The 144,179-nt window shown below is 46.1% G+C and overlaps 2 protein-coding genes across 2 annotated transcripts; one reads left to right on the forward strand and one right to left on the reverse strand.

The window, feature by feature from the left end:
• Positions 1 to 10,497: 10,497 nt before the first annotated feature.
• MRPL49 (mitochondrial ribosomal protein L49) lies at positions 10,498 to 84,327 on the reverse strand. Its single transcript, XM_086938502.1, has 4 exons — positions 84,119 to 84,327; positions 38,683 to 38,845; positions 21,460 to 21,584; positions 10,498 to 12,815 (listed from the first exon to the last, which is right to left on the reverse strand). Exons 1-4 carry the CDS (start codon positions 84,203 to 84,205, stop codon positions 12,669 to 12,671), a joined length of 522 nt encoding a protein of 173 aa, XP_086794628.1. The 5' UTR covers positions 84,206 to 84,327; the 3' UTR covers positions 10,498 to 12,668.
• Positions 84,328 to 84,947: 620 nt separating this feature from the next.
• ZNHIT2 (zinc finger HIT-type containing 2) lies at positions 84,948 to 88,840 on the forward strand. Its single transcript, XM_086938503.1, has one exon. It carries the CDS (start codon positions 84,986 to 84,988, stop codon positions 86,912 to 86,914), a length of 1,929 nt encoding a protein of 642 aa, XP_086794629.1. The 5' UTR covers positions 84,948 to 84,985; the 3' UTR covers positions 86,915 to 88,840.
• Positions 88,841 to 144,179: the final 55,339 nt, after the last annotated feature.

Genomic DNA, 144,179 nt, shown 5'->3' on the forward strand with positions numbered 1-144,179 from the left:
ATAAAAAAGAGAGAGCTAGTCGTGTGGTTCCTGCGATTGAGAGAGTGAATGCTATGCGAGTGACTGAACACGAGGAGATCGTCCAGAGTTTTGCAGAACATTTGCGGGAAGTGTATTCCCCCGTGTCTGATAGGCCGGAGGAAGACTCCCATTTATTGTTGCGCAACATTACATTGCCCAGCCTATCTGATTCTGATAGAGAGTTGCTAGATGCCGTAATAACCGCGGACGAGGTGGCTCTCGCTATTCGCTCTATTCGTTCGGGGAAGGCGATGGGCCCTAATGGTCTGCCCATTGAACTTTATAAACTGCGCCCCGATAACATTGCGCCATATCTTTGTGACATGTTTTTGGAATCGCGAGATAGAGGCTCCCTTCCCCGTGATCAGTGTCTTGCGACCATAGTGGTGATTCATAAGGAAGGGAAGCCAAGGGTCCGCTGCGCCTCTTATAGGCCTATATCACTCCTTAATGCGGAACCTAATATTCTTGCTAAGTTATTGGCCAATCGTGTAATAAAAGTGATTAGTGATTTGACTCATCCAGACCAGTCCGGTTTCATTCCGCATCGGAATACCGCCCTGAATCTGCGACGTTTGCATGGTGTTCTCGCAAGGGCTTCGTCATTGCGTGAGCCGGCCATCTTGGCCTCCTTGGATGCCACAATGGCATCCGGTGGAGTGGCCGTATTTGTGGGCGGTACTTGCCAAGTTTGTTTTTGTTCCTGGCTTAATTAGCTGGGTCAGGCTCCTCTATGAAGACCCATTGGCGCAGGTCGTGGTGAATGGTCGGGTCTCTAAGCCCTTCGTTCTCGGAAGGGGTACAAGACAGGGTTGTCCATTATCTCTGCTCTTATTTGCTCTTGCTCTTGGGCCCCTTGCTGCCTGGATTAGATGGGAACCGTCGATGAAGGGTATCCAGTGGGCCCCAGACCTCGAAGATCGTATTTCGCTCTACGCCGACGATATACTGTTGTACCTGACCTCGCCCCGGAAGTCGTTAATCGGTTTGTTTGATGTCCTCACCTCCTTTGGTAGGAACTCGGGTCTAGTCATTAATTGGACGAAATCTTACTTATACGTCCTCTTGGGAGATACCCCTCTTTTGCCGCGCGATTGTCCCATCCAGGTTACACAGACGGGTATTAAGTATCTTGGGGTTTATGTATCGTTGAACCAAGCTGCCCGATATGAAAAGAATTTGCTCCCGCCGCTAGCCCGTTTGAAGCTGGATGTGGTGCGCTGGCGCAAGCTGCCGCTTTCACCGCGTGGCGCTCTTTAAGATGATGTCATTGCCACGCTTTCTATATGCTCTTCAGAACACCTTTGATGTAATTCCCGCTAGCTATTTTCGGACTATTGAGGGTCTCCAGAGGAAGTTGATTTGGGATGGGCGTTCGCGTATCGCCCTCGCCAAGCTGACGCTTTCATGGTATGATGGTGGTATCGCTCTCCCTGACATCAAACGGTATAATTGGGTGTTTCAATTGGGGGCCATTAATCATGGCATGTATGGTCCCGGATTGAACCCTGCGTTTGCCATGGACAGGTGGCTGTTGCCGGGGGCGATTATTATAGAGCGCTTTATTCTAGATTAGATGGAGGGAAGCTCTCCGGGCCCACAAAGATTGCTGTACAGGTTTGGCACTGCGCAAACAATGCTATGGGTTGGAAAGATCGACTGACCCGAGCGACTCCAATTTTTGCTTCCGAGAAGCTCGGTAACTTGTGGAAAACGAAAAGATTTGAGAAATGGGATATGATCGGTATCAGTAAGGTGGGTGACCTCTGGAAGGCAAGTTTAAGACTTTTGAGGAACTGAAGGCTGAGTTCCAACTTAGTGACAGGGAATATTTTCGATATATTGCTCAGGTCGGCCATGACTTGCATTCGGTTTTTACTGTGAGTGCGGATATTCCGGAGTCCTCTCCGCTGGAAGATAGAATACTGGATGGTCACGTGCCAGATAGTACTATCTCTTTGATTTATAAAAAGCTGATCAATGGTAGGGCTGACCTGTTGGTGCTCCTCTGGGACGTTTGGACCCGAGACGGTCTTAAATTAGACAATGAGGGCTGGCAGTCTGCGATCTTCTCCCAAGGAGGTCGCGATTCCGACCAGTCTCCGGTTTGTGCAACTTAAAATCCTGCATAGAGTCTATGTAACTGGCCCCCGCTTGATTAGAATGGGTTATTCAGAAGATGGTCTTTGTAAGCATGGTTGTGGGCTGCTCGGGACGTTTCTGCATATAATTTGGGAGTGTCCTGCAATAGCCGCATTTTGGACTGGGATACACAATAAGATGGAGGAGGCTATTGGTATCACTTTGCTACCCGAGGCTAGACGTTGTCTCCTGAATGTTTGGGAACCAACTGACTATAATGTTGCACAGACGCAGTGGGCAACCCTGGGAAATATGGTGGCTAAGAGAGACATAGCGCAGTTGTGGGGCTCCCAGAGGCCACCCACGGTCGAGGCTTGGATGGAAAACATGGATTGGTGCATGTTTAGGGAGAAGACGGTCTATGTGGCACGGGGAGACCCAGGAAATGGGGTAAAATATGGGGTCATTGGATTACTTACCGAGGAGATATTTGCACCCCTCCTCTTATGAATGTCCTTGAAGTTCCACTTTCTTCCTGACCTGCCATTCCTCGTAATGCAATATATATAACCGTTTCAAAATTGTTTCTCCCCTGCTCCCATCCCCTACTATGATTTGTACACCTTATTGTATGGTATTTTTTATTCCTCCCTCCACATTCGGAATGATATCCTATTGTAATGTGTTTATTGCCTTGTTCTTTTTATATTTCAATAAAAAAAGATTTACAAAAAAAAAGATGGACCGGCAGATTAACTTGCAATCGGGTGGAGGCAACACACAGAGGTCCTTCTAGATCGGTAAGGAGAGGGGCCCCCTTAATGGAACCACGCGACCATGTTTTTGCAATATGATCAAAGTAGCGGAACGCTTTAATATTCCGCCATATTTCAGCAATGTGATTATAGTAGAGGACCGCTTTAATGATTCGACATATATCGTCAATGCTCGTGTTTCACGCAATTACGCTATTGCAGCACGAGTATAAAAGCGGTACACCATTGCAGCACGAGTACAATAGCGGTATACATTGGCCACTTTATATTCTAACAATGCATGTTTTGTAAATAAACAGATACTGCAACATGATGAGAATAGAGGAACGCATCGACAACTTGATATACTCTAACAATACGTGTGCTTTACATGTTTTTTCTACAGTTAGAAAACGACACGAGACCTGGGTCAACCCACTGCAGGGGTTGTACCTAAATTTTAATCTCATCCTTATGGCCGGTAGGAGTCGCCTTGGTTTGTAGGGGTAAATATGGAGTGATGTGACGTTTTCTGCACATTTGGTGTACTACACTTTACTATATAAGTCTGTGTGGACATGTGGCAAAGGAGTTTTAATTTTTGTTTGTTTTTCGACAGTCATGAAGAATGGTGTGTCCAGCAATTGATGCAGTGGTAAAAAATTAATTTGCCCTGAAGAAATTGCCTAAAAAGATATAAGGCAATGATAACAGGGCAACACTGGTGAGTACCTACCAGGTTTCCCGTTGGTGGTTCGCCCGTGAGGGGTCATCTTGTTTTCTCATATTTTTTTCACTACACATCGTGTTTATTGTCCGTTTTTCCTGACTGTTTTAGATGGGATGGAGGCCTTTTAACTTGGCATGGCAACATTGTACTCTCTACCCCATGGTTTCTAAATGAAGGGGAGACATTTGCTAAAATAGTGCAATATGAAGTACATTGCTTGAAGTATACATAGCCTAATTGGACTTGGTCATTGTTGTTTATATAACTTTATGAGTGGAGGGCGACCTGTGTCTTTCCTTTCCCTCTATGCTCCTCATTGTGTACACGGTGGAGAATATGCGACAGACCTTGCGGATCACACAGGGGTGGTGCCTTGTGATGGGTGGAATTAGTTGAAACAGGAAGGCACAAGAAATGGCCAATGACTGTTCGGGTTACGCCTTAGGTCAGCAGGTCAGGCAGAAGGCGATTCCCCGGGCTGGTGTGAATGAACGTGATTGGTTGGAGGACAGGAGGACCAGAGAGGAAACCTGATTCTGAAAACAGAAAGAATGCTGATTGGTAGAAGTAGATTTTGAATCAGTAAATTGGAAACTAGGCTGAATTTAGCAGGAATTGAGTGATCAGTAGGGGGAACCTACTGATTATTAATGTTACGGATTGGTTGAAGGAGGTGTGGACCAGAAAGAAAGCACACTGGAATGAACACTGATTGGTGTAAATAGAGTACAAAAGAGCGGGGTAGAAATCAGTTTGAACAGGACGTTGGATGAAGCAAAGACAGTTTTGGAGACGCGCTAGAAGGATGCGCGGAACGTAATTGGCGAGTACAAGTTATTCTTTTAGGAAATGTTTATGGAGACAGCGGCCATTAATGGTGACGAATTAACAAGGGATAGTGATAAGAGAAGGAGTTATTCAACATTGTGTTACTGACTTTGAGGACTACTAATACGTAGCGAATAGTGGGTGTATTAGTTGTGGACAGAATGGTGGTGATTGAGACACAGCAGCATGGGAGTTGGGAATAGGTGATAATGGGGCCTCAGGGTTGTCTTGTATAGTAGACCTGGTCTAACATTACATACACTGAAGCAACTTGGTGTTTTCTCTCATATTCTAGACAATCACAATAAACAAAGATTGATATTAGAAGAAGGATGAGCACACAACATGAAATTGAAAGTCATATTATTATCATGATACTAGAGGTAACAGAATATCATTCATTATATGGTACAGAATTGAAGAACTGTAGTAATTAAGAGGGTCTAAATGTACACTTTGCATATGATGTAGAACTGATGAAGCAACGATGATGGTCAAAATGGGGACATTGGGTGTTTTGGAGCAGTAACTGTATTGCTTATGCTCATGAATGAGCATGTCTTTTGTTCTTTAGATTGTATTTAGGTAGGGAGTCTGAACAATTATATTCATAGTGATTGAATTAAACTTTTTGTCATAGTGAAGTGTGAACTTGTATGTGAAAAAACAATTGACTGGTTTGTTTTCAAGTTACAACCCTGATGATGTCCACGTAGGACGAAACGCGTTGGCTGGATTGATTGGACAATGTACCTTTGTGTTGAGAAATTGGACTGAATATTAAAATTGGAATTGGCATTTCAATTAAACAAGACTCCTGTCGGATTTTCTTGGTTGGAATCACAAAGAATTGACGATATACGAGCATACTGCTTGGAACGCCGTCATTATTTGAATGAATCACACGCTCTTTTTGTATTGATTGTGATAAATTAGACTCTCTGGGTATAACACTATCAAACTTGTACAATTCACTTTTTTAGATTAAATATTTACTAATGCTTCAGGAACGTTTGAGCTAAATTAGTCTACTCAAAATAACTATACAGCCCAGCGAGCCAGACTTATTTAGAGCTTTCCATGTATAGGTTCCAATCACTTACTTTGTAAGTTTATACTTTACGAGTTATTTTACTTAAATTTCACTTATATTTGTACAAACCCTAGACATGTACTCAAGATGCTACAGCTACCCATTCATTTTCAATGTCATTACTGAGCAGCACTAGCTAACGTGCGGACAATCATATGTGCCCCAGACTACATATGGAAATGAAACACACAAGCTTGTGTGATCATTCCAAATGGACAAGTTACTTACCTTTGCTCTTTCAAGTAAATACTGTAACTGCAGATTCCTCAGCAAGTCAATTTCCCCAGGGGCCAGACTGTATCCAGAAAACACAAAAGCAGTGTTCCTACATGCCAGCAGTAAGCACCATGCACCTCTGTGTAAACGCCATTCCACTCCGAAAGCAACAAACTAAGATGCATGTAAGCGTGGACATACATTTCTTTCATGCTCCTCAAACACAGAGCCCATCTACAAATGTAATGAACCACGGTCGGAGGGAAGTGAAGAATGTTTGGTTAGATACAGTATCCACCAGAAAGAGCGTTACTCAGAGTAAACAACTTGTTCTTCTGGTGAATTCTTCAAAATGTAGATTTTGCACTTTCTGAATGAAAATCAAAGCATTCCCTTCCTATGTATTGGGCCAGTGAAATGGCTCAGGCTAAAAGATCCTACAGGACCAAGCAGGCAAAATGTCAATCTTGACAGACCCGATTGTCAAGGCAATAGTGGTTCATGAACGTGTGCACTAATGCCCAAGTACCTGCTTTAGCTGTGATGGAGTGAACCCTTATGACTTCTGGAGGCCCCTTCTTAACCAGTGCACATCAGAACTTAATGTAGGGAGCTATCCATCAAGAGATGGGTCTGTTTCTGCACTGCTTGCTTTGCCCTTCTTTGGCCAAACAAATCCCACAAAGAGCTGATGGTCCACCTGATGTTCTTTGGAACGATCAATGTCAAAACAAAGTGCATGTTTGGGATTCAAGTGAGGGAGTCTCTCTTCCACTTTTGAGAGATGAGGGGGAGCAGAGAGGTTGGTAGTGTGACAGCTTGTCTGATAAGAACAGGCGCCATCACCTTGGGTAGAATGCAGCTCAAGACTTTAACACTACTTAGGCCAGAAAAGGGGTTGTATAGGGAAGCTGAACCAAACTGGCCTGAACTTAATTCACCCAGCAAGTGGATGTGATGGCCACCAATACAGTTTATAGGTTAAGGATGTGTGATGGACAACGGTGCATTGGTTCAAAAAGGGTACATATTAGAAAGTGAGGACCAAATTTACTGCAGAATTTTGATCCACACATGTTGCGAGACGTTTAGAAAACGAAACAACCGCTCATTTGAACAAGAACAGTTGGCCAGACAAACGTAAAAAGGCTGAAACAGCTGACAGGTAACCTATAACTGTGCCCGGAGCAGGGCCTTGTTGGGTCACAAACAAAGCAAACAACACCACAGCTGACAGCTTTCCCTGCAATGGACCTAACTGCCAGGTACCACACCATACCACAAACTTATCCTAGTGCCATGAAAATACAGATTTTTTTAGAGGAGGCCTGGCCACCAGGATGACATCAACGAGAGAGAGAGTGAGAGTGAGAGTGAGAGAGAGAGAGATATCAAAAGAACTCAACTGCAACCTCCCAATATTCACCCTTGGAGGTGCAGGCAGCGCAGTCTCGGGTGCAAGACCCTTCCCGGCTGCTGCCACAGGAGAGCATTCCAAAGGGGGGGGGGGGCCTGATCGGAGGGTAGATGTTCAGGCCCAGAAGGTCCACACTCTCCTGCCCCAATCTGGTGTGGGAAGGAGTACTCGGGCCCTACTGTTCCTGATCTTCTTCAGAACTCTTGGTTGGAGAGGTTGAATCAGGAAGGCATACAGGACACCCCACTCTATGTGAGAGAGAGAGAGCTTTCTGAGAAACTTCAGAGTGTAAAGTGTGGAGACTGCACATTCTTGGCAATGGAAAACATATTTAGTACAGAGTTTACCATCTCTGTTGGAAATGCCTCCTCCTAATGTCACTACAGTTCATGATACGCTAGAAGTCGCCGAATGAGGTCATCCGCCCTGGCGTTTAAAGATCCTGCTAACTGGTGCACCACTAGGGAAATCCCCGGATGATACAGCCAGATCCAGAAGCATAATGCCTCCTGGCACTGAACCCTGGATTCTACCCTCCTTGCTTGTTGCAGCATCACAAGCCAGTCTCCAAGAGCCTGCACCAGCCTCCCTTCAATGGTTATTAAGAAAGGTTTTAACACCAAGAGAATCGCCTGCACCTCTACCAAGTGGTAATGGAGGTGTGCCTCCAACAGAGAACACAGTCCTTTGATGTTCACCTTTCCCTGATGACCTCCCCACATCCCTGGAGAAACCCATGGACCACATTCATGAATGGTGCTGTAGCACCGCACTAGTTCCCATAATCCTGCCTAGACAATCTGTGGTGTCCAGGCCCGAACAAATGACTAATTTGGCCTCATCTCAACCGTCTTGAATGATATGGGAAAGTGAAGGTCGTAGTTATTCTGAGACTGCAGGTAAGATTTCACCCACCATTTCCCAAAGTGCTTGGTTATAATGACCTAGTAGGCGGCTTGCATTCAATGACCGCAGGGCAAGACTGGTAGAACATACGCTTGCCAAAGTGTCCACTCGTTTCGACTCCCTATCAGGGGAAATTGCTGGACAAGCATTAGGGTATACCTTCATGGTGAACACATGTACCACCAAGCTCTCAGGTGTCGGATGCTGGGTCAAGAAATGTGGGTGACTTGGAGCAGGTCTATAGCGAAATGTCACTTGTAGGTTGACTGGGGGGGATCAGGGCATGGCTTAGATCAAGTGGCCAGCAGTCTGTCAGTCAGGGCCTCATTAATAGATAAGAGGTTTGGTCGGTGACTGGCCAGGCTGTAGGACCAAAGTCAGCAGCCTCCTAATTACTGTGGCAAAAAGAAATACTGTCCCCTGTTGCTGACCAAGGAGGGGAAACCAATTTAGTGTCGGATGAGGTGCCCACTTCACTGGCCTCCTGTAACTCCATGTACCACTCATCTGCATCATAATGAGAAATCGGTTCTTCTCCGCCCCCTCCACTGTCATCTTCATATTGCGGTCTATGATCAGAGTCTGAGCCAAAAAGCTAATGTAATGTGTGCGCGCTGCAGTGCAGTAAACATTTCATATTGGACTCCAATGGTTTCAGTATAGGTTATGATACGTTAAGACCTGGACGTGGTCTCAGTTGAGGCTGAGCTGAAAATGGTTTGGAGTCGGCCAGACCAATAAAAAAAATGGGCTGGTGTGGGTTTTGGTGAAGAGTCTGATGCTGATACAGAACCAGAAGTGGGTTCAAAAGGTTCAGGTGGCGCTGAGGGAGTATGCACCAGCAATAAACACAACTGGAGGGCCCTGCTGATCTTTGGGCACACCAGAGGGAATCGGAAGCATTCCATAGATGTGCAGTATAGCCTCACGAAAGGCTTCGGTGTCGTGCAAGGTCACAGATGGGCCCAGATACTTGAGGTGCATCTGAACTAGTGATGGATTTGGCTCCTCAGTGGAATGGGAGCGAGGTCTGGCACCTGGGGAAATTAACAAGGTGAGGAATTTTCAGTCAAAAGTATCCATCAAAAACATATGATGTAAGACATTTGATCTGTTCATGGCATGATATCCCAAGAAACTTCAATGGAATTCAAGTGCATGGGGTGGGTGACCTGTATGGAGCATTTAGCTCTATCTAGATTTGGTCAGTAATAAAGTTTAGGCAGGTTTCAAACTCCAGTGTTTATGGTGGTTGTTTGATGACAGTGGTTTGAAGTCCGTCCAATACCACCAGGAGTTTGCCACCCCTAGGCAACATTTTGTTTAAATATTTATAATGAAGTTTTTTTTCTGTTCTAAATCTAAAGGAGCCAAGTGGGATGCTTACTGAGAAAAAGACTATATAGACTTCTTCCTTGGCCAAAACCTGTGAAAATATAAAGAATATTATGGGTTATATATGGGTAGTATGTCTAATGTCATCTCTAGATGGGCAGAAAAATTGTAAAAATGATAAAGGATTACCACTATAGTCAGAATGTTAATCAAACCAAATTAAACTAATTAATTCAGGTTCCATGATATTGAAGTAGAAGATTCAACTCTATTAGGCTTTATTCAACTTCCATATAACATTTCTCAGGATCTCTCAATGGTGTAAAGATAATCGACCATGGGTGGGATGTCCTAGATGATCCTGTGATCTGACTGCTGATCAAGTGCATTTGTATACCCCTGTCCCAAGTGTCTGGAGTATTTTTTTTTTTTTACAAGTTTGTAATGGCAGAGGAAGACTTGGGCGAGGAATACATTCTTACTCTGATTATGCCCTTGTTTGAGGGAGACAATTTGCACAACGGGCTTCACTGTGCCATCATAGGAGGGGGACTGGTAACACTGAGAATAGGAAGTATCAAAACTCTTCACCCCCCAAACAAAATCAATTATTAGCGGTCTGGACTACTGGAAATGTATAATTCTGAAAACAGAGTGATGAACAGTTTTCCTAGGATACAGTAACTAAACGGGGATATACAGAAAAGATGTATGGCACCCTGGTATAGCCTTGTATGAATAGCCTTCCCGTTGGCAAAATGTAGTCAAGTATTGGTATTTGTAGTTTTGTGAATTCTACCCTGTCTGTTGTTTTAATCTATAGGGTTGTTTGTATTTCCAATGTTGCAGAAGGAACTGCTAAAGTGAAATCTTTGTTTGAAATTGTACATGTTGCTATTAAAAAAAAAGGATGATCAAAGTGATGACATACACCAGTTCCCCTAGGATGAGTTGGGAGCTGTACTGCCTTAGGCGTTAGAGTGCCATCAGAATAGGGTTAGCCTACTTTACCACAGATTCCCAGGCAGTTCAACAATCTGAAATATCAACAACATCTATTCAAAATAATCAAGTACTTGGGGAACTCAAAGAAATACGAACGTAATCTCCATTATTTTAAATTCATTACTTTAATCAAAAAAATAAATGCATACATTCATTTACCTATTGATATATCACACACATAAAAACCGTGAAAGCCTAATCAAGTAGAACCAACATTCATTCTACAAAATGAAAAACTTGGAAGAGTGAGCATTCTGAGTGGGGTACATGATTACAACTTATGCCCAGCACATTGAAATATATTTCTCTCACGACTCTTCTCTTTATAGTCTCTTTAAATGTATAAATGTACATAGACTGACTAGTTTTGGCCAAATCACTCGGTACACCACCGGTTTGAAGTTAGCCAGGCTGAAGAGGGATGATGCCCCGAACCCTGTCCCAAGATGCTGGTTTTCTGGTCCAAGGAGGACCTGGCTGACAGTTCAGGCTGGACTGTTCCCACGGAGAACAGAGTCAAGGCGGATTTGCATATGGCTGGCTCCAAACTGGAATGGCGTGGCGAGCAAAATAACAATGGATTAAACCCAGATCTGTGACTGGGGTGAATGTTTGACAATGTTCAACATTCCGTCCATCATCTTTTTGCTTTGCATGAACATGTAACAACATTGTGTGTTGATGTATCTCACTTTCTTGTGAAACTTTCTCATATCCCAGGATATATAAATTATATTTACTGTAATGTCCATCTTTTTTCTCGTGGTGAGGGTGACTTCTGCCTGTGTCTCACCTTTGGTTCCTTTTTCAACTTCCAGTCAGTCTCTATGGGGTTCTAATTTACCTCCTTTACTGTAATCCTTTGCAATATACAACTGCTATATCACAATCCTTTGCAATATACAACTGCTATATCACAATCCTTTGATTCTTGTGTAGAAACGAAATGGAGAGAAACAGGGAGACTAGCTTGAGGAACAAAATGGAAAACCTTTTAAACGCTATACAAGAATCAAGGGTTTGTAATATAGCAGTTGTATATTGAAAAAGAATACTATGAAGAAGGGTTTGTGTTGCTCCTGGCCCAATAATTTGCCTTTGGATATATTAAAAGTGTTGGCCTTATGCAAAGGAAAATCATTTTCCAGTGCCTTTCTGCAAAAAAGGTTGATCGATGCCATTGTGCTTCAAATGAGCGGTGGCACAAAAGTATAGTAAATCTGAGTGATAGTTTGAAATCAGATCAGTCACAGTGGTGTGTGAGGAGGTGCATTCCTGATTGTACTGCACCAATAAAGTGACAGTTTTTTCTGTTGGCTTGTGAATCTCATAGCTCAATGTGTTAAAGAATCAGGGCAGTGGCTCAATAATTTTACTACAAATTGAAAAACTAAATTTACAAAGTTTGTCTTTTAGGGAAACTTGGCGGCTCTTGAGATAAGTATTTCCAAGTTGCATAGGTTTTTGCATGCTGTCCTGGGTGAATCTGCTTGTCATAAGCTTACTTAAGTTGACAATTTTCATTCCACACCTGCATAGCTGCCACGTCTCCTATTGTCCGGTCTTCATGTCTACTGATGACTTCCATCAATGGCAATAGAACTTCAATGACGCCGAGCAAGCAACACAGCAAGACAGTCCTCCCAGGGACTTGCACACATGCTGGCGTCAACGAGGGTCAGATGAGTTGCGGCACCCAGGCTCGCAGATAGTGGATCTGTGGCCTTCCAACTGCTTATTGGGATACTCTGAGGCATGCAGGTAAAGCCAGGCCTTGAGTACGGTCATCCTACTAAGTGATGTAGCAGAAAGAATTGGGACAATCCAATGCAACAACTTATTAAGGAGCAAGAAAAAAGCTGAGCTATTCTATTTAAATACAAGTTTATTATTTTACACAGATGGACATTTGGAATTTTAAGTCAATGTGAAAAAGTCACTATGTTCATGTCATCTTCAGCTTTCAGAGCTCATTGGCACTCAACGAACAAAGTTTGTACTTTTCCACATGCACAGATTCTAGATGTCCCTTTACCAAGTGCAAACCAATGTGAACTAGCTTGAAGCCACTCTTGGATTTCAAAAATGTATGCAGATTCAAACACAGAAGAGGGAGAACAAAGTCCTGCATTTTAAGAAACTCATACTTCAAACTGGCTAGAGGCCACAAACGAAATGAGTCAATTGGTCAGGAGATTGCCTCTAGGAAGGAATACGTGGGCATACGAAGGTATCCATGTAAGACAGGTACAGACTGTAGTTGCTCCCAGCATGACCAATTTAAAAACCCTTGTCCATAAGCCAGCACTTCAGCTCCACATCAAAGTGACCCTTGATTCGAATGGCCCTGGTGACCTCATGCACCTGGGTGAGTGGTGTTTTTCCAGATGTCTGCGTCAGGTATTCCTTCACATCTTTCTCTAGAGCCTAGGAGGATAGGAAATGGAGAGTCAAGAACGTGTAAACAGTGGCAGGTCAAAACAGGCACACAGGGAAAGAAGTGTCCCTTCAGTGACAAGTAATAGATTCCAAAGTGTGCGCGCTGCGGTAGCACAAAATATGCAATATGGGTCATGGAGGATTCTGCCTTAGTAATCTTTGTCTCCATAACTGAGGGACAGGAAACATAGTTAGGATTACACACAGCAGCACCAATGCCTATCAAGTAAGGTGGGTCACAAAAAAGGCTCTCTTCATAGCATGGATCTCTTCATGACATGATGGAATTAGGGTCAGAAGCATAAATGAGTCAGAATCAGCAAAGTGGCACAGCAATAAACAAAATAAATTGTTGGAGAAGGTTTGACAACATGCTCATCAAGGATCTTTGAGGGCAGGTATGAGGGTTAAAAGTATTCGTAAATACCTGGTTGTAATCCATATGGACAGCCCTACTTATACAACTTAACATTAATCGAAGCCTTATTGTTATCAATTGTTAAAAATATCCATTGACTGAGTTTTGACTCCTTCCAAAGGAGTACTTCTCATTCACTTAATTCTAATGAGAGGTACATTATTGTGTTTCCTTTGGAGCGCCCAGGATGAATGCACAAGGAACAATTTTACATCAAACAGTGAATTATCTCATAAACTTGATATACAGGGAAGTTGTTTCTTGTTTCGTGTTTTCACTACACCACATTTTTTAGTTTTAATCAGGTGTCAAACTTCAGGCCAGCCTATTGGCTGTGGCGACTATTGTTTTGGTCTGGGCACTTATAGCTTCATAGCCGTCATATTAGCAATGGTCTTAAAAAGGTACAATGAGAAGAAGCAGAGAGAGAGTGGGCTATAAGTCAGCCCCGTTCAGCCAATGGCTTTCATGCTTTACCACTGCTTGTAAAGACTGTCCATCAAGCCTATGGCATTTCGTAGATCGTTATATTGGTCAATTTGTGTTCCTATTAGGTTTTACTGATTTGCATCAAACAGTCATTTTGTAAGACTGTGGATGCAACATGGCAGTCAGTGTGGGTTCCTTGTCATATTCAGATTTGTTGACCCTATAACATTTTAATTTCTGATTTAGGGCTTTTTTGTTTATATCTGTACAGGATTCTCCAAAGAGTAGCTCATAAGCTAGTGGTAGCTCTCAGCAATCTGCAAGAAGCTTCTCAAGTGTAGACAACCTAGTAAATGAAAATTCAACAGAATACATTTAAAAGCAAAAAGTGTTTATTTTCAGAACTGGTAAGCTGATGTTTGGCAAAAAAATTGTAATTGTAACTGTAATTGTATTTATATAGCGCTTCTACCCCTCACGAGGCATTGAAGCGCTTTTCGGCAAGTAGCATGCTACTCTGGAACCCTAAGGATTAGTTGTGGATTAGTATAGGGAAATATAAGTCGTTAATTTGAGCGGTAGACATGTGAGTCTGTACGTTTGATTAAATAGGATAAAGGAGGGATAGAGAAGAGAAGAATCGAGATAGTGTTATTTGGGAGATAACATTAGATGAAGTTTGGGGTGAGTCAAAGGAGTGGTAGAGGAGGGGAGAGACTAGAAAGGGTTATTAGGGAGATCATAGTGAAATGAGGTTTGGGATAAGTCAAAGGAGTAATAGAGGAGGGAAGAGTCTAGGATGTGTTATTTTGAAGATCATAGTAGAAAGAGGAGGTTTGGGTTGGGTCAAGGAGGGATGGAAAAGTCTAGAAAGGGTTATGATGATGATATGATGAATTACTTTATTCGATATTTGCATATCATAAAAGTACATAACATATCAAGCATAAAGACAAACATACATTTAAAAGAATTTCATTATTACACAAATATAAAAACTGTTTAAAACATTAAAAATGATCTATATACACAATATTTGCTATATAAAAACCCTAGTAACAGGAGACAAAGTGCAAGAGTACATATGGGTTTCTAAGGAGGCAGATTTTAAGCTTTGTTTGAATCGATCTGCCTACTCCGAATCAGCCAAGCACTAGATAGATATTTTGCAACCCGCAGACAATGAACAGAGATGTAGTATCTGAGGAAAGGATACGTAGGGCAGTCCTAAAGTCTCTGGTTCCCAATTCCCTGCATACTGGTTTTAGCCACCTTGATCTTGGACTTTGGTATGCTTTGCAGGCAAACAGGAAGTGGGATAAAGGTTCTGGCACACGTGGGCAGTATGGACAGCCCTCCATAAATGTATTAAGAGGAAGTGTCCCGTACCTCAATTTAAAAAAAAAAAAAGAGATCTATCTTTTGGAACTTGAATAAAGTCCAAAAATGATTCCAGCTTCCTCATGGGCTTATGTTCCAAAAATTTGGTGGTTAGAGCTCCCCACCTCATACTTTTGAGATCCTCAGCAAGAACCCACTCCCAATAAATTTTCTTGACAGCCCCCTTAAGGGGTGGAGACTGTGAGGACCAAAATTCGGCCAACCCCAAATTCATAACCAGCTTCTTCAATTTAGTAAGCCACTGTATTTTGTTGGCACCATTCAAAGAAATTAGTTTGTCCAGCACCAGGGCATATTTAGCCAATTCTGGTGTCCTTCTCAGGAGCACCCAGAACAGCAAAGAGCGGAGCCGGACTATATCCGAGATCGAGCGTTTGCCCATATCAAGGAAGAGTGGCTTCAGTGGGGTCGAGATAGGGAGGGAAACTAAGTCTCGTACAAACTTGTTCTCAGCTCTAACCAAATCATCCACTTTCTCACTTCCCCAAAGTTCAGAGCCATAGGTTGCAGAGGCCAATGCCTTTGCATCATAAACAGCAAGGGCTGGGGCTATGGGCCTGCTGACAGAAAGACGCTGATTCCTTAGAATAGCTCCAGATGTTCTTTTTAGGTTTAGGAGCATTTTGGCGACATGGGAGTAGTCCCTCCTCATTTTACTATTAATCCTGACTCCCAAGTAGTCAAATTCCTCCACTACCTCCAACGGCAGCCCATTAAGGGTGATGTTACTTCTCTTTGCTTTCATGGAGGGAGGCATTACCATTAGTTTTGTTTTAGAGGTGTTAATTATTAGGCCGTGTTGGACGCAAAACAAGGAAAATCTGTCCAACAATCTCTGCAGACCAGACGGGGTTTTGGACATCAGGAGGGTGTCATCTGCGAAGAGGAGGGTTGGTGTTTTTTCCCCTGCCAGGACCGGGGCATCGGCGTTGTCCTCCCTCAAATGGTCTACCACCCCATTAATGAAGAGGGAGAACAACGTCGGGCCATCACGCAGCCCTGGCGCACCCCACTGTTCACAGGCACCCTCTCTGTAAGTTGTCCCTGACTCCCCCATCTGATTCTAGCAGAATTGTCCTGATGGAGTTTGGCAATAAGCTCCAGGAGATACAATGGAAACCCCATGTCCAGCAGCACCCTCCAAAGCCTATCACGGGGAACCAGATTGAAGGCACTCCTCAGGTCTATGAAGGCCAAGTATAAGGTTCCCTTCTTGATGGTCACAAATTTCCAATGTATGGCATAGAACCTGAAGACCTGATCCATTGTTCCCACGTTTTGGCGGAAACCTGCCTGAAAATGAGACAGCACGTTCCCTTCCTCCAACCAGATTCCTATTCTATTTACAATAACCCTGCCAACTACTTTCTGGATAACGTCAATTAGACTGATCGGTCTGTAGTTGGCAGGGTCATCCCTATTACCTTTCTTGTATATGGTAACCACTTCAGCGCCCTTCCAAGAATCTGGGACGGGATATCCACAGAGAATTAAATTCAGTAGTAGGGCGATGTAGTGAGTCCATAACTTGGGATCATGTAGAAGTAGATCGCCAGGTAACCCATCCGGGCCTGCTGCTTTGGAGGGGACTACGCTTGTAATGGCATCGTAGACTTCGTATGATGATTCGAAGAGCTCCACAGAGGCCTGTCCATCAATAGATGAATCTTTTGGTGGCCAGAGGGTTTGCCCGGATACTGCCTCTTCACAGTATAATTTTGAGAAGTGGAAATGCCATTGATCAGCAGTTATATGGTTAGGGAGGCGCTCTGCTCCTCTTCTATCAGATTTGTTAATCAGGTTCCAGAACAGGGTCGAGTCTTTCAGGTAAGCAGCATTCTTAAGTTGTTGCCAATGCTCTTCCTCCCATTCCTTCTTAGCCCGTCTAATACATGTGTTATATTGCTTTCTGGCTACCCTAACTGATGGCACATCCTTACATCTAATACAGTTTGATATTAACCTTCTCTTCCTCCTACATTCTGCCGTGTACCATGGTGACCCTGTTTTGGTATTAGAGGTCTTCCTGGGCCCTTTGGTATCCTCAATAATAAAATGCTTGTCAATTTTCTCTATTAAGGTTTTATAGGAGATTGTAAATTTGGAACATTTTTCAGTGCCTTGGAAGGAAATCAAAGATGAAAGCTCGCTGGTTTCGATTTCAACTAATTCTTTAATACTAGTTAGCCTATCTACTTGGCAATTCACCCTGTTCCATTTTAATTTGCGGTTACAGTTTGAAGGGACTACCTCCTTTGTAAGAAATAAGGGGCCTTTAGGTAAGACCCTCCCACTTCCCCATCTTATTTCCATGCAGAGCGGATTATGGTCGCTGTCCTGCGTCTGCCTGATTTCCATGTCTACTAAACTGCCCCAAGATCTGATGTCAAGTAAAATTTAATCAATACGAGAAGGGCAGCTCAGTCTGTTGTACGTCATTGCACCATTTGGATCAGAGGTGGTCCTGCCATTCAGAGTGCGTAAGTTATGTTCCAAAGTTAGCGAGTTTAATTGGATCACTCTAGGGGTCCATTTCTTGATTGGCACCACAGTAAGGGTCGGTATAAAGTGTCTTGAATCCTCTTCATTACAACCCAATAGGTCCTCTTCACCTAGGGGTTCGTAGGTACAATTAAAATCCCCCCTATGATAACACTAGACAAGGGGGTACGTCCCGCTAGTGCTACCTCAAGTGATGATATAATAGGTGAAGTTTGACCTCCCGGAGTACCTCTGGCATACACATTAAACAACTCAAGCGAGCTCCCATTCCTATTGTCTCTTATAGAGATATGCAAAATGTCACCAGGGTGTAAGTCATTCACTTTAAGAGACCAATTCAGGGCCACACTAATCCACACTTTTTGATACAATCAGTTAGTGAACTGAACACGGATAACCTTTTAACATTAATCAGATCCTCCCTAATGACTGATCTACATCCTCTCATGTGTCGTAGCCAATGGATGGTTTTGTTACGGATGGAATCGCTACTCTCAAAAGGTATTAGTAACGCCAAGCTTAGTAACCATGGTCATGTAGACAGTGTCATTCGGGGGACTAAATGAATTATTAAACCGTTTTCTGCTCCAAGTTTCCCCTGTGTTTGCCTCTCTACTAGATGCTAGCGGGAGACTGGGTAGTTTTTTCCCTCCGTTTGGTTCCTTCGGCTTTGGTGGATGTCCCTGAAGACTTACTGCCTTAGCATATGTGCTAGACGTATCCTATCCTCTTGGTGCACTAGCCATTGGTGTTTGGGCGGAGGTCTTAGATGGTAATCTCCTACTATTATGGGGGTATTCCCTAACGCTATTATCACCTATGGGGCCTTTAGCACATTGGGCATTGTCGGTATCTGGGGGATATTTTCAACAATCTTTTCACCCTTCTTTAATGATGTAATCAATAGATTTTTAATAAAGGTGATATCCCCTTCCAGACTTTCCATTTTCTTCAAAAAAATCCTATTAAAGTTCAGGCAACTGGTGCATTCAGATGGAGCATTCATACCCCTCACGGCCTCCCTTAAATCTTTTGCTAATACCTCGTTTAGCTCCCTGGATTCACCTTCCAATACCGCAAAACGGTTAGAACAGGCAATACCCAGATCACATGGGTTTGCCTGAACAGAGCCATCTATGTTTTCTGTTAAGTCAACCAGGAGATCGGTATTACTACTATGGGTACCCTCCCCTGTAATCACAATAGTATTGGCCTCAATGGGGTTAACAGAAACAGAGTTCAGATCATCAGCAGATACAATGTTCTTTGGTTTTTTAGAGAAGAAGGCTGGAATCACTTTGTTCCTTTTCCGTGTCATAATGTCTATAATGGGATCCTGCGTTCCTGTTATATCAATGGATGGAGCCCCCAGTAAAATGTTTTCACAGTCCTCAACGATGGATTCAATACTAGATAAAACACAATTGGATGCAGCATGCTGGTTTTTTTGTTGCTTTTTTCCCTTTTTTTATATTTGCTGCAGTCCCTCCCCCCTCCATCGCTTTCCTCTTGCCCATTATGTTCCACGGACCCACTGGTATTACTATGAATGGTGACCCAGTAGTCCTCTACAGTCAGCTGCTCCGTGCAGTCGCCCCAACAATAATTACGCAGTACCTTCAAACCTTCTCAGTTTCACTTGTTTGGGGAGGGGGGCCCAGCCCGGCCTCGTCCGGCCCCGGATGGCCACAGACGGCCCGCCCTTTGCCCGGGCTTCACCCGGCACAGTCCTGCGCACGTCACGCGACGCTGATGCTCTCGGTGGTATAAGAGCACCTCCAGGGGCGGGACAGGGCGTGCGCGACTTCCTTTGTCAGGGGCCGCTGGGGGATGTAGTCCCCGGTCCGCCGCGAGGTCAGGCGGCAGAGGCAGCAGGCGTCAGGCAAACAAGGAGTCTGGTGCGGGCAACAGGGATGGCGCGGGAAAGCTGGAGTGCTCCTCGGCACCCCTCGCAAGCCCAGGTCGGTGGCTGAATGTCCTCCCAAAGGGTTATGTTATATAGGAGATCACAGTAGTAGACTGAGGTATGGGGTGAGTCAAGGAATGATAGAGGTGGTAAGAGACAAGAACGGATCTTAGGGAGATTATGGTAGTAGAAAGATATTTGGGATGAGTGAAAGAGTGGAGGTAGAGGATATATTAAAAGAGGTATAGGACGAAACAGAGGAGTGCATTGAGGGAGTTGATTTTTTTGTTTTTAAACATTACATTTTTTTCTACAGTATGAGTAAAGTAATAACATATATAGATAGATAATTGCATAGAAAGATTATACATATATAAAGGAAAATAATAAAGACATATACATTTGGATTGCATAAAGTTCCATATGTGCAGGTATGGATAGATAGTTAGAAATTCAGACTTTCAGGTGCTCCTGCATGTAGAAAACCAATTTTCTGTGTGTGTGTGTGTTTTATATATATCTATATATATTTGTTTTTATTTTATTTCCCTCAATATTTCAATAGTGAAGCACTCAAAGATACAATTGTTAAGATCATATGTACATATAGTTATATATTGGAAGTAGATGCATGAATGTATTTCGAAACAGATCAATCTTGTTGCTTGATCATACCAATATGTTAAAAAATATGATGCCCTTCTGTTTGGCAAAGAACATCTTTTGGTTAAAAAATACTTTTGGGAGGTCTCTTGGCGCAAGACTCAAGGAGATTCAGGAAGAATCTTTATTGGAAGACGATGACCATTTGTACTTCCCGCGTACAAAGGGACCAACAGCCAAAGAAAAGGGTTTGGGAGGAAGTGCAAGAAGTGACTTTAGGTAAATGAGCTTCCACACCACAACATGTTTTCTACCTCTCACCATATAACCAGTTCTCACGGGGTGAGCAGAGCGTGCTTCAGTTCCTTCTGTATGAATCTGTGTTCGGTCATGCTTAATTCCTAACTACATGGCTAGCCCTAAACATGATGCCCACACACTTGGCTTAGTATTTGTTTTAGTCATTTATTGCCAATATTCTATGAGGCCATGCTTTGCCCCCCATCCTTTCCTCGTCGAAGATAATTTTATAACTTTAATGTGGTTTCCAACTGTTGTGCTAGGCAGTGTTGATATTTTGAAATCAGTTAATAATTAATGTAATTTTTTTTCTTGATATGAAGTTGTTGCGAAGTTGTTTGCGGAGTGTTCTGTAGCGGCTTTCTTTCTATTTCATCATTTCACTGTAACTTTTTCTCATTAAGGGGAAATACATTAAGTCTAGAGATCATTTCAACCAGCTCTCTCTATTGTACAGCATGCGAATATCATTTTGAAACACCAAATGGGCCTAGTTACTTTTTCATAATTCTTATATTCTCCCTGATACACAGTGTTGACAGCCCTTCTTACTTCCAATGTGCATAAAATATTTTAATATTTGCAACTGCAGCAATTCACTTGCCACCAAACTCATTGATCTGTCTAGACAACAGAAGAAGAGCCAACCAGGCTGACCTCCCACAGGGTAACAGTAGAGCAGCTGTCTGCCTGTCTACATCTTCCCCCTCCAGTTCAGAGGTAATGCAAAAAACGCACAGTTCTGTTTATTATTCCTACAGTGGATGCCTCTGTGCAATCCCTCCTACCTATTTTAGATCATAGAGTGTGTTAAGTCATGCCCTTCCAAGACAGAGAGCAGTTGCTCTAGCACTATCAGCTCATTTTACGTGGAATGAATTACACAAAACAACCATACTTCATTTAATATCGTTTCTGCATTCAGTGAAATAGAGAAAAACATGTGCCAAAGGAAAGTCATGGAAATTTGTTAACATCTTCCATTTTGTGGGGCTTGCAAACCACTCAAAACTCCACAAAATGTCATGCTGCATGTGTTCTTAACACCATTGCCTCAAGAGTCTTACACCTACCCAAATGTCACCTTCAATTTTCCTGATCACTGTAGTTTTCCGGTTTCCGACTGATATGTCATTGTAGACTGGGACATTATGCATTCGAGACCGTCTCACCATGTATGGGAGATCTGGAGGCGGATCTGCAAAGAGAAACATTTGGTAATTATGTCCGTCAGATAGGACAGTGATTGTTGGAAGAGAATACAACAGAAGGCATTACCAAAATGGAAAATTAACTGGCTGAATCAGAAATGGGTTTCATAGGATGAGAACTCAGTAGAACGACAATAAAAGGGAAGTTGCTATTCAAGTTGTTGGAGTGTCAAGCGTGGATGATCTAAGGGATCTTACAGTTAAATCTGCTGCACATAATCACTGAATTTTGATCATAATTTATACAATAAACTGTGATCTTTCCTTCAAAACCATTTAACCCCAAATAATTTCAAACACCCAGTTATGTGCAGAATTAAACATTATATTCCAGTGCTGGGCTTTGCAACTACTGTCCAAGTATTAAAATCAAAATGGGAGAGGTCCTATTTGGATCGTCGCAACAATAACCAGCCAGTATACCATAATCAACTGACGAGCATCTTGGATGCCACGGTCTACTTCAATAGTCTAAAGATGTATGACCACATGACTCCCACCCTGATTGTTCTGCAATGGTTGCACCCTCCTTTTATCGTATTATCTTCAAGATAAACCTCATCAGCTTTAATGAATTAACAACCAGCGCACCTCCCTAACTGGCAGCCACCGAACCATTCCAAAAAGTAAAATAAACACAAGACCTGCCTTGAAACCAAAAAGTGCAAAATATTAGATCAGAAGACAAATGTAATAAAGTGGTGCCCCGAAGAATGTGGAACAAAATTCCCAGAAATACCAAGCTTGTCCAAATCAAAAGAACTCGGAGCACTCCGCTTCAAGAAGTACCTCATATTCCATCAATAATCTATCTGCTCTTCTGGACCAAAATCACCAGACTTCACTTTCACCACTCATGGATATGATCTCCAATATTTACCACAATGTCTAAATCACAATCCAGTGTAATGTGTGTAACACAAAGAGCAGTACAGCGAAGTCAGAAGTTGCTGAAATAGCAAGTCTGATGTATAGCTGTATTGTGCAAGGCTTGCACTAGTTTAACATTTCCGGCATCTTGGATGTCTGCGGTAAGAGCCTACAGAGTCTCAGTAAGGATAGATCTAGGCAGGAAGCCATCTGTACTGCCTATGAAATGGGAAAACATGTGGGTCATGTTTTTGGTCCCTGTAGCAGCTTTCTACTTTGCAAGGATGTATATTTTTAGAATTGGTGGAGATAAACCCATTGTGTAGTAAGATGCGTAAACAAATTTGCCTAACATTCCCCTGTATTCAGTGTACATTGTCACTGTTCCAATGACAGTGTGATCCTAGAGCCAACAGTGTTTTAAGTCTTGTCAGTGACTTACACACCAACATCACTGACTCCAACCGGCTTGTATTTATTCCCACACTTGCCAGCCGCCCACTTGCTTTCCCTGCTGCGTGTTAAAAACCACTCAGCCACCTTTTTTTTTTGTTTAAATCTCTTTGACATTAATGTTTTAACAGTATAGAACACAAATATTCAAATAACCACAACTGCCAAGTGAGGATACAGCAGCAAACATATGACATGCCCTTAGCAGCGATGGCATGAGTGCACTGTGTCGGATATGGTATAGTGAGGTTATCCACAACATAGGATCACTTGAGAGGAAGTGTGAGCGAGTGCACAACCCAAACGCTGCATATTGTGATGCTATACTATGTGTGATATTGCAATGAACGGTGGGTGGAGGGTACAACAAAATGAGGACAAAATAACTTAACTAAGGGAAAGGGAGTAACCCAAGGCCCTGAAGTGTAGCAACGGCTAAGCAACTGCATGTGGAGCGCATGAAGACATAGTTCTTCGGCAGGGCGTGTAAGGATTGCGTAAGGCAGCCCCCTTTATGGCATCCCGTTAGTGGGAGTGGAGTACCCTCTTGGCTCTGAAGCGACCTCCGCCTCCTCCTGTGTGTCTGCTGTGGGTGTGGCTGACTTCTGCAATTCAATCACCATAGCTCCCCAATCTGCAGCAAGAGGGAGTCCCAGTAAGTCCTCCCTCTGCAGCGCCATACCCTCTGCCTTAGCCCAACTGAGCATAGAATGGTGCCAGGCCAGCACCTGAGGCGCCGCTGGAGTTTTCCATCTTTTGGTGATCAGGCGCTTTGCAGTGATTAAACCCAAATCTAAGAATCGTGCAGAAGCCTTGCGTTTCTTGCTTCTCTTGAAGAGATGTAATAAATACACCTCCCATTGGAAGGGAACGACACGCCTGTTGCAGTGGAACAAGGTGGCTGCCAAGTCAATCCAGTATTCCCCCTAGGGCAGGGCAATGCCAGAGCATGTGTAGAAGGTCTGCGTTAGTCAGACGACACCTGGAGCATACAGAGTCATCCTAGTGGAAGAACTTATTTATCTGGGCAAGGGGGAGGTATGTGCGATGGAGGATAAAATATTGGACCTGCCGGAAGCGCTGGTTGCGAAGGACACTTGTAGGACTTTCTAGTATAGCCATCCATTCCTTCTCCGATAGGGGGTGACCTAGGTCTTCCTCCCAGTATTGCCTCAGGGTGGGACACCTTCTAAGCACCTTGCAGCACAGCTCGCCGTGAGGGGAACAGCTTTGAGCCCTCACAGGATCACCAGCGGCCAAGGGGCATTTCGGTCGGCACGGGAGCAGCGGGAACCACATCCCCCAGCTGCCCCGGCCGGCGCAGGACTAGTGACGCCACAACAGCGCCCGGAGGCGCTACAAAGTGTGAGGGGCGCCGAGCGTCCAGGCGGGACACCTTCTAAGCACCTTGCAGCAAAGCGCGCCGTGAGGGGAACGGCTTTGAGCCCTCACAGGATCACCAGTGGCCAAGGGGCATCTCGGTCGGCACAGAAGCAGCGGGAACCACATCCCCCAGCTGCCCCGGCCGGTGCAGGACTAGTGACGCCACAACAGCGCCCGGAGGCGCTACAAAGTGAGAGGGGAGCCTCCCGCCCGCGGGACGCGCGCGGGACGCGCCGGGCTGAGCCCGGGGAGAGGGCGGGCCGTCTGTGTTCGTCCGTGGACGATAGGGGACGGGACGGGCTTCCCCCCTAACACGCCGATATGGGTAAGCGAAAAAATCTGTGCCATGGGTCTATTCAAACACAGAAGGCCAAAATCCCACGAAAGTCAGACACTATTATTTCCTATCTGACCTCAGCTGTTGGAGCTATTACTAAAGAGATTGCCCAAGCGGAAAAAGAACTTGGATTTTCATCAACCCCCCTACAACAGCAAGTGCCCGGCATAATAGAAGATACACAAGAAAGTATGCCTGTAACATTGGAAACACAGCCTGACATCCCCCTCGTTTCCATCCCAGAGGATGATATAGGTGAAACCACTAACACAGGGCTGTCTGGTAGGGGCAGGGGTGGGGAATTCCTATCTCCCGACGCCCGAGACATCTAGATTTCTTAGGAGGGCAAGAGGTTTTAATTTGTATTTTGTCCAAAGGACAAGTAGACAGTTTTATGGTAATCCGATACACAGCTGTTCAACCCTGTAGGTCACAGCCAGTTAATAAGATTCTCTGAGCAGTTTATTGGCAGTGAAAGGGTGAATGCAAAAGCTGGGGCCTGCACTTTAATTTCCCCAGAACAGAACAAGTTGGAAATAGCTCGTGCGTGTAGCTTCCAGGCCCCATGTAAGAGGCGGCTTATCTGCCTCTTGGCCCCTTGCTCTGTCTTGAACTGTATGACCCCTGCCTTGTATTCTCTGCTCCACTCCTGGGCCTCATCTTTAACTCACTTTGCTTTCCCTTCTCATGCACCCCCTCCTTTGCACTTTGCCTTTCCTGTACACATTATGTTACACCCGGTGCCTGAACCTGCTCATCCCCCTTAGCCGCCCTCTCTGACATCTCTGACACATCGAGGGCTTACATCAAAGCTCATTAGTTTCCCCATGGGCTTTCATGAAGGCCTAAGGCCACCCCCAATTATGTCCTTGCACTAGGCCTCTCATGTCACTTTGTGCCTGCACCAGGGGCATTGTGAACACACTGCTGTAGAAACTACAGCAGCTGTGAACTTTTTGATGGGCCTCTTCAGTCTGCTGGTCCGCAGACAAAGGACCATAATGGACTTGAAAGGGTGGGTGGGTGAGTGATAGGGTGGATGAATAGATGCATGTATGAATGAGTGAAAGGGTGGATATACAGATGCATGGATGAATACGTGCAAGAGTGGATGATAGATGCATAAATTAATGAGTGAAAGGGTGAATGGATAGATGCATGTATGAATAACTGAAAGGGTGGATGTATAAATGCATGGATGAATACGTGCAAAAGTGGATGATAGATGCATACATTAATGTGTGAATGGGTGAATGGATAGATGCATGGATGAATGAGTGAAAGGGTGGATATACAGATGCATGGATGAATACGTGCAAGAGTGGATGATAGATGCATACATTAATGAGTGAATGGGTGAATGGATAGATGCATGGATGAATAAGTTAAAGGCTGGATGGATGGATGAATGAGTGGAGCGTAAGGGTGCATTTTTAAATCCATAAATGGATGGATGAATGAGTGAAAGGGTGGATGGATAGGTGCATGGATGAATACGTGAAAGGGTAGATGTATAGATGCATGGATGAATACGTGCAAGAGTGGATTATAGATGCATACATTAATGAGTGAAAGGGTGAATCGATGGATGAATGAGTGAAAGGCTGGATGGATACATAGATGGATGAATGAGAGGATGGATGTAAGGATGGATGTGTGAGAATGGGAGGAAAAGAGCAAGGGTGAATGAAGGGATGGGTGAGTGGATGGATAGGTTGAAAGTGGATTGATGAGTGAAAGGATGGACGACTTACTGAAAGGGTGGATAAATGGGTGAGAGAGTAGATGAATAGATAGCTGACTGGGTGAGGGATGGATGGGTGGGTGGCTGGGTGGACGGGTTGACGGATGGCTTGGTGGGTGGAGAGTTGAGTGTAAAGGTGGATGGAGGGATTAGTGAAAGGGTGAATGGATATATGAGCGAAACGGAAGATGGATGGGTGAAAGGGTGGATGGATGAGCGAAAGCGTAAATGGATGAAGTGAAAGGGTAGGTGGATAGATGAGTGAAAAGGAGGATGGATGGGGTGGATGGATGGAGGGATGAGTGAAAGGATGGATGAATATGAGTGAAAAGGAGGATGTGTGGGGTGAAAGGATGGATGGATGAGCAAAAGGATGGATGAGTGAAAGGAAGGCGGGATGGATCAGTTGGATCGATAGGTTTGGAGATGGCAGGATAGGCGTTAGCAGCTACAGTAGAGGTGGTGGAGCTCTTGATGGGCCTCTTCTGTCTGCAGCTCGGCAGACAAAGACTTGTAATTAATTTGAAAGGATGAATGGATGTGTGGGTGAAAGGGTGAGTGAGTAGAAGTGTGGCTGGCTAGATGGATGGATGGATGGATGAATGAGTGACCGGGATGGTGGATGGACAAAGGATGTTATAATGAAGGAAAGTGTGAATGAGTGGATAGGTTACAGGGTGTAAGGATTAGAGAGCGAAAGGATGGATGAATGTAAAGGATAAATGGATGGATTGATGGATGGGTCGAAGGGTGGGTGGAAGGATGAGTGAAAGGGAGGGTGGATATATGAAGTGAATGGAAGGGTATATAGATGGACTGAAAGGGAGGGTGTATGGATGAGCGAAAGGATGGATGGATGGTTGAAATGGATAGGTTTGCAGATGAATGGGTAGGTTTGGATATGGATGAGTGGATCGAGAGACAGATGAACAGATGGATGAACAGATTAGTGAAAGGTAATGGATTAAAGAATGAATGGGTGCCAATGTAAAGGTGAAATGCTAGATATCAGTGTGTGAAAGGATGAATGGATAGATGCTTAGATGGAAGAGACAAGAGAGCTATTGTGGAGAGGATTCCAATTACTTTTTTTCGCTTGCTTGGTGTCATAAGAACTTTGAATCAATGTGGGGGGTATTTAAATGTTCTGGTTACTCACTTGGCCTACATTGTGCTCCTTTCTCTACCTTGGGATTATCAGGTAGGCGTGGTGCTGTTTGCCAGCGAGTTCTTACTAGACAGCTAGTATTTGGTCTCATAAAGGCCACATTGCCATAGAAATTCCCGGCACTGAACAAAACTACTTTGTAAAAGAGCAGAATGCTGTCACACACAATGAAGCCAGCTCACAGATAGGAAGAGATAGCATTTCAATAAAAACAAAAGGTCTTGGTTAACTCAATTTCATTAGGGGCTCAAATGTTAAAGTCACGAAAGGGCACCCATGATATATGTCCTTGTATTAAAGGAGATTTACGTTTTTCATGAATTCACATGAATTTCTTAAGTAGGCCAGAAAACCGCAGTCCTAGAAAATATTTGTGATTTGCATCTTAGCATGAGCAAATATGAATATGGCCCAGCGGAAATCTGTTGAGTGTTTACAAGTTCACTTTTTCTCCAACCACATTTTTCCCAGCCCTGGAAGAAACTTTACTTCTGCCGTTGTCAGGGGTAAATTTCCGACCTTTCTCAGTATGGGAAAAGATTAGAGAAGAGCTGGTGAAAACCTCCAAAATTCAAATCCTTCTATAGTATTAGCCTGACATAACCAGAGAGGCTATTATCAGAGCTCTTCTACAAAGAGATTGCAGCCATTATTTGACGGTGCACTACATAGCACCAAATGGACAAGTGGCTTTTGTTACAGGACAAGTAGATTTATGAAGCTACTTGTCCCATGGACAAGTACATATTTTGATAAATTCCACACCCCTGTAGGGGGCAGGGTATTGTGTTGGTACAGTCTATAACAGAGGCCCCTCCTAACAAACAAACCTATGGGCCCAAATCCCCCAAAAAGTGTCAACAAAAAACTAAACACCTAACTAATATTACAGCGACAAATGAGGAGGACTTGGTAGACAGACTAAGTAAAAGAATTGAAGGACTTATAAACCTACATATGGAACCAATACTAACTAACATAGCCAAGGACATTGTCGACGTCCTTAATACATGTGTGGCTGGTTTGTTAAAAAAATGTAATCTCATTGATTCTGTTATGCAGGAACAGCGGGCCCTTCTAAAACAAAACTTAGCTGTATTAACTCTCCCTGACGGGGGCCCTACCATAACCACTGCCAACGCTGCTTTGAGCGAAAAGTATTGCTCAACATCAGGCACAAGGGTGCTAGATGGGACACCATGTGTAAGGCCAGTAGGGGCAAACCCACCTGATATGACCCCACCAAAAATGGATCCACATAGAGTGGGGATAGAAAGAGGAATACAGGGTTTATACAGTGTACAACTAAGTTACACCTCCCACCCCAAGCTGCCCCATTTGTAGCAGTGTTGGTGGGGGTTCCGTCCTTGCAAACCAACACGAGAGAGAGACCAAGTGATTTGTTGGAAAGAACTAGAAATTGGTGCCAACAATATTGCAGTGGGGAGGAGGACATTGCTTCTGTCATAATTACAGCAAGAAGAGTGGGCTGGGTTGGTCCAAGGGAGAAAACGACAAAGGGAGATTGTGTAGTGATTAATTTTAAAACTTGCTCTGTAGCTGATCGGCTCTTCTGGGATGGGTCTGATTTATTACATCCGGGTATCCGTCCTCTCCCCCTTGGATACTTTTATCCACCTTCTCATCATAGACCCAGAAGGCCTCAACCAACCTTGCCCCGACCAGAGAGAGGGTCAAAAACATCAAACACACAAACCTCACTGAATATCCATCACGACCCAAGTGAAAGAACACTATCGAAGGAATGCACCTCCAGTATGGAGACATCTAACCCCTTGGGTTGTACCTTGACTAATCGTTTTGCTCCACTATCGAATCTCTCAGAAATCGATTGACTGGATAAATCAGGCACACTGCTGACCACCTGGACCTACTCCATTGTGGTCGCTCCCCTATGCTCCCAGCCACGATCTCCTGGCTGATTGCTGCACTCCTCCTGCTCCGCTTGCTGCCTCTGGCGACTGCCTGCCCCAGCTGCTGCTCCTAACACCCTCTGCCTACCTGGGTGATCGCGCTCCGACGCAGCCTGCACTCCTTGAGCGCCTCGAGGAAACATAGCGCCTGGTATCGTTTTCACTATCGTCTTCATAACGCAAGGCATCTCCTTGCATATCGCGCTGCTTAAAAGTGTTTTATTTGTTTTAATTACTGTAGACGCTGTGATTGCTATCCCTTGTTTCCGCCCGTCCATTTTGGCTTTGGTCACTCGTGTCTCCTCCCCGCTCCCCGCCTCCCAGCAGCCCCTCCCACCCACAAGCATAGCAGCCCGACCCTGCCCACACCCCTCTGTGACCACCTGGACCTACTCCATTGTGGTCGCTCCCCTATGCTCCCAGCCACGATCTCCTGGCTGATTGCTGCACTCCTCCTGCTCCGCTTGCTGCCTCTGGCGACTGCCTGCCCCAGCTGCTGCTCCCAACACCCTCTGCCTACCTGGGTGATCGCGCTCCGACGCAGCCTGCACTCCTTGAGCGCCTCGAGGAAACATAGCGCCTGGTATCGTTTTCACTATCGTCTTCATAACGCAAGGCATCTCCTTGCATATCGCGCTGCTTAAAAGTGTTTTATTTGTTTTAATTACTGTAGACGCTGTGATTGCTATCCCTTGTTTCCGCCCGTCCATTTTGGCTTTGGTCACTCGTGTCTCCTCCCCGCTCCCCGCCTCCCAGCAGCCCCTCCCACGCTCCGCCCCCTCCACTATCCTTCAAATGCCAAATGTCCCCACGCGCAGCGTCCATGCGCTACGGCCTCGCCGAAGGTGCGCCAAAGGTAAGCCCGTCTACGCCCGTCCGCGCCTGGACCGCGCCCAGCGCCAGTCCCCCTGCCCCTCGCGCTGCCCAGCCCCCCCGCGTTACCTACGATGCCGCCACCCTACTAGCCCTTAACCCCGGTCGCGCCCCCAACTGTGTCCAAGCCGCTCCTGGACGCACCCATGGACCGTTCTCCTGCTTCTCCTGCAAATTTAGCGGCTCCGACAACTTCTCCGCTACGACCACAACACAGATTCCCGACCCCAACCACCTAGAATGCATCCTTCTCAACACCCGCTCGGTCCACAGGCACGCCATTGACCTTTGGAACCTACTAGACACCATCTCTCCTGACGTCGCCTTCCTAACGGAAACATGGATGAACGCTTCCTCCGCCCCTGACATCGCCATCGCTATCCCTGATGACTATAAGATCACACGCAAGGACCGCACCGACCATACAGGAGGTGGAATCGCTATCGTCCATAAGAAATCAATCCGCATCTCAACCAGCTCTGACGCCAACCTCGCTAACTCCGAACACCTTCACTTCCAGATCCACATCGACCCCAAGACCACACTCAGAGGCACCCTCCTCTACAGACCACCAGGACCCCGCGCAAAATTCAGTGAAGACATCACGGACTTCATCACCCCACACGCGCTCCCCTCCAAAGACTACATCCTTCTGGGAGACCTCAACTTCCACCTTGAAAAGATCAACGACCGCAACACCACCACCCTCTTGGACAACCTCGCCAACCTCGGACTTAAACAACTGGTCACTTCCCCCACCCACATCGCAGGTCACACTCTCGACCCCATCTTCACCTCCAGCAACCATGTCTCCTTCAGCCACACTACGGATCTCCTCTGGACTGACCACAGCTGCGTTCACTTCACCTACAACAAGCCAAAACCCATCATCCACCTCCAACCAACTCTACAAAGAAACTGGAACAAAATCACCACGGAGCAGATCTCCACATCGCTCGTTCAAACCTCCCCAGCCCTCTCTTCTAACGCCAACGAAGCCGCCTCCAACCTCACCCTTTGGTTATCCAACACCGCCGACACCTTAGCACCACTGAAAAAACGTCAACACAAACTTGGCATCAAGAAGGCCTCATGGTTCAACGATGAACTCAAGAAGTCCAAGAAACTGTGCCGCTCCCTTGAAAAGGCCTGGAAAAAAGACCCATCCACCAGCAACAAGGACGCCTTCAAAAGCGCCATCCGTACTCACCACCAACTGATCCGAAAAGCCAAGAAAACAGCATTCAAGGATCGACTTGACAACAACGCCCACAACAGCAAGGAACTTTTCAACATCGTCAAGGAATTTTCCAACCCCTCGGCCAACTCCAACGACATCACCCCCTCTCAAACCCTCTGCGATTCCCTAGCCTCTTTTTTCCACAACAAGATTGCTGACATCCACAACAGCTTTGACAACCAACCCGGAAGCCAACCCACCCTACCATCAGCTGACCATCTTCCCCCCGTTAACACCCTTAACGCCTGGAACCCAATCTCCACTGAGGACACCATCCGCCTAATGAATTCCATCCACTCTGGATCCCCCACAGACCCATGCCCTCACCACATCTTCAACAAAGCAGTCTCCGTCATAGCCCCGCACCTCCGAGACGTCATAAACTGCTCCCTCAACTCCGCTACCTTCCCAGAAGACTGGAAACACGCTGAACTCACCGCCCTTCTGAAAAAACCAACAGCAGACCCCACCGAACTCAAAAACTACCGCCCCATCTCGCTTCTTCCATTCCCGGCCAAAGTCATCGAGAAAGCTGTCAACAACCAGCTCGCCGCCTTCCTCGAAGCCAACAAATCACTCGACCCCTCACAATCTGGCTTCCGAGCCAAACACAGCACTGAGACCGCCCTCATCGCAGCAACAGACGAAATTCGAACTCTACTGGACAATGGAGACACAGTCGCCCTCATCCTCCTCGACCTCTCTGCAGCCTTCGACACAGTCTGCCACAGCACCCTTTTACAACGCCTCAGAAACATCGGAATCCAAGGAAAGGCACTGGAATGGATCACCTCGTTCCTCACCGGAAGAACCCAGAGAGTCCGCCTCCCACCATTCAAATCCGAGGCCTCTGAAATCATCTGCGGCGTACCACAAGGATCCTCACTCAGTCCCACCCTCTTCAACGTATACATGAGCCCCCTCGCGGCCATCGCCCGCCAACACAACCTCAACATCATCTCTTACGCGGATGACACTCAACTGATCCTATCTCTCACCAGGGACCCCAGCACCGCCAAAACTAACCTACACGAAGGAATGAAAGAAGTCGCCGAATGGATGAAACAAAGCCGTCTGAAACTGAACTCAGACAAAACAGAAGTCCTCATCTTAGGTAAATCCCCCTCTGCATGGGACGACTCCTGGTGGCCGGAAGCCCTCGGAAATGCACCCATCCCGACAGACCACGCACGGAACCTTGGCGTCATCCTGGATTCTTCACTCTCAATGAACAGACAAGTCAGCGCCGTATCCTCTTCCTGCTTTAACATTCTTCGCATGCTCAGAAAAACATTTCGCTGGATCCCCTCCGAAACAAGGAAAACAGTCACCCACGCTCTAGTCACGAGCCGACTGGACTACGGAAACACCCTCTACGCAGGTACCACCGCTAAACTCCAGAAGAAACTACAACGAATCCAAAACGCCTCAGCGAGGCTCATATTAGACATCCCACGCAACGAACACATCTCTGGTCACCTTAAAGACCTCCACTGGCTACCCGTCAATAAGAGGATTACTTTCCGACTGCTTACCCACGCACACAAATCACTATACGACATCGGACCAGATTGCCTCAACTCTCGACTGTCCTTCTACACCCCCTCCCGCCAACTTCGCTCTTCCAGCCAAGCCTTCGCCACTGTACCTCGCATCAACAAGACCACCATGGGAGGCAGATCCTTCTCATACCTGGCTGCCAAAACATGGAACTCACTCCCCGCTTACCTTCGCCTCACCCAGAATCACCTAGCGTTCAGTAAGCAGCTTAAAACGTGGATATTTGACAAATAATCCTCCTCCCCTTCCTAAGCGCCTTGAAACCCTCTGGGTATGTAGTGCGCTATATAAATCTTATGACTTGACTTGACTTGACTGAGCCGGTAACACTTCATCCCACATGCAAGATGTTAAGTTGGAACATTGCTGGCCTAAAGGCCAAAATGGGAGATCAGATATGGAGGGAATATATTTCAGGTTTCGACATCATATCCCTACAAGAAACTTGGGATCCTGATAATTCTTTCTCAATGGACGGTTTCTGCCATTTTTTCGTTCCTGCCAGGAAAGGCAATGCAGGTAGAGCCAAGGGTGGACTATTGTTATTTTTCTCATTGGACCTTAAAGGCTCTTTTAAACAGCTCGATACAGGTAGCCAGAACTCTCTAGCAGTAGAACTCGCTGTGTCCGACGCACTCAAGTTGTTATTTATAAACTTTTATAATACTGCTGAAACTGAAAATAATTTTGATTTGTTAGATCAATTTATTAATAGTTATAGTAGGAAGTCAAATTCTTTTGAGATACTGTTTATGGGGGACCTAAATATCCACCCCTGTATGAACCAGTGTGGGAGTGAGGATTATGAGGGCCCTCAGTTTTCTGCATTATCCCACTTTGAACACACTAAAGAGGGGGAAAATCTGGAATTTTTCCTAGCTAACTGGAACCTTTACGAATCAAGTTGCGGGCTGGGAGAAATTAGGAACCCCACTTTTAAGGGGAAGGACAGGGGTACAACTATTGATTATGCTTTTGTTACATCTTATTTGTTACGTTTTGTTTTACATTATAATGTGGAGGTCTCAACCTTTAGCGACCACAATCCTGTGCTATTGGAGCTGGCAACGGGAGAATCCCTGTCATTTAGGGACTCACAATCTAGAGTCCAAAATGATATTGCCCTTAAAGATCAGGGGAGAAGATTAAAATGGACGAAAGTGGTACCTGATACCTTTATAGCGGACCTGTTGGATGCAACCAGGGCAGAGATAACAATATGTTTAAATAATGAGGCAAATGGTAGTGATATTGTTAATGCCTATAATGTTATCTGCTTGCATGTAAAAGACAATCTAACTGCCAAGGGGAAATTAAAAACTGGGCCAGGTGAGAGGTGGTTCGATAAAAAATGTTCAGATGCCCATGCTGCTCTACTTATTTATTTATTTATTTATTTATTTTTAATATTTATAAAGCGCTGCATATACCCATGGGCGTCTTGGCGCTGAAAAACCATTATTAAGTAAGGAAATGTGGGGGGGTGAACCAGTTAATTAAAACAGATGTGAGGGAGGAAAAAAATTATTGAGTGAACAGCCAAGTTTTCAAAAGTTTATGGAACTGGAGGAGTGTGGCACTTTGTCTGATGTTAAGAGGCAGGGTGTTCCAAAGTCTGGGGGCCGCCACCAAAAAGCGTCGGTCACCCCAGGTGACTGTTTTGTTGCGGGGGACGACCAGTTGGCTGAGAGTAGCTGATCGTAGAGCTCTGGTGGGTTTGTAATGTTGTAATTGATCTTGTAGAAAATGTGGTCCTTGATTATTGACTGATTTAAATACAATACAGAGGGATTTGAAGTGAATTCTTTTTTGTACAGTGAGCCAGTGAAGATCTTTTATGTAATTGGAGATGGATTCAAACTTTGTTTTGCCAGAGAGAAGGCGAGCTGCCGCATTTTGTATTGTTTGGAGTTTTGCAATTACTCTAATTTGAGCATTAAGGAATAGCCCATTGCAATAGTCCAAGGATGAGAGGACAAGGGCAGAAATCAGTGTCTTGATGGCAGAGTTAGGGAGAAAAGGGCGTATTTTCCGGATCATTTTTAATTTCAGATGTGCCGTCGATACTGTTTTGTTGGCGTGGTTCATGAAGTTTAGACCATCATCAAAGATGACACCGAGGTTCCTAACCTTCGAGGTGGGAGTGGGAGGAGTACCGAAGGTCTCTGGCCACCAACTGGTAGGCCAGGCTGGTAGGAGTGGTCCAAAGATAAGTACCTCGGTTTTTTCCGAGTTTAGCTTTAGGCAGTTGGTAGCCATCCATTCTCCTATATCTAGGAGCCCTTTCTTAAATTTTTCAGCTACTTGCTCTCCATCCCCTTTGATCGCCAACACTAGTTGGGTGTCGTCGGCGTAAGAGGTTAGGCTCATCCCATGTGCTTTGATGGTCTTAGCAAGGTCCGACACATAAATGTTAAAAAGTGTCGGACTCAGGGATGAGCTTTGAGGAACTCCGCAAGGAGCAGAGAGTTGGGCTGATTGAAAGGGTCCCAGAATGACAGCCTGCGTTCTTTTGGCTAGGAAGGACGCAATTAGGTCTTTGGCAATGTGGCAGATGCCAAATCCCTGGACACGGTCGACCAAGGTGTTGTGGTCGACCGTGTCGAAAGCCGCCGATAAATCTAGCAGAACCAGTATGGCCGTGCCACCCTGGTCCCCGATTGCCCTGATATCATCGGCGGCTTTAATCAGGGCTGTCTCTGTCCCGTGATGTTTCCTGAACCCAAACTGCGTGTTGTCGAGGAGCTGATGTTTTTCGATAAACTCGGATATCTGGGTGTTCTTAAAGCACTTAAAGCTATTCCTAGGGATAAGAGTTTAGTAACCAAATGTAGACTGGCATATAAGTTGGCGATGAATGATAGAAAGCGGGAATTAAGGGATGAAGCATGGCACAAATTGTTGACACCCGATGTTCTGAGAGACAGTAGTAAATTTTGGGCTACAGTCAACCAACCTCTCTTTGCAAATTCAGATAATGTTTCCATGGACTGTAACATCACAGATGAGGCCTGGATTGCACATTTTGAGGAGATTTATAGCCTGCCCCTCAACTGTCAAAATATTGAGGCCCAATTCCCTGAAAACACCTTTTCACCGTTGACTTTTGAAACCGTTGAGGTTGCGAAAGCCATCGAGGAAATGTCCAAAAACAAGGCGCCTGGACCGGACGGGGTCCCAGCCGATTTATTCAAAGCTGCCTCTAGCCTGTAGTCTAAAATTTTAGTAAACCTTTTTAATTCTATTAGTAAAGATAGTATCCCACAATCATGGCTAACGTCAACTATCATCCTGGTCTATAAAAAAGGATCTAGGCAGGACCCCTCCTGCTATAGACCAATTTCTTTGATAGATTCTTCTGTAAAGGTCCTGGGAAGGGTGGTCCTGCATAGATTAAGTGATTGGCTGATGGAGAAAGGGGTCCTTTCTAATATGCAATATGGTTTTAGGTCAAATAGAGGAACCATCGACCAATGTTTAAACTTGCATTTATTGATCAGCAAGTATACTGTGGCTAAGGAGGGCAACTTATATATGGGGTTCATGGACCTATCCTCAGCATTCGACCTAGGTAATAGGTCGAAGCTTTGGATGGGTCTCCTTGAGCTAGGTCTGGACCCTCCCCTAGAGTACTTCATGGCGAACCTCCATACAAACCTATCTGCAAAAGTAAGAGTGAGTATGGATGGGCGATGTACTAGGCCATTCAGATCTGAAAGAGGGGTAAGACAGGGGTGCATCTTGGCGCCTCTGTTGTTTACACTTTACATCAATGTCCTGGAGGCTGAGCTGGGGGGGGGGGTCTCTCAGGATATTCTGCGTATAGGGGAGCAGGTAATACCTGTTCTCCTATACGCGGATGATGCCGTACTTATGGCCCGCACTGGGGTGAGTCTCCAAAAACTGCTGAACGCCTTTGGCACCTTTATGAGTAACCTTGATCTTAAGGGTAATGCCAAAAAATCACAGGTTCTAATAGCAGGGAAGGGGAGAAATAAGGGGAAACTAAAATCTTTTTACTGTAATAACGAAGTGGTATGTAGGGTCCCTTCCTTTCCCTACTTGGGGGTATTGTTCGATGAAAAGGGTACCTGGGGTCCACAAAACACAAGTCGTAGTGTGGTTTTTAGTAGAAGTGTTTCGGGCCATATGAGTTTTGCCAAAAAACTGGGAGGTAGACCGGTTGAAGCCATCATTAAGGTCTATAAAGCAAAATGCTTGGCAGTGGCCTCCTACGGATGCCAAATATGGGGTTATACCACACCCAAAAAAATCCAAGTGGTAGAAAATAAATTTCTGAGGGGGCTCCTTTCAGTTCCACAGTCTACTCCCACTTTTACAACACATACTGAAGTGGGGATCGGATATATTTCAGACCATATCCAAATGGCACCCCTTCTGTATTGGCAAAAAATCTGGCTTAATAAAGAAATTACTCTAAACCACTCCCTTATCAAAGACTGTTTGCACTTAGAGCGGGCTGATAAAATTGTATGGCTGAATTATATCAAAAACGGTCTGCAAAAAATAGGACGCTCAGCCATGTTTTATTCTCCCGAATTAATAACTAAAAAAGATATTCTTCCAACAAAGAAGGCCCTAAGGAACCTTTTTTCATTCGATCGGGAGGAGACGGAGCTAAGAAAACCCCTTGTAAGACTAAACTATGGGCTGGTTAGTTGCCCAGGACCGGAACCATATTTAATAGTGGTGAATAATCGACACCACAGATTTCTCCTGACAAGATTCCGCCTAAACCTGATCCATTACTCCTTAGGAGCTTTCCGTACCTGGTGCGCACCTGACAAGGCGGATCCCTGCTCTTGTGATTGCTTTTCATTACAAGATACACTCCATTTTGTTATGTTTTGCACTCATTATGATTCAGGTAGACGGAAATATTTGTTACCACTCCTGAAGAAGGCGGGCTTTATTCAGGTGAGGCCCGCTCTAATATACCTAATGCAATTGGGTAACCCTTATACTATGTTCTGTGTGGCTAGTTTTCTGACGGCAGCCATTCGCATAAGGAAAAATACCACCAGTCTACCGCAGATCCAAAGTTGTTTTGAGTAAAGTTTCTCTTGAGTAAACATGTATCCTACTTGTGCAGTAAGGCTGTAGTATTAATAGTTTTTAAAAGGTATACATTTTAAAAAATTTTAATGTCGGAAATTTATTTTTTTAAATATGTATTGTACTTTTAATAATAAAGGAAAAAATGTATTGTATTGTACCTCGTTAATTAGATTGAAACTTTTTTGTATAATTGTACCATGTCTTTTATGATATTAATTTTATCGAATAAAGAATTTTTTGACTGACTGGCCTCAGGGTGACAGTGATATCGCAATATGTTGGCGGAGTGAGGAGGCGTACCAGCTTATCAAGTGTCCCACTGTGCCATTACGTGTAGATATTGCAACAGGTGATGTGTGGGAGGTTCTGTTGCTAAATTGCCCTACCTAGCTGAAAGCGAGGCTATGAGTGGACTCTGAACTGTTATCCCAAAAGTCTAGTTACCTAGTGGCGGTTTCCAGCCTGTCGGTGTCGGACCCTCATGTTTCGGAGGAGTAGGGATTCTGGTTGGCGGGATCAGTCTCTCCACAAACTTGTACTCTTCGGTTGACTCGACAATGCCGGGATACTCAGGAGGTACATTTTCAGCTTGGCCAACAGAGTGTCTCTGCAAAGGTAAAAATAATTACTGAGAAATGTGGAGGACCACAAAAATATCCGAATTGCAGTTTAGTGGTGAAACACAATAAACACATTGAAATATCCAAATTTTCAAAACTCAAGTACAGGTCGTGGGATTTGGCTGTGATGCACATCTCTCCAATGGACAACGTACGTGCAACTCCACAAATACAGCCAATGCCTGGGAAAAATCCATTGTGTCTTTTACTATCCCAGCCTTATCCTGTCCTGCTTATAATGTCCAGTAAGCAAGGGTAAAATAGCTTGGTCAGTATTCAGTTTAGATTCGCTCAGTATTTGAGAAACTGCTAAGCATCACTTACAAGAAACAAATACATTTATTATTATCTACAACAAACAGAGATGGCAGCGAGTTTCTCCTGCATGAGATAATTTAAATATCTCATGTTAGAGAGGTTTCCCAGTGTTTAGACTTAAACATTTTCATTACTAACATATATGGTCTTTATGCATCATTGGGGCATCCATTTTGTTTAGGTCCTTGTGGCATTGGGGACTAACAGACAATATTGTGAGTTCCACTCAGATAATTAAGAATGCTGTGGCAGCATGAAGACCAAAAGTGTACGTTTGGTGAGCTTTATTTTCTGCCTCTTGAGTTAATGAGAGAACATCTTACAGTCTCTGAAAATAAAAGTGTATACAGATAACAACATTTCAACTTGTCTTACGTAATACAAAGCTCAAAAGCAACATTTATATGCATTTGTATTACCTGCTAATAATGTTACTTCTAGTCATAAAACAAGTTTTAATGTGATGTTTATGTTCAAAGTCTGACTGACCACTATTCCACTGGGAGAAGCTTAATGTGACTATGCTTCTATGGCAAAGAATACATACAATTGAATCAATCCAAACAGATTTTAATTAATGTAAAAATACCGAAAGAACAACATAAAAAGGTGCTCTAAAAAAATGGCGCACTGAAAATATGTGACAATGGTGCAAAAAGTGTGGGGTGTTTCTTAAGAAGAAGAACATTCCAAATGCATTGACAATGTAGTGCAATTATTCAATCCAAAAAGACTCCTGATTCAAGTACAATCTATTGACAGCGCAAGGAATTAATAGTCAACAAGCTCACTAGGCAATGTTTTGACCCATCCATCAGTTCATACACTGGATTTCATCAGGACAAAAGGCAGGGGGGGACCCTAACAACAGAACATAATAAACAAACTAAGTTAAAATCCCTTAACTAAGTCTTACAATAGAGGACGTCAGACGGTAAAGTATATAGTTTTGAAGAAATCTGTAAATACAAATATCAATACACATTTGTGCTTAGAAAAATGGTCCAACAGCAAACTAGTATGCTATGGTTCACAAGCGAATGGTGACCTGAGTGAGAGTGTGCTAGAACGTACTCGGTAAAAGAACATATAGGTGAGTAAGTATCACAACCGACTGTCTAAGAGGGGTCACTTACAAAGCCTGTGGTGTAGTGCACTAGGAAGTAATATAGCCAGCTGGACCAGAATTGTATGCTACACAACTGACCAACCAGTGGCACCAAAATTTAAAAATTTAAAACAGAGCTAATGGGAGTATTACCATCAATGTGTCTGTGTGGTATCGCGGTCATGCTACGGCTGGAGTGATTGGTGGGGGAACAGCCATAAATAAAATAATAATATTCGATTGTGAGGTGAGGATTTATCAAGGAATAAAAGTCTATTTGCCCCCCAAAGTGGTGGAGAGAAGTAATCAGAGCTACAAAATCGATACTGAATTTAGCTGCATTAGAAACCGGAGGCAGAAAAACTTACAAGCAATGCAGGACTAGTAAATGTTCAGATAACTAAATTCTAAAACGGTCTAAAGGGCAAAGAGAAAACAAGCAGTGGTAAAGCTAATTGGTCTTTTTTTTTTAAATATATTTTTATTGCAGATTCATAAACAAACAATGATTCATGTCGACCTTCCCGTCTCTGACCATCGTAAGTCCCCGATCAGCAGTGAACCTGTACACAGCCATTCAGCCCACATCCAAAACCCATCTCATAGAGGCAACTGGTCAGCAACACAATTTGGCATCTGCTTTTCTATAACTCCCAACCCCCCCCCCAAATACAAACCGCCGAATGCAGTGTTCCTCGTTTAGCGCATGATCTCAATACAAACGCGACTCAACCACACTCAGTCATCCTTGGTAGCGCCCCTCATCGAGATCTCCTGACCTGTTACAGTTAATCAATCAAATCACTTTATTGGAAATCTGTGCCATGGGAGTTCCTCACACTCGCCCATATCGGAGTTTTTAGCCTCGCTTCAATCTCTCCTCTAACTGTATCGGACCCCCTCTAACTCTCCCCTAATCCCTCCCCCCTCAACTGCTGCTGCTGTGGGCCATATCCATATACTCAGTCAAATCTGTCGCGACCTGAGGGAGCCATACTTGCATGTCTCCACGTCCCATGGAACCTCCTATACTGACCATCCCCTAGTTTTCATCTTCAATTAAATATTCCTTTAAAGCTTGCACTATTGCCTCCCAGGCCCTCGCCATTTCTAAACCCTTCACGTTTGCTGTTTGTGGGGCTTGTCGAAGCCTAACCACACTTTCACTCCGTGCCCATTTCTGCAATTCATTCGACCATCGCCTAGTGGACGGGCCCTCTTTCGATTTCCAATGCCAAGTGATCTCTCTCTGGGCCAAAATAAGTCCCAAGTCAATGGATTTACTTGTGATTTTCGTCTTGGCCGTGTGAGGGAACCAGAGCAATAGACATGTCGCACTCCACCTGTCGATCAGTGACTGCGTTAAGGAGCTCCCCCACCTCTGACCAATACGTCCCCAGTTTCGGGCAATCCCATAGTAAGTGGTCCAACTCCACCTCAGGTGTCAAGCATCTGGGGCATGCTGCGTCCTGCACCCGGAAATACCTCCGGATCTTCCCCGGGGTCAAGTAAGCCCTATGTATTACAAAGAAATGCACTTGCTGAAATCGGGCATTTCTGCACCCCTTCCATATTCTCTTCAATATGTGGCCCCAAGTCGCGTCCGGTATGGGTTTTCCTATACTTTCCTCCCATTTTTGCTTCAAGGCTGTGAGCGGCCCCAGCCCCTCGTGCAGCATTCTAGAGTGAAGGCAGGTAACCGCCTTAATTGTACCCGCAGCCATTACTGTAAAGCTAATTGGTCTTGGCACTCTGAGAGCTATAGGCACTACCAATGTTAATGCGTTTGTGTATGGCGCTATAAATAGGGTTAGCCACAAAATTTCGACACAGTTAAGTCACAGCAGTCTCATGGGGCACACTTTCTTTCTGTTTCACATCAATTCTGGGTAGTAATTAGATCCAGAGTCAATAATGCACGTGCATTGCACTGAATTGTGTTTTATGTTTTTTAGGTTTGACACAACTGAGTTTATGCATTTTTGAACACGCACAAGATAGTGCAGGTTTTACTAAACTGCTCCAGAGTTTGTTAATAACCACTATAGAGCTGTCGACAAATAGTAGGATATGAAGCGTATTTAAGTACTAAATTAACCGTGTTCAATTTTGCAGTTTATTTTATATATTCACATTTTAAGACATAACTAGATTAGAGGGGTACAGTACAGACATGAAGTGCTGAGGTGAAAATCCGTCATTGGAAAATTATAGGATGCCATAGTGAACTACTCAACATATAGAACTGTTATGACAAAAGAGAGAAATGCGGTTATGAAAAGAATAATGAACTATTGAGAGGAAAATAAAACGACATTGAAAATATAGCAGCAAAACACTCCAGGTAGAAAAGTTTGAAGACAATGTAAACTTGGCCCTGGAAACTGCTCTCCGTAGCTCTGTGGCCATTTACTGGCTTCAGAATACCAACACATAAATAGCGGTTGAAGTGCATCACAAAAAGGAAAGGAACTGTGATGGTCCATGCAATGGGGGCGGGGTCATTGAGTGTGGGAGGGGAGTTAAAGGTGTGGCTAAAAAAACTAAATATTCTGTACTTTTTGGGGGGTGTTTCCACACTGTAGACTACTTTTTCATGGCTGAATAACGTACAATTAACAAAGTCAAAAATGGTCCCCACGGGCCCGGTAAGTAAACTGGAACCTGAATGCCAATATACGTTTGCCACACTTTCTGTATGGTCTCCATCATGAGTCAAGTTTTAGCAAAAAGCGTGTGCCCTGAGGGGTACCACCTCAGGACACACACACATTTGGCTAAAAGGTTTACTCATTTAAAAGTCACTAATGCAAAACACGTGTCGGCTGTCTTACAATGTACAGAATGAAGGCAAAGTTGGATCATTGAACTTTCACCATTAGCAGATCTTCAAAAGACGTTTTAGCGCTCTGGGTGTACTTATAAGGAATGGGGAGAGATGAGGGAGGAGCTGCTATTTTACCAGGAATACACATTTCATCCAAGCCGGGCCTCTGCCTGATATTTTGAAGTGATTATGTAAAGTAGGACACTTTAATAATTAGTAAGAAGAGCTTTAATGGAAGAAAGGCACAGGAGCAAGGTAGGACGCAGCCTACACAGGACTTAGGTTCCAGCAACTGCCTACTGGCTACTGCTTAGAACACCAGGCTACAAAGAATGCAACACATAAGAAAACATTCCAAAACAAGAAGGAATGCACTTAAAGCAACATGACACATCTTCCCCTGTAATAAAACAAAACAAAACAAAAATAAAAACAAAATGAATCAGCATACAAAATCGTTTAACCATTTAGGTTTAACAGGAATACGTTTCTTGAGATTACCAGACTCAGAACAAACAATGGCAGCATCACAAACAGGATCATGTAAAGCCTCACCACCAGAAACAACAGATCCAAAAGAAGCATCTCTTGATTGCTGAACAACCGCAGAAGGTTGAACAACTTCAGGTTGAACAACTTCAAGACCACCACTACTCAAATCTGCACGTTCTGAAACAATAATGCCACCATGATCCTCCTTATGAGCAGAAGGAAACCCTCCAATTACAGAGGAACTTGAAGGAGAAGACTCACTAGAGTCATTTCTAACTTCATTTTTACCTCTGTAAACAGCTATTCTACGGAGGTTCCAGACCTTACCATCACTCAACAGTACTGCATTGCGTAAAACTTTTTTAACTAACAAAGGTTTTGAAAATTGTGATTCCCCTTTTTTCACTTTCCATGGAATTTTGACTTTAACCCACATTCCAACCTTGACATCAATGAGGTTACCACCAAACTTTTTGTCAAAATTACACTTGTAATGCAAATGTTTCTCCAAAATATTATCTTTCACATCACTCATATTAATGTCAACGCAAGACTGTTTATGTAACCAGTCAGGATTACATTTAGTTCTTGCAACACGACCTCTCATTACCTCAAAAGGAGTCATCTGTAAAGCATCATGAGTATTAGTTCTGTATGACCAAACTGCTTTCAACACATGTGCTTCCCAATCCTCACCTTGAACACCAGCAATTTGGATAGCATTTTTGAGAACCTTATTAAATCTTTCACAGAGGCCATTACCACTAGGGTTGTATAGAGATGTAGTTCTATGAACTATCCCAGTCCTTTCAAAATAAGATTTAGCCAAATTGGACAAAAATTGAACACCATTATCGCTCAAAATTTGAACAGGAAGACCTTCCTCTACAAAAACTCTGTCCAAAAATTCTAAAACCTTAACTGAATCAACTTTACTCACAACAGTGATGCAAGGCCACCTAGAAAAGACATCAATTGCAGATATAATATATCTCTGCGAATTACCAATAGGTCCCATAATATCAATGGCTACAGTATGCCATGGACCATCAGGAATGATAGGCTCACACATGTTAGGTCTTAAAGTATTGAGCACTTTGTCAGAGTTAGCACAAATACAACAATCACGAACAATCCTTTCAGCAGCTAAATCAGCACCTGGCCACCAGTACCATTTTTTTACATTCTGCTTGGTCTTAACAATGCCGCAATGATCCTTATGACATAATTCAATGATAGAATCCCTCAAAGAGCTAGGAGGAACTGCTCTCTCCCCTCTAAAAATTGTTCCATCTATAACAGTTAACTCATTTCTCACTTCCCAAAACATTTTTAAATCAGCTGACAGGCTATTTTTACTAGGCCAACCTTGACAAATATGAGAAATGACAGAAATTAAAACATTCTCCTTTAGATATTCTTCAGCCCATTTGTCCTTGTTAATACTAAAAGAAAGTTCATCATGAACTAAAGCTACCTGTAGTGAATCCCATTCACTGATATCACACTCTTGAAGATCAGAAGGCATGCGAGATAAAAAATCCGCAAGAACATTACTCTTGCCAGGCATGTACTCAATTTTAATTAAAAAATCCTGAAGACGCATAGACATTCTAGCGATTCTGGCAGTGGCATTGTAAAGCCCATCTGTTGAAAGGAGCTTGGTCAAGGGTTTGTGATCAGATCTTACAATACATTCCTTCCCCCAAATAAAACTGCGGAAATGCTCTAACACCCAAACTACAGCTAATGTCTCTCTCTCAATCACAGAAAATTTACTCTCAGGAATAGATAAGGCCCTAGAGGCAAACGCCACAATGCATTCCTTTCCATCCAAATTAAACTGTGAAAGTACACCTCCCAATCCCTTGTTGCTTGCATCCACAGTGACTACGGATTGCAAATCAGGATCAAAAGGACATAAAACAGGAGCTTTAACAATATCTTTTTTGATACTGTTGAATTCATCTTCACAGATTGCAGACCAAGTGAATTTAACATTACTCTTAAGAAGTTGCCTAATGTTGAAAACTTTAGAAGAAAACCCTTTTATAAATTTAGAATAGAACTCCACCATTCCAAGAAATGAACGAACCTCATCCTTGGAACTAGGAGATGGAGCTTCATTTATGGCATCGACTAGTTTTGGTTTAGTGGAGACACCATCAGGACACAACACATGGCCCAAATAAGTGACAGACTCAACACCAAACTTGCATTTTGAGAACTCTATTGTCAAACCCTTCTCCTCAAGAATAGTTAAAACCTCCTCCAAAACAGTGTTGTGCTCCGTTATGTCTTTACCAAAAATAAGAATGTCATCCTGAAAAAATCTTACATTTTTTAGCTTTCCAAATAGTTGGTGCATGACTCGTTGAAATATAGCCGCGGCTGAAGCCAAACCAAAAGGCATCCTTTTAAATTGATAACACCCCATAGGTGTAATAAAAGCAGTAATTTGCTTACTATCTTCGTTCAACAAAATCTGGTGGTAAGCAGATGATAAGTCTACAGTTGAAAATATTGTGGCTCCTTTAACGGAAAACAACATCTCAGAGATCTTAGGTAAAGGGAATTTATCCACCACAATATTTTGATTAACATGGCGAAGGTCAATACATAAACGTATTTTGCCATTGGCACGTCTTGCCACGACAATAGGCGAAATCCACTCAGAGGATTCAATTGGTTCAATTATGTCTGCCTTTACAAGTTTATCCAACTCTTTTTCAACCTCTTCACGAATCAAAATGGGTATGTTTCTGGCTTTAAATGTTTTAGGATTGGCATCATTCTTTAATATAATGCGATGAGAGAAATCTTTAAAAGTGCCAATCCTCCCACTAAAGACACTTGGAAATTTGATTAACATGTGATTTCCAATTTCTACACCTTCATTAACCATGAGAACAGGGTCAGGGCTATTTGGGTCTAGCAAGATGTTTAAATTCCCTTGATCATGCCAACCAAGAACAGAAGGTCCACGTTTGGAAACATACAATTTGCCTAACGACTCTCTCCCCTTGAATCTAAATTTCAAGGGTCTAAACCCAACTATGCCAATCTTTTCTCCAGAAAACCCTTCAGGAGAAATGTCGGGTTGATAAAGAGTGTTCCCTAAATATCGTACAAAATCAGTGTCCCAAACCTTTTGATTCACAATAGTATATGGAGATCCAGAATCAGCATAAATATTAATTGGAACTCCACCTATCAACATGTTACATATAGGTTTTTTCCTAATATTCTTATTATAGGAATCATTTATGTTGAAAATATAAACTTTCTCTAAAGATTTAGATTCACACTTTTCCTCCATAGAGCAATGCATAATTTTTTTAACAATACACTCTTCATCATCTGAAGGTGAGTCATAAACAACTTTAACTTTTTTGTTTTGCGCTCTGTTGCAGGCCCTAGCATAATGTCCTATTAAGCCACAGTTGGAACATTTTTCTTTCAAAGCAGGACAAGAAATATTGTTGGCTAAATGTGTTTCACTTCCACAACGAAAACATCTAAGTTGTACATTCTTTTTTCCTTCATGAGGTTTACTTTTTACAAAAGGTTTCTGTTTATAATTAGTTTTGTTTTGAACCTTAGAAACAGTTTGCTCAACTGCATTTTTATCTATAAGAGTTTTATCAGCAATTGCTTTTTCATCAAGTTTAATAGCTCTTGCACTTCTACCAGATAACTCTGCCTTCCTGACGATTGCTAGAACATCTTTTAGATCCGAATCACCATTGATCCACAACCTGTCTTGAATTGCAGGATCAATGGCATGCATGACAACTTGATCCCTAATAAACTGTTCAACAAGGTGATCAAATTTACAATCTTCAGCAAGTTTTTTAAGCTCTGAAACATAAACATCTATAGTTTCACCTACAAGTTGTTTCCTTCTAAAAAACTTGTATCTGGTGATGCCTATGCAAACCTTTGGTTTAAAATGATTATCAAAATCGTTTAAGATGTCAGTAAAAACATTAGAATCACCATCGCCAACACTTTTTTGGCTACTGCTTAGAACACCAGGCTACAAAGAATGCAACACATAAGAAAACATTCCAAAACAAGAAGGAATGCACTTAAAGCAACATGACAGATTATTTTCACACAATGCCAGATGTTAGCAAACTTCATAAAGAAAATGGGGGCATAATCCTTTTAAAAACAGATATTGAAGGATACATGTCCCCTTCTGCACTCAAGTCTCCTCCAACTCTATAATCATTTGCCCAATTTGCCTGAAAAGCAGAGGCCTTCTGAAAAGGCTCTTAAGTGGCGATCTCCAGCTGCCCCCTGCAGGGGGGCCGGCATGAACACCCGTAAAAAGACCAGCGCGATCTCACTGTTTACAAATTGTAAATTACAGCTTTATCTACCTACTGCGATGCATGTAATGCTTAGAAACTCCCTTGATTTGTAACGCACCACCATGTTAGGGAAAGATTGAATGCTTTAGCTTAGATCTAGAGAGGAATGTGGCTCCTTACAAAACTGAAAATTAACACACATGTAAGGGGATGCGGTCAGATATAGTCTTAATTAACCAGGCAAACAGCATTTCGCCTGCACTTATTGTTTGGTTTCGTTTGTTATAGTATTGACCTAAAGAGCTTTCCGATTGGTCTGATTGCATATAGCGCTTATTACCCTTGGTGACCCACTGAACTGCTCTCATTTTTAGGTCTCGCCTGTCGATGCGCATGCGCATCGAGCAAGGCGAGAGTATTGGCACTTATCCACTCTTTATCCACACTGCAAGGAATCGTGGCGATTCCTTGCAGTGCACGAGAAATTTAAGCTCAATGCGCATGCGCATTGAGCTTAAATGCGCGTGCACATGCCCCCAGCCGCCTGCCTTGCCTACTCTCTCTCACACCCTCCCCCAGCTCCGTGTAGTATATGCATTCCCTCGTGCTGTGCTCAGCACGAGAGATTGCCTTCTGTTGATGTGTTCTGGCCCTCCGTTCGGTTCTAGCGCTCTGGGCAACGATAGTCAGTTGCCCGGAGTCCTGGAGTCGAGCGGCGGCCTTTCTCCTGTGGGTGTTGTTACTACTGAAATTAAAGAAGCCTTCAACCTGCACCCTTGCCTTTAAAGAGCACTTATTTCATTTGGCGACAAGAGCTGGTCCCGAACCTGCGAAACACCCACCAGGAAGAACTCGGCCTACTCCTCCTATGTCCGTCCTCCTGCTCCTACAAGGACCCATCTACGCATTACGGACACCATTTTCATCGACATCATGTCTACCTGGTGAGCTCATCCGTAATCTGCCTTCCGGCGATTTTCTTCAATTTTCGCCGCGTTGCCTGTCATTCCGACGGTTGCCAGCGCTCGAGCTTCAGCTGGTGAGTCACGCGATTCCAAAGCGTCATCGTCCTGCGCTTCCTCATTTCCTCGCGCAATCGACTCAGCCACACCAGCGTCTCACCTCATCACGCTGACACGTCATCACTCCACGTTCGGCAGCCATTTCTAGACGTTGCCTAGCTACCACTGTCAACTTCCACTCTCTACGCGCTGATCTTCACACGGAGTCAGTTTCCTAATTACTGACATTGCAGCGCGACCTGTACTTCGCCTCTCTGGTATTTATTCATACGCTGGATATAAACTGGTACTGTTACATTGTTTTTATCATTTTTGACAAATTTATTTGTACTCAGTGTGCTCCGTTGTTTTTCGACAGACACACTCTACCTTCATTTTATTTGTCATATACATGCTTATAATTTTCTGCTTATTTACAATTACAACTGTAACATTTTAACCACAACTTTAACATTTTCATTCATATTAATGGCTTCTTCTCAGCAATTTTCTCAACCCCCTCCTTTTCTTCAACTCCCTGGAAAACCTACTATTCCATGGCGTCAATGGGTTAGAGCCTTTGTCAACCATATCGTAGCCATTGATGCAGTTAAGTTCACTCCTGAGAGGAAAGTTGCCATCTTATATGGATGTTTGGGCGTTGCTGCGCAACATACTTTTGAAAATCTCCCAAGATCCCCTCCCCCCACTGGGGATGCTGGTGATAATTGGGATGAGTATAAGGAAGCCTTATCTAGACTCGCAAGACATTATGGTGAAGAACCTAATGAAATGCTTGAGAGACATAACTTCTTTAAAAGGAGACAACGAGAAGATGAGTCCATTGAAGAGTACATTGCTCAGTTAAGGATCTTGGCTTCTACTTGCGAATTTGAGTCTAATCCTGACATTTACATTCGGGATCAATTTGTTTTTGCGTGTTTTTCAAAAAAGATTCAACAACGCCTCTTGAGCTGCAAGAAGCCTACTCTTCAAGAAACTATTGACATTGCCAAGAGCATCGAAAGATCCATCACCACCTCTAATGCACTGCAAAAAGATCAAGCTCATTCTTCTCTTCACTCTCCTTCATACGACAATGCCACTTCAATTAGTGTAGTTAACACTAATAGGTCTGTAAGATCATTTCAAAAGAAACCTAATCCTAATCCTTATTGTTACAGGTGTGGTTCCAAGTCACATATTGGCAACAACCCCTCTTGTCCTGCTTCAGGGAAAAGATGTGTTTTATGTAAAAAGTTAGGTCATTTCCAAGGTATGTGCAAATCTGTCAAGAGATCGTCCAGACCCTCTGTAAATAGTATTGTATGTCCTGATCTGGATGATTGTATTGATGAATTTCAAGACATGGTTGTTTCTATCCATTGCAACTTCATTGATACCTCTAATTTGGTTAAAGGTCCTTATTGCTCTGCACTGTTTGGGAACATTGAAGTTACAGTTATGGCAGATTCTGGATCTCCGATAACCATTCTTAATGAAGCATTTTTCCTTGAAAAATGGAACAATTCCATTTCTTTGCTCAAACCTGACCTTAGTCCCAAAGCATTTAATGAATCTGATATTATTTTGCTGGGCTACTTCAACTATAGGCTTGAATGTTTTGGGAGATCTATTATCATAAAAATTTACATTGCAACCAAGGGTCCCAATATAGTTGGCTGGCAAGATCTTGCCAAAATGGGTATCTTCCTAGTTCCTGGTTCGGATCACCCCATTAGGGTTGGTGACCCACCCGAAGGCTACTCCCCGGTTCCACCTTTTGTTTCTGTTTGTCTTCTTTCTGATAATCATGAGGCAGACATCAAACAAATTTTGGATACATTTCCCAATGTTTTTTCCAGTCAACCAGGTACCGTCAAAGGTTTTAAACATGAGATCAAACTCAAAGCCTCTGCACAACCCGTTGTTCACAAAGTCCGTCCTGTCCCCATCAGTGCCAGAGACGAACTCAAATCTGTTCTCACCTCCCTCAAGAAGGATGGCATCATTGCACCTTCGGGTTCCTCCGAATGGGTTTCACCCATTGTTATCGTGCGCAAAAAGAACGGCGAGGTCAGGCTTTGCGCCGACCTTCGCACCCTCAATAAAAATATTTTGGTTGATTGCCACCCCCTCCCCAAAATTCATGACCTTCTTGCCAACCTAGGTGGTGCCAAATATTTTTCCCTTATTGACTTGCGCTCTGCATACCATCAGGTACCCCTTACCGAATCCTCCCAAGATCTCACCACATTTGTTACCCCTTTTGGTGTTTTTAAATATTTGAAACTTCCATTCGGACTTGCTAGCGCAGCTAGTGTTTTCCAAAAAATCATGGATCATCTTTTCGAGTCTGTTCCTGGAGTTCAGGCCTATCAGGATGATATCTTGGTTTTCTCTCCTGATTGGAATTCCCATTTATCCCATCTTTCCTCTGTGTTGCGCAAGCTTAATGAAGCTGGAATGACCGTCAGGGCTGACAAATGTAAATTTGGCTCCCAGTCCCTGGATTACTTGGGTCACACTTTGACTCCCGAAGGTATAAAACCCAAGTCCTCCCTCATTGAGGCAATTTCTCAAGCGTCTCCTCCCAAAGACAAGGATGCCCTCCGCTCCTTTCTGGGTTTAGCGGAGTATTACGCCCGTTTTGTAAAAGGCTATGCCCAAATTGTTGAACCCCTTCGCTCTTTGCTTCGCAAAGGTTCCAAATTTGCTTGGACCGAAGACATCAATTCCTCTTTTTCACATGTCAAGGACATGATTATTGGTGCCCCTGCTTTGCACCCCTTTCAGGACTCTGCCAAGTGTTTCATCATGGTTGACGCCAGCTTGACTGGTTTGGTTGCTGTCCTTGGCCAGTGGGTTTCTGGTAGGGAACACACCGTTGCCTTTTCTTCTAGAACACTTAAAGCTTCTGAAACCCACTATAGCACCATTGAGCGTGAGTCATTGGCTTGTGTTTGGGCGATTGAAAAATTTAAGAACTACATTTGGGGTAGAGAATTTGATTTGTTCACTGATCACAAGCCTCTCACTCAACTTCTCAATGGTGATGGCCTAGGTAAAGCCTCTTCAAGACTTGTCAGACTTTTGTCCAAATTACATGAATTTCATTTCAATATTAAGCACATTTCAGGTGGCAAAAATTTTCGTGCCGACTGTTTATCTCGCATGTCACTCAATTCTGATTCAGATGTTCAAGATTTTGGTGATGTTGAGTGTGTTGTCGCCACCCTTGATGCCACCAAATCGTGCCCTTTTATTACAGAGGATTCTTGGTCAAAAGCTTATGAAAATGACCAGAATCATTCCTTGATTCCTTGAACTGAAACTGCGGACCTGTTGCTCCGTTTTCCAGGAGGGAGCTGAGGGCGGTCGTTGCTGCCTGCACAGCCTGTTGTCTGCTCCCGCCGCTGCCTCTCGCCGGACCCGCTTCGCGGGTCCCGCTTCGCGGCAAGGAGCAGCCTGTAAGGCTTCCAGGTGTGCAAGCTTTCTGTCCGGCAGGGCTGCGAGCCACAGCGGGGGACTCCAAGCTCCAGGAGCCCCCGCGCGCCCGTGGTGATCTGGGCTGCTCTCCCTGCCGGCCCCGCCTCCATTAGGACGGATATAGCGGCGTCCCTTCTGAGACCCAGCGGATTCCTTGATTCCTTGAACTGAAACTGCGGACCTGTTGCTCCGTTTTCCAGGAGGGAGCTGAGGGCGGTCGTTGCTGCCTGCACAGCCTGTTGTCTGCTCCCGCCGCTGCCTCTCGCCGGACCCGCTTCGCGGGTCCCGCTTCGCGGCAAGGAGCAGCCTGTAAGGCTTCCAGGTGTGCAAGCTTTCTGTCCGGCAGGGCTGCGAGCCACAGCGGGGGACTCCAAGCTCCAGGAGCCCCCGCGCGCCCGTGGTGATCTGGGCTGCTCTCCCTGCCGGCTCCGCCCCCAGAGTCCAATCAGCAAGCAATAAAATAGGAGTGGCATCCCCGCTGCGCGTGAGCGCGCGGGTGTGCGCCGGGAGAAGCCCGGGACAAGGGCGGGACCGTCTGTGGCCGTCCGGGACCGGAAGAGGCCGGGCTGGGCCAGGACATTTCTATTTTACATCTAGTAAGCAGTGTCAGTGATCTTGTTTTTCGGGATTGTCATCACTGTATTTGTGTTGTTCTTAACCCCCTAATTCTGTTATTCCACTGTTACCATGAGCCATTCTGCCCCTCCAGGTGTTAGTGTCTCTGTCTTGGGTCCCCTTGATAAATTCTTCAAGAAACCCGTCAAGGAGGTCGATATGGACCTGATATTGGCGGAAAGGAGAGCTGAGCGTAGACGCTCAATCGAGCAGCTTAAGAGTATCCCACTGCCTGTCCTTAATTCCACCAAGGATCTCCCAGCCCATGGTCTGAGCGTTATTGACGCCGACATGACTAATCTAAATCTTACCCCCAGCATATTTAGGTTCCCTGATATTTCTCCGCCGTGTAGTGGCGCTATCAGTGGAGGCCAGTTGATCTGTTCCCCTATAAACCACTCGAGCGTAATAGACTTAAATATCCCTGAGTCACATAGTACGAATGTAGATCCTTCCTCTATGCGGTCCACCTTGACTCTGGGTAATCTAATTTCAGGTGAGACGGTGCCGGAGACGAACGGCCTATCACCAGGTCGATCGCCCATCTTAGTTTCAGGGGTGGTTAACTCCCCTCCAAGGAAGAAGAGGCGTAAAGGGGGGGTTAAAAGGAAAGGACGTAGTCACCATATCCGGCCTCCATCGAAACCTACTACTAACCCTCCCCCCACAGCAGAGTCCCACCCCATTATCACTGATGTGCCTACAGCCCCTGTCGTAATACCTTCCGCGTCAGTGCCCACAGGGGTGGATGAAGTGATTGTAGACATCATGGGGAAACTCATTAAATCATACATGCTTCCCCTGTTGGAACGTGTAAGGGTTATGGGGGAAAAATTGGACCGTCTTGTGGCGTCCTTTGAATCGTCTCATTCCTCAGGCATGGTTAAGATCAATAACCCCCCCAGTATCCCTGCTAGCCTATCTCATACTGCAGGTGTACCAACCAAAGCCACTGGTTTGTCTTCGTCCACTTCCACCAAAACACTTACCTCTAACCCTTCCAAAACTGTCTCCATATCTAGCAAAGCTACGTTAGTGGTTGCAAATTCTACATCATCTCAACCTTCTGTGGCAGCTACCCCCAGTGTTGCAACTACCAAACCATTACCTAAGAGGTTAGTATCAGCAAAAAAGAATGGGATGGGCAAACCTGTCGACTCAAATAGTAAACAGAAGAAATCCCTACCCTCGAAAAGGTTTGTTGACCTGCCGCCTGATTCCTTAAACTTTGTTATTGTTATGGCAGGTGTGCCACCTTTACAGGAAGGGGACAGGGAAAATGACGATAGTCTAAAAAACAAAGTTATCTTCTGGTTAAAAACAAATAGACCCCTCCCTCCGAACCTTAACGGGGATATTGTAACGGTTAGAAGATGTAAGTGGGTTGGGGTGCGTCCTAAGGATATTGAAGGGGATATTATTATTATTAACTTTAGAGACCACAGGGTTGTATCCCACCTCTCCGACTGGTATGTGGGGAACAACGAGGGTGGGATTTCCACAAAGAACCTAGGATATTTTTACCCTGAAACCCTGACTAATCCACACAAAAGTCAACTAGGTGGAGGTAGCAAAGCCAAAAATCTACCTAAATGGTCCAACTTTACGTCAAGTTTTCATGTTCCCCACTTCAACCCTGAAGCTTTGTATCGTTCTTACATTGAATCCACCTACAACTGCCCTCCCCAAACACCGGGCTGGGTTAATCCATATATTCAGCCGTCAGGCCCTGCTGTACCAATGGGATTGCCTTTTATCAATAATCCTCCGCATTCCTTGTTCCCCCCCACACCTGCTTTTAGACAGGCTCTGCAGCCTTCCAGCCTATTTCCAGCTCTTTCTAATCCCAACAGGCCCCCCCATCCCAAGGATTTGTGGAATTTTCCGCTAAGAAACTTTTATGAGCCACTTTCTGGGCTGTCGACGAACGATTGACAAACTAGGGGGTACAGAACAGACGCCCAGCTTATATCTCCGGTAGGATTGTTTTCATGTTCCCCCCCATGTAAGACTGTATGTGTTAAAGTTCCTGCTGTTGGTTGTGATGAAGGTGTCCATGCTCTATCAATTGGGCGGGTTACCACCCCCCCGTCTCAGGAAATTTTGCCCTCCTGTGTGGTTTCTGCTACAGGCCCACTCCCAGCACAGGCATTGCGGGATGGGGTTTGTAGGACGTCTAATGATGGGGTTCCTACGGAGGTTGTCGCTGTCATGGTTGGTTCTCAACATCCCTGCAGATCCTCCCCCACAGCTGTTACAGCTCCGGGTGTACAAGCCCGTCCCAAGGGTACCTTATTGGGTTGCTGGAATGTTGCGGGTATAGATTCCTGTATATGTATTCCTGATTGGGCAGACTTCATCAGTCAAGGTGATGTCTGGTCCTTCCAGGAGACTTGGTCAACTCATCCAGTATACTTCCCAGGTTATCTGAGCTTTAACAAACCTGCAGTTAGAGGGCAAAGAGGCAGGGCTATGGGGGGTCTTACTGTTTGGGTGCGTCAATTAGCAGGAGTCTCTGCTAAAGAAATCCACATAGACTGTCCTGATATTCTCATTGTTAGCCTGAAGCTTAATAGTGGACTGGTTATATTGTTGTTTAATGTGTATGCAAGAGGAACTCAGGGTGGTCGTGTTTCATCTACCCTACTACTTTTAGATGAATTCCTTGGTTCAGCACAACAAAAGGGTCATATGGTGGTTACGGGTGATTTCAACACCTGTTTTGAACCACTAAGTGTGGATGATGGGATGTTATCGGTGGACGAGGACTCGACCTGGGGTATTCCACAATTGGAGTTACCTCCGATCACTAAATGGTCTCAAAGTGCTACTTTCATTAAAGGCCTATGCCTGAATTGGGGACTGCGTGCCCTAAACGGCCGTACCAGATCGGACAGATCGGGCAACCCAACATTCTTTAATGGAAGATTTAGTAGTCGCATTGACTATATCTTAGTTGATGTAACTCTGTGGCCCTTAGTTTTGGATATGGAAATCAGCCCTCGGCCTGAAAGTGACCACGAACCCCTCCTTGCGGAACTCAAGGATTTTAGTTTCTCCAAGCCCTCTGTGCATCTCGCTAATGCTGTTCAAGAGGCCATGGTATTAACTAATGACTTGAGGAGGGTCCGGTGGCCAAAGGTTGCTGTCGATTTGGATGCTCGCACCAAAATAAGATCTTTGGTCTTAGATTCCCTAAAATTAATTGAGCAATGTGATGACCCAAACCAAATATCTATTAAAATCTCAGATATTCATGCCAGCCTGTTCACATCTCTTAAGTCCCTATTCATTAAAATAGTTGCTAAAAAGGGCATTGGGAAACCGAGGAAGCCAGCGAACTGGTTCAATGATGAGTGTGGTACATCTCATCAAAACCTGTTCAAAGCTCTAAAATCTAGAAACACAGCTCTTATTAAATCCTCCAGGAAGGCCTACAATATAGCCAAGAGGCGGGCCAAAGCCACCTGGGATCAAGAACGCTGGGCCCTCCTAGTTGAGGCTTGCGGTTCTAGGAATCTCACGCATTTCTGGCACCTCCTCAAATGGGGTAAGTCCATGGATGATCGTCCGAGCCCTGCTTTTGTCGACCAAGAAAAATGGGTGTCCCATTTCGAGGATCAGTTCAGGTGCCTTAGTGAATGGGAAACTCCTATTGGTTGGCCGCTGTCCTTTGACACCCTTGTGTTTTCAGCCAAAGAGGTTGAAAACGTTTTGAACTCCATTCTTAGGGGCAAAGCTCCCGGCCCGGATTGTATCCCTGCGGATATGTTCCAACAGGACCAAGACCTATGGGTGCCCTACCTACTGTTTCTGGCAAATACGCTGGCCAGTGGAGCAAAGGTACCTGTCTCATGGGCGGGTGCGGAGATTTTGCCCATCTTCAAGAAGGGTGATCGGTCGGTTCCTTCTAATTACCGGCCGATCAGCCTTATTGACGCGGTTCAAAAGATAGTGTCACGTCTTGTCCTATCCCGGGTTCAGGCCTGGATTGAGGAATTTAATATACTTACTCCTCTCCAAGCAGGGTTTAGACCACATGTTAGTACCCTGGATCAGGCCTTTCGGTTTATGCTCTTACATTGGAAGACGGTCACTCTTGGCAAAGGTAACCTTTATGCGGCCTTCGTAGACCTTAGGTCTGCGTTCGATCTTGTACCAAGGGTTGGGCTTTGGAACAGTCTTTTGGAAATGGGTATGCCATCCTCTTTAGTTCGCATCATTGTCAACCTTCATGCAGAGACTTATGCCTATGTACGGTGGGGAAAACCTGGTGAGGTGACCAAAAAGTTTCCTGTGCTGAAAGGGGTCAGACAGGGATGTGTTTTGGCTCCAACTCTGTTCTCCCTATATATAAACAGAGTCACCAAGTATTTTGAGGGCTGCCCCACAGATGCGCCAAGTTTGGCTGGCATGAAGATCCCTCTGCTCATGTTCGCTGATGACACTCTCTTGATTTCAAGAACCAGGCAGGGATTACAGCTTGCTCTGTCGAGGTTTGAGAGTTTCTGCAGCGAGCATGAGCTAGAGGTGAACGTTGCAAAGACCAAATTTATGGTCATGAGGGGTCACAAGCAGGTCAAGGCTAGGGTACTAATGGGGAATACCCCCCTAGAGCAGACCAAGTACTTTACTTATTTGGGTGTTTCATTTAGCGACACACTCAACTGGTCCCACCAGATCGAGCTCCTGACTCTGAAACATCAACAGTTGGGGGGAGCTCTGATTAAAGAACATAAAAGCTCTTTTACTAAACCCATGTCCCCGCTGTTGAAGATCTATGGTGGGAAGGTTTTGTCAGCAGTGCTATATGGTGCTGAGTTATGGGGAGGTAGCAACCTGGACTCCTTGAAACATTCTCAAAACAAATTTCTAAGGATGGCAATTGGTCTGCCACAATCGACACCTTTAATTCCCCTACTCTACGATCTTGGGTGTCACTCGGTGGTCGATTGTGCACGATTTCGACAGATTTCCTTCTGGAGGCGTCTGTGGACATCCCCTGACCTACACCACTATGCTGAAGCCTGCCTTGAGTTAAAAAACTCTCCGGGAGCACTAAAAATAGGATGGTTTAGAGATCTTAAGGCTACTCTCCTATCTTTGGGCCTCTCTGAGCTGTGGTTGTCGCCTGAGACAGCCTCTTTTCCATCTAAAAATGAGCTCAAAGAGTGCTATTGGGCCTGGGTGATGCACAATACCTTTATAAAATCAAGCCCAAGTAGTCTCACAGGTTTATTTTTGGTGCACAAAGATCTTCCCAGGTTAGAAAACTACTGGGAGATCATTACCAAACCCCTGGATCGGAAACTCTTTTTCCAATTCAGATGTGGCACACTCCCTATTGGGGACTTTACCACCAAGTGGGGAAAAGCTAGTCAGGGGTTTTGTGCAAAATGTCAAGGATTAGGGGAAAGTCTATCTCACATGTTGTTTGTGTGTCCCCAATACTCAGCCCCCAGATCTAAGTGGCTAAAACCTGTCTGTAGCCAACTAGGTACACGCTCGTCTGCTGAGGCCCTGAGACTGTTAAAAACTAATTTGGATCCGATCATTGTGGTGGGGGTAGCAAAGTTCCTAGGCTGGGCCTGGATTATTAGAAGTAGGTTTAGTAATCTAAATTAGCTGAGATTGTTTTATCCTGTACTACTGTGGTAACCAGTATTTGTATTTTTTTAAATTTTGTATACTATTGCAAGAAGCTATTCGATGCCAACGATTTAATACTGTTTTTATATATGTTATTGTGTTATTTTGCATTTATGTCTTTTATGATGAATTAATCGAATAAAGACTTCTTGAACTGAACTGACCAGAATCTCAAGTTGGTTGCACAATACATTTCTCAGGGCTGGCCTGAGAGTAGAAATTTGTCAAATGAGCTTAAGGCATTTTCCATGGTTTCTTCTGAACTCTCTCTTGTTGACAACCTAATTATGAGGCATGATGTTTTTGTTCCGCCCTCTGATGTCAGACCTGATATCATTAGATTTGCACATCAGGGACATCTTGGCATCACTAAAACATCTCAACTCATTAAATTACATTATTGGTGGCCCTCTATTGAGTCCCAGGTAAAATTTTACATTGATTCCTGCAATGAATGTTTGCTCTCTGATAAGAAATGGAAACTCATTGGTACACCCCTCCATCCTGTTCCCTTTCCACTCCAACCTTGGGAAAAGGTTGGATTAGATTTTTCTGGCCCCTTTGACGTCCTTCCCTATGACATGAAATATGTCGTTCTCCTCATTGATTATCATTCCAAATGGTTGTACCACATGTTTTGTGATTCCCCTTCTTCTGCCAATGCCGTCAAATTCTTGCGCAATCTCTTCATCATCGAAGGTTGTCCTTCAGTGGTGGTCACCGATAATGGTTCCCATTTCGTATCTGAGAAATTTGACTCATTTTTAATGGAGCATGATGTTGTCCATTTCAAGGTTGCTCTCTATTCGCCCACCTCGAATGGCTTAGTTGAGCGGGCCAATAGACTGCTTAAAGATGCTGTCCAAACAGCCATTTCCTCACGCAACGATGTTAGGACTTTTGTTGAGGAGAAATTTTGGTCATATAACATTTCTCCCCATTGTACTACTGGTGTTTCCCCCTTTTCTTTATTAAGAAATAGGAATGTACATACCAAATTGTGTCCCACATGGTTGTCTGCGAAAAACGTCAAGACCCTTCGACCTTCTGATGTCTCTCTTGCTGAAAAAGTTTCTCAGAAACAATCCCTTATGAAAACCAGACATGATTCAGGTAAAATTTTCACTTCTGTTGTCCTTAAAGTTGGGGATTGGGTCCTCATCAAAAATCCTAGAAAGGTTGCCAAAGGACTCTCTAAATTTTCCACACCTGTTCAGGTTACTGCTGTCAGTAAGGCCTCTGCCTTACTTGGCAGCAGAGGGTGGTGGAACAAAAGGGCTCTGGTTATCCTTTCCGACTCACAAGCTCGTTCCTTGTTGCGTTTGTCCAAACAGCAGTTTGACCAATGTGACTGGTCTTTTTGGTTAAATCCTGCATCTTCTTCTTCCTTTTCTCCTCTTTCGGATGCTTCTGTTTCTGCAACTGATTCCCCTCCTTCCTCTTCAGGTCTCTCCTCTTCTTTCCCATCTACCTCTTCCCCTTCTATTCTCTCTGAGACTGTTGAGGAGGTTTCGCTCCAAGCTTCCGCCCCATCTGTTCGATGTAGGAGGCTTCCTGTCAGGTTCAATGATTATGTTTTAAGTTGAAACTCATTTTCATGTCTCAGTTTCAAAATTTTGTTCATGTCCTAACTTACATGCCTTTGCTTCCTTTACATTCTCATTTTGTTTGAAATGTTGTGGAGAGGGAGAAGTTGTAGTATATGCATTCCCTCGTGCTGTGCTCAGCACGAGAGATTGCCTTCTGTTGATGTGTTCTGGCCCTCCGTTCGGTTCTAGCGCTCTGGGCAACGATAGTCAGTTGCCCGGAGTCCTGGAGTCGAGCGGCGGCCTTTCTCCTGTGGGTGTTGTTACTACTGAAATTAAAGAAGCCTTCAACCTGCACCCTTGCCTTTAAAGAGCACTTATTTCACTCCGCCCCCTCACTACTTGATTGCACGGCCGCTAGGCCGTGCCTCCCCTACTCTCCTCCCCCCTCCTCCTCTCCTCCCCTGCCTGTCTGCCGCTAGCCTTGCCTACACTCTCTCACAGCCTCCCCCAGCTCCGCCCCCTCACTACTTGATTGCACGGCCGCTAGGCCGTGCCTCCCCTACTCTCCTCCCCCTCCTCCTCTCCTCCCCTGCCTGCCTGCCGCTAGGCCGTGCCTCCCCTACTCTCCTCCCCCCTCCTCCTCCTACTCTCCTCCCCTGCCTGCCTGCCGTGTGTCTCTTTACATGTCTTCCCTCTTTGTTCGTGCTCTCAGCGTGTATCAAAGTGACATGAGCTCTGAGCTCAGTTTCCTTAAGAGTCACAGTGCATGAGAGCCAAGTTTACCTTGATCAGTGACAGTCGCGTTGGCACAGGATATAGGCCGCTCACAAATTCAGTGCGCCCGCTACTGTGTTGAAATTGGGATACAGGCGCACGCCATTTTGGATTGGTCTAGTATCAGGCCGAGACCCGCTGACAGCCAGGAATGTTGGAGAACGCTGATAATGGCTGTGTTTGTGGCTGGTCCCACCAGCACGTGCACGATTTGGTCACTTCCTGTTATTCTCTGGCCACATAGACATCATCCTGGTGAAAGCTGTGACTGTGTACAGGACAGGCTCGTGCTCCGCCACCAGCAATCTGTGCTCCGAGCTCCCAGGCGGCCGCGCCATGGGGATAATTTTGAACAATAATACACACATCCTCTCTTCATTGCAGTGGCGCAGGCCGCCCTGGGCCCACTGATTGCAGCCAGGCCCGGGTGCCTTTCGAAGCGTTAATGGCTGTTGACAGAATACAGACTGTGTTTGCGACATCTGCTTGCTTGGCTGTGAGCAAGGGTTGTTATTTTTTTTTTTTGCCTTGGTCTCCTCGCGGCATCAAGGTTGTGGTGAAAGGAACCGCCCACCCCTGATATGGAGTTAAAAAGCTCAATTGGAACCAAGGGCTCCTCTTCAGCAGGCAGGTAATGAGGGTAACCATGGAAACCCACCAGAGGAAGTGTATTCTGGCAGGAGGACGTTAATCCCCTCAAGGGCATACGAAGGACATCTGGACTTTGCGGGCACTCGGCAGAAATGTGCATTTTAGTTAAAAAAATTACCGCTGTAAGAAACGCCCATCTGTAAAAACTGTGTCCAGCGTTGGAGACACAAGGTCAACTTTAGTCTACACAACACTGTGCATTTAAAATAACAGAAAAGAAAAGAAGGGCCAGTGGAAACTGTCATCGACGTGTCATTTAAAGCAGCTTTGCATTAAGATGTCCGCCCTCATTCTAAGCACCGACCGTGGTAGCACCAGCAGATACGACAACAGAAACAGAGGCATTCGCTGCCGCGCCAAAGATCACACGGTTTGGCAAAGCGGAGAAAACACGAGGACCGAACCGAAGAACTAGACAATGTAAGCCTCACTGTTATATCCTGCTCTTCCTCTCTCTTTGTGCTCTTCCTCTCTCTTTGTCCCTTCTTAGTGTTAGTGTCTGCTTGTCTATGTCATGTCTCTGTGATGTCATCCAGGATTCTACCTGTTGCTGTTCAAGGGATTTATCAGTTACCTGGAGGCTGAGCAGGAAGTTATCTGCTCCCAGTGGGGTTTCTTACCATATTACATTCCTACCTGACTGCTGTACCTTCTATCTAATCTCAAGAATAAATATACTACATGAACATTACAACAAGGACCCTTCATCTTTATTTTACTGAATTTAACACTCACCCTCACTCACCCTCAACCCCTCACCCTCACTCACCCTCAACCCCTCACCCTCACTCACCCTCAACACCTCACCCTCACTCACCCTCAAACTCAACATACATACATACATACATACATACCCTCACTCACCCTCAACCACTCACCCTCACTCACCCTCAACCCCTCACCCTCACTCAACACCTCACCCTCACCCTCACTCACCCGCACTCACCCTCACCCTCACTCACCCTCACCCTCACTCACCCTCACTCACCCTCACCCTCACTCACCCTCACCCTCCCTCACCCTCACTCACCCTCACCCTCACTCACCCTCACCCTCACTCACCCTCACCCTCACCCTCACTCACCCTCACTCTCACTCATCCTCACTCACCCTCACCCACCCTCAACCCCTCACCCTCACTCACCCTCACCCACCCTCAACCCCTCACCCTAACTCACCCTCACTCACCCTCACTCACCCTCAACCCCTCACCCTCACTCACCCTCACTCACCCTCAACCCCTCACCCTCACTCACCCTCACCCCCACTCACCCTCACTCACACTCACCCACCCTCACTCACCCTCAACCCCTCACCCTCACTCACCCTCACTCACCCTCAACACCTCACCCTCACCCTCACTCACCCTCACCCTCACTCACCCTCACCCTCACTCACCCTCACCCTCACTCACACTCACCCTCACCCTCACTCACCCTCACCCTCACTCACCCTCACCCTCACTCACCCTCACTCACCCTCACCCTCAACCACTCACCCTCAACCACTCACCCTCACTCACCCTCAACCCCTCACCCACCCTCAACCCCTCACCCCCTCACTCACCCTCACTCACCCTCACCCTCAACACCTCGGCCTCACCCTCAACCACTCACCCTCACTCACCCTCAACCCCTCACCCTCACTCACCCTCAACACCTCACCCTCACCCTCACTCACCCTCACCCTCACTCACCCTCAACCACTCACCCTCAACCACTCACCCTCACCCTCACTCACCCTCACCTTCACCCTCACTCACCCTCACTCTCACTCATCCTCACTCAACCTCACCCACCCTCAACCCCTCACCCTCACTCACCCTCACCCACCCTCAACCCCTCACCCTAACTCACCCTCACTCACCCTCAACCCCTCACCCTCACTCACCCTCAACCCCTCACCCTCACTCACCCTCAACCCCTCACCCTCACTCACCCTCAACCCCTCACCCTCACCCACACTCACACTCACTCACCCTCACTCACACTCACTCACCCTCACTCACCCTCACTCACCCTCACCCACCCTCACCCTCACTCACCCTCACCCTCACTCACCCTCACTCACCCTCGCCCTCACTCACCCTCAACCCCTCACCTCACTCACCCTCAACCCCTCACCCACCCTCAACCCCTCACCCTCACTCACCCTCAACCCCTCACCCTCAACCCCTCACTCACCCTCACTCACCCTCACCACCTCAGCCTCACCCTCACTCACCCTCAACCCCTCACCCTCACTCACCCTCAACCTCATGCTAAAGATTTACAAAAAAAACCATAAACAATTCTAAAAGCACTAACTCTAATGCTGCGAGACCTATTGCATTTCTAATGCTTGTTACTGAGTTCTTGGGTGCCCTTGGCAATGGATGGTTGACATAATGTTTTATGCATTTTGGCCTAAGCTCAAGGCCACTTATTACCCGGCTTGTCTCTTTTCAACATAAGAAGCAGCCTGTTATTCTTGAGTGCTTTTAAGTGAGTGTTAAATTAATTTTCCCTGATCTTGTGGCAGTATTGTGTCAGGGCAAGTAAAACAAGCATCGAAGCGGGATGGGCTTGGGAGACAGAACAGGTGCCCTTGGAAAACAGCGTCTGGCATTTGATTTCGGGCTTTAAATGCACATCAAATGAGACGAGATAAGAACAAGATTCACAGGCCTGTTTACAGAAACAGAGTGAAGCTCGAAGGGAGGGTAAACAGGAGCAATCGTGTAAATTGCTTTTTAACAATGAAAAAAGGTTGTTCCAAAAACAGGTACTAAAATGGTGACCAGCGAATTGATATAGTACTTGGTCGCTGCTGTCGGGGAGGACTAAACACAGCAAGAGGCATGACAAATGCATGCCATGCCATGGACAAATGGGAAGAAAGATTAGAAGAGCCAGGGTCGGATTGGGATCACAATTTGGCCCGGGCACTGATGAAAAAAGTGGCCCACATTCAAGGGGCGTGCCCTTTCATGAAACACCATTTGGTTACACACGTCAATGTCCTTGAATATTAGATGTAAATACATTAGGAATTTGGACAAGTATGGTAGTGCACTGTCCAGTGACCAGCTGAAAGAGGGCATCAAAGATCAGAAATTGGATTATAAATTCAAATCTGTTCCAAACAGGGGCCCAAAAATATGTTTGGCCCAGGGCCCCCAAAATCCTTAAGATGTTTGGCACAGAAATGAATTAAAGTGAGAGGATACTGTTCTTGCACAGGAGACACGGGGGGAAATGTGACAATGGCGCCATGCTGAGCAACTAAAAAAACAGCAAGGCCCCTTTCTGTCACAAAATTATTCGAGCCCTTCAGGAAAGGAGCACCTAATAAGCAGCGAAGCCCCTGCTATTACTAACCTACTCAGCCCTCCCCAGACCTTCAGCTCAGGAGCACATGAACAGCAGTGAGGCCCCAGCCCTCCAGGCCTCAGTGCAATGTCCTGGCAGGGGAGCACAAAACACAGCTGCTGGGTCATCCATGGTAGCCAGGGGGAGGCTGAGGTGAAGATGGTGCAAGTTGAAAAGATCACCTGGCCCCCACAGCGAGACCCATTCTTCCTCGCCCACTATTCCCTCTGCCGTTTTTCTCTGGACCCCGACCCGCCATCTTGTCCATTCCCTCGTCTTGTACCCTTCTCCCTCGTTTCCACCTTGACGATCCTCAAATGTTTCTTCCCTTTTCTGTTTTGCCTTTTCTCCATACCCTTGTATCCCTCCCACCCTCCCTTGCTGCTGTTACTGCATCCCCCCCTCCAACCCCACTTAATGGAACTCTGCCGGAGAAAATCTACTATGTGTGTATATATATGTATATAGAGAACTCTAATCACTAGTATATGAAGTAGACCTTTGTACTATCTACCATTCCTATGTGACTCTTAGAGTATATCCATTTGTATCCCTTCCTTAGGTATTTAGAGATAACTCTAATCACTAGAATATGCAGTAGACCTTTGTACTCTCTACCATTCCTATGTGACTCTTAGAGTATATCCATGCGTTTCTCTTCCTTGAGTGACTTTACTACTTGTACATTTGCAAAAAAAAAATCTGTTTGTATCTCTTCCTTGTGTGACTTTACATCTTGTACATTTGCAATGTTTTCTGCTTGTATCTTTTATGTAACGCATGTAATCCTAAGTCCTTATGTTTCGCAACTGATTCTTATGTAAAGCACTCTGCCACCTTCTGGTAAAGTTTGTGCTATATAAAATCGCATTAAATTAAAAACAACAAAAAAAACTAACACTGTTTATGTGCTGCTTGGGCCCCAGGGGGGCCGAGGTAAAAATGGCTCAAAGGCCTGAGCAACACCTGGCCCCCAGGGTGGCCGATTTTTGCAAGCAATCACCCCCTCCCCAGCCACCCTCAGCCTGATTGCATTGCTGGGCAGGGGGTGAAGGAGAGGCCACAGCGGATAATCACTGCACAGTGAATCTGCATTCATTTCTCTGTCTCGGTCTCTGTGCCCTCTGTGGGCTTCTCCCCTTTCCTAGTTCACAGAGATCACGGAGAGAGAGACAGAGAAATTAATGCAGCTTCACTCTGCGGCTGGGAAAGGGGAGAAAAAAAAACGGCCCACAGAGGGCACGGAGATATCGGCCCTTCGGCCGATGCCCGAATGCCTGCATTGCCAATCCGCCCTTGAGAAGAGCGACCCACAAAGTATACACAACATGTCTCGAAGAGACAACGCAAGCGCTGTCTAGAAGAGACTTAAACAACTGAATAACACTGGAGAGCAAAAAAATGGATTGCTCCTAACATGAAGTGGATGAAGAGGAAACTTACATGTAACTGGTGCAGCAATTATCAGATGCCAAAACAACAGTGGATCGGTTCAGGTGCGCATGCTCAGTGCGCCATTATGTAGATGCACGGGTGAAGCTGACGTGCCATGCACGCTTGTCGGACATGAGTGAACATCCAATTTCACTCCAAATCCAATCATCAGTTAAAGGCAATTTAAAATGAACAAACAATCTCCTCTCTCATGGCCACAATAGACGGTACTATGGCAAACTATATTTAACGAATAGATATTAGTACACGTGGTGCCACTTAGGAGAGCAAACTGCAATAGAAATAGATGATCGATTATGGGACAAAAACAATCATATGTTCACAAGCAACAATAAAAATGATCATGTCTCATGCAGACAAGCTAGATCTACATTAGAGCCATATATATGTGGAATATATTAAAATATATTTCAAGAACATAGGCTAGACTTGAAGTCCATGAAGTTCCACTTGAGGCAGAAAAACGCCAACAGAAATAGATGATAGACTCACAAGCCAAGGCAATATGAAGTAAAAGTAGAACCAAAAGACCAACAGGATTAAAAGAACAGGGATACTCACAATGTCCCACAGTCTTGTACACATTCAACATAGTTCCATTACATCTCTAAGTAATTGACAAAAGTTTAAAGTACTAATTTTACTATAAAAAATACAAAAAGAATTTACAGCATTATATGAGTCCATTGAGATATTCCATTCAGGCATTATTAAAATAGCATCAACTGTTCCAGTCCTTAACATTGTTCAATCAATTTTTTCAATAGATTCTGTTAGATTTATGAATTTGAGCTCCTTTTTTGATAACACTATTATGTTCAATGCCCAGTGGCTCTGTAATCAAAAGGCCAAAACTACAATGCCTGGCAATCAAGATTCCAAGTGCTGCTGTATTGATTCCAAGTGGTTAAATAATGCCTGAAACCTACAAGACATTGATCTCTGAAACGTATGCATCCACGCCGGGTGACAGACACTCCAGTAATGTAATGCAGGTGAATGGCATGTAATTTACTGCACTGGAAGAAGAAGCATGACCCCATTAGAATCAATTGATATGACCCTGTGTCTTGGGTAAGGTGGTAGGGTGTGGCCTCCGCACCAGTGAATGATCTAGCCACTACTCTACAGTATTTTTTGGGATGACTAAGGTAATTGTATTTACATAGTTTACACTATAGACATACCCAAAATAGTTTTACATACATGTGGTGATTAGACAGCAGCACCAAAATGAGAATACGGAGATGTAATGGGTTCTGCATAAATAATATTATCAGTAAATTATTAGAAGCATGCAAAATCGCTGTCATTAATGTGGGGTCCAGATTCCAACTGCTAAACCACTGCAGCTGGAATGTGTTATAGCCTGAGACAGAAGACTTAGAATGGTAGGGTTAATATACTAGAATGTAAGGTTGTGTTGTTAATACAGTGGCGCCACCACCAGGGTTGAATTACTTATATTTTATCTATAATACTTTTTAATCATGCCAGAGAATGTAGCTTTTATCACTCCCGTTAAGTAAAGGAGCGATCTTCTTTATTTATTAGGCTATTTGAAACTGTTTCAGGTGTCCGACTCTAGTCAAGGCTGGAGGCTAAGTGGACTAATGCACCCACCGCAGGGGCCTGTGTTTGACCTCACGGTCACAGATACAAATCAAGGCGGGTCCACTCAGCCTTATATCCATTTGAGATCGATAAAATGAGTTCCATAACAATAAACATCAGTTATTCTGCGCCAAGATGCCTACGGGTGAACTTGACCTTTACAAATTCATGCTATGTTAGGCTACATCCTTCCATGTACTGTAACAATTCTTTCGGTTACTAACACACACACACACACACAACCACACACACACACACACAACCACACACACACAACCACACACACACACACACACACACACACACACACACACACACACACACACACACGATCATTCCTGTGAAAAGATGGCCTGATGTATGATGTCCACAATTCTGTGGGCACCTTGTATCAGTCCAAACAATCCCTTATGGTGGTGGTTGTAAGTCAACCTTAAAAAGACAAGCTATCCTAGGGGTAGCATGGACTAAGCAGCCTTCAGGCTAAACTCAAGAGGGCATGTAAAGCCAGCTGTTTTACCATATGCAATCCTGTAATATCAAATGAAAGGACACCACACAAGTTATATATTATAAACATATATGTATTTATTCTCAGAATAATCCCCTGTACTCTTTATGAGTATAGAAGCACAAGCGTTTAAACAAAAGCACAATATAACATATGAAAGTTGCACGTTTATGGATGAGGCCGGTGGCCACTCAAACCATATAACAACAAGCATTTACAATGCAATAGGTCTCGCAGCATTAAAGTTTGAGTTATTGGCATTGTGTATGACAATGTGTTGCATACATTTTTTAGAAAACTCTGAATTAGTGTATAAAGATGATTTGCAAACTGTCCGATGTTGCTTAATAATAAGGAGAGTTGGGAATAATTAGGATATGCTATCTTTTGCTATCCTGTGGGTTTTTTTGTTATGCTATGCTGTGTTTTGTTATGCTATGCTATGTTTTGTGATGCTATGCTGGTGAGGGTGAGTGAGTGAGGGTGAGTGAGTGAGTGAGGGTGAGAGAGGGTGTGTGAGGGTGAGAGACGGTGTGTGTGTGAGGGTGAGAGACGGTGTGTGAGGGTGAGAGGGTGTGTGAGGGCGAGAGGGTGTGTGAGGGCGAGAGGGTGTGTGAAGGTGAGAGGTGGTGTGAGGGAGGGTGAGGGGGTGTGAGGGTGTGGGGGGCGAGGGGGTGCAGGGGGGTGAGGGGGTGTGTGAGGGTGAGGGAGGGGGTGGGCGTGTGAGGGTGTAAGGGCGAGGGTGTAAGGGTGAGTGAGTGTGTGTGAGTTCGAGAGGGAGTGAGGGTGTGTGATGGTGAGGGTGTTTGAGGGTGAGGGTGTTTGAGGGTGAGGGTGTTTGAGGGTGAGGGTGTTTGAGGGTGACGGGGTGTGAGGGTGACGGGGTGTGAGGGTGATGTGGTGTGAGGGAAAGGGGGTTTGAGAGTAAGGAGGTGTGAGGGAGGGTGAGGGTGTGTGAGTGTTGGAGGTATGTGAGCGTGAGGATGTGTGAGGGTGTAGAAGGGATAGCATTGCATGTGACTTACTGGGAGCTCTCTTGTGAGGTGTACAAAGACAGAAGGTAAAGAGTAATACACAGGAGCTGATTAATTGCACACACATCTCAGGAACTTTGACTCCCTCCCTCCGCAATTATTCAGTACATAAAGTAGTCCATTTGTATGCGAAATTCGAACTATCAATGCTTTTGTACAGCGGGCCCTGTCTGGGACAGCCCTGCTCTGTTGCTATGGCTGCAGTGTGCTGCCAGGGGTGTTGGAGAGCTATTTGCTGCTAAGGTCACTCCTTCCTCAGCATGGTTGCTGAGCCAATTCTTTCAGTTATGATGCACCTTCATAGCTGAAAGCACAGTAATTACTCTTGCTTTAATCCTTCAGTGTTTCCTCTAAAAAAACAAGTAAGTGTTGCAGGACAGACTGGAGGCCTTGGAACCTTAGTCCTGGACGTGATAGAAAATTGTGGGCGAACAGTGTCATCGCCTGCGTGAAGGGGCCGGTTATAAAGGGAAACCCCTGCCTGCCTGGTCTAAACTTGGGCTGCGCTGAATGTGTGGCACTCACGCTGCGAGAGTTGTTTCTGCAGCTGTAATGGGAAATCATTAAATGACCTCTCGGAACACATGCCCCAAACGGAACCCGCTGCCCCCTCTGGAGAGGAGGACCCCTCCTGGCGCCAGTGCTGTACGGGTAAGTGTGCAGCTACCCCTTGGTTGGACTAGTGCACTGCCCCTGGTGTTCATGCCCACATCCCGGAGGTACCACAGCACAACAGCTGGATGGGCTCGTGTGAGCAGGACTGCGTCAGGCAGCACGTTGTGGAGTGGGAGGCGCTGGCTGCTCGAGGAAGCCGAGTGTCCCAGTGCACTACCACTGATGTGTATTACCACCTCCCGGAGGCGCCACAGCACCAGAGCTGGTCCTTGCCTGGACACAGGGGGCCAGTGCCGGAAGCATTGCCTCGTGCAGCACGGTTTGCACAGAGACACGTTGGTTGTCAGGGCAGGACTGCAGTCCATGTGCCTCCCTGTGAGCAGAAACCGAAGTGCACTCACTAGGGCTGTACGAGATAGGACCTGGATGCAGCAGGAGGACAGAGCAGTCCACACTGCACGCACTGTGTTTGCCAGAAAAAAAGAAAGAGTTGGATGAAACACGGGTACAATGCGCTACGGCCCTGGCACTGCGCTGTCTCGGAGACTTCGCGCACTGGCGCTGCCTCTGTACCCTCATGCAGTGGGGTTATCTCGGCACCATTATGCTCTGTGCCTTATGTACTGAGACTGGCCTCGGTGCCCTCCAGCACTAACTAGCTCTGGCCACATACTCCGATGCATCCTCGGTGCCCGTGTGCCTGCGCTGCCTCGGAGCCCTCATACACTGAGTCTGCCCCGGTGCCCCCGTGAACTTGCCCTTGTGCCCTAGCGTTGCCTCAAAACATATGCTATGTTGCCTTGGTGCCCCCAAATACTTCTGAAGCCTCGGTGCTCACGCGCACCATTGTCTCCTCAGTGCCCTTGTGCACCGGGCATTCCTAGGTGGCCGCATTGCCCTCACACCCCGGCTTCTAGATTATCGCAGGCACAGCACCCCGGCCGCAGCTCGCATTACTGTCTCTAAGCCTATTAATGCACAGACGTGTAAGACGGGTATTGTTATTTACCGCATGCGGAGCCGGCGACTCTTAATGCTGGGTTGCAGTGTGTCTGGCCTTTGCTTTCTTTCAATACAGCAGCCTTTTCCGCAAACGCAACGTGCCAAAAGCGGTCCCTCAGTCCCAATACTGTCACCAAATGTGACGCATAATCTGCCTTTTCTAACAGCATAATTTAGCCTCTTGGGAGGCGGGAGGCGCTGTTAACAAGGGAGCAAGAATAGAAAAGATGCTTGGGCAGCCCACAGAGTAGGCTCATGGACCGGGGGTATTGAGGGCATGCAGGGAGGTGGGCAGCGCGCAGGCACAAGATGGGATAGGCTGGTGGGACGAGTGGGAAGGTAGTCAGTCCTCCGCTCTTTAAGTGACTGGTGGTCGGGTAGTAACTCGCACGAGAGGAAGGAGACACTGGTATCCCTGGAATGCGGTGCAAGGCCCGGTCTAAATTCCCTCACAGAGCGAGTTAGTGGCTCGAACCCGCACATAAGGAGAGGATGAAGCGAGCAGCTGGTGTCCCTTGTGCACCGTTAGATACCCAGTCTTCATGTCCTCGGCCCTTAGGATGGATAGTATGTTAGGTAACAAGGTAGTGCTTTGTGGGAGAGGATGGCGCTGGGGGGCCGGGCCTGATGCGGGGGGTCGCACAGGGCGGGCATCCCACAGGGGCAGGAGCCCGTCTGCGAGAATCTCTTGGTAGTACAGCGCAGTTCTGCCCGAGGGAAGGGAGCGGGGCCACGCAGCAGCGCAGTGCTTGCACAAGCATGGGGCTTGGTTGGCCGACAGTGGGGGGAGGTGGAGTAGGCACGGGGGGGCGGAGGGGCAGGCACATGTTAACGGAAAGTGCAGCAATAGCTGAGTCGGGTGCCCAAGGGTAAGAAGGAAGGGATCTAATTACAAAGTTGGGGGGAGGGGCAGGGGTGTTGTTAGCCTGATCAGCATCTTGGGATCCTGGGCAGATTTATAAATGTCATCGTAGTACCAGAAAATGGATATGGTCCTGGCGTGCGCTATGGGTGCTGCGGTAAAGAGCATCAATGCTGGAGTCGCATTATGGGTACGAGGTCAAAGGGCCCTTGGTTCGGCAGCCGAAGAAAAGGCCGCAAGGAGTCTAATTACAAAGGAAGGGGGCGTGGGGGGGGGGGGTGTTTCTCAGCCCGACGTTCATGGCGCTGCCTGCACGACCCGCTGCCAGCTCTGGGGGTTTTGAGCCGTAGTGAAGGCTGGGACTCGGGCTCGGTGAGGACAGTGAGTGCACCCTTTGCCCGAGCCCCAGAGTGCCCCGCCGCTTCGGAGTGATATGCGGAGGGCCCTCGGGGCGTGGGCATTAGGGGCAACTGAGCACCGGGGGGTGGCAGAGACACCTGCGAGCTTAGAGGTGGACAGGGACGCAGCGATGCTCGGGATGGCAGGCATAGCAAGGAGACCCGGGGGGCTGTTGGAGGCTGCCGGGTTGGTGGGTTGCGTAGCGGTGTGGTTTATGTGGCCACTTATTGGTCTGCGGGTGAAAGCATTTGGGTTCCTGAGGGCGGGGAATGCGGGCGAGGGTCGCGGACCAGTTACCCTAAGGATTGCCTTTTGGGTACACCCGTATGGTGTATAGCTGTAGTTTAAGGCACAAAGTGGGTGGCAATTCTCTCCTGGACTTATCACACGATTGTAGACTGTACTATTACCTCGGTAGACCGGAGATGCATGCCAGGATTGAGACGCTGTCGGGTAATTGCGGGGCTGCACAATTGTGCTCCACAACTGGCTTCGACCGCGCTCAATAGTTTAAATCTTACGCCTGAGGGCGGCTGGCTCCAGTTTAACACTTCCTCTACACCCACATCTTCCTCGTCTTCGTCGTTCTCGTCCTCTTCTTCCTCCTCATTTTCGTCTGGAGGGGTAGGGGTTGTGATCCTCGTTACCCTAGGGCGGCTTGTGATTGTAGAGGTGGGTGTTGGACGGGGCCGGGTTTGAACTACAGAGATGCTTGAAGATGAGCGAAACTGAAACCTAGTGCGGGGCGGGACTTCCGTCTTCAGAAGCCCGCGCACGCGCACACGGAGTGCCTTGCCAGAGGAGCAGCAGTGACGCGATGCGGTGAGTGGGGTTAGTTGGGGGGGGTCTCTCTGTGTGCGTGTGTGTGTGGGCGGGGGCGGCGGGGGGGGGGATTGTCTGTGTGTGCGCTCGTGTGTGTGTGGGCTGGGGAAGGTGTGGTGTGTGTCTGTATGTATGCGCTCATGTGTGTGTCTCTGTGTGCGTGCGTGATCCATGGTGACTGAAGAGCCTGCCGGAATCGGAGCGCGCGACCTGATCCGATTCTGGCAGGCTGCGTGCGTGGGCGTGCCAGTCTGTTGTCCCAAACCTCGTTAGTCCTTGAAAGCCAGAATGATCACAATAGGACTCCACTGCGACAATCGCTTTCGCGATTGCGTCGCAGTGCGAGCCCTAAAAAAGTGGTATAAGTATCACTATTCGATCAGTGGTAAGGCCTAGGGCCTTGGGAATCGCTGGGTCTACTCGGGACTAGCAGTGATGAAGTCGGGAGAGGCCCGCGGGACTCGGGTGCAGCGCTAAAAGCACACGCATGCACCAATGCAAAGTCAATGGTGCGTAAAAGTTATCGAGTTACAGTTTTAGGAGTCTTCCGACTGGACTAGAACTACCAAACTTTAGACTTAGACACTAGAGGTGTAAACCACTATAGGAGCACCGGCGTTCATGAGTTACCTTACCCACAGGAAGCGGGTGCATAGGTGCCAAAGTGTATCGGGTTTCGTCGTGTAGATCTATGGAGCCTGGAGATGAAGATGCTGCAGGCGGCCAGAAGAGAAGAGTCCGGTGTGATCTAAGGGTGGATCGAAGATGTAGAGTACCTGAAAGCAGAGGGGACAGAGTCAGGGTCACTAGCCAGTGACCAGGAAGGAACCAGGCGATGTCGGGCGCAATCAGGTGGTTGTCGAGAAGCTTGTCTCCGCTGCCACGTGGACTCTGGGGCACCGAGGATGTCCTGGAGTGGATCACGAGCTGTCCCACGAAGGCTCTCGCTGTCGGGGATGTTAGCTTCCGGATTGGAGTTAACAAGCCTTGGCAAGTGCAACTCACGCAGGATTCGAAGATCGCTTCTTACTCGGACCAGCAAGGTCAGAGCGGGTGCTCCTTTTCAGGGGATCGAGGGCCAGTCTGGAGCAACCAGACTAGCAGAGCAAATTCAAAGGTTCGTCGGTACTGGGGCCGCTAGCCAACGGGCAAGCGACCGGACCAACGCGTCGAGCAGGAAAATGCAAAAGGGCCCCACGCAGCACTCGGTGAGTGTGGAGGGGAGAGCTTTGGTGCAAAAGCTGCTCGGGGCTGGGGCTTCTCAAACCCCAATGCACAGTGTCGAGGGAGCCTCGGGAGCTGCACGGTAGGCACTTCGTAGTTTTTCCAAGATGGCCTGCCCCACGCTTCAGGTCGCCTCCACGGGGCTCAGATTTGCTGGGACTGTGGATCGGGCTGTTGGAAGGCAGGAAAGTTGGGTCTTGTCGATCTCTGTCGCTCGAGTTCCGGCGGGAACTGCAACAAAGCAAAAGGTGAGGCGCTGGATGGTGCCTATTTGCACAGGGTGGTCACTCCTTGACCACAAGGGAGATTCTTCAGTCTTCTACGTCGAGTAGGATGTCGAAGGGTCCAGAGTTTTGTTTCATAAGTTTCAGTCAGGATAATCTGATGTGCATTGGCACAGCTACTACCTTTATTCCAAATCTGGGGGCTGGATTACCTGCTAGGTCCCTCCTATGGGTGGGACCCAGGAAGGGGGTGGTTACACCCCTTTCCCTTTGTCCACCCCTTTCCCTTTGTCCAGTTTTGCGCCAGGACTGGGGCTGGAGTGCCCCAGAGCCGGTTTGACTGGATTTTGCATGGGAAACCTTGTTTTCCCCTAGGCAGTGTCTAGTTTCATTCAGCCCACCCTGCCCCAATCCACTATCTCCTGTCTGGGGGGGTGTAGCACCTCCCTGTGACAGGAAACCTTATGTCCAGGCCTCCCCTGCCAAGTTCCGGTCAGCAGTAGGAGGTTAGACTTGTGTCTGTGGCAGTAGCATCCATTTTGTGATGCTGAGGCTCTGGTTAGGATTAACCGCGTTTTAGCAAAGTAACATGTCTTCTCCCTCTAGAAGGGTGGAATGCTACCCCCGCCAGCACTGGCGAGGGGGCAGTATTCCAAAGTGTATGACACCTTACACGACATGTTTTGATAAAGCCAAACCAAAGTTAGCAAGTAACCGCGAGGATTATAATGCACTTAAGAGTATATGGTATGGCAATATCCCGGAACAGCTAAGGGAGTTGGTCCTGATAGCTGCAGACAGGCTCAGCTCATGCTAGAGCACCATCTCACTGCCTCCAGGATTGTTAAGGCCTGCCATAGGAGTGACTGATAGGTATATATGTGTCGAGATATAGGTTTAGATATAGGTGTACTATATCTAATCAAGCGGTGATTACACCACCTTGCCCCAGCTGAGTGATCAGCCAGTTGTGTCAATTTAAATGCCAGCCAGGGGTGGCAAAAGATATGCTGCAGCCCCTGGTATGCCTTGGACGCACCTATGCCCTGGGCACCTATAGTGCACTGTACAGGGGCTGATAAGGTGTCCAGTACCAAATTGGTTATGCACCTAGGGTGCATGGAGTCCATTTTAAAGAGAGAGCAGATAGCCTGGGGCCCTGATTAGCAGGATGCCAGGCCAACTAAGTCGAAAACCAGCTAAACACAAGGCAAAAAATCTGGGGTAACCATAGTCAGGTATCCACCTTCCTACAATTCTCTTTCAGAATTCCAGACACCAGCTCAGACATACAGGGAATGAGGACATACTGGATGCTACAAAGCTGCTTTACAGACCACAAAACAAAGAAAAAGCCATTCTCCTACATATACAGTACAGAGACATGAATGGTACTGATTCATTTGGACAATTTCATCAGCTCCGTAGTTAGATTTAATAGTGTTCGCATCTCTGTGGTCTCTTGACCAATCAGCAACTGTTCTTTGTACACCACCCAATACTTCTCGGACTCTACTCCATCATCAACACATCCTCTAAGTACCTGCTTATTGCAAATTACGACCGTCCTCTTCCCTCCAGTATCATGTAGTTTCCATGTAACCTTTCCACTCAATTAGATTCAGACCATTTGGATGTGCCTTTCCTTCTCAACATACCAACTCTCACATGCACCATGTTTCCCACTCTGCATACCATTTGTGTGCCCTTCAACCTCATACTGTGACATTGCACATGCTTGAGCTTCACTTGCCTACTTTTGTTTGTCAATCAACTTTATCCTAGCTTTTTCCAACCATGCTGAGGCAACTACCATGCACAGACCCCTCCTTTAAAGCAAACTGAGATTTTTCTGTTAATGAATGGGGAATGGATTGATATGTGTACAACATTTTTTTTCACTCCAACCTTCCAAACGAATCCACTTTGCACAACATCCAGTTGGAGACACAACATCTTCGAATGAGGTACAATACCTGTTATTTTAAATATGTAATACATTTCTTCAATACTGCAGGTCATTGTCTGTATATCACCACTTCTCGTCTCATAAATTGTCCTTGCAAAACCACCACATTCACAGACCGTATTTCCTTTATGAAACCAGCTTCGAGTCACTTAGGAAAATAATCTAGCATTACAATGGTGTAATTTACTTCTACCATGACCAGTGAATGGAACACATATGCCTAATTGACTTTTTTGCCAGGGCAGTTGAACAATTCCATGGATATAATGGGTGTTCCTTTAAAACATGGGCTCTATCAATAATACCGCACACCATGCACCCTTTGGTGAAACTCTCCACTCAATTAGATTCAGACCATTTAGATGTGCCTTTCCTTCTCAACAAACCAACTCTCACATGCACCATGTTTCCCACTCTGCATACCATTTTTGTGCCCTTCAACCTCATTGGGGAAGCGGGCAGGCTGCAGGCCTTTGAGCGGCCCGACATTGCAAGGTTGAGGTGATCAGTGGAGCCGGCATAGCTGAGGTCTGTCCTGGGGTCCTACTTGGTCCGAGTGGGCCTTGGTGGAGGAGGAGAGATGGGGTCCAGGTGGTGTAACAGTAAAGAAAATTTGAGAATTTGGATGGGGGCTCCGCTCATTGGGCCTTTCCTTTCTGCTGCGGACAATCAGCAGAGAGCTGGAATGGTGCTCCTCTCCCCCTCCTGTGAGGTGACATAAATCAGAAATCAGCGCAGTGGGTAGGTCCTCCTTCCTACCCAGGTGACTGGTGCGGGAGTTGCAGCGAGGAGATAGGCCCACAGGTAGCCGCAGCCCCCTCCACCTGATCAGACTGCTGGCTGTGTGGCCCCGGGTGGGTGCTGCACAGAACATTTGGGTCCAGCTGCTGTTGAGTGACCCTGGCCTGTCTGGTGTTTTCTGTGGAGCTGGTGGACTTATGCTTCCCATGTGGTAACCCTCTGCCTGCAGGACACCCAAGAATTTATGGGGCTGGCAACCCGTCCTCTGGGGAGGACTCGCCGGGGACCCGCCCATTGCTGGAGTCTTGCTTGTTTGGTGGAGATTTGGTACACCGATTGCCCTAACGCCCTGGGAAGCTTGGCGTCACCGGAAAGCTACCCTCCCAAGCTGTAGAGCAGCCCCAGACCCAGGGCAACACTATCACACAGTATACCACAACCCGTAACACAGGATTACGCAGCAGGGTCGAGCTTCCTCATCTGACAGCCCCTGGAGTAGGAGGCAGAGCCATCCAGAACAGCTTTACTGGCAGTCATACAGAGTTCGAGGGAAGCACTTGTGGGACAAATTGGATGGGTCTCCATTGAAGTTAATCTTCTACTCGTGGACTTGCACAAAGGGGCCAATAAGGTAGACAATGCGGAATCCATTATTAGTACCTTGCAATTGGAGGTTCGCTAACTAAAGCGACAGGTGTCCCAAATGTGTGTGGTCACGAATATGCTGGAGAACTGCAATGAATATGCCGAAGGGTGCTCGAGTCAAAAAAATAAGCACATTCTGGGATTTTCGGAATGGGTGGAGGGCCAATCGGCAGAGACCTTTCTCGAGGACTTGGTGAGGAACCTCCTGTGCCCTAAGGGCCTCTCAGTCTTCTTTGTTGTGGAATGGGCACCGGGTGCTGGGCCCTTTCCTGCCACTGGGAGCCCAACCCAGGGCCTTCATTGCCAGGATTATGAACTGCTGTAACAAGGACATTATTCTGAGGGCCGCCAGGGAACTTTCAGTCTTGCAATTCAAGAACGGAATCATCACTATCTACCCGGACTACATTCATAAGGTGCAGGAGCAGCGAAAGTCCTTCATTGCTGTGAAAACGAATCTCAAAGACATGAACCTCAAATACATGTTGTTATGTCCTGTGAAGTTTGGATTTCTGGCCAACAGGAAATCACATTTCTTTGAACACCCGGAGGAGGCATGGTCCTGGCGGGACTTCTCCCCCATGTCCCGGCACGTCCATTGAGTACAGTGGACCCCTTCCATAATCGCACAAGGAGGGGCTCAGATGGGCGCCATCAGGGCGGAGAGAGCCGTCGGAAGGAGTCGCAGGGGCTTGGCTGTATTGCGGTCAGAGAGGATGGCACTATAGGCACCATAAAAGAACAATACTTGGTGACTGAAACTTTGACAACAACAACCCCCTCTGGCAGGGGTGCCCTGGGATATCCCTCACAGACTACTGATGCACTGCTGAAAACAGTGACATCCTGATTGGGGATCTCTTCTTGTTCTCAGTAGTCTATGAGCTTGTTTGTCCTGCGTCTGGGCCACGGTCAACTCCCTCCCCCTGCCGGGGGGATGACTATTTCAGGGAAGAAACTAGCTGCAGGTTTGCCCCCTGGCCCTTTTGGATAGGGGCAGGTCATGAATTTAAAGGGGCAGATGTGATTGTATAGCCATGCTTTTGCTCTTTTGGCATCGGTGGGGGTGGGTCCTCTGGGGGTAAGGCTTTTATTCCTTCCACTTTTCCAGTGAGGTCGGTTACTGGTCTCTACTAGTTTCACTGCACAGTTAGCAATGTCTTTGCCGTCACCTGGGGGGCCACTTACTTACTCAAATTGGATAAGCTCTACCGTTCATGCAGGATTTTACTGCAATTATGCATCCCAGATTAGCTACAATAGTGATTATCCACACTCATTTATGAGGATGATGAGACTTATATGTGTGCGTGTGTTACTTAGACGTCACATGTGTATCACCTGCTTGTTGACTTATCTGTTTGTTTGTTCTATATGTATTTGCACACTCACAGACGGGCATGATTACGCCTATGGCATGAATCTTTTCTACAATTACCTGATGCATTGCTATGTGACAATGGGGTATGATCTACTGAATACCCTCCTTGCTTTTAATTCTCGCTCTCTGTAAGTCACTTTTCCATTGCAGGTCTGGCGTAGTCTTTCACGTACGAAACCAGACAGGGAACTCCCATAGTTGTCCACACTCCCGCGAGCCCAAGACTACGCCAACTATGCAACCATCCATTGAATACACGAGTAAGTACATGTTGACCTGCCATAGCGTTCGCATATACGACCGCTCGCCACATTTGTTTGCAACGAGCCGTCTTACTTGTTGAATTGGTTTCTTTGAATTTTCACTCTTACCGTTATCTATACGCGTTAAAGCGTTTCATCCACACCCGTTGAATTTGTAACCTCCAATAGCATGATTTACACCGGCGATCACCACCTTGTTTTATTTCTTTTACAAACATTATCGTTCATCTATATTTTGGGCTAATGTGATCACTTTCTGTTATTTATCAATGTAACGGTTTTTATTACCATGTGTGATAGTTAACATCATACTTAGAACAATATATGTCGCTTTTTTGTTTAGATGCTCCCCGACGAAGGGCGTAGCCCGAAATGCATTGGAGCTGGATACAACCATGTATGAAATGGAATTGAATATATGTTTTCAACAAAAACTTTATTGTTCTTTGGATACAATGTGATTATACTTAACAAGAAGAGAATAAATTCTTCAAAAACTTTCTAAGTTTGTTTCTTGAACAACAGAGGAGGATTTCACCACAAACTTGAGTGCCCTAAGGGATGTCATCAGTTTCTAATTGATCACACTTCGCTTAATTTTCAAATTCACTCGCCCAAGGGTGGAGGGCGACACCTTAGGAGCACCTATTCTAAATTTGAATAACGTTTCATTGAACTACTTTCAAATATAGGTTGTGCACGGGCCAATCTGGACATATATCCCAGTACAACATGAGCCGAGTTACTGCTGGACCGATGATTGATATGGTTAACAGATCCAACATACAATGTAGGTGAATATGAAAAAGCCGCTTTAAAAAAAAACTATAGAATAAAAAAACTCTGTTACAGAATATGAATGGGTGAGTCATAAAAAATGAAAATGCTGAATCTCTGGAAAACCATACTTTGCCCCGAGTTAATACCTTTCTCTTTTGCAGACTGCAATTTTGACATTCAAAGCATGTGCCTCCTGATGCAACTCCCCAGTGGTTGAATTCAAAGTTGACATGTCACATGCTGCTTTGAACTATTTCATGTGTGTTGGGGCCCTCCTTACTCCATTTCTTCTGGGTACCGTGCTTCCTGTCCTCATCTTCCATTTACCAACCATGTCCTGTGACATGAAATGAAGTGCCTTTCATACATAGGCATTACATATTTTTATAAAAATCCCTAGATACAAAGTAAACTGTTTAAGGGAGAAAGTGTCAGTGAATTGTGCCTTTATGCACTCAAATTAGAAAAATTAAAACAATTATTGTTGTCGAGATTGTGTAGTTCATAAACACCTTATGTTTTATATACCGGATTACAAGTACCAAATTGCACATTCACTATATAAATTGCATAATATTAACGCGGGACATAAGCTAACTTGAGATACATGTATATGGATCATGCTTGCTGACAAGCCGGTAGGGAACCTGTATTTGCAATGTAAGTGGAAGAATTCGAGGTTTCTTAGAACCATGAAGGGTGTCAGTGGTTTCACTAAAGGACCAGGTGGGAGCCAATGCTGGCAGGAGGCACGGAGGCTGGGCTCGCATGGAAGTCATGGTGCTGGAAGTAGTAAAGGATTCATGGTGCTGAGGACAAATGTGTCAATTCATATTGAAAGTGGGCTGTACTCATATTTGGGACGAAGAACGCAGTTTACTACATAGTGTCACTCATAGTGTCACACATGAGGACAAGTAATGTCAATCATCGGCAGACTTGTGCATGCCAAAGGACCCGATTCAGGTGGGAGACTCCCGATTTATTAAGCCAAAAATTGCTTTATTTTAAAGTCTTAAAATGGAGAAGCTAACCACGAACTGGGTGACAATGAGAGAGATCACGGGAACGCAGAGGAGTACAATGTAATGATGGGCATGCGTTGGAGTATAGCTTTATAATGGGAGAGCATGATGATGTTTGTCGACTGGATATAGGCGTAAATTGCTGTCCTGTCAAGTATCACGCAACAGGTGTGACACTCACGCATTTCAGTGCGGTGTTGCGTATCACCGCACTGAAATGCATTGTCACGCATTTCGCCGCTCGCGCCACCGGCGGTGTCTGTACAAGGCTCCTGCTGCTCCGAGTTCCGTCCGAGAGCGTGCTGCAGCCCAGCAGCTGCTCTAGTTCATTTTAATGATGTATGTTCTAGTCGCTGCTCTCAGCTCGTGGGCAGAGTGAGAGCGTGGCTACAAGTAACATTAAACAATCCGGCTCCAGGCTGACGCTGTAATTTCCTGCCCCCCCCTGCAGTTTGATAGACACAAACTGTTAGCAATGAATTAGGGGGGGGGGGGCGGGGCCGCCCTCTCAGCACGATGCTGTAACTGGCTGACACAGCTAGGTTTACTCACAGGGCACCAAGGTGATTTGACAGGCTATTCCCGATGTGACGCTTACTTGCGGTGACCACGTCCGGAGGAAGTACTGTAAGCACACTAGAACGGCGGGCTACTCAAATCGAGTGGGAGTCCTCGCCGTGGGTCGTGGTGTGCTGCAATGTCTTTGTGCGCAGGCTGAGGTGAGCACCGGCCGCAATAAATAAAACAGCTTTGAGGCCTGAGAGACCCGGCGGGGACTCACTCAGTCAGTGACCCCATGACTCGGAGTCAGAGTGTAGCACATTTAGTACTAGTAGAATGTATGGTGGCAGACGTGAATCCCGGACTTCTTCCACCCAGGTGCCTGACCTGCCTTTCTCTGCAGTAGGTGATGGTTGTGTATATCACACTCACCCAAAGGTGCCCACCCCTGACTCTACGCCTACAGCATGTAGGGCTGGCCTTTGCAAAAGAACATTAAAATATAAATAAGCCTTACCTAACCAGGACATAGCGGCACTGCTACACAATGCTTTGGACAATATGCTCCCACTAAGACCATCATCCCCCGGGGGTCATGGCAAACTCTGAACGCCCTCATTGGCAACAGATCTCACGACAGCGTTTTAACCCCCTGCTGGTGTCCCAGTTCAATGGCAGCGCAGCTCCTGCGTGTGTCACGGTTAATTAAATAATGTCGATCCAGCGAGCAGACCCGACGATCCATCGGCTGCTGAGTGAACAACGCTGACTATTCAGGTCAACGCTGGAGTAGTTTCTCAGCAGCCCAGAGAACACACCACCATTGCACTTCACTTATGCGTAGAGCTGCGCTGAGCCCCAGAAGCATGCCCGACTGCTGTGTTTTCCACGTGAGTCACTGCGACCTTGAGGCGGCCCGTTACTGAATTGCTCGCCAGCCTCGCAAAGTAAGTGAGTTCCTAATAATATTTCTCTGCTCAATAACATTCTCTTTTAAACTAATAGCCTGTTCAATATGCTCCTCTTAAGCGGCCTGCTGTCGTGTTTCAAGCAGGAATGTGCCAGGCAGGGATGTGTGATACTGATCCATGCGTGAAGATGTAAAGAGATTTGTCAGATCCTTTGTGTAGGTTTGCTAAAAACCTCACATCTTGACAAGAACTACAAATATTTCCACTTTCTTATTTCTGTTAGAAAGTTATGACTTTTACAACAAATTAAACTGCACATTTACTCATTTACCATTGGTCTGTCAAAAAAAGCATTGCAGGAAAGAGGTTGGGCCTGATGTACAATGTTTGCATGATGTGAGAACTTAAGTAAGTGTGCCTGATGTTGGTAACTTGCTATGGCTGCTAACATTTGCTTCATTCCTAGCTGCCGGACGTGCCCCTATATGTTTCCCTCATCTTCATTGCTTGATTTTTTCTCTTAACAAAGTGTCACTCATAGTCGTTAAAATGTCACTCATAATTTCACTGAGATTATGAAAATGTCACACATGGCAATCTGAAACCTTGGCAGCTATGAAATTGTTTGAGGGATCGCTTGTTAATGACCTCACGACAGTGGATGTGTTGGGTAAGCTATGTATAGTGATTGCGGATATGCAACTTTATGGTCGATGCAGAGAAGTGTTACCAAATGTACTACTGTAGGCTGTATGACATACATAGCGAAATGCTGTAATGTTGAGTATTGTGTAGACGAACCCGAACACACTTGTGTTATGATGAAAGTTGGAAATGTAATTGTGTGTAACCTGGAAAAAAAATAAACAGAATGTTAAAAAAAATGCTTTATTTTGGCACTTTTGCCTGTGCTTCAGTGTACATCCATACGAAAAATATATTTTTCCAAAATCTTCCCCGTATTAAAATGTTGGCATGTATGTAGACTCACTGCAAGTATGGAAATGTCAGACATAAGCAACTGTTACTTGACAACTATGCACAGGTGACATTATAGCGCTAAATGCGAGCCCTACTTCTCTAACCACTAAAACCTTCTAACCTTGAAGCTCTCCTCTTCTGGCTCCACATGACGGAAATTGCTGCTGTTACTCTCTTACCTGCACTCTGAAACCCAGGCCGACCCTAACTCCAGTCTGAAGTCGCTGTAACAACCGCAATCCAGACATCGTGGCCATCCACTGCATCAGACAAACAGCTCAGTAAATATCCCAGCACTGAGCACTTATCAGTACCACATGTCAACCCTTTGACAGCGGGCGACAGGCCTGGCCGCCATCTTGAATTATCGTGTATTCCGATGAGCTGCAATACAAGTACGCCTACTTCTCGGGTCTACATCATAAAAGCATAAAGTTCGTACTAATGGCAGGTCTCGGCACTAAGAAATACATATGAGGCTAAACCTACTATTTTAACATAATGTTTGTACTGTTATACCTAACAATTATTAACTAAGATCTTAAGGGTAATTTCAACGATTTAGTAACGTGTGTACTACTTTACGCTAAAGTGTTCAATAAGTACCCCATTCTAAAATGGCCGCTAGATTTGCAGTTTTCGGTCATCAGACCGACGATAACAAACATCAAATTGGTTTCTATCTCAGTTATGGCTCATTAAAGCACAACCTTTGTATTCCTAGTTAATATATGTTTATGCAATCAAGAGCATTTCGAAGCGGCCGTCACAGGTTATCATATTCAACTTTAGCCTCTCCTCAACCGCCTTCCCTCTATCCGCAATCCATTCAGATCGAGCAAGACACAATCCATGGCTCGGGGACTACTATAAAACTGAAAGCGTTTGTGATTGGCTGTGGTAGAGCGAGCGCTCAGTGTCCGGCTATCCGATTTGTTGGCATTGTGCGGCATTAAATATGCTTTGCTACTGTGTTTGTGACTGGCTCAATATCCCATGAGCAGCTGTGCCATTGATACAAAACTTTGAGGAAGGACTGGTGAGTAATGGAGCCTGCGGTTAATAATCGCGCTCCTAACTTTGAAGGGATGTCCTCTCCTGTAGGGGATGGCCCGTGTGCCCTGTGCATGATAGCCCCTTCGCGCTATACCTGCCCCCGATGTAACGTGACTTACTGTGGCTTGAGCTGTTACCGTGGCATGCGGCATCGTACTTGTTCCGAGGCTTTCTACCGGGATGAGGTGCTTCGGGGACTACAGGAGGCAGCTAGGAGCGAAGGGCGAAAAGGGGATATCGAAGGTATATTAAAAAGGATGAGAGAAGCTCAGCTCCGGACAGAAGAGGAGGATGGGATAAGCCTGGAGGACTCGATCACAGAAGAGGAAGATGTGGAGTGTGCAAGTCCACCGGATGAGGATGATACGGATACACAGGCACTGTGGAAGAGGCTTACTGTGGCGGAGCAGAAGGATTTCCAAAGGCTATTGGACAGTGGTGGACTTGGGGCTCTGGTCAATCCCTGGAAGCCTTGGTGGGAGAACCATGAGGGCCCCACCATGGTACAGGAGGTCGAAGGGAGTTCTGAGAAGCAACAGACGATTAATATGTCCCATTTACCAAGACACACTAATGAGTCACAGTCCAATGGAGCAGTGACACCAATCAACAACAAACTTACAAGTGGCCACACAACCTCAGCTGAAAAGAAAGATACAGAGATTGCAGAAACCATGAGTAGCCAAGACAGAACTGTTGAAACCGCCAGGCAGAGAAATGTCCATGATAGAGTAGCGGAGCAGTGGACGGAGGACACTTTACATGTGGAAAATCCTCGCAGCTACCCAAAGAAGGCTGGAACAGAGGACACGGAAAACAGGAGACATAATACCCCTGTGTGCAAAGACCTGCTTCTTGAAAAATGTAACAATAATGCTACCCTGTTGGACAACCCAACCAAACCAGTGACACCCTCAAAACAAAGGCTGATGAATAGTGTTGAAGGACAAGAGACAAGTGAAGAAGCGCAATCCTTCAGAAAAACTCAAACTGATAACAAACAGGCCATGGGAGACACAATGATGCTAGGAGGACAAAAAACTGACCCGATACCTTCTCCCAAATGTCTAGAAACTAATGGTGTGAAGTGGCAAGGACGTTGTGATGCGAACATATTTGAATCACCTAAAGAAAAGAATGTTATATCCATTGAAGCCCAAAAAGAGAAGTTTAGCACAATCTTGAGCCAGACTCCAGTCCTCATTGGAGAGGAAGAAGCAGCAAACTTCCTAAATCCAGTAAATGGCAACAATCTCTCTTGTGTTCCACCCAACCGCACTTCCACCCCAACTGTTCCCAAAGCCATACCACCGCTGAAATCTCTGACCCGCAGCTATTCTCCACTAGTCCAGTTCAGCCTGGTCAACTCCTTGTATGCGTACGCCTTCAGTCTGAAGCTCTACAATGGTGACATTCATGAAGACTTTATTCTGCAAGAGTTTTGTGATGTTGTGTTGGGAATTTCTAGCGCCCTCAGCTCCACAATGGTCTTTGGTTCGACTGCTGAGGCACTGCAGGCTGGCATCCAGTCTGTCCTTGCCAGAGGTAGTCACGGTGACCCGCAAGGAGGTGCTCTGGCTGTTGCTCATATTTTGATGGGTGGAAGCAGCAGAGAAAGGGAGAATTACACTCTGGCTGCATTGTCTCACTTAGCCGGGCTTCTGGCAAAAGCCAGAAAGTTAGCCCCAAAGGAAAAAAAACGAATTATATTTATTGCCAAGAAGAAATGTCAATTCTTTTTGTCTTGGGCCAATGAGAACAAGGACACTTTAACTCTACTCTCAGTAGAAGTACAGACTGAATATAAAAACTACATTGACAACTTGAAGGATGTTGAACACCTCACACACGAACTAAGGAAAACCTGGAGAGGCAGTAAGCCACCTGAGAAGAAAGCACTTATTCAGGAGTTAGACTGATCTCATTGATAATCCATGGGTGACTTGAGATAACTAATGATCACACAAAATATTTGTAGTCCACACCAACATTCACGTCCACACCAACATTCACCTTATTTAAGGTGTTTTATGCTTATAAAAATGTATGCTTGTTTCAAAATTATTGGTTAATTATTTTTTTAATTTTCAAAAACCTTTATTGTTCATTAGCACGGTACATCAGTGTAATATAAGCATCCAGTCATCTGTCGTATTTTCAAACATGGAATCAACACCTTCCCGTGTCTACAATCGTATGTTCATAACACAAACAGATAAACTTCCCACCCTCCCGTTCCTTAAACAGTTTGTACAGTGTACAGAAGGTAAAAACGCAATATTGAATTACAGTCTAGATCATGGCAGTGTAGCAACCATCTCAGCCTTTTATCACCAGCACAGTACGGTATGAATCAGCTCGTGGCAGTTCGTGGAGGAGATAGAACAGAACTCCAAGGAGGCCCAAGTCTCTGTATCTCTCTCTTCTGTATCATTCCCATGGTGCGATAATCCCAGTGCATTCAACCACAACAGAGCACTCCCACAAGGGTATCGCGCCTCAGAATTACTATACTTCTGGGTCAGCCCGGTAGGTGTGTTCCCCCCCCATCGCCGGTCTGCCCCTCCCTCTCCACCCCTTCCTCCTCGTCTGTCCCCTGTCTGAGAAGGTAAGAAGTGAGTGGGCCCCAGATATCCTGGGTCGCGATTTGACTGGCAGCTGTTCTGCGTAGGAGTGTAACTGGTCTTGACTGGCAGCTGTTCTGCGTAGGACTGAAACTGGTCTTGCCAGGTGGTCATAGTGTGTATCCAAGACTTGAATTTGGGGGCCCTTCCCCACCTGCATGCCACTTGGCATTTCGCCAAAAGTAGACCCATTGCAAAAAACTTTTTATGGACAGTAGCAACGTCTTGCGTCAGCCCCAGAAATGCTGTAAGTGGGCATGGCGCAATTCCGACCCCCAACATATCCGCCAGCCCTTCAAAAATCAATGTCCAGTAATCTGCTATGTCGGGGCAGGTCCGGGCTAGATGCATAAAGTCTGCTCCCTCTCTCTCCTCCCCCCCCCCCCACACACACAGCAATCACACCAATCATTGTCTCTAAGATTAAACCTGTATAGTTTAGCAGGGGTGTGGTACAGCCGATGTAAAAACTTAAAATGGATGAGACGCAATCTGCTATTGCTCGTGATTGCTTTCGTTTGTGTACAGCTAATTTCCTATTGATCATCTGTCAAAGGTACTGCAAGGTCATTATCCCATGCCTGTCTGGCGCGTAAGATGTGGGTCAGTGGTGCATTCTGTGTATGTTTATATAGTAGAGAATCGACATGACTGGGGCCCCCTTTTGCAATAAGGCGTGTAGGGGTGCAAGTGTTTCAGGTTCGTCAGAAAATGCAGGGGTGACAGCCCTGACATTCTGCCGAAGCCGGGTGTATGGAAATGTGTCCATTATGGTAGGTGTGCGCATACCAAACAAGTATTTGCAATGCAATAAGTCTCGCATTAGGAAAGTTTGAGCTATTGGTCTTGTAAATGACACATTTTATATTTGTGTTGGTTTTGAAAATAGCTAAATTAATAGCTTTGTCATTTACAATGCCAATACTTTTAACTTTTGAAAATGTGACACTTATAGCATTTGTAATGCAACATGTTTTGTGTTTACGTGATTTAGATGTATTGATATTACAAATAACAATGGCTTTTAATTTTTTTTAAATAATTAATACTTAAATTAAAGTTATTGTAATTTATAATGGCAATAGCTTAAACTTTTGTAAATACCTTTTGTGAAGATTATGTTCAGTGTATTTTACTGTGACGAAAATCCAAGAACAGAAGTGAAATATTAATGTCTTTTTGTGACATTTGTAATAAAGCTTGAAACATTGAGAGAACAAATTTGAACCAGTTGTTGTTGAATGGTTGCACTGATTGATGCTGTGGTGGGGCGGAGAGATGTGGTGACGAGTGATGCTGTGGTGTTCAGTGATGCTGTGGTAGCGCATAGTGATGTTGTGGTGCCCCTGAGTGATGCTGTGGTGCCCCTGAGTGATGCTGTGGTGGCAGTTCGGGCTAGACTTTTCCCATGAGGCACAGGGTCAGACTTATTTGCATATGGCCATGTCTGAACTGGGGTGGCTGAATGAGCTAAAGAATGGTGATGGATTAAACCCAGATCAGTTGACTGGGGGTGAGTGTTAGATTTGCTCAAACGCTCCGTCCATCATCCTCTTTTGTATCGCGTGGTGGTGCAATAGATAGATAGAGGGCGAAAGATAGAGTGAGGGCGATAGATAAATAGAGTGACGGCGATAGATAGACAGAGTGACGGCGATAGGTAGACAGAGTGAGGGCAATAGAGTGACGGCGATAGAGGGCGTAGATGGAGTGAGGGCGATAGATACATAGAGTGAGGCAGATAGATTGATAGAGAGTGAGGGCGATAGAGTGAGGCAGATAGATAGAGTGAAGGCGATAGAGCGAGGGGAATAGATAGAGTGAGGGCGATATAAAGAGTGAGGGCGATAGATAGATGTGTGTGTATGTGAGTGGTTGTATGTGTGTATGGTTGTGGTTGGGTATGTGGGGTTTGTGTGTGTGGTTGGGTGCGTGGTTGTGTATTGTGTGTGGTTGTATGTGTGGCTGTGTGTGTGGTTGTATGAGTGGTTGTGATTGTGTGTTTTTGTTTGTATGCGTGGTTGTATGCGTGTGTGGGGTTAGGGAAAGATGGATGTGGAAGAGAGCAGGGAGTTAAAGAGGAGGCGGGTGGAAGAGAGCAGCAGATCAGCACGGGAGAAGAGAACAGGGAGTTGGAGAAGGGGGCGGGGTGGAAGAGAGCCGCAGATCAGCATGGGAGAACAGACCAGGGAGTTAAAGAAGGAGGCGGGTGGAAGAGAGCAGCAGATCGGCACAGGAGAAGAGAACAGGGAGTTAAAGAAGGAACCGGATGGAAGAGAGCAGCAGATCAGCTGAGGGAGAAAAGAAGAGAACAGGGAGTTAGAGAAGGTGGTGGGTGGAAGAGGCAGCAGATCAGCACAGCAGAAGAGAACAGAGTTATAGAAGGAGGTGGGGTGGAAGACAGCAGCAGATTAGCACAGCAGAAGAGAACAGGGAGGTAGAGAAGGAGGCGGGTTGAGGAGAGCAGCAGATCAGCTCTGGAGAAGAGAAGTGAACAGGGAGTTAGAGAAGGAGGCTGGTGGAAGAGAGCAGCATAACAGCACATCAGAAGAGAACAGGGAGTTAAAGAAGGAGGTGGGGTGGAAGAGAGCAGCAGATGAGCACAGGAGAAGATAACAGGGAGTTAAAGAAGGAGGTGGGGTGGAAGAGAGCAGCAGATGAGCACAGGAGAAGATAACAGGGAGTTAAAGAAGGAGGCGGTGGAAAAGAACAGCAGATCGGCACAGGAGAAGAGAACAGGGAGCTAGAGAAGGAGGCGTGGAAGAGAGCAGCAGATCAGTACAGGAGAAGAGAAGTGAATAGGGAATTAGAGAAGGAGGTGGGTGGAAGAGCAGCAGATCAGCACAGCAAAAGAGAACAGGGAGTTAAAGAAGGAGGCGGTTGGAAGAGAGCAGCAGATCAGCACAGGAGAAGAGAACAGGGAGTTAAAGAAGGAGGTGGGGTGGAAGAGCAGCAGATCAGCACAGGAGAAGAGAAGAGAATAGGGAGTTAGAGAAGGAGGTGGGTGGAAGAGAGGAACAAATCAGCACAGCAGAAGAGAACAGGGAGTTGAAGGAGGCAAGATGGAAAAGAGCAGCAGATCAGCAGAGGGAGAAAAGAAGAGAATAGGTAGTTAGAGAAGGAGGTGGGGTGGAAGAGAGCAGGAGAACAGCACAGGAGAAGAGAACAGGGAGGTAGAGAAGGAGGTGGGTTGAAGAGAGCAGCCGATCAGCTCTGGAGAAGAGAATTGAACAGGGAGTTTGAGAAGGAGGTGGGAGGGAGAGAGCAGCATAACAGCACAGCAGAAGAGAACATGGAGTTAAAGAAGGAAGCGGGGTGGAAGAGCACAGCAGATCAGCAGAGGGAGAAAAGAAGAGAATAGGTAGTCAGAGAAGGAGGTTGGTGGAAGAGGCATCAGATCAGTACAGCAGAAGAGAACACTGAGTTAAAGAAGGAGGTGGGGTGGAAGACAGCAGCAGATTAGCAAAGTAGAAGAGAACAGGGAGGTAGAGAAGGAGGCGGGTTGAAGAGAGCAGCAGATCAGCTCTGGAGAAGAGAAGTGAACAGGGAGTTAGAGAAGGAGGTGGGTGGAAGAGAGCGGCATAACAGCACAGCAGAAGAGAACATGAGTTAAAGAAGGTGGCGGGTGGAAGAGAGCAGCAGATCAGCACAGGAGAAGAGAACAGGGAGTTAAAGAAGGAGGTGGGGTGGAAGAGAGCAGCAGATCAGCACATGAGAAGAGAACAGGGAGATAAAGGAGGCGGCGGGTGAAAAAGAGCAGCAGATCAGTACGAGAGAAGAGCAGTGAACAGGGAATTATAGAATGCAGTAGAGTGAGTGAGGGTGGTAGAGTGAGGGCGGTGGAGTGGTAGAGTTAGGGGGAGGGCGATAGAGTTGGGGTTGGAGGGTGGAGTTGGGGTTGGAGACTGGAGTTGGAGGGTGAGGGTGGAGCTGGATGGTGAGGGTGGAGCTGGAGGGTGAGGGTGGAGCTGGAGGGTGAGGGTGGAGCTGGGGTTGGAGGGTGGAGTTGGGGTTGGAGGGTGGAGTTGGTGTTGGAGGGTGGAGTTGGTGTTGAAGGGTGGAGTTGGTGTTGGAGGGTGGAGTTGGTGTTGGAGGGTGGAGTTGGTGTTGGAGGGTGGAGTTGGGGTTGGAGGGTGGAGTTGGGGTTGGTGGAGGGTGAGTTGGTGTTGGAGGGTGGAGTTAGTGTTGGAGGGTGGAGTTGGGGTTGGGTTGGAGGGTGGAGTTGGAGTTTTGAGGGTGGAGTTGGGGTTGGAGGGTGAAGTTGAGGGTGGAGTTGGGGTTGGAGGGTGGAGTTGGGGTTAGACGGTGGAGTTAGATGGTGGAGCTGGGGTTGGAGGGTAGAGCTGGGGTTGAAGGGTGGAGCTGGGGTTGGAGGGTGGAGCTGGGGTTGGAGGGTGGAGCTGGGGTTGGAGGGTGGAGCTGGGGTTGGAGGGTGGAGTTGTGGGTGTGGGTGTAGTTGGGGTTGGAGGGTGGAGCTGGGGTTGGAGGGTGGAGTTGGAGGATGGGGTTGGAGGGTGGAGTTGTAGTTGGAGGTTGGAGGTGGAGGGTGGAGGGTGGAGTTAAAATGCAGCAACCGCTCTTTAGCTTTAAACATCTTCAGCTAAAGCGCGAGTGCTGTGATAGCTTCAAAAGTAAAGAAATAGAAACAAGCATTTACAATGCAATGGTCTCGGCATTATTAAAGGTAGAGCTATTGGCATTGCTCATGACTTTTTTTTTTTAAATCATAAATAAATGGCATAGTCCTTTACATTGCCAATAGCTTAATCGTTAAATAAACGGCATTGTCATTTACAATGCCAATAGCTTAATCGCTCGCAAATGCATGACCGATTGCATTTACACCCACACAGAGCCACACACACAAAGCCACCCACACACACACACAGAGCCACACACACAGACCCCCCCACACACACAGAGCCCCACACGACACACACATAGCCCCACACACACACACACATAGCCCCCCACACACACACAGAGCTCCACACACACGGAGCCCCACACACACACCCCCAGAGCCACACACACACACACCCAGAGCCACACACACACACCCAGAGCCACACACACACCCAGAGCACGCACACACACACACACCCAGAGCCACACACACACACACACACCCAGAGCCACACACACACCCAGAGCCACACACACACACACCCAGAGCCGCACACACACACCCAGAGCCACACACACACACCCAGAGCCACACACACACACTGGAGACCAAGCACAGCGAGGGGTAGGGGAGCAAGCACAGCCAGGGGGCAGGGGAGCAAGCACAGTCAGGGGGCAGGGGAGCAAGCACAGCCAGGGGGCAGGGGAGCAAGCACAGCCAGGGGGCAGGGGAGCAAGCACAGCCAGGGGGCAGGGGAACCAGGGGGCAGGGGAGCAAGCACAGCCAGGGAGCTGGGGAGGAAGCACAGCCAGGGGGCAGAGGAGCAAGCACAGCCAGGGGGCAGGGGAGCAAGCACAGCGAGGGGGCAGGGGAACCAGGGGGCAGGGGAGCAAGCACAGCCAGGGGCAGGGGAGCAAGCACAGCCACTGCTGTCCCTCCTTACCTCCCTGCTGTCCCTCCTTACCTCCCCGCTGTCCCTCCTTACCTCCGTGCTGTACCACCTTACCTCCGTGCTGTACCACCTTACCTCCGTGCTGTCCCTCCTTACCTCCGTGCTGCACCTCCCTGCTGTCCCTCCTCACCTCCGTGCTGTCCCTCCTTACCTCCGTGCTGTCCCTCCTTACCTCTGTGCTGTCCCTCCTTACCTCATTGCTGTCCCTCCTTACCTCTGTGTTGTACCTCCGTGCTGTACCTCCTTACCTCCGTGCTGTCCCTCCTTGTAGCCCCTCGCCTGCACTTGCTCCAGGATGCTCCTCTCCTCTCGCTGCCTCCTGACCCTCCTCCGCACTCCCCGCCCCCGGGAGAGCAGCAGTCACAGCATCAGGCGGTGCAGGGAGGAGCCCCTGGCCGCCGCTGCCCTGGGACCGCCAGTTCATCCGTGCACATTGATTCTCGCACAGAGTTCTAATATAGTTCCTTATGGCAACACACCTGTACATGGTCTCTACTCGCTCACGTACAGCACTATGCTAAGCTACTGAAGGGTGCTATCAGCACTCTGACTCCTTTGTGAAAGGAATCACTTTGACAAATGGGTCTGCTCTAGATCACACGTCACTCTCTTGCTTCTGACACAGTTTGCACGCACGTGGCCCCCTCTCAGTTGTAATGGGCTCCACATCACTCATCACAGTATTCGGTCAATCAATATCCCTGCTCACCTGCTCACAGCATCCTCTGGCTCATGACTTTGCCTACTCACACGTGGGCCTCCTCTCACTTACACCTCACCCCGTTGCTCACAACATTGTTTACTCGCAGATCGCGCCAGGATAGATATTAATAAGACACGGTAGAAAAGATACAGACTCTAGGCGAAACAAAAAGTTGGAAAAAAATCTAAATGCCTGAAAGCTATGAGGGGACCACGAAACTGTGGTTTTTTAAACTGAAAAAGTAGATCACCAATGTTTAAAAAGGATGTAGAAATACAGACTACAGTAGGCTCCTGCAAAGTCCATTTTCGGACAGATCGATGTGTGTCCAGCAGACCCTTCAATTTCCGCTCAGTGCAGAAAGGGCTCCTTTGTGACCCGCGTGCGCGCGCAGAATTACGGGGTTTTGTTTACAGGGGGTTGCAGAGTGGGAAATTTGCATTTTGGGACACCCACCTCATTTTCTTGGCCCCTGCTTGATGGACCACATCAAAACGTTACAGAAAGGAGCCGAGGTGGATGAACTTTATTTTTAGAAAGTTTTGTGAAGATTCATAAAACAGTGCCCGCGCGCTGTTCTCTAATATGGTGGCGCTCTGAAACTCACCAGGGCGTCAGGGAGGGTGGCGCTGGGAACACACGTGTGTGCGCCCCGCAGTGCCAGGATGCCCCAGTGATGGAGTTGCCGCCTTCTGCCCCCACATTGAGAAACGGGCGGATGCCTTGCCAGAGGAGAGAGCATGGCTCCCATTCCAGGCAAAATCCCTGCTATAGCCTTCGTCGAAGTGTACCGCCGGATTTGGAGCGCTAGTTAATTTAGCTGCTCTGAGCCGGACCGCGGGGAGCAGCAAGACCAATGTGTGGAAATGGGAGCGGTGGGAGGACTGAACTAAACAGCTGAATCCCGTCGTCCACAACCAGTGTGCCAAGCAGTGGCTCACGAGCCGGCCGGCACTCCCGGGCCCGCGCCACCCAGGGCCCCATATCTCGCTGTAGGGAAGGGAGGGAGGGGGGGTGGTGGTATGGCAAGTTGGTGTGGGCATGAGCAATCTCACTTCCAACTCCGGCCCAGCGCTATGGGGGACCGGAGAAATATGATGGCTCACAGGTAGAGACCACCCCATATCACCCGCCCTAAACCACCAAACCGCTTGCGCGTGTAATAGCGTGCATCCACTGCCCCGAAACTAGGGGGATTCGGGGAGGCCGTACTGGGGAGATCGTCGGGGCACTAGGTAGTGAAAACACTGGATGTTTCCCCCGGCCAACAGCAAAGGTATCGACAGAACGGGTTATTAGAACACGATTTGAAACATGCTAAGTCGGGAACCGAACCCTGCTATGCAAAGCGCCGGAGCGCATTGTCCCAGACCCCGAGGCTACCCCAGAGCGCTCCGATGCCGAAGTCGGGAGGGGACTTTGCCAGGGGGTGGTTGGAAGAGTTAGACAAAACTCCTTTGCCGACAATGCAGCGCGATGAAATGGCTCTATGGGTTTTATATAGAGGACGCGAGGGTTGGCTTCGGGGTGTGGTGGGGCTGCTGCTTGTGCGCTCCGGCTCCCGCTCCGTACCTGTGATCCTGTGCGTGTCTCCTGTCTGGGCTGGGCTGCCTCCGCCTAACTCCCCGGCCATCGCAAGCTCCCTTGCAGTAATGCAGCAGCAGGGGCGAGGACTCGGCGACTTCTTGGGGCGGCCTTCGGCGTGAAATGGCATAATAAAAGCGCCGCCATTTTCGGATTCGGGGGGGGCGTGTTTAGCTGTCCTGAGTGACGGAGGACGTCACTGTCTAAAGAACAGCAAAACTTACGCCCCCAAATCCGAAAAAGACAGAGCTTCTTTGGAGGGACGGCTCTCTCCTCCAATGGCTGGCCTCCGTTTAGGAAGCCAGCCAATGGAGGAGAGACAGGGCAGGGAGGCGGGTTCTAACGCCCTACTAAGTAACATTAAATCTCCGGACCAGAAGCTGCGCTTTGCGCAGCTTATAGGTCCCTCGACCTAAAAAAAGGCATGGGGATAAAAAAAGGCATGGGGATAAAAAAACCTCTGTTTCATTACTTTGGAAGCAAATGCGGCATCCGCGCTTTAGATTAAGTTATTTAAAGCTAAAGCGGGGCATGACTCCACTGAAAAGTAAACAAACAGAATGTGTTCTAGCGTTCTCAGGACTATCCTTTATTGGTTGCCGACAACATTTTGACCCCACTATGGATATTGGAGCCTCTTCAGGACAAGGAATTCTGGGACCTCTAAGTATGATATGGTGTTATTGAGGTTTACAATAAATATGTAAGGGCTACAAGACTTTATATGATGAGAAACAGTGCTTACCTAGGGCCACTTTGGATCTTGTCAAAACTCCAATTAACTGAACTTTTAAATCACCAATGGTCCTTACCCTTAATTCATTGGCTTCGGGTGAGGATCAAACCTATAATGGAGATGCCCGTGGTCGTTATAGGGCATGCTAAAGTGCGATCAAGTTGGTAGCCTGTTGAAAGGGGAGGAACAGAAACTCACACTCCAGGAGTATTGAATGTCGTCAAGATAGATAGTTTGATTTTCAAAAGACAGGAGGGGTATTAGTCAAAAGAGTTGCACAAATGGGATAAAGAAATAGTATGGATGGCAATGGGAGTTCTGAACTTACCCGGCATTAAATGCAATATCAATCGTAATGATTGTTTCTGTTACGAGCTAATCCAGTCCTATGTATGCATGAATGTAACTTTATTGAGTGCAGGACCCAACGTGGCAATAATTGTAAGGCTCACCACAAATCCGGCAGCCTGCCTGACAATTCTGGATCTGTGGAGCAGAAGTCCCTATTAGCGAGTGTCCGGATGGACGGAAAAGTTATTGCAGGTCATAACAGGACTGTTCACAAGCAGAGTTTATAGATCTGATGGGGCCTGAACATAACATATCATCTTATCTGCAAAGTGCACGTTCACCCAGGAGAGATGTAATAACAGTTTTTTATGTTTCTGTAAAATAAAATCTGAACAGAAACTTATTTTACACCGACCTAAGGCAAGCTATCACTGTTGGTCTGAGTTCCTCATTAAACGCCTATCTATCATAGTGTTTTCTATGACAGATTAAGTTGAACATAAAATTTGTTTCGGAGGGCATTTTACAGTGCGTCCTAATCGAAGTACATTGGAGTGAAATATGTGTCAGCAGTGAGAAGTAAGAAAAAAAAAGTATGCAATTTACAACAAGCATTAGCGGCAGCAATAGCGGCCGCAAAATGAAAATCGGCTGCGAAAGGAGCAGGGGAGTGAGCGAGTGGGAGGGAAGTGTTGGCGACAGGGGGCTGGGGAGGGGATCCCTTTGAAGTCTGATGGAAAGGCTCGAGCATATGGGGTGTAAAAAAAAAAGTATTCGGAGTGGCATTGTGCAATAGGGGGCGGGGGAGAGCATTTCTTTGAAGTCTGAAGCTCTCGGCATTGCTGTAGAGGGTCTGATGCGATGATGCGAGGCGGCTCGGGGAGCAAATGGCAAGCGCATGCACGGGCACATGCACTCTGCGTAATCCGCCTGCCAAAGCCCCTTGATCAGCTTTCCTGATCCACCTTTATGTGTCTCGAGCTGCAATGCTTGCGCATTGGCAGGTCTCGACCTAAAAACTGCTCTACGGAGCAAAACTAGCCATCTTTATATAGGTCTCCCCAGGTGTGGTGTGCAAGCCCAGTTAGCATTCTGCGACATATCTCTTCACATGTCCCCTGCAACCGGGGATCATTCAGCAAGGACATCCTAGGTGAGTAAAAAATTGGCTCCCCAGGACGCGGGCAATCTGTCGCCATGCCATTACTGTACATTCAACAGATGACGGGTCACGCTCCCTCTCTTTCACGTGTGCAAAAAGATAACCAGTCAGGTCCATATAGCTGTCCTCTACTGCTAGATGGGCCATGAAAGGCGGGGGATGGTTCCAAAATGTGGCGAAGTGAGCTTGCGCACTGTAATAATAATGTTCAAAATTGGGGACTTCATATCCACCCGCACCTGTTTCCCTCCCCATATAAGTCGCGTGAGTTGGGTCCTAAGTGTACGAAAAAAGAACCTCCCCGGGTGATATGGGATATTGATGAAGAGGTATAAAATTATTGGTTGATATTGTAGCAGACTTTGATGATGGGCCACAACAGACTTTTACATTTGGTTTAGGCCATGCACATCTTCAAGTTTTTAAACATTTACACATCTTTTAAAAGTCAATACTTTCACATATGATTTTCTATATGGACACAACCAGTGCAGACAATGATCTTCATTAATAATGGTTGTACATTTGAAAGCTTTAACTCCACACCTAACTACTTATTGACATGAGAATTTTTCGTAACATTTCCAAAACGTCAGTGTGGGAGGGCGGGCCGTATAAACAGGCGCGGAGGCTGGATTAGTGGTTTAAAAGAAGTTGGTTTATTGAGAACGGATGGGGGTTTGAGTGGTTTAGCGGATTGTCTCTCGATTGACTCCTCTTCTGACGTCTCCGTCGATGAACCGGGGGATGATAGTGGGGTGGACTTCTCCGTATCCTCAGTTCCAAGGTGGTCTCCCTGGAGGCTCATAGCAGAATGGAGAGACAAAGGAGGGAACCGTGAGAATTGTGTTCACACAGGACAAGGTGTTAAGTTTTTCCCGTCACCACACCTTAGGTGAAATTATAGAAGGACCGTGAAAAAGGGGTTGAAATACGGTAGATATCGAAGGTTCAAAACCAGGTTAAGGGGAAAAGAGGGTGGTCGAAGTCTTATGTGCTTAGGGAGGGATAAAAAGGGTGCTCAAAGGTCAGGACACAGTTTCTAGTATCAGGGGGGTTCGGTTCAATATAGTCAGAATAATCAGGCCTCATGCACTTATCCAGCAACAATTAACAACGCTAGACCCCTCCACTTTGTCAAGGGTCCCACCCTACACTCCCTCCCGCTTCCCAGTTTCCCTGAGCCGATGTCACTCACCGGCTCGGCCGCAACTCTCCAGAGTCGCGGCCGCTCTCCAGCCTCCTCCGGACACCACCAGTCTTCACACCAGCTGTCTTCGTTTATGTCCTGGTCCACTGGAATCCTCGCGTCCAGTCTCTCGGGTTCCGCGTCTTCTTTCACGGGTCCTGCATCTTCTTTTCTCCTTTCCTCACTCCAGCGTCCTTCGTCTGCTTCTTCTTGCGCGCCACCTTTTCCTGCCCCCGCCTCTTGACGTAGGAGCTCTTTCATTGGGCCGTCCCCATTGTTTCTGGGTTCCAGAAGCACCACTTCCGGGTTACTCCCGCCGACGTGTCCCTGCAAAGAAACAGCAGAGGAGTATGGTTGGGGTAGTCCGGTGTCATGGCAGCGATACGTGACCCGGTTTGGTGGCGTCCCTCCCGGCGTTCGTCCGGTAAGACTGTCGTCTATTACTGGGTCCTTCCCACATCCCCTTTCCCTTGCTGTCCTTCTTCTAGGGTCTGGACTTTGGGGATATCTGGACAGATAGTCTGCGTTCCCTTGGTCTTTCCGTTTTCTATGTTTAGTGTGGAACCTATAAGGCTGTAGGGATAGAAACCATCTTAATACCCTTTCGTTATGACCCTTATTCCTGGCTAGCTACTCTTGGGGTGCATGCTCAGTAAAAAGAGTGAACTCTCTTCCTTCTAAATAATATCGCAAGGATTCGATGGCCCATTTGATGGCCAGTGCCTCTTTTTCAATGGTCGCATAGTTTCTTTCTCGGGGAAAGAGCTTGCGGCTAATGTAAAGAATTGGTTGTTCGCCTTGTGGCGTTTCTTGGGACAAAATGGCTCCTAGACCCTGATCTGAGGCGTCGGTTTGCAATATGAAGGGCCGGGCGTAATCCGGGCTGATTAGAACAGTATCAGACGTCAGAGAGTGTTTTAAGGCTTCAAAAGAGCTTAATACCTCGACAGGAGGGGATTTCAAGATCTCTTCAGTTCTGCTATTTTTTTGAAGGAGATCAGTCAAGGGGGCTGCCACTTGGGAAAACCTAGTGATGAACCGTCTATAGTACCCTAACAACCCCAGAAAAGCCCTTAAATCTTTTTTTGTTCTGGGTATCGGGATCTGTGAAATGGCTGTCACTTTGGACGACTGGGGCCTTATAACTCCTTCTCCTAGTAGATAGCCTAAGTACCTAACCGTCTGAGCAGCCAAGTGACTTTTAGCTAGATTTATTCTCAACCTGTATGACCCTAACGTTTGTATGACTTGAAAAGGGTGTGACAGATGTTGGTCCCATGTATCACTGTATATCACAATGTCATCGATATAAGCTCCGGCATAGTTGTTGTGAGCTCTCAGTATCGTGTTCATGGCTCTCTGAAAGGTGGCCGGAGCCCCATGTAAACCAAAAGGCATCACCTTAAAGTGGTATAACCCATCAGGGTTTGAGAAAGCAGTTTTTTCTCGGTCTTCCTTCTTGAGGGGAATCTGCCAGTACCCCATACATAAATCCAGGGTGCTAATATTCTTGGCTCTTCCTATTCTTTCCACCATTTCATCCACCCTTGGCAGGGGATAGGTATCAAATTCAGATATTTTGTTCACCCAGCGAAAATCTATACAAAATCTGACTGACCTGTCTGGCTTTGGTACAAGCACAATGGGCGAATTCCATTCGCTCTGGGATGGTTCGATAATATCCATTTGCAACATCTTTTGTATCTCTTCTCTTATTGTCTGACGGCGAGATTCTGGGATACGGTATGGTCTCAACCTGACCCGTTTACCTGGTGGAGTTTTAATGGTATGCTCAATGAGAGTGACTCTCCCTGGGGAAGTGGAAAAGATATGGGTAAGGGGCTGTAATACTGTGATCAGTCCTTTCTGTAAAAAGGGTAATTCCGAATCAATACACTGATGGAACAGAGGTGCCTGAGACTCCACCATATGTACAGTCGCAGGTAACTGCCCCTCCCATTTCTTTAACAAATTAACGTGGTAAATCTGGGATATGTGTTTGGTGGAATCGGTTTCGATGCAATAAGTTACCGGAGTTACCTGGGCGATAACCTCATAGGGTCCCTGCCATTGTCCCAAAAGTTTTTGATCTGATGAGGCCATCATAAGTAAAACGTGGTCTCCCACTTGGAAGATCTACTCTTAGCCCCTTTATCATATTGTCCCTTTTGGGCTACTTGTGCATTTTCCAGGTTATTGCGAACAATCTCCCTGATTTGTCTTAAATGGGTCTTGAGATTCAAGACATATTCCGTGAGAGGTTTTGTGTTGTCTGGTTCTCTTTCCCATTGTTCCTGGGCCATATCAAGCAATGTACGGGGTTTGTGGCCATACAACAACTCAAAAGGAGAGTACCTGGTACTTTTGTGTTCCTTACATCTAATGGCGAATAGGGCCAAAGGGAGGATATCTTCCCATTTTCGTGCTTCTAATGCCAATAGTTTTTTAGGGTGGTTTTAATTGTGGCATTATATCTTTCAACCAGCCCATCTGTTTGTGGGTGATAGGCTGCTGCCCTGATTTGCTTAACCCCTAACTGGGTACAAATGTCTCATCATTTTGGATACAAAAGGGGTCCCTTGATAGGTAAGTATTTCTTTTGGAAACCCCACCCTAGAGAAGACACCGATCATAGCATTGGCGATATTGGTAGTGTCTGGTCGGCGAAGGGGTATCGCCTCAGGGAACCGTGTAGCGTAATCTACAATAACAAGAACGTAACAACACCCACTTCGGGATGGTAGTAAGGGTCCTATAATGTCCATACCAACATGGCTGAAAGGTTCGTCAATGATAGGAAGGGGAAGCAAGGGTACTCTTGGGGGTTGGTAACAGCTGTGTTTCTGACAAATTGGACACTCAACACTATTGTTTAACCTGATGGTATATCCCTGGCCAATAACATTTCTCTAATATGGTTTTCTCTGTTTTATCAGCCCCGAAATACCCCCCTAGAAGATGGCTATGAGCTAGATACAACACCTTTTCTCGGAAGGGCTCAGGGACTAGTAACTGTGCTTTCTGATTAAGATTACCCTTCCTGTACAATAAACCATGTTTGGTAAAGACATAAGGACCTACATGGTGTGGATCTTCATCTTCAAGCGCCTTGTTCCATGCTTCTTGAAGGAAAGGGTCCTCTCGTTGGGCAGTATGAAAATTCCTGTCTGGCTCCCAAGGGTTCTCTTCGGGTATAATGGGCAACACCATGGGTTCTCTCCCTTTCTCCGCCCTTCTTTGCTTTCGACTCTTTCGGGGTTTGGAAGTTGGCCACTCTTTTCCTGTATCTTGGGAAAAAGGTGCAGTAGTTAACCAGTCATGTTCAGCTAAAGGGGCCTCCTGTAATAACTGGGCTAGCTTGGGATAGTCATTTCCAAGGATGACTTGTTCAGGTTATCGGGGTAAAAGTCCCACAGTTAAGGGTGTTCCAGTGTCTCGGGATGTTGAATCTGAACCTGAGCAGTGGGGTATGGTTTTTTGTCCCCATGCACACACTTAATGGCTGCTACCCCCTCTATGGGTCCTAGATTATTACCAAGGTCTTGGGGTCTGACAACACTATGTAAACATCAAGTATCAGCTAGGGCGGTTAAGGGTTGGCCATTTACGGAGACGGTGCACCTATATGGGGTGGCTTTTTTTCTGTGGGTGAGCAGTAATAATTGCGGGCCATCCCTAACTCCATGGGTTCCTCTTTTTGTGGACAGAACCTGGCTATATGTCCCGTTCCTCCACACTGGAAGCATTGTAGTCCTACAGAGGGTGGACGAATAAGGGGAACACTAGGTAGTGGGGCACTGGGTATGAAAGCAAGAGGTTCAGGCTTCTTAGCTAAGGGTGGACGGGGTAGTCGGTGAGTTGCGTGCCCCCCGTTTTCCCAGTAGACTCTTCCCTTCCTTTTTGGAAGTCCTGGGCTCTGTTGTACGCGCTGGCTATCTCTACCGCTGTTTCTAGGGTAAGGTTAGCTTGTTGTCGGACCCATCGTTGAATTGGAGGATGGAGGGACGTTAGATATTGTTCTAGATATATTTTGGCCATGATCCCATCCTTATCCGTGGTTGCAGGTTTTAGCCAATGATCTGCCATGTCTTTAACTCTAAAGTATAAGGCCTGAGGGGTTTCTTGGTGTCCTTCCTTCATTTGCCTTAGCTTTACCCTATATGTCTCATCATCTACTCCCAGCCTTTCTAGGATGCATTTTTTTATATCAGCATAGGGGACCACTCCTTGTAGGGTTGCCGCCTGAAAAGCTGCTTGTAAGTCACCATATAACAGGGGACCCAGATATTGGCCCCATTTTTTCGCAGGCCACGATGCAGCGGTTGCCATTCTCTCGAAGTTGTTAAAGGAAAAATCAGGGTCCTCTCCAACCACGTATCGTTGTAATACTACAGATGGCAACGTGGTAGGGCCTCTTTTTTGTCCTAGGGCTTCAGTGAGTTTATCCATCGCAGCTCCGTGGGTTTGTCCTTGTCCGGTTATGACTTTCTGGATTTTGTAACGATCTTCCTCTACAACATTCAAGAACCGTTCCATAATTTTTCCCAGGTGTTTCTGGTTCTCGGCATCTTTGCTAATACAGCCTCCATTTTGCCTTGGGATCCCACTTCTAACCCCACCTGTGGGAGGGCGGGCCGTATAAACAGGCGCAGAGGCCGGATTAGTGGTTTAAAAGAAGTTGGTTTATTGAGAACAGGTGGGGTTTTGAGTGGTTTAGCGATTGTCCCTCGGTTGACTCCTCTTCTGACGTCTCCGTCGATGAACCGGGTGACGATAGTCGGGAGGACTTCTCCGTATCCTCAGGTCCAAGGTGGTCTCCCCGGAGGCTCATAGGAGAATGGAGAGACAGAGGAGGGAACCATGAGAATTGTGTTCACACAGGACAAGGTGTTAAGTTTTTCCCATCACCACACCTAATTATAGAAGGACCGTGAAAAAGGGGTTGAAACACGGTAGATATCGAAGGTGCAAAACCAGGTTAAGGGGAAAAGAAGGTGGTGGAAGTCTTATGTGCCTAGGGAGGGATAAAAAGGGTGCTCAAAGGTCAGGACACAGTTTCTAGTATCGTGGGGGGGGTTCGGTTCAATATAGTCAGAATAATCAGGCCTCATGCACTTATCCAGCAACAATTAACAACGCTAGACCCTTCCGCTTTGTCAAGGGTCCCACCCTACACTCCCTTCCTCTTTTCCGCTTCCCGGTTTCCCCGAGCCGATGTCACTCACCGGCTCCGCCGCAACTCCCCTGAGTTGCGGCCGCTCTCCAGCCTCCTCCGGACACCACCAGTCTTCACACCAGCTGTCTTCGTTTTCGTCCTGGTCCACTGGAATCCTCGCGTCCAGTCTCAGGTCCCGCGTCTTCTTTCACAGGTCCCGCATCCTTTCTTCTTTCCTCACTCCGGCGTCCTTCGTCTGCTTCTTCTTGCGCGCCTCTTGACGTAGGCTCTCTTTCATTAGGCCGTCCCCATTTTTTCCGGGTTCCAGAAGCACCACTTCCGGGTTACTCCCGCCAACGCGTCCCTGCGAAGAAACAGCAGAGGAGTATGGTTGGGGTAGTCCGGTGTCATGGCAGCGATACGTGACCCGGTTGGGTGGCGTCCCTCCTGGCGTTCGTCCGGTAAGACTGTCGTCTACTACTGGGTCCTTCTCACAGTCAGTTGGGATGTCTTATTCACTAATGCTAAATACATTGACTGCCGTACGCCCAGTAGGCATAACGTAGTTAAAGAGTCTGCATTATCAGGTCCTTCATTCTAGTTTAATTAATAGTCAACATGATAATGCTGCAGTACTGCCAACTATTCATATTTAAAGATGGGAAAACTAGACCTCTTGTGTCTCTCTTTGGGTGAGAATCTTTTGCTCATGGGTATATAAGTATGAAAGATGAAATGCAGTTTTCATTGAAGCAGCAGAATGTCATAAAAATTCTGCTTCATAAATAGGGCTCCTGGTTTTATTGTATTTATTTTGTTGCCATTTTCGTCTGTATTTATCCATATTTATTTATTGCTCATTTTATCTATCCATATTTGTTTTGGGTTTTGTGGAAAAATTAAGCTGAAATTTGTATATTTCCACAATTATTTAACAGATAAATATGCACTCATGCTTGAATGGCTGCCATGTGTTAGTGCTGTGAACACCCGCAGAAGATACATCAGTGCAGTTATATGAAAATATGCAAATTTCAGTATCAACCTTGTGCATAACTACTGCTGTTAAAGCCTCTTTACTAAAATTATTTTCTTTTCTTACCCACTCATATCTATTAATCAACACATCTATTGGCCTGGCAGTCATAGCAGGGAGTATTTAGAATTACTCAAAAAGCAAGCCAATTTCCGTTTTTATCCACATTTAAAAATAAATACAGACAAGAAAAGTAATGTTTTCTGTCCTGTATTTATCTGGAAATATCAGTAAAAACGGAAAAAATGCAGTCTTACTTACAAACAACCTGTTAGATCTCTGAGGAAGTCCAAGACAAGAACCACAACTTCTTTCACTTGACGAAGGATAACATCACTTGTCTACAGTACATTTTGTTTGTAGGTGTACACAGTTTTAACAGTCTCGGTGAATTTAACATGACATATTCTTATGTGCAAAAGCTGAAATGTATTAGGTAAAAGAAACCCATTTAATGCAATAATATTTACTAGAGAAGCGAAAGGCGCTGAAAATGTTTTTTTTTGTTAATGTCATTCACTTTGAAGTTGCAGTTTAATCAAAAGGAATATCGGTGGATTTGGGAGTGATCTAGATTGTTGTCTTCTTTTTTTAAATTTTTTAAATTTATTTTTTATTTTTTTTATTTTTTGTCCTCATTTGCCTTGCCCTCCTCTTAATAAGCCGCCAACCACCAAGAGTGTCGTACTCCGAAATAAGAGGTGTTTACTGTTGCCCACTCGGTGACACGATTTCTGAGGATTTTAAGAGGTAGAGGGAATAAACAGGAGCGGGCCTGCTCTTACTCCATCTTGGTATTTATAACCTGTAGGACCAACCATGGTGCGAAGGGAAGGGGCCCTGGTCCTTGGAGTAGAATGGCATAATCATAGGACCGGGGGGAAAAAAAAACCCCGGCATCTATTTCCACCGAACCAAAAGTTCCCAGAAAGCCAAGTTGCGTTTACTGCAAGTTCTGGCCATATCCACCTTAGATGTTTCATACATAGATGACAGCCAGTTTGCATGTGATGGTACCGTATTTTCTGCTCAGACTTTACATATCTGTCTCCTGGCCAGCAAAACTGCATAGAACAAAAAAAGACCTTGCATGGCCAGTTATACTAGCATCCCAGCCAAAGATAATAAGAGGCAGTGTGATGGACAAGGATATATTTAAAATAGAATCTAGAGTTACTTTCACTTCCTCCCAGAACTGGGCAATATAAGGGCAGTCCTTGAACATATGGACGTCCGAGGCCTCGATGTAGTTACACTTATTGCATTTCTTGCCTGGGAGGAATTTAGACAGTTTCAGGGGTGAGAGGTAGGCTCGATGTATCGTAAAAAAATTATTACCTCTCAGCCATGCTGGTTTAACAGTTTTGTATAGGAGGGTACAAGATCTTTTCCAAGTTTCTGCACATTGGGCATCTAACTCTTCCCCCGACAATTCCTCCGGAAGAGTGAACTCTCCATCAGCCTCCTCTAGAAGACTCCAGTACCACTGAGTCACCTCTTTACCCCCCCCTTGTTGTTCCACCAACTGTTGTTCCATGGTACTAATCTTCCCAACTGGTACCCCTGTCCTATACAGAGCCTTAACCCAACTGTCTAATTGTAGGAACCTAAATCTAGAGAACCCAGGGCCCAACTGTTCCCGTAGCTCCTCCCATGACCTCAAGGACCGTCCTGCCATCAATTCTCCCCATCTTGTTATTCCTCCATCCCTCATCGGGATTGCTAGCCTGTCTTTCAGACATAGTGGCAGGCCCAGGGAGTCCCAGATAGGTGCATAGTTTGAAAAATACGGCAGACCTAGTCTTTTCCTTATCTGTACCCAGGCTTTCACCTGAGACATAAGAATTTTTAACTTGACTTTTTTAAAGTATTTTTAATGCCCAAATTTAAACAGATATCCATTGGTTGGTAATGCAGCACCTACTAGCATGGCTTTAAACATTGTCCCAGCAGATGTATTTGATGGTGATTTTAAAAGCATTCTAGAGTCGGACAACTGAAAAGCCCATGCATAGTATTGCAAATCTGGCAAGGCTAGCCCCCCTTTTTCCCTCCTCCTCCTCAACTTCTTCCATGCCACCCTCGCCGATTTATATTTCCAAATGAAGGAATTTATCTCTCTCTGGCACTTATTCAAGATTTTACCATCAAAGGTCAGGGGGATGGTGTTAAAAATGAATGTATATTTAGGAAGGATAGACATCTTTATCAGACTCACTCTGCCTAGTATGGTAAGTGGAATATTGGAACATTTTTTTAGCAATTTTCTACACTCATTGTACACTATCTCTAAATTGGCTTGAGCGATGCCTCCAACTTCTTGAATCAACCGGATAACCAGATATCGCATAGAGTTGGTCACATCCAGCTGTAAATTGGGGATGTTCCATGCCATGATGTCGGTTTTACTGGCATTTATCTCATACCCCAAGATGCGACCAAACTCTTCAGCCCTCTTAATAACCACAGGGAATGATGTCTCCGGATCGGATGTTAGAATAAGGATGTAATCTGCATAGAGTGCGACCTGCCTCTCCCACTCCCCAAATCTGAATGATGGAATATTTTCATCTCCCCGTAAGATTTGCGCAAACGGTTCGATGTACAGATTGAAGAGGAGGGGAGAGAGCGGGCAGCCCTTCCTCGTGCCCCTCATTATTTTAAAAGAATCTGTCAAAGCACCATTAATTAGCAGCCTTGCCGATGGGGCATTATACATGAGGGTTACGGTCCGGCAAAATTTCTCACCGAAGTTAAACTTCTTCAACACTGCAGCCAGATAGGGCCAGTTGACCCTATCGAATGCTTTGGTCGCGTCTAGGGTGAGTGTAGCCAATGGAAGAGAAAAGGTCGAAGCAATATCTATTGCCCCCACCAAATCTCATACGTCAGGTCAGATAACTGACGCCCTTCGATAAATCCCCTCTGATCCTGATGGACAATTTCCCCTATTACTGACCCCAATCTAGCTGACATAATGGAAGCAAAGATCTTATAATCGCTATTCAATAACGATATCGGGCGATAGGACCCACATACGGTTGGGCCCTTTTCCTGGTTTGGGGATCAAAACTATGGTCGCCTCACCCCAAGATTTTGGGGGATCTTGCCCCTTCCCTAAGATACCATTGAAAAGGGCAGTCAGTGTAGGGGCGATGACATCCCCCAAGGCGCGGTATAGTTCACCTGGTAGCCCATCAGGGCCTGCCGCCTTCCCATGTTTGAGTTGCCTAATAGCTTTCCTAACTTCGACCTCAGATATTTCTATCTCCATACCTTCACTCTGTATTAATGAAAGAGACGGTAGGGAAATCTGGTCCAACCATGTATCCCTTACCAGCTGATCGTCCGGGGAATCTTCCCTATAAATCCCCTCGAAAAACTCCCTAAAAGCAGTACCTATCTACTGATTAGAAATCCTGGCTATGCTCTCACCCTCAACCATGATTTCTCTGATGTAATTTTGGGCTTGGTCTGCCTTAACCTTCCATGCCAATATCCTGCCCGCAGCCTCCCCGAACTCAAAATGGGAGATCTTACTCGCCTCCCATCTCTTCGTGACTCTTTCTTGTAAGATGCTCTCTAATTGATTTTTCAGTGCGCCCAGATTTTTTGGGTCATCGGGTGATCCAATTGAGGCCCCAAGCCTCTGCTCAATCGACTCCATTTCCTGCTCAAGATTCTTGATCTTCTTTCGATACATACTATGCCGGTAGGAGGCTCTGTTTGTTATACATCCTCGCAGAAAAGCTTTCAGGGTCTCCCAAACCGTATCTAGTGCTGCGGAATCTAGATTTAACTCCAAGAATGAGGTAGTCTCGCTTACCAAAAAACGGACTTCCTCTTCTTCTAATAAGATAGTACGATTGAATGACCAAGATGGATGTTTAGTCTGGGCTTCAAGTTTAAGAACGAACGAAAGAGCTGAATGATCCGATAGATGGGAGGGAAGATAGTTTATCCCAGAGAGGGAACTTTTTAGACAATAGCTGAATAGCGCGTAGTCAATTCTTGATTTGTGTTTGTATTTGAGGTTCCTGTAAGAAACCCCTAATTTGTTACCCGCCTTTTCTCTCCATAGGTCTGCCAAACCAAGCTGCGTCATTATTCCTATATGGGACTGTCTGGATTTGGAGGGCGTGCAGGCTCTAGAGTTGGTAGATTTATCTAGATTTGGGTTAAGTACGATGTTAAAATCCCCAGCCCATTGTTGCCTTCTTATAGATGAGTGTGAATGACATGTCACTCAGTCAAATTACAGTGGTCCTGTGGTAGAATAAACCTCTTGTCAATGTTTCAGAGCCATACATGCTAGAGATTATGTAATGGCTAAGTTTGTACTAGTTAGTGGGAAGGAAAAACCATTCTCATTGACCTAATTTTAGTCTTCCCTCATGGAAACCCATTCTTGTAACAAAAAAATGTCACAACTCTCTCCCCCCCACCGAGGAATCAATGGTACTAGACATTTATATGCTAATGAGAGCCAACGCTCAACTTACTATTCAGATGGGTTAGAAGGAAGGCTGTTGTTCAGATTCTTTAAAGGGGAGGTCAGTCATAAAACCTAAAAACAGATCCATCACTGTGGCTCCTACTGCCTTTGTGCTGATAAACAGACCTAGAGAACTTGATGAGGGAATCACAAGTCTGTTACCTCAGATCAAACAAAATATATCCATAGCAGGTAGTTGGTCCCTGCTAATACTTTATGGGAGGAAACGCATTCTGCTACCATCCAAAAGATCCCTTTGGTGGTGGCACTGAAATTAGAAACAGCTTGTGACTTGGTGTACTAGATGTGTGTGTCACTCATTCTTAAGAGGTTGGGACGGCCAGTTCGTCTGGTCAGTAGGTGCCTTGTGCAGTGGCTCAGTTTAGAGCTACTATTCCTAAATACCATATATCAATGAGCCCTTTTTAGCATAAGACTGATTCTAAGCCAAAGCCTTTTATTATGTGATTTTCTGAACAGTGCACTAAGTAGTTGTGATCGTGTGGGTGTGGCGGACCAGAATAACAGGCGTGGAGGTCGGATGTAGTGTGCGATGTTTCCTCTTTCTTTTATTATGCAATACAACAGTTTGTAGTACCCAGGGAGAAACACAAAAGATTAACTTGAAGGGAGGGGTGTTCGGGTCTTCTCCAGCGGTGAGCCAGGATGTAGGGTCTTTGGTGTGGACTGCTCCGGATGGTGTCCTCAGAGGTTATAGGGAACAAAGAAACAAAAGGGGCTATTAGTCCGACTGGACTGATATGATCGAATACCGTTACCAACACCAGGGGGTGTGGGGGATTCGTAAAGGGACAGTGAGGAAGGTAGGGGATGAGGTAAGGGTAGGAAGGCAGAGAAAGTAAGGTTGGAAGGGTGTTTAGGTGAGGGTCTGGTGCACGGGTTTTTTACAATAGTGTCTGAGTGACCCCAGTAGTGCTATACAAGATCTATCTACAGTGCATTTATCGATCTCAAGGTGACACTTCTCTATGTACACGGCACTTAAGGTGCTACAGAAGACGGTTCGGGTTCCTGGTACTCACATGCCCCGCCGCAACTCTTCCGTGAGTTGTGGCTGCTCCCCAGCCACCTCCTGCGGACTCCACCACTCCTCGCTCCAAACGTCCTCCTCCTCTTCGTGGATCGCCGTCTCTGGTTCCGTGTTCGTCTGAGCCTCTTGCCACGAGTTTGCCGCGCTGAACGTCTCTCTCCCTTCGGCTCCGTCTTTTACGGTCTCCTGCTCCGGGATCAGGGAGGGTCTTCTGGGGTCACTGGATCGTACTTCCGGTAGTGTTCCGGTTCCAATTGGCTCCTGAAACGAAGGATAGAGGGGTGGAGTCCAGGTTGTCAGGGAAGCTTCAGGGTCGGGTTCTGAGGAAAAGGGTCGTCCTGGATGACGCTGTCTCGGAGAGGTAGGTGAGGACGCCGTATTACAGTAGTCTAGTGGAATTTGTACTACCAGACACCAAGGACGTGTTTGGGATCCAGGATAACAAGATTCATGTTTATTTTGTCCACTGCACAAAAAGGCCCAAACTGCAGGACACACCTTTTATCTGCTAGTTTAAAGTACCACAGAGTGGATTTGTGAAAGAGGACTACTTGCTACTAAGGCAAGATATGTAATCGTATGTATATATTCTAAATTTTTTTTTTTAACTATGATTCATTTTTAGAGAAGCCTTTACTAGTATGGTGAGTGACCTAAGGAAATGTGGTGAGCTGTGATCTCAGCTTGCTTCAGAAACAGTGGTTCCAGTATAGACACGTACGCAAGTTTGGAAATGTAATAATTTGAAGCTACTTCTAATGCTATGGGATTGCTTCTTGAATATATGTAACACTTCTAAAGCCCTCCAGGACCTCAGGGGAGGACGTAGAGACTCTGAGGGTTTTATTCAGAGGCTAAACTATATGGTCCAGTTCAGGTCTGGTTGCCTACTGGTTAGCAGGTAAGGGCCTCCTGTAGTGTTGTGTCCCTGTAACTTTAACAGAAGTTTATCCTTATGACCCTTCGAGTTCAGTTCTTTATCCTGGGTACAAGGAAGAGCTGGTCCAGTCCAATCAGGACTCTTCACAGTTTGCATACAGAAGGTTAATTCCTTTTCTGATCTTCCTCAGGTCTAGTAGTGTTTTGTGAATGGCAAAAGTTCATGGGTTGGAGTTACTCCTAGGCACACCCCAACCAATGGAGTAAACGTTCCTGGGGCAAACTATCCATTTTGGGTATTTTTAAGATGGCAGAAGCCTCTGGCCACTCTGAACATGAGCTCAGAGGGCTTGGGGTTGGTGTAGGAAGCTTCTATAACAAAACTAGTGTACTCCCACATCTAACGCTAAAATCCAGTTTGGGGCAGTTACTGTACCCCCAACAAACCCAGAGACAGAAGTCTGATAGAACAAGGCAGGGTGTACGGCAACCAGACAGTGGGTACACAAGATTTGTTTTGACATTCTGTTTCTGCCCTTTGAAGCCCGCCATGTTATATGTAAAACCTAAGAAGATTTGTCAAGTATGATTTGAAACGGTAATCAGAAAATGAGACCCACTGTGATTGGTGCCTGCCTGGTCGAGGGGACAAAGGAAGGTTCATGTCCAGGTGTGAGGAAATAGGCCTCCGAAGGCTTTATGCAGGGAAAAGGTAACTTTCTAAAAGTATCTATTTCTGAATATTTAGCAAAAATCCAACTTCATCATCAAATTGGATTTCTAATCATTGTTTTTAACTGTTTCTGAACCAAATTAGCATTGTTAAATGTAATTATGTAACTTGTTTTCCTATGGAACAACCGGCCTTGCTACAGTGAAGCATGTTGGGGCTTTGTCCTTCCAAGGACGTTTAACATTAAATTCCTACTTGTTCTACTTTTAAATACCATTCACCCTCTCTTATGGGCAACAAGGCCTACATAAAGGTGACTTAAAAATATTTAAAAGGAATGTTTTGGCCTGACAAGCGGGGTTATTTTGACAGGTCGAATTTACAGTTTAAAACTGCAACAGCCAAGCCACAAATGGCAGGCCTGCCGTCGTGATTGCACTGTTACTGTAGTGGGTGGCACAATCGGTGCTGCAGCCCAGTAGTAACATTTAACTTGCAGGCCCTGGGTACACTTTGTACCATACACTAGGGAATTATATGTACGTAAAATATGCTAATCAGGGGTATAGTGCTACAGCCTGTACAAATAGGATCCAGCAAAAGGTAAAAATGCGGGGTGACCTTGCAGCGAGGGCAAATTTCCTACAGTTGTTGTTCATTGTGTTTCGATAACCCTATGCTAGCTCCATTGAATATCTAAACTAGGAACCAATCTTGGATGTTCACAACTGCTACCCTGGTGCTGGTTTCATTATGTATTTTATGCTTTTGTTAAACTCTGCTTGTTTTTCCCTATGACCTCACTTTGTAAGCTTGTACTCACCCACCCAATCTGTCTATTATAACAAATGAAAATCTTTTCAACAAAGCAAGAAGATTGCTAATGACCTATAGCTATCTATGTTCATAACTTGTCTCCAGTTCTCTGCCTTCTGCCGACTGAATGAACTAACAATCCATCATACTTTCATTTTGCCTGTTTACAGTTCTACACTTCCTTAGAATATATGTTCCTCATTTAAACAACACAAACTGAACCATCTTATGTCTTGGAACAGGGGGTCTCCAACCATTTCTAAAATGAGAAATACTTCTGTTTATTGAAGATTCTCCCAAGCTCGAATAGCTTAGACCTTTGTTACAATAGTGAACACACCAATTACCAATATAATATTGTGAAAATATTGTCATACTAAAATTTATCTACAATATTGGCTAATACAGGATCATTTAAGTAAGTGTATTAAAGTTAAATATACATTTACTATATATCACTTCACATCTACATGCAATGAATATACATATATCTGCAAGATAAATAGATGTGGACTTCAGAATGTAAAATAAATTAAACTGACTTATAAATACTTACCTTTATGATATTGTGGTAGTCAAAATTCTGTATACAGTGGGGGCGTGGCATTGCTGTCCAACATGGCTGACACACTTTAGGCGACCTCTGGAGGCCCTGATAAATATCCTCTTAGTTATCCTGTCGCATCAGCCTGGAAAATCATTCCCCTTATCCCCAGACTACGGCATGTGCTGAAATGACATCTGCCTTGGTGGAGGGAACACCGAATAGGGTCTGATGCAGCTGGGTGGGGACACCGCCTGGAAGGCAGAGCAAGGGATCCTGTGCCCACACTACGGAGAAACGACCTTGGCCCCTACGCAACACGTGAGTGGTGGGCCAGGGTGCTCGTCTGCGTGGGAGGAAGGCGGGTCGGCGGTAGCCCGGGCTGGGCTGTGGGATCATTGCCCCGGATGAGACAGGCTGACTCTGGTGCCTTCTGGGTGAGGTACTGGTGTGGGGCGCAGTTTGCCCCCGAGTGCCCGGAGAAGGGGTTGCAGCGATGTCCGAGCCTTGTATCAGCAGACCTGCCCTGGCCCAACCTTGGCGGATAAGTCATCAGCGGCCGCGGGTCCTAGAGCCAGTACCCGCTGGCTGCGGATCCGGGCCGCGTGGAGTGCTGCTGGGCTGGGGCGGTCTCAAGAAGTGCTACGGCCTACAAGGTGAGGAGCCGGCGGCAGGACGGCAACTGCAACTGTTGGACAACGGAGAGAGAGCAGTCCCTGAAATACACCCTACGGGTGATGGAAGAGTGCCCTGGTTTGCCGCAGGCCCTTGACCATTGACACCCTGCATGCGCCACCCTGCCTGGGTTTTGGTCTGAGCCGTGCCGGTGTAACCTGGTGGGCGGCCTGTGTTTCATCCAGGACTTGTCCTGGCTCCCTGAAGATCCTCATCACACGAGGGTTTGTGGTGCTGGGGTCCACAGTCCTTTCTGGTTCTGAACACCCCTGAGAGTGGCCTAGCTATTTGCAGCAAAGAACCTGGAGGCTGAGGCGGTCCCTGTGGCTGGAGGGTTGCGGTGATGGATCCGACCACAATAAAGACCGGGGCCCCGGTGTGGGCCTCCTTGGACAGCGTGGCTGGCGCATGCCAGCTACATACTCCCCGGGAAGGGGCAGGTACACCTGAAGACTGCGGGTGCAAGGGTGTTTGACCAGGCAGGGGCACCCATTAGGGGGGTGGGGAGGTGCCTTTTCATGGAGGCAGCCAGGCAAGGTCCTGGTGCAGCTTGTGTGTGGGCCCAGGCACTGGTCAGGGCCCAAGACAAGAACAAACAACGCCCCCCCCCCATTGAACATTGCTGCAGCTGCCAGCCCGTCTCGGATCATACTGCTTATTGGTCTGGTGGTCCTCCCCACAAACACTAACGCAGAGGGTCTTGGCCCGAGGGGCCCTCATATTCACAATGAGGGTGACTAGGGATACGCCACAGGGAACCAAATAAAGCACGATGATCAGTACATGATCACGGGGACCCTAGCAGCGTATCAAGCGAGCCAGGCCTCGTCATCCCGGATAGCGCTGTATTGATGGCGGCAATAACGCAATCTAGATACGCACTGGAGTCCAAGATAGGGGCCGTGGGTTCAGGTTGAAGAAAACAAGAAACCTTCTCAGGGGTCCCACTGATACTTGCTCCTTTTAAACCAACAAAGAAGAAATTGGCACAGAAGCTGAAATATAAAACACATATTTATTAAACCTCAGACGAGGGAGACTATGTCACACAGAAGCTTTTGCAAATGAATGAGGCAGTCTAAGGAGTACAGAAAACTGGGGCCTTATATATGCTTAGGGTTACATAGTCAGCATAAGACCAAGGGGAGGTCCTGGCACATGTAAGCATGCAAAATAACTAATATGTGCATACAAGATCTGCTTGCTCAACAAAGTGGGAGGAGCTAACAGTGGCTGTTTTGGGCAAACACATCCTGACATTTACATACTAGAAACAGTTGCAAGGACAGCTGCAAGCTCAACTGAGCATGTGCGAAGGTGGAAAATGCTGAATATAGTTCTTTTCTAGGCAGATTACAAGAGCCTTCCGTAGAAGACAACAGGAACAAGAAGCAGAAAGGGGTTGAAAAGAATAAAGCACCACAGGAAAAGAATAATAGCAGCAATGCACCTGACTCTGCAACCTCATTAGCTGAAACCGGAGGTCCAATAACTGGTGAACTTTTCCTGCAAAGACTGGAGGCCCTGCTGGAGAAACCCTCTGCCCAACCCAACAGTGGAACTTCTAATACTAATACTGTTCCGCTGTCTGGTGAAAGTTTAAACCTAGAAAGCTTACCAAGTCCACCTACTGATATTCCTCTCATTGCCCATATTGAGCAGATCATGAAGTCCCTTATATTGCCGGTGCTTGAGAGGGTAAAGGCTCTGTCAAAAAGGCTCGATAGCTTTGAACAAGGGACTCTTGATAACTTCTTTTCGGTAAAGGTACTAATTAAGCTACATTCAAAAAATAGCTCTGCTGAACAGAAGTTGCAAGATCCGTCGCAGACATGTATTATTGCTTCTCCAAAACAAAAAGGGGATCACTGAAATAATATCGAGGGACAAAATATCGACTTGCCAAAATATCGTGGACAAAATATCGACAGTCAAAATATCGAGTTTGTATCTACAAACAGGTAAGTACAAAAATATCGAGTACAAAATATCGTTAACAATAATATAGATGTAAAAAATATCGACTTTATTAAAAACAGTGTTAAATTAAATTCATATTAAATTTTAATTACTAAAATATACTTAAAATACTTAAATTAAATTATAATAATTAAATAATAAATGAAAATAATAAAAATATTTTTTTACAATCTTATTTGTTGACCCTGAACCCTAAAAATACCCCTTTACCCAAAAACCCAAAACTGACCCTGAACCCTAAAAATACCCCTTTACCCAAAAACTGAAAACTGACCCTAAAAATGCCCCTTTACCCAAAAACTGAAAACTGACCCTGAACCCTAAAAATACCCCTTTACCCAAGAACTGAAAACTGACCCTGAACCCTAAAAATAGCCCTTTACCCATGAACTGAAAACTGACCCTGAACCCTAAAAATACCCCTTTACCCTAAAACTGAAAACTGACCCTGAACCCTAAAAATGCCCCTTTACCCAAAAACTGAAAACTGACCCTGAACCCCAAAAATACCCCTTTACCCTAAAACTGAAAACTGACCCTGAACCCTAAAAATGCTCCTTTACCCAAAATTTGTCAATATTATTTAATTACCAATTAATTATTAATTAACAATAACAATAAAGTAAATATATTAGCACATTAGCTGTAATTATTTTAATAATTAATATTATTTTTTCCCAATTAATTACTTAAAAATAACACAAAAATATATATATTAAAAATTTACTCTAATTAATGTAATTAACTAATTACAATTAATTAATTACCAATTAATTACTAATACAAAATATGTTCAAAATTATATTAATTAATTAACTAATTAATATTAATTAATTATCAATTAATTATTAATTAAAAATATTAACAAACATATATTAATTAATTAATTATTATTAAATTACTTCCCACCCTATTCCCCTATAAACCCACAACCCGCTACAGAATTACATTACGCAATTATTATAAAAACAAAATTCATTTAATAAAATATTTTAGAACATTAAGACACACTTTTCACACATATTATTACATAAAAATACACTATAAAATATTATATATTATTAAAAATTCGATATTTTTGCTATCTATATTTTATACAGTCGATATTACTTCACTTACCTGAAAAACGATATTTTTGTAGTCGATATTATGTCCAGTCGATATTTTGTCGAGTCTATATTTAAAACTCGATATTATGTCCAGTCGATATTTTGGAGTCGATATTTTGTCTGTACACCACAAAAAGGTCTCCCCGGGATAACGGGTAGCAATAATCCCTCAGTATCACCTATAAAAAAAGGGGAGTAAATCAAGTAAACATCCGACAGCAAAAATAGATAAGGGGTGTAGAGACAGGGAACCCTCCCAACCCCAAGCAGACAAAAATGCCCCCAGTAATGTAGCAACGATAGAAGGCAAGGGAGGTAGTACCATTGTATCCACGCAGACTCAGAAAGATAAAAATATTCCCAGTAAAGTAGCAATTGAGAGAACAAACCTGGCCAATAGATCGGGCGAAACAGATAGCGAACGGCCTAGCATTCCCCATATTGACTTGCCTCCTGCAAGTATGCCCTATGTAGTTGTTTTAGCAGGAGTTCCCCGGCTACTGTCTGGTAAAACAGAATCATATTCTGAACTCAAAAATAAAACTACATATTGGCTAAACGACAACAGGCCTTTGCAGAGGCAAATAGATGGAAAGGTTCTGTTCGCTAGAAGAGCTGGCTGGGTGGGCACTAGAGTCAAGGATGTCCCAGGCGATTGTATCCTAGTTAACTTTCGGGATATGTGCGCCGTAAATTTCATTTGTAACCATCATAATGAGTCTGGCAATAGTGGAATAAGAGCATTTGGTTTGGGGCATTTCTACCCGCAACAAGTGCCCCAGACCCAATGGCAGAATCATGGATACTATTCATGGGGAGGGTTTCCTGGTGACTACTGTACCCATCCCACTTTAAACTTTGGTAATAGGCGAGAACATTATGGCCTGGATTTAGGGTACTGACATATCGATTCCTTTTCTTCCAATCCAGCAGATAGCCCTATAAGAGACTCTCTGATCCTAGCAGTACATCCACTTGACCAGGGAGATGCCCTGGATTTGGCTATATCCCCTCAGCCTACCCCGGCTATTGAGTCAGTTTGAACAGGACCTACCCCCCCCCCTCCAGGGTACGACTGGACCCCCTAAAGAATCAAGTATCAGATGCTACTGAATTACTTAAAATTATCAGCTGGAATATAGCAGGTATTCATAGGAAATTAGGCTCACCAGATTGGAACACCTTGGTGGAGGCGCACAAGATTTGCATTTTTCAGGAGACGTGGAGCCTGAAACCCATCCACAGAGCTGGCTATGTTACCTACTTTGTACCTGCAGTACCCCCAATCACTGGGAAGGGCCACCCTTCAGGGGGGCTTCTTATTTGGGTAAGCATTTCCCTGGGTTGCTATATTACGCAAAAGCAGTGCAACTCCCCAGATATTCTCAGAATTTCGTTGAGGGGTCCCAATAGGGGGCGAACCCTTGAGCTATTTAACATCTATGATAGGGGTACAAAAATGGCTCTCTGTCCCCAATAGTAACCCTTCTTGAAAGTGAGCTTAGAGATTGTAATGATGGCATGCAAGTCCTGGTCGCAGGAGATTTTAATTGTACATATGAGCCTCTTGCGACGGAGGAGATTTTGGACCTAGGCGAGGATGACGTAAGGAGGGGTATACCCATGTTAACTATTCAACCAATAAAAAGATGGTCCCACAGGGCATTCCAGCTGAACGCATTGACCATGGAGTTGGGGTTAAGAGCTGCTAATGGTCGAACTAATTCGGACTCCATGGGTGCTGATACATTCAATAGGGTGAACCACATGACAAGTATTGATTACATCCTCCTTGATTTTACGCGTTGGAAGTGGGAAACATCACTTACAACGCATTCATTACAACGCACTACCATTACAACGCAACCATTACAACGCAAACCATTACAACGCATTGCGCTGGGGGGCGCTCTAGGATAGGGAATATATTTAATTTACTATCCAACACCTTCCCTACTATCCACGGGGACTGGAGTTGGAATAGTAAATTAAATAATTCACTATCCAGCGCTTAAAAGCACTATGCGTTGTAATGGTATGCGATGTAAAAACCGCGTTGTAACAGCAGGCGTTGTAATAGCCTGCGTTGTAACGTCACCAATCCGTTGGAAGTTTGTGCAGGACATGGTTGTCTTACCCACTTTAGATAGCGACCACAACTCACTTTCACTAACCCTTAAGAGTTTGTGGCCCAGAAAAACAGATGAAGTAACATCAAGCGAATTGGAGCTTGCCCCCAAAGTCTTCCCATCTAATTGTGGGAGACGCCTTAAGTGGTGTAAAGTAGCCCTGGATGAAGCAAAGCTAGAGGCTATAGACATAGCACTAACAGCCTCACCAAGGGAGCTGGACACTATCTTAGCCCACCCTGCCTTAGGCAAGGCAACGCTCGTCTTCCAGGATACCATCAAGATTGTAGGGAAATTATTTCTGAAGCAAACACGTGGGGGTAAGATAACAGGGTCCAGAAGCCAAAGGGAGCGCATGATTGGTTCACTCCTACATGCAGGCATAAAAAGTCAGCCTTGATCAAGGCTATTAAAGGGAAGTCACAACCTCTGATACAGTGCGCTAGAAAAGAGTGTACAGTGCGCTAGAAAAGAGTATAAGCCGGCAATAATAAACGCAAAAAAGGAGTGCGAAGACCAGTATTGGCAAATGTTAAAAGAGGCTAGTTCTAGCAAGGATGCTAGATGCTTTTGGGATACAATAAGAGCTAGAAATAGACCAGATAGCGACCTCATTACATGCAATATTACTAGCCAAGCATGGTTTGACCACTTCTCAAAACTGTATACTTGCCAGCATGAGACTAGCGCTTTAGCTACATCTAATTTCCATGTTTTGCAGGGTGATTCTAACGAGTTCCCCTTTACAACTAAGGAAGTGGAGCATGCTATTAGCACCATCGTACCCCAAAAAGCAGCCGGCCCAGATGGCATCCCTGGGGATCTGCTCCGATCGGATAAACGGAAATGGGGGAAGCTTATTCACTCTTTGCTTATCGCCATTGATAGAGGCGCCGCCATCCCTGAGTCCTGGAAAGGGGGTGAGGTTGTGCCCATTTTCAAAAAGGGGCTGAGGGACGACCCTTCCAATTATCGGCCTATAAGTTTGTTAGACTCAACCCAGAAGGTTGTTGGTAAGGTGCTGTTGGATAGAATATTACAATGGATTGACGAAAACGAGATTCTCTCCGACTACCAAGCGGGGTTTAGGGTTGGTATGGGCACAATAGAGCAGGCGTTTAGATTAATGCTAATCTACTGGAAGGTGGTGGTTATAGGCAAAGGCAGTCTTTATCTCGCGCTCATCGACCTAAAAACTGCCTTTGACCTTGTGCCTAGGGATATTCTTTGGGGAGTACTCTCGGATATGGGGCTCCCACGTTACATCCTGTCCATATTGGTGAGGCTCCACGAAGGCAATTTTGCCCAAGTTAGATGGGGCACAGAAGGCGAGAAAACCAACAGAATCCCGGTAGAGAGAGGGGTTCGCCAGGGATGTGTCCTTGCTCCCACTCTTTTTTCATTATATGTAAATGGTGTGGTTGAGCATCTGCTAAAAGATCCTTCAGACGAACCATCTCTGGTGGGCGAGCGAATCCCTACCCTCCTATTTGCAGATGATACGCTCTTGATATCTAAGACCCCAATGGGCCTCCAAAACCTCCTTGACAACTTCCAGATTTTTTGCTTGCAGCGGGGTTTAGTAATTAACACTGATAAAACAAAGTATTTGGTGATGAATCCCCCCAAAAAACTTGGCCGTCCCCCTACATTGAACCTTGTGCCTTTGGAAAAGGTCACTGAGTTTGATTACTTAGGTATACGTATATCGCATACCATGCAGTGGACCCCGCACCTCTGTAAAATGCTGCTAACCCATAAGAGGGTAGCTGGGGCACTGCTTAAGGAACAGCGCTCCTGTTCGATAAGGCCAATAGCCCCTGTCATTGACATTTATAAAGCAAAGGGAGTTAGCTCTGCTCTCTATGGGGCAGAGCTATGGGGTACCATCGGCACAGTTGAATTGACAAGGTCCGAAAATAAATTCTATAGGGATCTTATGTCACTTCCCCAGAGCACTCCAATGATACCTTTATTGCTTGACTTAGGTTGTCGCCCTATTAGCGATTTGGCAAAGCTTCGGCCGTTGCTCCTATGGGCCCGGTTGTGGCGAGTACCTGAATTGGCCAAATATGCTAAAGGGCTATCCGAAGTAATGTCATTGCCTGGATGGCATAAAGTAAAGTGGTTAAAAGATGTAAAAACTCTGCTTGGCGATTTGAGCCTTAGTGAGGCATGGGTTGTTAGGTCATCTCCTCCGAAGGCAACCTTAAAGAGCCACTATTGGAACTGGGTTGGGTCTAGAACTAGTACTGATCACGCTCTGTGCATGCTTATGGACGACTTTCTGAAGTTCAAGGATTTGCCGATCCGGGAACTTTTTTTGGATATTATCTGGAAGCCATTCGACAGGGCCCTCTACTTCAGTTTTAGGGTTGGGGCTCTTCCAGTGCGTGCCTTAACAGCCTGCTGGAAACCTCCGGCTCAAACAACAGCATTTTGCCCTAGCTGCCTAACCAGACCAGAAACTATAGCGCACTTTATGTCCGAATGCCCGGCGTACATACACCCAAGAAACAGGTGGCTCAAACCTTTGTGTCGGCTGTTAGGCACTAGGTCTTATAATGAGGCGCTGCGCATTTTAATGGCAGATTCACGGCCACTGTATGCCTGTGGTCTCTCAACATTTTTATCATGGGCATGGCATGTTAGAAACAAAAGGCTTAAATTAAATGTTTAATCTGATTCATAATTAATTGCTCACATTTTGTTTTTAACTTGTAAATATTGGTTGTACATAGATTATTTCCTGTTTTTAACTCTAAAATGTGTTTTTTAAATTGTGATGCTTTTATGATATGTTTTTATCGAAATAAAGGACCACAACAACAAGAGAGAAAGGGTCGATAAGTTACTCTTATACCCCTTGCAAGTCAATTGTCAAAAACAACGAAAGAGTACTAATAACAACTGTAATACACAAAACCTATTATATACAGAAGTGAAGATAATAAGGAGTAAATAACTACCACAATCCTGTAAGGGAAGTATTACACTCAGACAAGTGAGTTATGGAGAAAAAGAAGAACCCTCAGGCACCAAATGAATATATTGGTTGCCATTGTCTTCATTGGGTCCTTGTAGAAAATACGTGAAAAAAACTACGTAGTAAAGAAAGAAAGTGCTCAGTTAAAAAGGAGTAAGAACCACTCCCCAAACCAGAATTTTAATACAGGGGTGGCTCTGACTCAGTTAAAAACCATAGTGAAACGTTGGACATATGTAGGTTGAGCTAATTAGAACCTAATGTCCTATAAGGTCGACATGTTTCTTGCTATGAGCTTACCCTCAGCTCAGCATTCATCAGGACCAAATATACCCTAGCCTTATGTTACGTGCTCATTATGGCAGCATAAACATATAAGGCGGGGTATCAAAATTTAATTATAAAAACAATGTGATTTTAAAAGAGAAACACTTATCTGTTAGTGTCCGCACACCGACTTTGGTGTGGAATCCCTGTCCTAAAGGAGGGATAATCAATTTAATATAAATGAGGAAATTACCCCTTAGGTCCGTGGTGGGGGAAACCTTCACGTTCGGATAATTTGCATCCAAACGACTCCCCGCATGACCACCTATTCACACTCAACCACGGCCGTGGTTGAGTGTGAATAGGTGGTCATGCGGGGAGTCGTTTGGGTTTACACTCCATTTTTGAGTCAGGGGTGAGCTGTTCTGAGTATTCCCAGTATCTGCTCAAACCCAGGCGCAAAAACCACGTACGTATATGGATCAACCAAGGAAATGTGACAAATGTATCAAGAGTAATTAATTCACTTAATGCCTGTCTATATGTCTGCAATTCTTCCATTGTCCATACTTTGATCCAGTAGGCAAGAGACATCCATACGGCCCTGTGCTCTATCCGCTTAAAACCCAAGTCCAGCATAAGAGGGATCACCGGGGTGTTTTGTGGGAGGGCGGTGAATCGCCTCATGATTTAATTCTCTGCTGAGGTTAATGTAGAGAGAGCCCCACCTCCCCATAACTCTGAGCCATATAAGGCAGCTGATTGGGCCCTGGATTTATAAACTAGTAAAGCAGGGGTAATTGCCTTGGATGATGTTGTTTTTTTACAATTGGGCCAGCATTTTGGTTGAGAATGGTTTTAGATTTCGCAATCTGGGGGTTCCATGAGAGGTTGGGTTTTATGGTCACTCCTAAATAAATAACATTTGACACACGCTCCAGATTGACTCCATTCGACTGCATTTTATTTTTAAAACATTTGTTAGGTTTGATGGTCATGCACTTAGTTTTTATCGGATTAATCTCAAGACCCCTTTGTCTACAATATCCATCCAATGCATTAAAAAAAATGTGAAGACCCCTAGGGGTTTGAGACAATAGGATGGTATTGTTTTCCTGGTATCTAAAATATTGATCCTGATTTTTGTAACTTTTTAAAACAGCAGTTTGAAATGCAGGATTTTACACCATGCTAGCACTGAGAAAATCCTAGCTGAATCAACATTCCTGTCTCTCCGTGTCCTACAAAAACAACTGCTGTTTGCAAAGCGGCAGTAAAAACACAGCTGTTGGAAAGCTTATTTAGTGTTGAAATGTAAGCTTGGGGACAGTCTATTTAAAACTGAGGCATTTCAATGCATGTTCTATAATATGTGTTTTAGTTCAACAACATCCAATTTTACTCAGATGATGTGTTTGCCTGTTTATATCTAATACAATGTATCTAAGAAAAATGTTGTAAGTTTATTTATTGCAAAACACAATTTCGTTTTTGAGGCCTATTTTATTCCTATTGAATGTGAATTCTAATGTTATCTTTTAAGCATTAGCAGTTTGTACATGTGCATAGTTGCTTACTCTTATCAATTTAATAGTAACATACAGTTATTTAGCATATCATATGGTTCATTTCTGGATTTGTATTTAATTTTTATTTAATATTAATTAAATGACATTTTGCCTAACAGATTGATGACAGCAAAAAAAACACAAACCCAAAAATTGAGCTCATTCCACACATATACAGAAGGGGTCATACATTCAGGACACTTAATACAGCGAGCTTAAGGATAGTAATCCTTACACAAAGAGCGCAATCGCTATTTACTCACAGAAGTTTCACTAATGTGAAACCACAAACCACATAGACATTTATACACGATTAACCCACAGATCAACACTTAGGACAGAAACAAAGGATAGCCCACAGACTGTACTTAAACCAAACCATTTGTAAATACTAGTTGTAAGTCATATTTACAAGAAGAGCTTCTCAATAGTATTCCAAAAGACTGCAAAAACAGCCCAACAGACTGTTTCATTTCCAAGAAGCCAAAATACACTCAATTCACTGGCTTTGGTTGGCAGAACACCAAAAAATTGCTCTGCATATCTCCATTCATAAAATTGCGCAGAAAAAGGATCCTTGTTTGTATTATGTCCATATTTGAATTCCATGGGGATACAGAATCACCAAGGAAGAAATATGTTTTTATACCTAAACCTATTTAGGCATTCCCTCTAGGGGAGCCGGCTAGTTTAATTCACATCTCACTATGGTACCTCCAAAAAGCAACACATTCTTTGATGTGTGCTTGAAACAGGCATGCCAAAAATATTGCAGAACACGCAAATATTATAAGCAAAGTAGCGCTTAAGGTGCTCTTTGTACGTTGCGCCGTTCAAATCTTATACAAAGTAGAGAAAAGTCTCCTCATTACCTGCCTACACAAATTGCAATTTGTATATCTATCCCATACAAATCCAAAGTTGGCCAACACAAATTCCAAAATTCCAAAGCCACAGTAAGCGTTACTAAACTACCTTACCAATACCAGGCATTAAACCAACAGCAAGCACCGCAGAATGACTCTTACCAAACAAATGGTTGTCCAAATTCTAACTGCCAAGTTCTGAATGACCTAAAGGTCTTTTTTAGAATACTCACGCCAAAAAAGTTCTCAGTCAGGAGTGACATCATGTGGAGGATCAAAATCAGGAAGATCAGAAATATACTGGGCTGCAGAGACCGAGAATCCCCATAATCTCTGTGCACAGAGTACCTCCTTAGTAGAGTCCTGTCCTGTCCTCTACAGTAGATTTCTGTCTCCTGACAAGATCACTCCTTAGATAGCCACTTCTCTGATGAGGTCCACGTTGGAGCGCCATTTGAAGAAAGCAAGAAACCTTCTCAGGGGTCCCACTGATACTTGGTTCTTTTAAACCAACAAAGAAGAAATTGGCACAGAAGCTGAAATATAAAATACATATTTATTAAACCTCAGATGAGGGAGACTACGTCACACAGAAGCCTTAACAAATGAATGAGGTAGTCTAAGGAGTGGAGAAAACTGGGGCTTTATATATGCTTAGGGTTACATAGTCAGCATAAGACCATGGGGAGGTCCTGGCCCATGTAAGCATGCAACATGACTAATATGGGCATACAAGATCTGCTTTCTCAACAAAGTGGGAGGAGTTAACAGTGGCTGGTTTTGGCAAACACATCCTGAAATTTACATACTAGAAACAGTTGCAAGGACAGCTGCAAGCGCAACTGAGCATGTGCGAGGTGGAAGATGCTGAATATAGTTTGTTTCTAGGCAGATTACAAGACCAGTCAACACTGAGGACAGAGCACATGGCAAACAAGATGGCTGCCAGAAATACAAAATGGCTTTCAGCTCATGCTAACAAATCCGGCAAATCTTTAATGAGATGTCACGCTGATCCGCCAAGATCTGTGCAAGGCGGTCAACAGAATAACTGAAGCCAAAACCAGAATTTCGACCGTGGAGGACTCTGTCACATCCCTGCAAAAAAAAGTGTCTTCCGTAGAGTCTATTACAAAGGGACTTGCGACAAGGGTAGAAGATGGGGAAGGAAGGGCCCGCAGAAATCACCTTTGATTTGTAGGCTTCCAGAGGGATGGCTTCCACCAAATTCCATGTCTCAATGTTTTATTATAGAATGCACACATTATGCTCTGTTGCAAACACCCTCGCTGGGAGCCAGGCTGCGACCAATAATCGGCAAGCTCCTAAATTTTCATGACCAGGATGCCATCTTAAAACAGACCAGATTAATGGACCAGCTCCAGTACTTCTCTCATCATATCCTAATTTTTCCAGACTATACTAAATTGGTACAGCAACGCCAGCAGTCCTTCATGGCCGCTAAGGCCCACCTACGGGACCTGAAAAAATCCTATGCTTTGCTATTCCCGGCCCGGCTGCGAGTCTCTTATCAGTCGCACTCGCTTTTCTTTGACACACAGGAGGAGGTGTTTGCGTGGACTGATAAAAGAGTGAAAATCAAACCACGTACCCAACTAGAACATGATTCAGAGTCATCTTCTGGAGAAACCACTCACAAGCTCATTTAAACCAAAGGGAAATCAAACCGCAGATCGCGATCAAGACGTTGATCCAGAACACAAGGGACATCCAGCTCCAGAGCAACCAAGAATCAACGTGACTCATCCTCATCACAACACGGAGTCTGAGAGCCATGACTGATATTTGCTGCATGCTGTTATTAAAAAAATTCCGAGGGCCAATACCACCCCAAGAACTTTTCTCAGTATTTGAGAGATTAACTTATTGTTGAGAACTCTTTAATGGGGATCCATTGGTGTAGGATGGTCTCCTGCCCCGTTGGAGTAGGAGCAAAACCCCAGCCGCGACAGATGCTTCAACCGTTTAGAGGTATTAGGTGGGGAGAAAGGGGGAGGGTGCGGGACTGTTTTGTTCTTTTGTATGTGCTATGTCATACTCTGATACATATGATACCCCATTTACGACACCGAGCCAGAGCCTAACATCTGAGAGGTATGTACGGGCTAACATTTAGGCACGTCAAGAATGGCCAAGACTAAATCTGCCAAGCTGACCAGGAATATGCATTACATTATGATCTCACATGCCATCGGATCCCGCATGTTCAAGAAACTTGTCAGTTGGGAAACTGGAAAAGGGTGGTGGATCGAGCGTACTGCCGCAGGGAATGCAATGTTATCTTAGTCATTCGTAAGGCTGTTGACAGTTGTTCAGAGAGACATAAAACCAGTCAGGCTAGAGGCAATTGCCTCGACACTAGAAACACAGATGAATTAGTTATAAGCTTGTAAGAAAAAAATTAAGAGTCATCTGAGGCCCGTTCTATTGGACATGGCGATAATGAATCCAGTGATGGCAATACGGAGGAGATGCATCACCTGGAACATGGTTGGCCTGTACAGCCAGGCGAAACCAAGGCAGATGAGTGCACATGCAAAAACGAAATGCAAACATTTCAGTGCTGTAATACGATTAATATAGAAACATCATAGAGTAGCATAACAAGGTGGAAAATAAAGATATGCTACAGTCCACACCTTGGGATCTTGTGGAATGATCACATTGGCGCAGAAGTCATTTGATTTAACCTGCTGAACTGTGCTGTTTGAATCAGAAGAGCGCTCCGTTAGTGTGAAAGGGGCAATATATAAAAACAACACAGGCTTGGCAAATTTTTACAGGCACCTTGTTGACGGTCTTGAGTTTTATTAATTAATAAACTTTGCTCTCTAGCGCATGACTCTCTCTTCCTCCATGGAGAACATCCTTTTTAACGCAGATTTTACTCCGCAGTACTTTTAGAATGCGTCCGTTACAACGCAAGTCGTAACCACGACTTGCGCTGGAGGGCGCTAGAGGATAAAGAATAGTATATTTACTATTCCAACACCTTCCCTAGTATCCACGGGGACTGGTGTTAGAATAGTAAATTACACTATTCACTATCAGCGCCCCCCAACGCAAGTCGTTGTAACGACTTGCGTTGATAAAGACGCGTTGTAAAAGCACGCGTTGTGACGGTACGCGTCGTACCGTCATACATCCTCCTCCATTAGTTAAGGAACAACATTTTTTAACTCATTAATTATGATGACGTTTTAATGTTTATTGTGTCATTTGTGATTTTAAGCAGTTTTTATGACAATTTTTATACGTTTTGGGGCTGTATAGTCCAAATAAACTTTGTCTTTGAACTGAACTGAACTAGTAATGCTGTATGTCAAATATTAATGTTACTTACTGCATCTTCATCTATGATACAGTGTCATATAGGAATAGCTTTAAATACATAACAAATTATTGTTTCCATGCATTGAAGTATTTTGTGCTTTAGGTTTTTAGAAATTAGCAAAATGAAAGGTGACTTTTTTGTTGGCTGCAGTTCCGGTGCCATAGCATCCTACAAGGTGAACACCTTCATATCCACGCTACCACACTGCCATCACACACCCTGGATCTACTACCCATAGGCACTATCAGTTTAGCTGACGGTTCTGATCAGTTTTGTGGGCTCGCTATAAACGGCTTCCGAAGTCTTTCACAGCTTTGCATACAATATTACATAGCTTTGGTTTAGCCCCCTGCTCATGAGTGCAAGGCTTTTGGTCCATTCCATTGCCAGTTCCTGATTTTATGTATTTTCTCTCTATTCTTGTGCTGGTCCCACTCGTAGAGGAATTTGGCTTTAACCTGATTGAGTTGTTTCCTTGAAATGCTGATATCAGCAAACAACTTTTCTTTTATTTCTTTACCATTTGTTTACCACTGCAGGGAAGTGAATGTTCTGCTCGTTCCCCTATATTTCTCTCTTTATTTAGCTTTGCCTTTTTCTAGCTCATGCTCTTTCCCTTGCTTCTCCCCTACAGTAATCTTTTGTTGTTTCCTTCTTCTGGCACAGAGTACTGACTTCAAAAAGTACTGATGTCAGTCTCTCTCTCTCTCTCTCTCTCTTTCTCCCACACACAGTCTCTCATAGTCTCCCTCTCTCTCACAGTCTGTCTCACTCACAGTCTCACACAGTCTCTCTCTCTCAGCCTCTCTCACAGTCTCTCACACACAGTCTCGCTCTCTCTCTCTGTCTCACTCTCACCGTCTCTCTCTCACACAGTCTCTCTCTCACAGTCTCTCTCATCTCACACAGTCTCTCTCTCAGTCTTTCTCACAGTCTCTCTCACAGTCTCTCTCACAGTCTCTCTCACAGTCTCTGTCTCACAAAGTCTCTCTCTCAGTCTCTCTCTCACAGTCTCTCTCTGTCTCTCTCACTGTCTCTCTCAGTCTCTCTTTCACAGTCTCTCCAAGTCTCTCCCACAGTCTCTCTCACAGTCTTTCACTGTCTCTCTTTCACAAAGTCTCTCTCAGTCTATCTCTTAGTCTCTCACACCATCTCTCTCTCTCTATCAGTCACTCTCACAGTCTCCCTCACAGTCTCTCTCTCTGCCTCACAGTCTCTCTCTCTGTCTCACAGACTCACACACAGTCTCGTTCTCTCACAGTCTCTCTCACACAGTCTCCCTCACAGTTTCTCTGTCTCAAGGTCTCTCTCTCTCTCACAGTCTCTCTCTCAGTCTCTCTCTTTCAGTCTTTCTCTGAGTCTCTTCCACTCTCAAAATCTCTCTCTCTCAGTCTCTCTCGCTCTCCGTATCTGTCTCTATCTCTCTCTCACTGTCTGTCACTCTCACACAGTCTCTCTCTCACACAGTCTCTTTCTAAGTCTCTCTTTAAGTCTCTCACCGTCTCTCTGTCTCATCTCACACAGTCTCTCTCACAGTGTCTCTCATACTCTCTCACTCTCTCTCACACACAGTCTCTCACACAGTCTCTCTCACAGTCTCTCTCTCACAGTCTCACACAGTCTCTATCTCACACAGTCTCTTTCTGTCAGTCTCCCTCTCTCACACAGTCTCTCTCTCACAGTCTCTCTCAGTCTCTCTCTCAGTCTCTCTTACAGTCTCTCTCACAGTCTCTCTCAGTCTCTCTCTCTTACAGTCTCTCTCACAGTCACTATCTGTCTCTCTTACAGTCTCTGTCTCTGTCTCTCTCTCACATATTCTCTCTCAGTCTCTCTCACAGTCTCGCTCTCTCGATCAGTCACTCTCTTAGTCTCCCACACAGTCTCTCTTACACACAGTCTCTCTCACACAGTCTCTCTCACAGTCTCTCTCTCACAGTCTCTCTCACTCTCAGTCTCTCTCTCTGTCTCCCTCACTGTCTCTCTCACAGTCTCTCTCACAGTCTCTCCCACAGTCACCCTCACAGTCTCCCTCACAGTCTCCCTCGCAGTCTCTCTCTCACAGACTCTCTCTCACAGTCTCACACAGTCTCTCTCACAGTCTCTCTCTCCCTCTCTCAGTATCTCTCTCACAGTCTCTCTCTCGCACACAGTCTCTCGCTCACACAGTCTCTCACAGTCTCTCTATCTCTCTCTCTCACACACAGTCTCTCTCTCGCTCACACAGTCTCTCTCGCTCACACAGTCTCTCTTTCTCACACAGTCTCTCTCTCACAGTCTCTCTCTCTCTCTCACAGTCTCTCTATCTCTCTCTCTCCCTCTCTCACAGTCTCTCTCGCTCAGTCTGTCTCTCACACACAGTCTCTCTCTCTCACAGTCTCCCTCTCTCTCACAGTCTCTCTCTATCTCACAGTCTCTCTCTCTGTCTCACTCTCTCTCTCTCTCTCCCTCTCTCTCTCTCTCACACAGTCTCTTTCTCCCTCACACAGTCTCTCTCTCACTCCCGTGGGCCGTACTATGAGTACCAGGGTCTTAGATCAAGGTGGTTGAGCGCGAATGATAATGTTCGACCTAAGTGCAGCTTTTGATATGGCATTACACATCATGCTCATCCAGAGGATGATGGAAGTTCGCATCACTGGGGACACCAACAAGTGGCTGGTAGTCTTCCTGGAGAATAGGAGCTTCCAAGTGTGTGAATGTTCAATTTTTTCATCTATCCACCCTCAGCAGTGTGGAGTCCCACAGGGTTTCTTACTGAGCCCCACACTTTTTAATTTGCACATTCTCCTCCTTGCAGAAATTGTAGGGTCTCTCATTAGTGTTATATGCTGATCATACGCAAATCATCATGGCCCTCACACGTAATGTCAGCTCACCCTCCACCCAACTCAATTAATGTCTAACGGATGTCACAGACTTGATGTCTGTAAGCAGTCTGAAGCTTAATGGCAACAGAATGTAGGTCCTGGAGGTAGGCAACAACTGGTGGTGGAAATTGTCTTGGACAAAGCAACTAGGTGAGCTACCACAGCCAAGCAAAGCAGTAAAAAGTCTAGGCATCTGGATAGACGACAAGCTCACAATGGAGACTCAGGCCAAAATATTGGCCAGTTCCTGTTTGGGCATCTGAGATCTCTCAGGAAAGTCTTACAGATTTTACTGGTATCCATCAGGAGGGTAGTAGTAAAGAGTCCAATAAATTCACGTCTAGACTAAGGTAACTTTTTCAATTTAGGGAGTCCTAGATATGCGATAAAAAGTCTCTCTCTCAGTCTCTCACACACAGTCTCTCTCTCTCTCTCTCACAGTCTCTCTCTCACTCCCACGGGCCGTACTATGAGTACCACGGTCTTAGACCAAGGTGGTTGATCGCCAATTATAATGTTCGACCTAAGTGCAGCTTTCAATATGGTATCACACATCATGCTCATCCAGAGGATGATGGAAGTTCGCATCACTGGGGACACCAACAAGTAGCTGGTAGCCTTCCTGGAGAATAGGAGCTTCCAAGTGTGTGAAGGTTCATTTTTTTCATCTATCCACCCTCAGCAGTGTGGAGTCCCACAGGGTTTCTCACTAAACCCCACACTTTTTAATTTGCACCTTCTCCTACTAGCAGAAATTGTAGGGTCTCGCATTAATGTTATAGGCCGATCATACGCATCATGGCCCTCACACGCAATGTCAGCTGAACCTCCACCCAACTCAATTCATGTCTAACGGATGTCATAGACTTGATGTTAGAAGCTTAATGGCAACAAAATGTAGGTACTGGTGGTAGGCAACAACAGGTGGTGAGAATTGTCTTGGCCAAAGCAAGTAGGTGAGCTACCACAGCCACCCAAAGCAGTAAAAAGTCTAGGCATCTGGAAAGACCACAAGCTCACAATGGAGACTCAGGCCAAAATATTGGGCAGTTCCTGTTTGGGCATCCTGAGATCTCTCAGGAAAGTCTTACAGATTTTACCGATATCCACCAGGAGGGTAGTGGTACAGAGTCCAATAAATTCAAGTCTAGACTATGGTAACTTTTTCAATTTAGGGAGTCCTAAATATGCGATAAAAAGGCTTCAAGTGGCGCAGAATGCTGCTGCAAGAATCCTGCTCAAAATACTCAAGCAACGCTGCCGGTTGTGGAGATTGAGGGGCCTGCGCCGGGCCAGCGGCCCTCATGAAGACGGCAGCCTGGTAGGCCCTCGGGCCACACCTGGAGGCGCTACGGCTGTGTGGTGTGTCGGTGTTGGCCCACTGGACGCAAGGGGGAACACTGACACAGCTGCCAAAGGACTTCTGGACGGAGAGCCTGACCTACCTCGCTGTCGGCACCCAAATCGGCTCCAACGGGCCAGTTTGACAGGGAGGGCCAAGAATCATTGCCTGGAGTGGAAGAGCGCGGATGACAGAGGTCACCTGAAGATCAGATCAGTGCATCAACGAGGCGAAGCAGATCACCAGCAGCGAGACCATTGCAAGGTGAGGACCTCATTGGGGGAAGTGGTAGCATGCTTCGGACTGCAGAAGCAGCTCTGGGCAGGTCTTGGTGCAGCTTTTGATAGGTAGTAGCCCTTCTGGTCTTTGACATTCACTACTGTTGGACACCATTTACCCTTCCTGTTCCTACGGGCCCCCCTACACTGTGGTCAAAAGGACCCTGCAGCTTTTGGCGGCTTACAACACCCCCGGGGGACCCTTCACTGACACCCTGGGCAGTGGGGCGCTGTACGGCCCCAGAACTCTGTGTTAGAAATGGGTATTTACGGTTGGCCAAGGCTTGTGCCAAAGCCAGGCAGAAACCACCATTCTAAGTCAGGGCAAGGAAGTCACCAGCTTAGATAACCCCTGCTCACCCTCTTGGTAGCTTGGCGCGAGCAGTCAGGCTTATCTCAGAGGAAATGTTTAAAGCATATGCGCACACGCACCCACCAGCAACAACCTCCCAGGCCCCCCACAAAAGGAACTCCACACAAGGTATATGTAAAAATAGTCTTTGTATTACAAAACACATTAGATAGTAAACACACACTTTACAATGTGCCAGAGGCACGGGCAGAATTCACAGGGGATTATGTACATGGGACAGGGCCACATGGACCACTGTCAGGAATAAGCACTTTTGGAACTAGAACATATCATAACTGTAGCAAGCACCAAATAACACATGTAGCACACAACCAGTAACCACTGGCAAAGAGTAAGTACCACCTTAGGAAAATATTACGCAGGGAACCATGAACACACTAGTATAACTATATTAGGAAGAACAACCTCCTAACCTTGAAAACACATTCAGAGGTATAGGCTAGACACATGACGCGTAAAAACACATTCAGCGGTGTAGGTAAGCAACTTTGTACATGATGCATAAAAACACATTCAGAGGTACCAGAACACAGGGTGAGCAAAACATACTACACACATTTCCTAGCACCCAAACCAGCACATAAATCACATTAAAAGCCCAGGTTGGGCCACTGCGCCAAAACCTAAACGTAGCAGCTGCCCACTATTTGCTGGGCAGCTGAGGGACAATAACAGGGCCTAAACCCTGCAGCTGGCACTAAGTGCTGCGCAACTGTGGAAAGGCCAAGGTAGGGATGAAGGAGTGCAACTCACTTCTGAGTCCAAAGAACAAGTCCCTAGGAAGAAAAGAACCTAAACGGTGCAGCTGCCCACTACTTGCTGGGCAGCTGGAAACTCACAACTGTGGCTCTCACTAGCCCCTCAGGACAAAACTGCGCCAAACATGGGGAGCCCTCTAGACACTAGAAATAACTGGGCGAATTTGAGCACTCTTGCTCTTGGAATAAACCTTTGCCCATCGTTGGAGCCCTCTGGCTCCGAGTAAACATATGCCCAAACGCTGGAGCCACGGGGCTCTGGAGCCTGAATACCACGTTGGAGCGGCCCACTGTCATCTGGGGCCGCTCAGGACTAGGCACGGTGCCCTCTCTGGCACCTCACGGGCTCTGTGAGGCAAGGGTGGCCCCTGGGCCACGCAAGCCCCTTTTTGGAATAAATGCCCCATGGAGCGCACTGGCTCCTTGAATAACTTGTCGCCACTAAAGGAGACTAGCCCTGGAACAAATGTGCACCTATTTTAGCCCCCTAGACTTGTAAGAACAAATGTGCTCATTGTTGGAGCCATCCAGGGCTCAGTAAGTAAATATGGTACCTTTGGGGTAGAATATGGGCACCGATGGGGGGGGCAGGCACCGACAACGTGCCCCGACACCCCCCCCCCCTAATCAACAAAGTGTGGGCCCCTCTGGGCTCCCTGAAACTAAGGGGGCTTCTGGGGGAGCAATTCTGGCTCAGAAAAACGTTGGGGTGGCCCACTGCCACCTGGGGCCGCCCTGAAGGCTGAATGCGCCATGGCGCCCTCACACGCCCGGAGCTCCCCCCCCCCCCCCAGCCCTTCTAAACTCACCGGGCTGGCTGCTGGGGATCGGGCTCCTGTCTGCGGGCGACGGTAGCGCTCGGCGGGGCTCGCTCTCCTCATGGGAGCCCCGCCTTCCTCATGGGCCCGCTTCGCCAGGTCTTCACCCGGTCCCCCATCTCGGGACCGGGACTCAGGGTGTGGAGCCTTCGTGGCTCTGGGACAGCTTTCCTTTTCTTCGGTCGGGCGCCCGCCAATCCCTGCATGGTGGCGGGCGGGACTTCCTTTGGCAACCCGGAAGTCCCGCCCACAGCCAGGCACAATGCCGCCTGACTTCCGGTTTTGCCCACGGCTGCGGCGGTGACTTTGCGGGCATAGTACCGAGGGGTGGGCACCCTCGGTGCGTGAAACAAGAGAAAAAACGGGGTGGGCACCCGTCAAGGATGCCAATAAGCGGGGTGAGCACCCACGGAGTCCATGCCCAATTCGAAGACGCAGGGTGGGCACCTGCGAGGCTTGCAAGATCGGGGGAATCACTACGTTGGGGTTCCTTCGAGGATTATCGCAGTCCAGCGCTGCAAGGGGAAAACAAAGCACTCCCCCTTAGCTGGGCATTGTCCAGAAACAGCGCCTCTAGGCACCAGATGCACCCAGAGGACCTGGCATAAAACAGACAAGCACTCCCAGGCGCAGGAGGGCTTCATGAAGTTTGTCCAAGGACCCAGAAATGGCAAGTAACACAAAGGGGGTCCCAGAAAAAGTCCTCCAGCCATCCAGGATATCCAGGGGCTGGGCAGGGCCCAGGGAGGCAAGCCTTCCCCTGTGCCCCAGCAGCAGCATGCCCCTGGTAGATTCCAGTCAGAAACAAGAACATTTTACAAGAGGTCACAGCCTCTTTTTATACACAAAAATCCCTTTGTCTAAAGGTGCAGGGTGGGGGCAAAACCAGGCGCAGCTGGTTTGGGAGCACTCTTGATGGGCTCAGCCCCTCTCACTATTCACTGGCCATGCTAGGGTCATTAGATGCACCACAGGGGGCGGACCCAGCATGGTGTGGGGAAAGCCCAGCCCTATTCAGGTCCCAGGTGCACTCCCCCCTCACATCAGCATGCTAATCTCAAAACTCACCACCGGGGCAGACCCATCCTGACTCCTAGAGCCAGGCTCACCAGCCAGCTCCAGCAAATCACACGCCAAATACAAATTACACAACCATGCCAACTTCTAGAAGTGGCACTTCCACACTAGACACAATCACGCCACATACATCATTGCGCAGCATTTAATCACACGAGTCCGCACATACCAAACTTGCACCTGTACTCCCCACGCATCAGGAACTAACATGGACACATACATTCCCCATGCATTCCTATGGGAGCGCAGGCCAATCTCACACATGCACTCAGAGAGCGCACGCACTGCGCCACAGTGTTAAAGTGTGCAAAGACCAGAAATCTTTATAATTATTTCAGAGTTCAAATGCAAAAAGTTCAGGGGTGAACCTGCCAGAAGTGCCAAGTCCAACACAACCCCCTTCCAGCCAAAACGCAGGGCAGGCCATCACCACTGTGATGGACTTCCCTGCTTTGGGCGATAGAACACGGACGCGGGCCCGCACTGCAGGGACACCCTCCGGTTCTACGCCCTGTTGTTCCAAAAGACAAGCACATACTTTAAAAAAAAACAGGCACAACCAGGCTACCCCACTGGTACTCCTTAGTTGTCCACGGCTAGGACCAGGCCCTAGGCCACCCAGATACCACTGGTCCATGCCCATCCACAGAGTGGGGGGTAGTAACCCCTGGCATACACTAGCCATTCTCCACACCCTTTCTCAGTGTAGTTCCAAACTACCACTGATCCTCCAACCTAGGGTCCGCACCTTCAGGCTGACCAGAGGTCACGGGCAAGAATGCCCCACCCTACCTCTACTTCTGGGGTTGCGCACTCTCCCATGAGAAGCACCCTCCAGAACACAACTCTCCCACCAGTTCAGGACCTCTCTTCCTCCACTGGTCTACCACCTGGGATCCAAATTCACCGGATGCACAGGGGTCAGACTTACTCTGAACCCCTTCCAGAGTTCTGCACCCTCCCACTGTAGAACAGGGACTTCCTTGAGGGTGACACATAACTAATGTGTCGTGTACAAGTTAGCCTGACACTCAGGACAGAAGTGGCATCACCATGGTCACTCCCCGGCCTCACAACCCTTCTGGCTGGCCCCTGACCCACTGGTTCTTCCACTGGGGAGCCTATCCCCCTCGCACCCCTATATCTGGACTTCTGCACCCTCCCAACTGGAGCGGTACTGCCAGACACCAGGACTCATGGAGCTCTGCTTACAGACACTCCACGCCCTTCAGACACTGGGAGATCCCACTCAAAGGATGCACCATTCGGACATGCTAGGCTCCCTCACCTGGTGTTCCCAAAAAACCAACCAGACTACGGAGACCGGGCATGTGCTCCTCTGAGCCACTTCCACCATCGGGCTGGAAGACCAGAACTTTCCTTAGGGTCACTCCCCAACAAATAACACAATGGCACAGGGGCAGGGGAAACTCCCTTGAGCTTCAGGCCAACCCCTGAAATCCAACACACATCCATTTATTCAGCAAGCTCCCCATCCCAGAGTACTCACACCACTTGTCCAGTGTAACACACCATTCATCCACATCCCCCCCCAGACCGGTAAGGCAGTTTCTACCACCCCTGATTTCTCAACCTGACCACACGTGACACAGGTACCATTACTCTGGGAACGGGACGGGGAACACATGCACTGGACACACTTATGCTGCCACCACTGGATCCCACCCTTCCTGGGGAATCCAGAAAACTTACACTGCACTTAGGGGAGGATCTACCCTCCCGAGCTATCGACACCTAACTCACAATGCACAAGAAACACATTTCCCAAGAAATGACATTTAGAACAAACTTAGAAACAATAATCCCTTTCCATGTGACTATCTAAAATGCAGAGTTTTGTAGTGAGGCCAGTTGTCGCTGTGGTACTGCGCAAACACGAGTCCATTTCCCACCGCTGGCCAACAATGTTAGAAATGGGTATTTTCGGTTGGCCAAGGCTTGAGCCAAAGCCAGGCAGAAACCACCATTATAAATCAGGGCAAGGAAGTCACCCGCTTAGATAACCCCTGCTCACCCTCTTGGTAGCTTGGCGCGAGCAGTCAGGCTTATCTCAGAGGCGATGTGTAAAGCTTTTGCGCACGCACACACCAGCAACAACCTCCCAGGCCCCCCACAAAAGGAACTCCACACAAGGTATATGTAAAAATAGCCTTTGTATTACAAAACACATTAGATAGTAAACACACACTTTACAATGTGCCAGAGGCACAGGCAGAATTCACAGGGGATTATGTACAAGGGACAGGGCCACATGGACCACTGTCAGGAATAAACACTTTTAGAACTAGAACATATCATAACTGTAGCACCAAATAACACATGTAGCACACAACCAGTAACCACTGGCAAAGGGTAAATACCACCTACCTAACCCTAACCACCTTAGGAAAATATTACGCAGGGAACCATGAACACACTAGTATAACTATACTAGGAAGAACAACCTCCTAACCTTGAAAACACATTCAGAAGTATAGGCTAGACACATGACGCGTAAAAACACATTCAGCTGTGTAGGTAAGCAACTTTGTACATGATGCATAAAAACACATTCAGAGGTACCAGAACACAGGGTGAGCAAAACATACGACACACAGTACATTTCCAAGCACCCAAAGCAGCACATAAATCACATTTAAAGTCCAGGTTGCGCCACTGCGCCAAAACCTAAACGTAGCAGCTGCCCACTACTTGCTTGGCAGCTGAGGGACAAGAACAGGGCCTAAACGCTGCAGCTGGCACTAAGTGCTGCACAGCTGTGGAAAGGCCAAGGTAGGGATGAAGGAGTGCGACTCACTCCTGAGTCCAAAGAACAAGTCCCTAGGAAGAAAAGAACCTAAACGATGCAGCTACCCACTACTTGCTGGGCAGCTGGAAACTCACAACTGCGACTGGGGCTCTCACTAGCCCCTCAGGACAAAACTGTGCCAAACATGGGTAGACCTCTAGACTCTAGAAATAACTGGGCACATTTGAGCACTCTTGCTCTTGGAATAAACCTTTGCCCCTCGTTGGAGCCCTCTGGCTCTGAGTAAACATATGCCCAAATGCTGGAGCCACGGGGCTCTAGAGTCTGAATACCACGTTGGAGCAGCCCACTGTCATCTGGGGCCGCTAAGGACTAGGCACGGTGCCCTCTTTGGCACCTCAAGAGCTCTGTGAAGCAAGGGTGGCCCCTGGGCCACGCAAGCCCCTTTTTGGAATAAATGCCCCATGGAGTGCACTGGCTCCTTGAATAACTTGTCGCCACTAGGGGAGATTAGCCCTGGCCAAATGTGCACCTTTTGGAGCCCCCTAGGCTCGTAAGACCAAATGTGCCCATTGTTGGAGCCATCCAGGGCTCAGTAAGTAAATATGGTACCTCTGGGATAGAATATGGGCACCGAGGGGGGGGGGAGCGGGCACCGACAACGTGCCCCGACACCACCCCCCCAAGCAACAAAGTGTGGGCCCTCTGGGCTCCCTGAAACAATGAGGGCTTCTGGCGGAGCCATTCTGGCTCAGAAAAACTGCCACCTGGGGCCGCCCTTAAGGCTGAGTGCGCCCTGGCGCCCCCACACGCCCGGAGCCCCCCCCAGCCCTCCTAAACTCACCAGGCTGGCTGCTGGGGATCGGGCTCCTGTCTGTGGGCGGTGGTAGCGCTCGGCGGGGCTCGCTCTCCTCATGGGAGCCCCACCTTCCTCATGAGCCTGCTTCGCCAGGTCTTCACCCGGTCCCCCATCTCGGGACCGGGACTCAGGGAGTGGAGCCTTCGTGGCTCCGGGACAGCTTTCCTTTTCTTCGGTCTGGCGCCAGCCAATCCCTGCAAGGTGGTGGGTGGGACTTCCTTTGGCAACCTGGAAGTCCCTCCCACAGCCAGGCTCGATGCCGCCTAACCTCCGGTTTTGCCCACGGCTGCGGCGGTGACTTTGCGGGCATAGTACCGAGGGGTGGGCATCCACGGTGTGTGAAACAAGAGAAAAAACGGGGTGGGCACCCGTCAAGGATGCCACTAAGCGGGATGAGCACCCGCGGAGTCTATGACCCAATTCGAAGACGCAGGGTGGGCACCTGCGAGGCTGGCAAGATCGGGGGAATCCCTATGTTGGCGTTCCTTCGAGGATGATCGCAGTCCAGCACTGCGAGGGGAAAACAAAGCACTCCCCCTTAGCTGGACATTGTCCAGAAACAGCGCCTCTAGGCGCCAGATGCAACCAGAGGACCTGGCATAAAACCGACAAGCACTCCCAGGCACAGTAGGGCTTCATTAAGTTTGTCCAAGGACCCAGAAATGGCAAGTAACACAAAGGGGGTCCTAGAAAAAGTCCTCCAGCCATCCAGGATATCTGAGACTGGAATGTAAACAAGCACAAAGAAGGTGGAGGCATGCATATCTGGACAGGGACAAGCTAGCTTGGAAAGCCAAGCGAGGGGCCTATAAGAAGGAGATTCACACAGCGAAGGTAGAACACTTTGCACGGGTGATTCTCAATGCCCCAAACAGTTCTCGTAGTATATTTAACATCCTGAATAGTCTCACTAGCCCAGAGTGTGTCAAGAACGACTTCCCCCTTCTCAGGAACTCTGTGACAACCTAGCAAGGTTTTTTCAGGAGAAAATCAGGTTGATAATCGATGACCTGGGGGTGGAGCAGCAACAATCTTTGGAAAAAGTTGATTGTGATAGTCTGCCGACCCCCGGCGGTGCCTATGTACTGGTAGGAGTTGAACCTCTCACAGTCTTTCCTCAGCTGTCCGTAGAGGAGTTCAGGGAAGTGGCCTCTGGCATTACATCCGGGTCCCCGCTTGATCCGCTACCGTTAAAAATCTGGAAGGAGTATGAGTCTGAGCTCTTCCCTGCGCTGGGGCGGGTGTGCAACTAGTCACTTGCTATGGGAGCAGTTCCACCTCAGTGGAAACAAGCGGTGGTTACCCCCCTATTGAAAAAGCCCTCCCTTAATCCGGATTGCCTAAAGAATTTTAGGCCAATTTCGCTCCTACCATATCCTGCAAAAATTGTAGAGCGGGTGGTGGCAGGCCCACTTTCCAGGCATCTTGAACACTACAAGCACTTGGAGGACGTTCAATTTGGCTTCCGTCCAGCTCACGGCACAGAGACGGCCCTTGTGACCGTGCTGGATGAACTACGCTGGCAGGCAGACAGGGGACAGGCGGGGGTTCTGATCCTGCTTGACCTGTCTGCCGCCTTTGATACGGTGAACCATGATATTTTGCTGGACAGGCTGAGAGAGGTGGGAGTTGCAGGGAAAGCCCTTGGATGGTTTAAGTCCTTCCTCCAGGGTAGGGAACAGGCTGTGTCACTCCCTCCCTTTCAATCCGCCTTCTCTACCATCTCGCATGGTGTCCCTCAAGGATTGGCTGTCAGTCCAATACTCTTTAATGTTTATATGAAGCCCTTATTAGCGATCATCAAGCAGTTTAAGATCAAAACTGTTAATTATGCGGACGACACGCAGCTGATCCTGTCCTGGGAGGGGAATGACTCTCCCTCCTGGGAGAAATTCCACAACTGCATGAGAGCCACTGCGGAATGGCTGAAAGCCAATTCCCTGCAATTCAATACAGGGAAGACTGAAGTGCTTTACTGCCCTAGGCCTAGGATACATTCTCCTCTACCTAGTACTTTCTGGCCGAAGGATTTCTCGCCCCAGATCCAGCCAGTGAAGGTAGTCCGGAATCTGGGTGTGATGCTCAATAGTGACCTTTCCTTGGAGGCTCAGGTTTCTAAGGTGGTAACCAGTTGTAAATTGTAAAAACATTATAAAATCAGACAAAGTCGAGGTCGATGGAACCTGTCACTGGATGAACGATCATGTAAACCGCCGCACGTCCAATGTAGTTTATCTGCTCATTTGCCCCTGTAACAAATTTTATGTGGGGGAAACGGGACGAGAAATGCGCCAGAGACTTACGGAACATAGATCCGCACTCAAGAATCTTAAAAAGGGGTGCACCACTCGTGGATCACTGGATCCTTGCCCAACACGGAGCCGATGATCCCAAGTGGTTTATTGTTGACAAAATCAGGATATCGCTGAGAGGGGTGACATGCACAAAAAACGCAAACTCAGGGAACAGTTTTACATGTCAAAATTTAATACATATCACTCAGGACTAAATTGTAGTGAAGAATGGGAAAGATTAATCAAATAAAGCCTCGGAGCTTATCTGTAGATCAATAGGGCCCCTGATGTTTTAAGAATAACCACACTAACTTGCAAGAGTCTTTAAGTATGAATTGCTGAAAGGAGTAAGTGAGAAAACACATTGTGATAAGGGAGTGAAGCTTTTTTTTGCAAAGTTTAGATTAATATTATACCCATAATTAGAGGGTAGAAAATAGAGTGAATATGACATTCTGTAAATAAATTTGGTTGAATAACATCAGATACAGTATAGTATTGATTGTATACATACTTTTGGAACAAAGGGCCAGGACAAGAAGATGTATGTTCAATGTACCTTGTAACTGTTTATTCATGAATGTATTAGAGCACAATGCTAAATACTTGTTACCTTTACTTGTTTAAGTATATCATTGGGGGTAGAATAAAAATATAGCATATTTCAAATGTACAGCATAACTTATTTGCCATAAATGTAATAGAGAACAATATAAATTACTTGTCATCCTGTTACCTTATGTTGCTTAATTAAATCGCAAATGTGTAACAATATTGGAATATGTGAGAATATATGTTAAACTAAATCCGGCAATTAAAATAGAGGGATGTTACTCGGAAGATACATAAAATCGTAAATATGTCCACCACTGTCGCACAAGAATAATAGATTAACTGCAACATATATATACCAAAGACCAAATACAATTCGAGTAAAACTAAAGTATACTGGCGCAAACTAAGCAAAACCGCCGGCAAGATAGAATTGATCTAAATAATAATATTGTGTAGTAGGAAGACAGTAAACAAACTACACAAATGGCGTCCCGGCTACGTTCAATCTATAAACTATACGAACTACACAATGAGGGTGAAATACTAAAATGGAGGACCCTTTGTTTCCGAAAATTGAACATATATACGCGAAACCAAAATTCGAATTGGTTTGATCTTTAGTGTAATTAAAATAAAATACGGAAGTGTTTATATCCAATAAGCTCTATAGAGATAAATAAAAGTTTCCCCCTATGCAAAAATAACTTTCCGAAACACAATAAACCCAACGGAATCGTACTAACAGAGTAGATGTAATTGCCTCCAATTAAACACTAATTGGTGGCCGTTACGAGTATAACAACCGCGAACCGCCACCTCTCCACATACCAACCTACGGGAGAGAGGACGTGTCGACGGCTTGGTGCGAAACCAATTAGGTAAGCAACAGGGAGGGGAGGGTATCGTTATTTGAATCGCCTTCTCGTAGAAAGTAGGTTCCCCGACTGCCGGGACTTTGATCCTTAAAGTGACCCCAGTAACAGTACAGAGGTAATCTCACAAAAGAACGGGTGTGTATAGACCGCGTCTCTTAAGGCAGAAAGCAAAGGCTGAGGTGGTCAAGCACCTCCGTAATAATAATAACGGACCGAATTGACTAAGGAGTAATAAATTTCGGAAATAAACTGAAACTACAGTAGAATTACTTTGAATCTGTTGTAGGGAAATATACTGAAGATATGTTGTAGAGAAATATACTAAATATATGGAAAATGTTTACAGGCTCAACACTGTGGTAGAGTTTACATACTCAAACCACGAAAACATATGAGAGAATTACTATAATTTTGTCATTTCAAAACGATAGAGAATAATATATAAATAGAACAACAGTATCAGAACAACTACTGTACATATGGCCAGTTAAAATAAGTGTTAATATAATAAAGTCTTAAAATGAGTGGCAGAATTGGATATTGACACAATGTAAATACCACCTAATCACTAAGTGCATGTACTCTTTACATTATCAGGCACTGGGATAGAAGATTTCCCTGCATACATTTGTATCCAGCTATAAAGTCCCCAGGATAAAGTGAAGACCTGTTTGTACATTAAACACAGGGACGGAAAGAAATTATTTTTTCAGGTATGTAACTAACAAGGCTATCAGTGTTCGTAATAGATGCGAAATAATAACCCAACATGGTAAGACATCTATACCGTTATGTTCTTTGACAGGCGGATAATCAAGCAATTCACCTACCAGACATCTTGCGCAAATTTAAAGACGCGAGCGATC

This window comes from Lissotriton vulgaris, chromosome 9 (assembly GCF_964263255.1).
Source record: "Lissotriton vulgaris chromosome 9, aLisVul1.2, whole genome shotgun sequence".
Taxonomy (NCBI): Eukaryota; Metazoa; Chordata; class Amphibia; order Caudata; family Salamandridae; genus Lissotriton; species Lissotriton vulgaris.

Excerpts from the sequence above, each read along its gene's own strand:
- MRPL49 (XM_086938502.1), bottom strand. The coding sequence starts at position 84,205 with ATGCAGTGGATGGCCACGATGTCTGGATTGCGGTTGTTACAGCGACTT. Across the intron at positions 21,585-38,682 it reads AGGCTGGAAACCGCCACTAG|ATCCGCCTCCAGATCTCCCA; the intron begins GTAACTAGACTT and ends TTCTCTTTGCAG. Across the intron at positions 12,816-21,459 it reads AAATTGAAGGTGACATTTGG|GCTCTAGAGAAAGATGTGAA; the intron begins GTAGGTGTAAGA and ends CTATCCTCCTAG.
- ZNHIT2 (XM_086938503.1), top strand. The coding sequence starts at position 84,986 with ATGGAGCCTGCGGTTAATAATCGCGCTCCTAACTTTGAAGGGATGTCC.